The following is a 144,179-nucleotide window of genomic DNA, read 5'->3' on the forward strand; positions in this document are numbered from 1 at the left end:
GTTTTTGAGAGAAATGTTTCCGTTTGCAAAAATCCCTCAGTCATGCAAAGATATGAAGAAAATGATAAAAGACTTAGGTCTTGGGTACAACAAAATCCATAGTTGCCCGAATGATTGCATGTTGTACTGGGGCGATCGGAGAAACCAATAGTGCTGTCATGTATGCGGCGAATCCCATTGGATGAATAGAAACACAGAAGATGGGAACGACGATGAAAATGATGCACAACCAAGAAAGAAGCCGGTAAAGATTTTGCGGTATTTTCCGCTGATACCAAGGCTTCAAAGGCTTTTCATGTCGTCGAAGACAGCGGAGTCAATGACGTGGCACCATGAAGGACGAACCGATGATGGACTATTAAGGCATCTGACAGATTCTTTAGCTTGGAAATCATTTGACAATAAATTTCCAAGCTTTACAAGTGATCCGAGGAGTGTGAGGCTTGGCCTAGCATCTGATGGATTTAATCCTTACAAGATCATGAGTACTGCATACAGTACTTGGCCAGTAGTGCTTGTTCCTTACAATCTGCCTCCGTGGATTTGCATGAAGCAATCTTCCCTTATCTTATCTATGATTATCTCTGGAGAGAAAGGGCCCGGGAATGATATCGACATTTATTTACGACCACTTATTGAAGAGTTAAAACAATTATGGGTGGTGTCGAGACATACGATGTCTTTGAAAGGAGAACTTTAATTTACGTGCAGCTTTGATGTGGACCATTAATGACTTCCCCGCGTATGCCAATTTATCCGGTTGGAGTACCAAGGGTCATTATGCGTGCCCTTGTTGTGCTGCACAAACATGTTCGCAATGGTTATACAATGGGAAGAAGTTCTCTTACATGGGGCATCGTCGGTGGTTACCGAAAAATCATAGATTTAGATCTCATAGTTCAGCATTTGACGGTACTGAAGAGTTCAGAGATGCTCCTTCGCAGACAAGTGGATCTGAAATCTTGTTAATGTTGCAAGATATGAATTTTATTTACGGGAAGATGAATCAACCGGCAAACACGCAAAGAAATAGAAGATCAAATGATGAAGCTGATGACAACTCCGATGAAGAGGATGATCCTAATGAGGCGGACTTGTGGAAAAAAAGAAGTATTTTTTTTGAGTTGCCTTATTGGGAGCACCACCTTTTACGACACAATCTTGATGTTATGCACATTGAGAAAAATGTGTGCGAGAATATTGTGGGTACAATTTTGAACGTCGACGGAAAATCAAAAGACAATCTTGAGTCGACTTGATTTAGTCCAAATGGAATTCGACCGATCTTCATCCCAATCCACTTCGAATGGGAAATATCGGTTCTTGCCTTTCTATTTTCTCAATGTCCAAGACGGAGAAAGAACTGTTTTGCATGGTGTTGAAGGATATAAAGGTTCCATTGCGTATGCATCAAATATATCTCGATGTGTTAGTGTTAAAGATCAAGATTATATTATTTGAAATCACATGACTATCACATCTTGATGCAAGATTTAATGCCGTTGCTCACGATGTTGTATGTCCAAGAAGGTGACGTCTTGTATCATTGAACTATCCAACATAATGAAAGCCATTTGTGGCAAAGTTTTGGATGTTCAAGAACTTCAGAAGGTGCAGGATCGAGCCGCTTTGACCTTATGCAACATGGAGAAAATCTTCCCACCTTCCTTCTTCACCATTATGGTTCACTTGATAATTCATCTCCCGCACGAAGCAATTCTTGGCGGACCCGTTTTCTATCGATGGATGTATCCCATAGAAAGGTGTTAAAGAAGTATTTTTTAAATTTTCCTTCATTCGCCTATATGCCTTTAGTTACAACTTTTGATAATGTTGTATAACGTGTTTAGGTTCCTATCCAAATTAAAGTATTATTGCCGTAACAAGCGTTATCCAGAAGGATCGATTGCTGAAGGCTACTTGGCAGAGGAATGTATGACCTTCTGTTCAAGATATTTGGAAGATGTTGAAACGAGGTTCAACAGACCAAATAGAAATGCTGGACTCACGGATCATAACTTTGCCGATAATTATTTGTTCCAAAGTTTTGGAGAACCAATCGGTAAAGTTGAAATTGTAAAATTAGATGATTTATCGTGGGTTCAAGCACATCGATATGTTCTGTTTCACCACGAAGAAATGGAACCTTTACGCAAGTATGTTCTAGAAATTTGATAAATATTCAAGATTTAAAAATTGTTCATAGTCTAACAAACTGAACATATTTTTAACATAGTGAGTACAAACAAATATTGAGATCTCGTTCGCGCTCCCGAAGAACACAACATCGAGATATCAATAAGTTGTTTACAGAAACTTTTCATGAATGGTTAAGCCAAACGGTATGCAATAGGAGCTTCATTGAAAAATAATAATGTTTTGGATTTTACATTTTTAATTACTCATTTAGTTTACTTTCCATTCAATAGGTTTGGAGTGGGAAGAATGTCAATGACGAAGTTAAATGGCTTTCCCAAGGTCCAAATCGGGTGGTTAAAAGATATAGTGCGTTCATTATAAATGGATTCAGATTTCATACAAAATACCGCGAGAGATTGAGAAGAACGCAAAATTGTGGAATAGTGGTTAATTCCTCAATTACAAGTTATGCTAGTGCTAGTGACAATAATCCTGTGGAGGGAAATGTGGAATATTTTGGACTTCTTACTGACATAATTGAGTTGGATTACTACGACAAATGGAAAGTTGTCTTATTTCGAGGTGATTGGGCCGATGTTAATACTGCACGTAGAATCAAGCAAGATCAATTTGGTTTCACAATGGTAAACTTCGCCGATTGATTCACAGGACAACAATTGATTGATGAGTCAGTATGTATTTTCTTCTCAAGTCAAACAAGTTTTTTACTCAAAAGACCCAACTGATGAGGGTTGGTACGTTGTACTCCGTAACATCCCTAGAGACTTGTTTGACATGGGCAGTGGAAGTAGAGATGACATTGACGACAGAACACAAACTTTGCCATTTCCAGAACAGAACTTAAACGAAAACATCCCTAGTACTAGTACACAATTTCAATAGGTCCGTCAAGATACGGATGAAGAGATTTACGAATTATAATGTAGTAAGCTTTTACGATTATCTACTTACATTTACGAATGATGATATTTCAACTATTTTATATGTGATATTATTATTCTAATTGTATACTAAGTTTTTAACTAATTTATTTGTATTGCAGATAAAATGCCTAGAAGAAAAGTGCGATCGCACCGCATTGTTTAAGGTACTCCAAACTCGTGAAACAAACAAAGATTGAACAACGATCGCTATTGGATCTTCGAATGTTCCGGTTACACTTGAAGAACCTATAGACGTTCAAAGTAATTTAACATTTAATTTACATGTGTGTTGAGTTCTTGTTTGTGTTTTTTTAAATTTCGTATATTACAATACTTTTATTTTTCAGATGAAACTGGTGGGACGCGGAGAGGTCGCGACGTGCTGATCTTGAGCGATTTATACGACCTAGATCCAGTCGAGCGTGTCCAAGTGTCCAGTAATAGCTTTGGTCAGCCTGTTGGATCAGAAGCTCGCCTTTTAGCAGGATACATGGGCATTCTAGCACGGAATGCAAATATGTTTGCAATTAACTTCGAGTCATGGCATAAAGTGCCCGAGAGTAACAAGAACCAAGCTCTCGATAATATTAAGGTAACAAAATGTGTATGTCATTTATAATACTTGGGTTTAAGTTTTGTTTACATTTACTTTCTTAAGTTGTGTTTTTTGTAGGCGAGATTTGCTCTAGAGGTCTCCGATGCTTATGTAAAGAAGGCATTGGGAAAAAGATGGAGAGACCATAAGAGCACTTTAAAGAAAGACTATTTTAAGACAAAACAACACTCGACGAGAGATTACAAAATGTCCCACGGAATCTTGAGGTACCAGTGGGAAGAGGTCGTTAGATTTTGGACTTCAAGAAAGGAGAGGTATGTGTAACTTATAAAATTTTGTAATTATTTTGGTGTATAGTATTTCCTAATTAACATACTAATAATTTCATAATGTAGGATCGTGAAGAAGTTGGAAAAAAAGTAGGCAAGACAAAAAATTCACTCACACAATTTGGGTCGAAAAGTTTTGCGTGTGTAGCTCATGCAGAGGTATTTTCAATTTTTAATATTGGAAGATATTTATTACTTACATTAATATTTTTACTATTGTATTGTAGGAATTTTAAATCCGGTCAAAAGTTGGACGCCTTCAACTTTTGACATTACACATAGGAAGAAAGATGGAAACCCTATGACTCTCAAGTCTGCAGAAATTATGGTACGTTTGCTTAATAAAATTTCACTTGTTTTAATTATTTATAGTGCTTATTTTCTAATGATTTATTTCATTTATTGTAATGCAAATATTGTTAAGTACATTAATTGCATTGGGTTTTTAATATATATTGTGTTCCTAACTTTTGATTTATTTTTAGGAAAAATTAAAGGATAAAAAGGCGAGTCTGAGCGATTGTTTCCAGTGATAGTTCTGTTCATCTTGACGACATTGATAACAGGGTTATCACTGAAGTTTTGGGTCCTGAAAGGTATGGTCGGGTTCGATTTAAAGGATCTTTTGTTAACCCATCCCAATATTTTGGATCTAGCTCGCAACAATATATGCCTTCGGGGAGTCGAGCTGAAGCTGAGGTTCAGAGGTTAAGAGACCAGATGGCTTAGATGCAAGCGACAACAACTGAGCAAATTACACAACTTAAAGCAGAGGCAACATCGAGAGAAGCTGAGGTTCAAAAAAGATATGAAGAACTCTAGTTACAACTTAAAGCAGATGCAGCAGCGAGAGAAGCTGAGGTTCAACGAAAGTATGAAGAACTCCAACAACAGCTTAGAGCAGATCTGGCAACAAGAAGAAGAGAGAAGGCGAGAGAAGTCTGAGTGCAATGAGGGAAGCAGAGGCTAAAGTGAGGGAAATAGAGGCTGCAATGAGGGAAGCGAAAGCGTCAAAGTTTGATGAACTCCAAAAAGACTTGAGTATGATGAAGATGTTTCAAAGAATGCATAACCGCCATCTTAGATTATCGTGTAAATATACTTCAATTTTGACTTTTAATTATCATTTTAACTTTTAACATTTTTGTAAGAATAATCTGAAATTTATTTTATTTATTGATATTTATTATATTATTTGTTTAATATATAGATTTATTGCTTTTATTTGGTTTAGATATGATTTCTTGATTTATTTTTACAGGAGGTGAAAATATAAAAAAATTTATTTTACAAATCTGCCAAATTTAGTGGCGTTTTTTAAAAAAAACGCCACTAAAGGTGCTTGGCCTTTAGTGGTGTTTTTGGTCAAAGCGCCGCTAAAGATTAGGGTCTTTTGCGGCGTTTGTGGAAAAGGCGCCACTAAAGCTCATGGTCTTTAGCGGCGTTTGTAGTGAAAGCGCCACTAAAGATTCGGTTCTTTAGTGGCGTTTGTTGTCTATGCGCCGCTATAGATCAGGGTCTATAGCGGCGCTTATACCAAAAACGCCACTAAAGATCAGGGTCTTTAGCGGCGCTTATCCCAAAAACGCCGCTAAAGATCAGGGTCTTTGGCGGCGCTTCTACTAAAGCACCGCTAAAAGTCTTATTCTTCAGCGGCGTTTGTGATAGAAGCGCCGCTAAAGATCAGTGTCTTTAGCGGCGTTTTTAGTAAAAAACGCCGCTAAAGTTAGTGGCGCATTCATTAGCGGCAGATTGCTAAGGCTTTCAAAGCGCCGCTAAAAGTATCTGCGGCGCTAAGTAGCGCCGCTAAAGGCCTGTTTTGGTGTAGTGACGCCAAGGTGCAGTTAGATAATCAGTAGAAGGTTTTTTATAGATAGAGGTGCTCATGGGCCAAGTCAGGCCCATGCAAGGTATTTAGATTAATTTTTCAAGCCCAGGCCTGACCCAACCTAAAAAATGGGCTTACTTTTTGCCCAAGCCTGACCCAAGGTAAACATGGGCCCGACCCAACTCGCCTATATTTGATTTTTTAGATTAGCTTTTATTTAAAAATAATTTTTAACAAAATAATACACTAAATACGCTAAAATAAAATTTTTCTAACACATTAAAAATATATTAAAAAGTATTTATATTAACAAATACTACCATAAATATAATAAATATTTTCTTATATTAAAAAACACTAATAAATATAATAAACATTTTACTGTATTTAATATAATTTTAAAATTTTACATTTTGGGTTGGGTTGAGTTGTTTAGTTAGGTAAGTTTTTTTTTTTTTTTAGATTTTGGGCAAAGGGTTTAATTGTTACTGGGTTAATGATTTAATATAAATATATATAATTGTTATTTAACATACATGATTAATATAACTATTTTTTATCATAATGTATTCGGACCAGGTCAGGCTCGGGCTCGTACCAAAAAAATCTTGCCCAAAGCCTAACCTATGTAAAAACCGAGCCTTAAATTTTACTCAATCTTATTTTTTGGCCTTGTATTTTTATCCAAACCCTTTTATTTATTAGATAGGCCTTCGAGTTCCATGTTTTTGGAAGCACTTGGAATTCATAAAGGCCCTATCAAGCCTTTCCTAAAACTTGACCCTTGCCTTGCTTGTTGATACTTCATGTAAAATAAGGCCCCTTAGCTAGTATCTCTTCTAATCCACATTTAATAAGACAGTTTAATAGCTTATCCGCCCCTTTGATTTCATTTATATTGAAGGACATCTTGTCCTTGTGTCTATCCCAAACTCTTTTGTCTTTCATTTAAAATTAGAAAGCCATAAACATATAAGCCAACAGGATTATTCATCAAGCTCCTTAATATAAACAAACAAAATTTTATTATCCATAAACCATATCTTACAAGAAACTGAGCTAGACCACGTAGAGAACTGTCCATCCCCTTTTACCTGCACAGTTTGTACCAACTAGTAAGTTATAACCCCACTTTGTACCCAACTTGTTACAAGAATATGTTGTGATTTTCATTTCCATAAGGAAACATAGATTAACTTTCACTTTCCTAGTCAAGTATCCATAGTAGAATGATGTTAGGGATTGACTTAGACCCTTAACATTTCAACTAATAAAGTTCACGACAAAGTGGGAGGCTTTTGGAAGGACAACCTTTTGTAGCTCTTCCTCATTCAGGGTCGGCCCTGGGGCTTGTTTTGAGGTGCAGCCGCCCTGGGCCTAAGACTAAAAGGGGTTAAAAAATTTATTTATTTATCTTTTAATATGAGAAATTTTTTTCAAACTAAAATAAAACAATTAAATGTCTAGGGTTTTCAATTCTTAGCCATAAATACTTCATCTTCAACTCCTTGGCTTCTCCAAACCTCTTCTAATTCCTAAATTCCAACTCCTACCATTAAAATTAAAAATGAATTTCAGTTTTCCTAAAAAAAAAAATCAATTGTTACTAACTTTCAACATTTTCTATTTTCCCATAACCATGGCAATGGAAGAAATTTTCTACAAATTAAATAGGGCTAAATTTGATTTGAGTAATACATCATTCATAAAATCATTAGCGTCAATCAATTGAAATTATTAATTTTTACTTTATATTTGAGAGATTGAGAGCCTCTCATCCGCAGTCTGCCGAATCTACCATTATTGTAGGTATATTTCTCCCTCCTACCTCTTCTTTCTTGTAATCTTTTCATTCTTAATTTGATGACTGTACAAGCCCAAATTGCCCGGGCCCAAACAAAAACAAAGCAGGCAATTTCAATTTTTTTAATAGCAGGCCTAAACTCGTCTAATGCCCAAATATCCCAATAACAGGCCCAACAGCCAATTTTCAAACCCTAGCCCAGCAAAATCAATTTGCTGAAACCCTAAGAGCCTCCCTAGACTCAGCCGCCGCCCTCAAACTCCTCCAGCAGATCCCAGGCACCGCAGGACTCGGAGACGACCACCCCTCGCGCGCCAAACTCTCCACGAATGCCTGCAAAAACGGACTCAATGAGTCCAAAGGAGAAAAAACAGCAAGCAATAGCATTTTTTCTTATTTTCTTTTCTATTTTGGCTATAAAAGCCCGACTTTTAATCTGTAAATGGGGGGATTTTGGGTGTAAAGAGATACAAATACAGAGACGAAAATACAGAAAAAGAGAAATACATTTTCCCTTTGAATATAAAGGTGGTTTTTAAATTTTGTTTTCTTTTCAGTGTTTTTTATGTTTACTATTGATTTATAAAAGGAAGAGAGGGAAGAGAAGTTTACCTCCATGTTCGGGTCATTGCGTTTTGGGATCATCTCCGCCATCATCGGAGACTCCGTGGGTATTTGACAATGACGGCAAGAAACGAAAAGAGTTTTAAAAAAAAAACCTAGTAGAGTGTTAAAGAATATATTTTTTTCTTTCCTTTTATTTTGTGGGCTACAGATTTTTTTTTTTAAAAAAAGAAGGGAAACTGTTTTAAATATTAAAGGCCAAACGGCATTGTTTGAAGGACAGACCAGCGGTGACCCAACCCGGAGGGAAGGATCCGCGCGTTCTGGCCTGAATAGGGAAATTGTGCGTTTAGTCCTTTTTTTTGCGTTTCGTTTCAATTAAACCCTTTTGTTTCTTTTTTAAATTGGGCCGCATATTTGATTTTTGTTTCAAAACGGTCCCCATTGCTGCGCAGTGTTTTAGGGGCGGATTATTTTCCATTCTGGCCCCTCATGTAATTCGCGTGTTGCAAATCGGTCCTCCTTTTTATTTTAATGTCATTTATTAGTTATTTTGCATTTTTAATCCTTTTTCACACCATTATTATATCATTTATTCCATTTTTATGCTTATACACCATTTATAAGATATATATATATATTTATAACACATATTCCTTTAAACGTTTATAAATCCATGCGCATTTTATATATAAATATATGTATATACATATACATTCTTGTAATATTTTATTTTCATATCTTTATACATACATATTTTTCTTATTATAATGCGTATATATTCTTAGACTTCTTAAACGCATGCATATATTTTACATCGTTTTACATGTTTCATTTTATCTTTTTAGCTTTTATATATTTTATATTTTATAGATATATACATATTCATTTCTTTTATCTGTAAATATATATACATATACATATTTTTATATTTTCATTTTACTTTCAAAATTTTCATGAGCACATGTATATACTTTTATATTTTTTTTCACGATTTTCAAATACATACATGCATTTTCTATTAGTTTTGATTGATATATTCCATTCTATATTTTTATATGTATCCTTGTATATGTGTGTTAAATAAATGTGTACACATATTTGTAAATTTACTTGTATATTGTACTTGTATATATATTTTGTAAATATTTATTCACATATATATGTTTTAAATTAAAGTTTTTGTTTTATATTGTACATTAACTTGTTAACATACCTTTTGGGAAATATATTTTGGTTTCGCCACAGCATTAAAATAATCATATTTTTACAAATTTCCAAAATATTTGGCATTCATGATTCTCGAGAAAGATCGTGTCCTAACTTACTGGATTGCGATTATTTTTCGATGAATTTAGAAAGCCAAGTGTTTGTTTGCAATAAATTCACAAATTTCAAATAAAAGCTTATTCTCGAGAATTCAAAAATGTTGGGTCCTAACTTCCTCGTCATGACATTTTCTTCTCGAAATAAGAATTTTCAAAAGCAAAAGGCAATATTCGGGTATTTTGAGGATTTAAAAACATTGTGCCCTAACTCACTGGGTGTGGTGTTTTATTTCTTTGAAATAAGAATGTCTTATCATTTTAATTCATTCATGAAATAAAAAGTTTCCTTTTAAAATCTTTTCAAATTTTTGACACCAAGGCATTAAAAAAAATCAATTTGGTACCAATTTTGGGCATTACGAGGGTGCTAATCCTTCCTCGTGCGTAACTGACTCCCAAACCTGTTTTCTCAAATTTCGCAGACCAAAATTATTTTTAAGGTGAGCCGATCACACCCCAATCAAGGATCGGTGGCGACTCTAATTTTTATTTTTAAAGTCGACAACTAAATTTTTCGTTTTCAAAAAACGGTTTCGACAGCTTGGCGACTCCACTGGGGACCTTAGAGAGTCGAGCCATAAACTGATTATGTTTGTCTTTGTGTCGAAAATCAAAAGTTTTTTAAAAAAATTCATGAGTTCCCTTCATACTCATTGTTTTTTTTCATCATGGTGTTGGCAACTTTGCATTTTGCATTGCATGGTTCGTTTTACCCCCTTAAATGGGAGCGAGAAACTAGTCCTTCGTGAGGTTTTCACCTCCGTGCAAGGTAGTGGACCGCTTCCGGGATACATCCGTACCTATGTCTTCGTGAGATTTTCATCTCCGTGCGACCATAGGGAAATGTATCCCTCGAATCGAACTCGATCCACATGAGCCTATAATGGGTGAGGATCGAGGAATCTGCTGGTTCGGGTACCCTTACTCTAGAAACTAAGCCTCATATAGTGAGCTTTAGGAACTTGCCCTAGGTAGAGCTATACCAAACCCTAGTGGATTCCTGAATAACTGTTCTTGCTATTTCATGTTTGTATTGGATTATATCTTTTTGGTGTGATACTGACTTGGGTTTATTTTGTTTTGATTGCATGACATCATGATTGCATTGCATTTGCATCGTAGAAAAGAGATGTTGTTTTGAGTTCGATTACTAGATTAGAAAGCTTGTTATGGAATACGGGTTTCTTGATAAGGTGGAAGATAATACGGTGGTCCGAAAAAAACATGGCGCGAAAAGCTGAACAAGAGGAGTATACGACTTTGCTGCATGACTTGAGGATCCAAATTGTCAAAGTTTATTCAAAAGTCATCAAAGGTCTCAATCTCATAAATGAGCTAATGAACGTGAATGAGCAAGGATTTACAACCTAGATCAAACAAAACGGAGGTCAAATTCATCAGATGTATCTTAACATCTGAATGGTCGGTGTCTTTACTGGGAGTACAAGGGCAAAGCCGTATATATATGTCCGCTTTATGTAAAGAGATTTGTTTTCTAGTAAAGCTTTCTAATAAAAAATTGAACATGAATCAACGTCTCTTTTCGCATTCATTTCATGCATTTGCATTTCATTACATCATATGCATTAAACACAGTTAAAGGATCCTAATTAACTAAAATCATTGCTCAGTTAACCTGGAAACCAACCAACTGACCAAGCACCATTACGGCACTCGAGCAAAGATTAAGGAATGGATCAGAGATTGGAAAAACTCGAACAGTGTCAGAAGGAGATGCAAGACCGACTTCAGCTACAGGTGCAGGAGCGGTTAGATAAGATGAAACAAGAGATATCTGAGAAGATGCGAGAATCCCAAGAAGATATAGTGGCAAAGCTAACCAAACTATTGACTGGAGGAGGTGATAAGGGAAAGGGTCCCATGGCTGATGTCGAAGTGGGTAATGAGCCACTCTATCCTCCAGGCTTTACTCATCCACATGTTCGAACTCAAGCTGAATATCCGCACAAACCCACTGTCACAATCAGGCATCAGCAATCCCAGGCCAGTGCTTCGAACTTTCAAGCTAGATTGGGCTCTAACCCCGAAAACTACCCTATTAACTCTGCTATTCCTGACTTCGATGAAGTGGCTGAAAAGGAAAGAATAAAGGAGGAGTTACCAAAGCAGCTAGAGGAAAGGTGCAAATGGCTCGAGGAGAAATTCAGGGCGATGGAAGTCACCGAGAGCTATCGCGGGATTGACGCTAAAGAGCTAAGCTTAGTTCCAGATTTGGTACTCCCTCATAAGTTTAAGATGCCTGAATTTGAAAAGTACAATGGGACAAGCTGCCCAGAAGCTCACATCACCATGTTCTACAGGCGAATGGCGGGATATGTTAACAACGACCAACTCTTGATACATTGTTTCCAAGACAGCCTTGTAGGGGCAGCATCCAAATGGTACAATCAGTTGAGTCGTGCCACGATTGGTTCATGGAGGGACTTGGCACAAGCATTCATGAAACAATATAGTCATGTGACAGACATGGCTCCTGATAGAATCACCCTTCAGAATATGGAAAAGAAGCCGAGCGAAAGCTTTAGGCAGTACGAGCAGAGATGGAGGGAGGTCGCAGTCCAAGTTCAGCCACCGCTCCTGGAAAAGGAAATGACCATGTTGTTCATTAACACCCTGAAGGCACCGTTCATTACACATATGCTAGGAAGTGCCACAAAAAGCTTTCCTGACATAGTCATGAATGGTGAGATGATTGAGAATGCCATCAGGAGTGGGAAAATTGATGCAAAGCTGAGTAACAAGAGGAGAAGAGAAAATGAGGTGAACAACACGGGTTACTCTAAATCAGTTACTATGAGTAAGCTAAAAGAGGTGGCTACTAACCAACAAGGTTCATTAAGACAAGAATCTAGAGTGAAACCAGGTACCGAGAAGCTCCAGTTCACACCAATTCCGATGTCATATAAGGATCTGTATCAAAGCTTGTTTGATTCGCATATTATTGCTCCTCATTACTTAAAACCTCCACAACCTCCGTATCCTAAGTGGTATGATGCAAATGCGCAATGTGACTGCCACGCGGGAATTACGGGGCACTCAATAGAGAATTGCATTACCTTCAAAAAGCTAGTTGAAAAATTCATCAATATGGGTATTGTCAAGTTGGGTGACTCATCAAGTGCAGAAAATCCGTTACCCAATCATGATTGATGGTGAAGGGAATGCAACGAATGAAGAAGTGGAGACACAATTAAAAGGATTTTTGTTAAATATTCGCCTTAGAGGTGTTGTAAATAATGGGACTGTAGGGGAAACCCCTGAAGTATTTAGAGTCTGTTAGAGTAATGTTCAGAACACACTTGTTGCTTTTAACCTAGAAGAAATAAGAACTTCTTTATGAAATAGGCTCATGTCTGAACATTGTTATTTTAATGAAATACATTATTGCAATCATCTTTGAGCAAATATTCTTTCATTCTTTACGATTTTTTTCATTCCTTCAGATTTTTTCTGCCAAACCATTCATTCATTCATTCATATTATTCATATATTCTTTGTATATCCTTTAGCACCTACAATAGGTCCTTAGATATCAATGACATGAGTGACGCTGCTACAGACTCAGAATCTCCTTTTGGGTGAGACATGTGTTTAGAGGGATCTCACAGCTTTGAAGGTGACATGGATTGTAGATTATCTCCAGACTTATTGAGGATGGTAGAGGATAGACAGATCCTACCTCACAAAGAATCATTAAAAGTTGTGAGCTTGGTGAGATTGGAATTAATATGACTTCAAAAACAAAGCTGAGTTACTTCAAGAATTCAAAGATGTCTACGCATGGTCATACCAAGATATTCCCAGGTTAAGCATTGTCATTGCAATTTGAACAACAGCACGATATCAGAAATTTGTAGTATGTTCAAGATTAATATCATGAATGATGCAGTGGAAATTCTACCAGAGCATTGCCTCTCTCTTTAGTTCATCACGGTTTTTTCTATTGAAGTTGAAATTCTTTCTCTCCGGGTATTGGCTGAGCAAGTTGGATGAAGCATAATAGATCCGATCGCAATGTGATCAATTGAACTTGATAGAAGGAAGAAGGCTAAAAGCTATTCATCACGGTCAGATGTGCCAAAAATGAATGATGCGAGCCTATAACAAAAGGTTCATCCTAGAGAATTCCACGAGGGTGACCAAATGTTGAAGATCCTCCCTCTACAAAAAAATATCTTGGAGGGAAGCGGATGCCAAATTGGGATGAACCTTATGATTATAGAAAATGTTTTTTTTTCCAAAGGAGATTTGATTTTGAGCGAGATGGATGATAAACCTGCAAAGTCCTGTAAACTCAGATTCAGTCAAAAAATACTCCGCTTAAAGAAGGAGAGGACCAAGGTAAAAACCCGCAAAGGGAAGTTTGAGTCCAAAAAAAAAAAGTGATGTGAAAAATGAAAAGATGAAAATGAAAAATGAAAAAGTAAAAATGAAGAGGCTAAGGTGAAAACCCGCAAAAGGCGCCTTAGACCAAAGGGGATTTGAGTTGAAAACCCGAAAAAGGGCGGTTCAAATATTGATCAGAATGGGGCATAAGATTATCGGAGCAGCTCAAATACTGATCAGAATGGGGCATGCAGTGGTCTTGCTATACCTGAATCAACAGGAAAAGGTAGGCGACATCTTGGGGCATCGACAAAGTACTATTGATCTCCTAAACACATGTTAAACTCAGAATGGGCTTCAGAAAGTTTGTACAGAGAAGTTCAAGCTGCGATATTTGGGGCACCTAATCCTTATACTATTTTTGTTATTCTTGGAACACTTCATTCATTTCCAAGATATGCATTCCTAAATCAATTTCTTTGTTATCCATCTTTATTATCTTTGACAATTTATTCATTTCGAGCTAGGCTCAGAACCAACTCTATTCTTATACATGATCTTTTTTTGCAAGCATGTTGCATTAGAATAATTGATTAATGGACTAATAAAACTTTCACAAGGGAAGTTTTGAATATTACTCTAGAAGTTTCTAAATAATACAGGAACCTGAAACAGGACTATTGTTTAGAACGCACCAAGGAAGAGTCTAATTTAAGACTATCCCTTTAAATTTTACTGTCGAAAACAAAATGACAAGATTTCGTGTTGGTGACAAAGCGTCAATGAGCAAACAAAAAATGATCACCTTACAATAAGAAGAGGTTTCCTCGAAGGAAAAAATATTCATTTGTGCATAGGCATGTGGTATGACACCCTGAGAATGGTATAGAGGGCCAAAGTGCTTCACATTGCGATAAGAGAAGATTGAGAAGTCATGTTTTTCAACCCTTGGGTTATAGTGAAAAGATGATACAAATTTTTCATTCCAGTGGATCAAACTTGGAGGTTTACAATAGGGGGCAATTTGATCAAGCATTTCTTTAGAGATGCGAGCTGAACAAAAGGCGTTGTAGCACGTCAGTGATACGGTCTTAATAAACTTTGAGTAATGACAACCTAAGCGGGATCATTCTTGGAAAAAATAATATTCTACATTCATTCAAATGTCATTCATACATGTCTAGTTAGGAGCATTTGATTCATTCTGATCATGACATCCTAATCATTATGCATAATTAGGTTCATAAAATGAATCATACATGTCATGTTCCACAGAGAATAGATCGGTGAAATCACAAAGCCTTATTGCCCTGAGCAACAGTGAGGCAGGTTGAAAGAAAGTAGATCTTGTCTTCATGTACTGGCGTGAAGTAGATCAGAGATACCAGATCTTGCCTTCCCTTACTGGTGGCGAAGTAGATCGAAGAAAGCAGATCTTGTCTTTATGTACTGGCGTGAAGTAGATCGAAGAAAGTGGATCTTGTCTTCCCATACTGGTGGCGAAGTAGATCGAAGAAAACAGATCTTATCTCCTTAGACAGTAGTGGAGTAGATCAAGGATGGTGGATTTTACCTCCCTGAAGTTACAGTGGAGTACATTGAAGCCGGTAATTCTATCTCCCTAGGCAGCAGTGGAATAGATTGAATATTACAGATCTTATCTCCCTAAGCAGTAGTGGAGCAGATCGAAGATGGCAGATTTTACCTCCCTGAGGTTGCAGCAGAGTATATTGAAGCTGGTAATTCTATCTCCCTGGGCAACAGTGGAATAGATTGAAGATTATAGATCTTATCTCCCAAAGCAGTAGTGGAGCAGATCGAAGATGGCAGATTTTACCTCCCTGAGGTTGCGGTGAGTATATTGAAGCTGAATTCTATCTCCCCAGGCAAGAATGGAATAGATTGAAGATTACAGATCTTATCTCCCTAAGCAGTAGTGGAGCAGATCGAAGATGGCAGATTTTACCTCCCTAAGGTTGCAGCGGAGTATATTGAAGCTAGTAATTCTATCTCCCTGGGCAGCAGTGGAATAGATTGAAAATTACAGATCTTATCTCCCTAAGCAGTAGTGGAGCAGATCGAAGATGACAGATTTTACCTCCCTGAGGTTACAGTGGAGTACATTGAAGCCAGTAATTCTATCTCCCTGGGCAGCAGTGGAATAGATTGAAGATTACAGATCTTATCTCCCTAAGCAGTAGTGGAGCAGATCGAAGATGGCGGATTTTACCTCCCTGAGGTTACAGTGGAGTACATTGAAGCCAGTATTCTCATCTCCCTAAGCAGTAGTGGAGCAGATCGAAGACCCCAGTCTTATCTCCCTGAAGTTGCAGTGGAGCAAACAGAAGTATACCAATCCTATCTCCTTGAAGTTGCAATGGAGTGGATTAAAACCGCAGATCTCATCTCTCTGAAGTTGCAGTAGAGCAAATCGCATCAGATTTATCTTTAAGTTGTAGCAGAACAAATTGAAACTACAAGTCTTATCTCCATAAATTTGCAGTGGAGCAGATTAAAGATAGCAAATTGAGAAGCTACAGCATACGAATCTTATCTCCCTGACATTGCAGTGGAGTAGATTGAAACGCTAGTTCCTGTACATCTGAAGATGCAGTAGGAAGGAATGAAGTTACTTGAAGAAGAAAAGCACCGAAGAAGTCGAGGATCAGTAAGGCCGGGCACAATTGGGCTTTTAGTCTTTGCTCTATTCCCGTTACACGACAATGAGCAAAGAGGGGCAGCTGTACAAGCCCAAATTGCCCAGGCCCAAACAAAAACAAAGCAGGCAATTTCAGTTTTTTTAATAGCAGGCCTAAACTCGTCTAAGGCCCAAATATCCCAATAACAGGCCCAACAGCCAATTTTCAAACCCTAGCCCAGCAAAATCAATTTGCTGAAACCCTAATAGCCTCCCTAGACTCAGCCGCCGCCCTCAAACGCCTCCAGCAGATCCCAGGCGCTGCAGGACTCGGAGACGACCACCCCTCGCGCGCCAAACTCTCCACGAATGCCTGCAAAAACGGACTCAATGAGTCCAAAGAAGAAAAAACAGCAAGCAATAGCGTTTTTTTCTTATTTTCTTTTCTATTTTGGCTATAAAAGCCCGACTTTTAATCTGTAAATGGGGGGATTTTGGTTGTAAAGATATACAAATACAGAGACGAAAATACAGAAAAAGAGAAATACATTTTCCCTTTGAATATAAAGGTGGTTTTTAAATTTTGTTTTCTTTTCAGTGTTTTTTATGTTTACTATTGATTTATATAAAAGGAAGAGAGGGAAGAGAAGTTTACCTCCGTGTTCGGGCCGCCGTTTTGGGATCATCTCCGCCGTCATCGGAGCTCCGGTGGCCGACGAGCGACGGCGCAAAACGAAAAAGAGTTTAAAAAAAAAACCTAGCAGAGTGTTAAAGAATATTTTTTTTCTTTCCTTTTATTTGGTGGGCTACAGATTTTTTTTTTTAAAAAGAAGGGAAATTGTTTTAAATATTAAAGGCCAAACGGCGCCGTTTTGAAGGGGCCAGACCTGTGCGGTGACCCAACCCGGAGGGAAGGATCCGCGCGTTCTGGCCTGAATAGGGAAATTGTGCGTTTAGTCCTTTTTTTTGCGTTTCGTTTCAATTAAACCCTTTTGTTTCTTTTTTAAATTGGGCCGCATATTTGATTTTTGTTTCAAAACGGTCCCCATTGCTGCGCAGTGTTTTAGGGGTGGATTATTTTCCATTTTGGCCCCTCATGTAATTCGCGTGTTGCAAATCGGTCCTCCTTTTTATTTTAATGTCATTTATTAGTTATTTTGCATTTTTAATCCTTTTTCACACCATTATTATATCATTTATTCCATTTTTATGCTTATACACCATTTATAAGATATATATATATATATTTTTTTTATAACACATATTCCTTTAAACGTTTATAAATCCATGCGCATTTTATATATAAATATATGTATATACATATACATTCTTGTATTATTTTATTTTCATATCTTTATACATACATATTTTTCTTATTATAATGCGTATATATTCTTAGACTTCTTAAACGCATGCATATATTTTACATACGTTTTACATGTTTCATTTTATCTTTTAGCTTTTATATATTTTATATTTTATAGATATATACAATGCCATTTTTGGGTTTTAACCAATAAAGTCATTAAATCAGCCGTATTTTAGCTTCTCCCCTAATTCCTTTTTTGGTGACATAGGGTAGATTGAATGAAAAATAATTTTTTTTAATTTTGCTAAAAATATCTTATTCGCTAATATAATAAATTATATTATTTTAATGAAATTACTAGTATATAATTTATTTTATTGTATTATATTTTATAAATTTTTAAAAGAACCTGATTTATTATTTTGTCTTGGCCCAATCATCCACCATAATAGAGAGATTAACAACTCTCTCAATCCTAGAACCACTGTTCGTGTGGGATTAATTTGCAACACTATCATCTAACACAACATTCCTATCTTATAAGTTCCAGCAACAATAGTGAAATTATCATTCAAACATACACCAACATTAACGTATCGATGCGTTCAAAAAACTGTTTTTTCAATTTTCCAGTAATCTCAGTAATTTTGAAAAAAATTTAATATTTAAGTTTTGAGAAAAAAAACATGACTTTCATATTTTTTCAAGAAAACTAAATTTTAGGAAAAAAAGAATTATTAGTTTTATAAAAATATATTTTTAAAAATTTTAGAAGAAATTTGTAATTTTATATACAAAATAATATTTTAATACTTTTGGTTTTATAATTTGAATATCTAATCTATATAAAATATTTTATAATTTTAGAAAGAGAACATTTAATTTTATATATTTTGAAATTTTAGAATTATAAAATCCTAAAAATTCTAAATTTTTATATAAATTAAAAATTGAAATTATAAAGAAACCTATATTAAAAAAAATTATAATTTCTGAAATTTTAGAACTTTTGCATTTTTATAATTTAAGTAATTTCAAATAAAAACTTGGATATTTTTAAGATTTTTTGGAATTTCTTTTTTGTAGAAAAGTATCACGTGGTAGTATTATAGTGGTCCAAATGCACTGACACGTTATACTTTAACACCGTTAAACCCAAGTACATTTTTGGAAGACGGAACAAGTTATAAAAGGCATATTGAACATTTAAAAACTATAAGTGCCACATTAAAAGTTTTGATAAAGTAAAAGTTTTGATAAAGTAAGAAGGGCAAATATGCAATTATCCCCTTTTAAAATGTCAAAATTTCTTTTATTACAATTTTACAGTTTTTCAATGTAGAAATTTTTGAATACTTTATAAATTTTCTTAGAATTCTTAGGAGTTAGGATTTCTGAAAATTTCCTTTCATTAATTTAATGTATCTTAAAATAAAAATCGAACCCTAATCACATGATTAAAGGATAACTATATTGCTCAAACATCAAGTAATAAAATAAAAATATTACCAATAAAAAACACCAAGATGAAATGAAACCAAACATTAACATGCATCAAACAAAATTCAGGGTCTTTAAATTATATTGCTCCTATATATTTTCTTTAGGAAAAAAAGAAGTTGCTATCCGTCATGTTCTACATCAAGTAAAAGTTTAAACATACATACCAAAACAAAGGATCCATAACCAAACAAAGTCATAACCAGTCTTCTCACTCAGAGATAACAAATGAAGTTTTTGTTATTTCAAAAGGCTCCCACCCTGTCACGGGGAATCAGACGAAGTTCCGATCCATGTTTGAGGAACACATTTCCTGCCAAATCCAATCGAGTATTATAGGTAAACATAAATCATAAACTAAAACTGCAAAATCTTTTTATTGTTGTAACCGCAGAATAGCTATTTTATTTTCCGGCTTAGACGGAGATTCTATTTACATAAGTCATAATAGGATGAACATTCAACACAGACACCAAGCATCAGAAGAGAGGTAGAATAGACTTAACATAAACCATACTATAGGTTTTGATATTACTGAGGCTATTCATGATTAAGGCAGATAGGAAAAACAAGGATATAGCTGTAATTCACATCATTACGTTTTTCTGGAAGTATTCAACGAAAGTGAAACTTACACAGGAATGCCTGTCTGCTTAAATGATATCCTAAACTAATCTTACACGCCGGATTCTCAAAAACGAAAATATCGATGCTTATTTCAGGTGCAAAGTTTATAGAAAATGGTAAAATTTCAGGAGACTTGATAAAGAAGAGCAAATAAAATGAAGCTCTAAAACCCTAAAATTAGTCAACAACAATTAAGTGTCAGCATACCTGCACTTTGCTGAGGATTGATTCCCACGCCATCTGTTTTCAGAAAAAAACATAATATAATTCAATATAAAATGAAGTGGAAACTAACATATAATTTACGATGAACATATTAAGATACCTAACATCATAGAGTTGACATGCCCATCTGATCACAACTGTATACACATTTATATTTAAAACAACATAGTTGCAACTAGGATTATTGAAAAGTAAATGATAAAAATGGAGCCAAAGCTGCTTATGAAGAGTTAACCATGGCAAAGTTTTGATTTATCAACAATTGGTTCCAACTATCCTTTATCGACAAACAGAACCAAATTTCAAGCAGAAGATAATGAATCCTTTCAAATATGATGAACTTGATTAGGCCATTTTTAATTGTTTGCTAAAGAGTATACAGTGTCTTTTCATTGTCTTGGCCTGCTTGATATTTTAGCTAATCTAACTAAACGACAACCATATGTATAGAACAGATGGAGCACCGTAATGTGCTCCTCTGTACAAGTCTCTCATGTCATTACTAATCAATAAGACCGAACAACTCTAATTGACTTATGACCCATTCATTGAAAAACAATGAATAGCCTTTAATCATAATTGACAACTTCTCATGAAATTAACACAATGTTTGCAGCCACAAATAAGTGAATACAGATGAATTTTAAGTAGGGGAACAAGATAATATAGCAAAGAAAAAAAAAAGGCCCAAATGTTAAAAAAAATACTTTAAATAACATAATAGAAAATAAATAAAGAGATTGCACTTGAAAAAGCATATAACATCTGCCAATTCTATCAAAATATTAAAAGAAAAACAATTATTTTGATCACGTATTTTTCTTTTCATCATAGTTGCCTAAGAAAATCAGATTGTACTAAATTGAATTCAGCCTAATTCACCAATTATTTCGATTTCCTTTAAAAAAGGGCAAATTTGCTAATCTAAGCCAGTTTACATCTTCCAATTCCCAAATCCTAATTTAACAAAAAAAGCATGTGATTTAATTGAGACATGCAAAAAGAAATATAAAATCACCAAAATCAATACTGAAATCCAAAAAAGAAAAAGAGTAGAGGGAACGAATTGAATTACCATTGGTGATGATAGCACTGGTTTGAGGAGGGACTTTGAATTCCTCGGCTGCGAATTTCAAGACGGCTGTAAAAGGGGCTGCTTCAGGCACGCTAAACCTGCAATTTCGAAAATCATATCAAAAATAAAAATCAAGATTAATAATCAAAATTAGGGAAAATTAAATCAAGCGATCGAACCCCCCCCCCCAAAAAAAAAAAAAAAGAGAACTCACACTTTGAAAGGGAGCTTAGGATCAGAGGTAAGAGTGACTTTAAAAGACACTTTCCCTCCGCTCGCCATTTCTCTCCTTCGCTTTTTCAGATTTCTGAAATTTTCCCAACAAAAAGAGATCTGATTATATATAATCTTTTTAATTAAATTTCTCGAAATTAATTTATAGATATCGCTAAAAATGAAAAACAGTGAAAAAAATAGATTTCGAATGGGCTGGGTCTTGGCCTAAAAAAGAGCTGGGTTCATTGAGCCTGGACCTTTTGTTAGAAATATCCTGATTATATAATTAATTAAAGTCTTAATGCAAACTTTAGTCCTTGAAGTATACCGTTTTTTCACTTTAGTCCTTAAAGTTTTTTTCCTACTTTAGTCTCTAACGTTATCAGAGTTCCCAGTTTAGTCCTTAAAGTTTGTTAATTAAACACTAGATTTGGAGAGGAAAAATGAATAGGAATAAAGGAAGATTTAGTGCCTAGTCTCTCAACTTGTAACTTTTCCAACTATGGCCTCTGAATTCTTTTGTTCACATTAGTTTCAAAACTTGATAATTTTTATCCAATTTGATCCTTAAATTTAGATTTTGTTAAAGTGTGATAATGTGATACTTTGAGATTGAGCCACTAGAAACTTTTTTAATTTTAAAAAAATTATATCTTTATTTTTAATTATTTTTAATTATTTAAATTTTATATAAGTCTATTTAAAAATTTTATGCAACGATGAAGCAATTTAAAATGAATATATGATATTCATTCATAAATACTTTATTTTTATAGTCTTTATTCATTTATCAAGTTGTATAAAATAACGAATATTATGATTAGATTAATAGCTTTTTTATCATTTCTGTTTTTATTTTATATATTATAATATAATTATTAATATTATGAACATATTTTTAATGGTTTGCCAACATGTTTTATTATAAATTCATAAACATGACAAATAAATTATATGATTTTAAAAGTTTCATGAACATATAACTTAAACATAAAAATTAAATAAATGAATATGGATTGTGTTTTAGTTCGATTAGCATGAGTATTGTTGTCAATTCACGAGGATGTGTTTTCGAGTGCACTGAAACACGTTATTTTCTTATTTATGAGTTAGGGAGGAATTACAATTTCATGAATTATTAAAAACGCATTATCCAAATATTTTAAAAAATTAATTTTGTGTTGCTTGCCCAAAGTCACTACTCAAATTTGGAGATAAAAAATTACAAATTCTAAAATTCCAACTCATTTATAACGAAAAAATCAATTAAATTAAATTTAGGTTTTTTAAGATCTTTTCTTTCTCAATCCTTAAATAAGAGAATACATACAATTTAGCATGCTTGAACTCATGAACTCCTATATTAACAATAATACCAACGTCAGTCGAATCAAGATTCACTCCACAGATATTTTCTATTTAATAATAATTGGGAAACACTTGAGTTGGAGTGTTAGGTTGAGATGGGCCGGCAATGCCCTTAGCTTTAGTACTTTGAGGGCCCAATGAAGAAGATATGATACCCAATTAGGCGCTTTTGGAGATTACCATAAAATTATATATGAAAGTCATAAAAATGTATGTAGTCAGCTCGAACTTTTTGGAGAAAATAAAAAAGGGAAAAAGGAAGGCAGAGAAGAGAACATGGAAGATGGAGCCAATGGCACAATGGCTGGGCCAAGCCTTAGATTCTGGTCTGACCCTTCCCATGTTACATGGTCCTTCACCATCCCACTTACTCTATCATTCATCTCCTTCCTTCAAATAATGTTATTTTTGGTTCATGGAGTTTTCTTTCTATGTGTCTAGTTTCCTTGCACTTACCATTTCACTTTCATCCATTTTTTAGGTTACAAATACATGCAATATTATCATCAAATTGATAATAGAATAATGATTAAACAAGACTCGTACATCATAAAACTTAAATTAAATTTTGATTGAGAACTTATACATGGTATTTACACATAGTGAGACTTGAACATTGAATCTCAAAGTTTTCAAAACTTCAACCTTACTATTAAGTTAATACCTCGTTGAAAACCATTGGTATTCATAATGAAATTAAAATTATCTAACGAGATTTGAATAAAATATAGAACTTGAAACTTAACTTAGTTGATTGTTGAAATTATTTTAAATTTTTAAGTGCAGTTTGTTCGTACTTAACAATTATCGTTCATGATTCAACTAAGATTATTAGAGCTTTGTTTAATATTAAGTGTAAAATAGTGTTCTAATAAAAATAAAAAATTTGAAGCTTAACTCAATTGATTGAGGATATTCTCGATTTTATGATGACGAGGATGGAAAGAAAGAGAGAAAGGGATTCTTCAATGAAACATCCTTTTAAGCACGTGGGACAATGCATCCATTGAAATGCTATTATCTTCCCGAGAATTTAAAGCACCACAAAAGTGCTTTAAAATGCTATATAGAACTTCGCATGACATCATTAGGTAAAAGTAATACAAAGATTTCTATGTTAAGAGTCAAATTATATTTAATTTTTTTTATTAAAAATGAGTAAATTAGTTTTTATACGTTAGATCAAAGAGTAAAATGATTTTTTTTGTTAAAAATTACATCTGTACTATTAAAAACTGGCGTGACTGACGAAATAACTAGATAGTGACACGTGACATGCCACGTGTATCTCATGCTGACATATTTGTTCTTAATAGTAGAAATAGATGAAATTTTTAACAAAAAGACTAATTTATCCTATGATCTAATGTATAAAAACTAATTTACCAATTTTTTTTAATAAATGAAACAAAATATATTTCAATTTCTAGCACAAGGACTTCCATGATAATTTTACCAACATCCTTCAAACTAATAAATTTACATCATATTAAATACAGATCGCATCTAGTTTAGTTCAATAAACTCATTTTTATTATTTTTAACATATTAAAAACTATGTATTTATATTTATCTCACATATTTTATAATTAAATTTAAATAATTAAAAAAATCTCATTATGTTCCTTTACTTGAGATATCTAGTTTATGAAAGGATCACCACCTTTTCCTTTCTTTTTTAATCAATCATTTGAGAGAAAAAATCAAAATTTATAACAAAAGATGAAGATGATTATCCATTATCATACAATCAAAACTTGATGGAATTGCCCAACTAACAACAAAAGGTCATGTAAGAAAAATGTAACATTTCAACTAATTTTCCTAGGTTTTCCCATGATTAGTCAAGTTGCACCATTTCATAAGGGTTAAAATTTGTTCCAAGTGTCCGTACCGTTTATACATTTGAAATTTAGTTATTTTACTTTTTGAATTTAAAAATATAAGGCCAATTATTAATATTGTTAAATTCGAGTTCATTACAACATCATTTTCTTTAGTTACATGGTTACAAAGTGAGTACATTTTTTATTTCAAATTAACAAAAAAAATTAATAGTGTTAGCAATTGGACTAAATACTGAAATCTAAAAGGTAGAGTCACTGAATTCTTAAAAACAAAAGTACAAAGAGTGCAGGGACTTGTGTCATATTTTAACCTTTTCTAGAACAACTGACCGATATAACAATATTTTGCTATAACAATCAAGTTTTTAGTAAAACCGATTTTTATGTTTTATTTTAACATTCTAGAACAATTTTTCACTTATAAAAGCAACAATCATATAGTTATGAAGTATATTCTTTATTAAATTAGTTTTCTATAACAACACATTATCTAAAATTTTAAGTAAAATTATAGATATTTCTTGTAAGCAAGCATGTTAATTATAATTTATTAAATAAAACTAATCGTAATTAAAATATTATTTCAATAAAATGTTTAAATTTCACATGAAAAAATCTATTAATCATATTTTATTAAATGAAATAATCTTTGGTGGGTGGAATTAAATATTCAATAAACTATTAAAGATATAGTTTTAACATATGCAAAACATAGAACAACTACGTTAAAAGAAATGGAGAAGGGAGGAAAATAGAGGGAGAAGCAGAAGAGAATAAAAAATAAAGAAAAAAGAAAAGTTAAAAAAAATATAAAAGAAAAAATTTATATTGCTCAAAATGAAAAAAAAATATAGGGAACGGTTGTATAAAGTAACCTAAAATTTTTGTTTGAAACGATGATTTAATGTGCCACGTCAGCTTACCATTACACCGTTAATGACAATTAACAGCTCAATGACTAAAATATTACAACGCGATAACGTAAGTGACTAAAATGTAACATTTCAAACATAAGTGACTAAAATGTAACATGAGGTAAACATAAAAGTAATAATGCATCACATGCTGGACATTTTTTTAATTTTATTGATTTGATTCTCACTTTCTTTCGTTTTTGAACATAATTTTCACTTTCTTCATTTAATGAAAATTCACAATATATTCTATGGTTGATTACAACAATTATTTCGTAATAAACATGTTATAGGTGTATGATAGACATCTCTTTACAACAGACAAAATCGTAATAGACAAATAGAGCTATTATAGAGAGGGTGATTGTATTTATATTTTTTAATAAAAATGTTAAAATATGTCATAAGTCCATGTACTCTTCACAAAATTAAAATTTAGTCCCTATACTTTTATTTATAGGAATTTAATCTATCTACTTTTCAAATTTCAAAATCCAGGTCCAACTGTTAATACTATTAAAAGTATTTTGTTAAATTCAAATTCATTACTGATGTCATTTTTTAGTTGCATTATTACAAAGTGAGATTTTTTATTATTTCAAAATGTCACATCAATAAATTTGACAAAAAAATAATAGTATTAAAAATTGGACCTGAATGTTAAATTTTAAAAAATAAAGAACTAAATTCTTAAATATAAAAATATAGGGACTAAAATCCAAATTTATAAAAATAACCTATGGCATATTTCAACCTCAAATTAGATTATCACTCAAAAGAATTGAGATTTGTTAACTTGTTTTGTTCGCCGACGATCAATCCACATCCTATCTGATCTAAAGGTCTCGTATCGTTTTCTTTTTCCATTCACATTCATTTTCCCAGCATCCAAACAAAGGTGAAATCATGAAATTATGATCAAATTGGAAACTTTGAAAAAAAGAAAAATAACTGAAAGTTGATGCATCACTAATCCACTCGATCCCCAAGTCAAAGTGGGGCATTCCAAAATAAGCTTTCGAGCTTTTCGCAGCTGTTTTGGTCCCCCCTCCCCCCCGGTTATTTTTTTCCCCAGAAAGACTACCCTCTTGCTCTCACATGGGAAAGTTGCTCCATATGCACTAAACGGCAACGAGTTGAATATCTAACTAACATTTTAAGTCCAAATTTTATAGGTAGGGAAAGGAGTTTTGGAAGAATTTATAAGTTGAATTTTACTTTCCACATAATATATATTTTTGTTTCTCAAATATATTCATTAGAGCGAATCCAATGACTCATTTTTTGTGTTCTGTAAATCCATTAAGGCGGTAGAGATAGACCTATCCATGGGTCGGGTCACCTGGCTTGACCCCAGAAATGAGAGTATTTGGATAAAAATATAGGTTTAAAAAATAGGTTTGAGTAAAAAAAAAAGGCCTGTTTAGAAAACGAGCTCGGCCCAAATATGCAAAAAAAAATTGTTGCTTTTCCTTGCTTTTTTTATTATTACTATTTTATTGTTTTTTTTTTTTTCACTATTTTGCTACCATTTCACTATCATGTTGGTACTATTTTGTTAGTATTGTTTGGATATTGTATAACTTTTGTTTTATTATTAATTTTGTTACTATTTTAGAGGCATTTACTTGTTAAATTGTACATATCTTAGTGTTATTTAAGTATACATATATATATATATTTATTTTCAATTTGTTGAGAAACATTTATTTTAATATTTTTAGTATTTTTGATATATTATATTTTATTTAAAAATAAAAAATTAATAGGAGTAGACTAGGCCGGGCCTGGGTTTTAACATTTTTATTTAGTCTGTATTTGGGCAAAATCTTAGGCCTATTTTCCAGACCAGGCCCAAACCTAGCAAATAGGCTTAAAAATTTAGTTGGACCCGGCCCGGTCCATAGACACCTCTTGATAGACATTAATCACGAAATTTAAAACTATTCCACATGTAATGTCAACAATCAAATTTTACGTTATTTTTTTTATTTATTATTATTTATTTCAGTCGAAAGAATCCTTCATGATTAGAACTAAATGGAATTTAAACAAATGAAAAAAGAAGAAGAAAAGAATGGTGGTGATTGTGTTGTAATTACGAAAGGTGCTTGATTAAAGGCAGTCAAAATAATGACAAGTATCATTTTCGAGCTGTCTAATTACCTTTTGCCTGACATCTCCTTTCTATTACAATGTGAAAAGCCTGAACTTACAGCCAAACCACAATCATGTTTTAATTTGCCTTGCATTAAAGCAACGCGTCAAATGATATTGTATTGAATTATCAGTTTTTTTCCCCCTAAATATTCCCTTCCCTTTTACATCTTCAACCTATTATTCATAGTTTTGTCTGCCGTTCTTAAAAACTGCAATGTACTATTACACCAAATACTCATTGATTCTTGCAATTTTTTTTTTACTTACGACTAATTAAAATAAATCTAAAACAAACACATATATAAATTATATACAGTAAAATTCGAGATTTAAATACCAACTTCATACCGCTTGAGAAATAGTGTTCAATAGAAAACAACATTGTTTTCCTTTTCTCATGTTTGCCACAGAACTAAGCAAAATGAAAAATGCTAGGTTTTATTTTTTGAGTTTTAGGGTTTAGATTTAGATTTTTTCCTTTAAAATACAATATATTTTGTCACCGCACTTAATACTTAATTAGTAAGTATTAAAATAAAAATATCCTTAAAATTGAAAATAATTTCAGTGGTGTAATATTGGACTTCCTCGACCAAATATTCATTTGTATATGAAAAGTACGTACTACAATGATGTATTTAGACAAACTTAGTTCTCATGTTATTATTATGTTATAACAATTTTGATATATGCTTAAAGGAAAGAACTTGTATCAAATTCTGTTGAAGAATAGGGTACTTCGTCGGATATAAATTTAATTTAAATATTAATTAAAAAATATATATTATTATTTTTGGACATACCGAAAAACAAATTTTGGCAAGGGATGAAATGACATGCTAACTCAATTATTCCCTTAATTTGAACATGTCGCCATAATCTAAATAAAGCCACCTAATTGTGACTTCTAAAAGCGAGAGCATTTCAAGATCATGGTCGGATACAAAAACTACCCCCGCAAAATAATAATAATAAAAGACCTAATCAGTAATATTCTCATCTAATCAACCCCTTCAATCTTGGTTTAGATTTAATTTGACACCTTTGAAAATTATATATTTTGTAAAGCCAGTTGGCACACGTGTGGTACTAATCATGTTTAGCACCAAAGCTCACTCCCTGTAATCATTCACTACCATCCTTTTTACCCTACCCCAACATCTCCCCTCCCCTAACATTCATACTCAAATCAATTACACTAATCCTTTCTCTCCCCCACTTTCTTAGCTTTTTTTTTTTTTTAATTTAGTCCTTGAGGACTAAATAATTTCTTTTTTGTATTTGATTCAATACCAATCAATGTTGAATGGCTTTCTTTTATGATGAAAATAGGACACATAGTGGACCACCCGCTCGTGCAATGCATGAGAGCATGGACCCATCACCTTCCTGTCAGCCCCAAAGGAAGAAATAACACTGAAATGAGCTTGTCACCCATGGGGGACATTGATGCATCAACCCACCAATGAATGCTAAAGCTATAACCAACTTAGGAAATATCATGTTATCTTTTTTTCGTATTAAGAAATGTAAATCCCGATTATTTACAACTTATATATTTTTTCATTCACAAAAAAACGGTGTACTAACCTTTTAAACATGTATATACATGTACTAGTATTCAGTAACTAGCTAGGTCCCCACAGGGGTGACTCAATTATTGCTCAACAAATTCTTTTACTATATTTAAAAAAGAAAAAGGAAAAAAAGAAAAAGAGTATGGCAGCTGCTTAACTAGTAGTAGATAGGGAAAAGCAGCACTTAGGTTTATCTATAAAAATAGACTTAAATCACTCCATCACTGCCCCCCCAACATTGCTATTGAAGCTTACAGTATCATTCCAAAAAACATGGCTTCTGAGAAGGTTGAAACAGTAGTAGCTGGAAACTATATAGAAATGGAAAGAGAAGAAGGGGATTCCAAGTCTGCAAAGAACAAACTATCAAATCTCTTTTGGCATGGTGGTTCAGTCTATGATGCATGGTTCAGCTGTGCTTCTAACCAGGCACACTTTCTTCACTTTGTTGCCAACTTGTTTCTTCTTACACATTTTGTCAACCACTTTGAGCTAATCTTTTTCTATGTTGTTTATGAAATTGCATATAGGTTGCTCAAGTTCTACTTACACTGCCATATTCATTCTCACAACTGGGAATGTTATCTGGGATTTTGTTCCAACTTTTTTATGGCTTAATGGGAAGCTGGACAGCATACCTTATAAGTTTACTTTATGTGGAGTATAGAACAAGGAAAGAAAGAGAAAAGGTTGATTTCAGGAATCATGTAATTCAGGTACCAAGTTTTTACCTTTTTTTTCTCATACTGAATGTTCTTTCAGAAAGCAAAAGAAAAAAAAAGTTACACATTTTTTTGGGTTCTTTTTGCAAATTTTTTTCATGGCAGTGGTTTGAAGTTCTGGATGGATTGTTGGGGAAACATTGGAGAAACATAGGTCTATTTTTCAACTGCACTTTTCTGCTGTTTGGATCAGTGATTCAGTTAATTGCCTGTGCTAGGTAAATAAACATAAAGAATCATAATTAATGCTTACAATTTGGATGTTTTTATCCATTTGTTCTGATTTTGCATTAATGGAATATACAGCAACATCTACTATATAAATGACAACCTTGATAAGAGAACTTGGACGTACATTTTTGGAGCCTGCTGTGCAACAACTGTGTTTATTCCTTCATTCCATAACTACAGAGTTTGGTCATTTCTTGGCCTTATGATGACTTCTTACACTGCATGGTACCTGACAATTGCCTCCCTTCTCCATGGACAGGTACATGACATAGCAGCTTTATACATATATATGATCTGTCATGTTTTATTCTCTATCCCTCAAAAATTCTCTTTGTTTTTACATGGGAAAGATTGATGGGGTGAAGCACTCAGGTCCAAACAAGATGGTTCTCTACTTCACTGGAGCCACCAACATTCTTTACACCTTTGGTGGTCATGCTGTCACTGTGTGAGCATTTCAACCTAAAAAATCTATACATCTTTTAGTGATATAATTGGACTTGGATTATAATCATTGTTAAATATGTGTTTTAATTGTAGGGAGATCATGCATGCTATGTGGAAGCCACAAAAGTTCAAAATGATATACTTGATAGCAACACTTTATGTGTTAACCCTAACTTTACCATCAGCTTCTGCTGTTTACTGGGCTTTTGGGGATTTGCTTCTTACCCATTCCAATGCTTTATCATTGCTACCAAGGTCTGGTTTCAGAGACACTGCTGTTATTCTCATGCTCATTCATCAGGTCTGTGTTTATGAACTTCAGATTCATTCATGGTAGTGAAAAAGTATGTAAACTAACTTCTTCTTTTTTTTCAGTTTATTACATTTGGATTTGCCTGCACTCCTTTATACTTTGTGTGGGAGAAATTCATTGGGGTGCATGAAACCAAGAGTGTGTTCAAGAGAGCACTGGCTAGACTCCCTGTAGTGATCCCAATCTGGTTCTTGGCTATTATCTTCCCTTTCTTTGGCCCTATCAATTCAACTGTTGGATCTCTCCTTGTCAGCTTCACTGTTTACATTATCCCTTCATTAGCACACATGATTACTTTTGCACCTTCATCCGCACGAGAGGTTAGCCATACTTTTTGTTCAATTATCATCATCATCCTCTCAATAACTATTACTGATGTTTTCTTCTTTGTTTTCTGTTTTGCAGAATGCAGTGGAGAGACCACCATCATTCCTTGGAGGGTGGGCGGGCATGTACTCCATCAACATCTTTGTTGTAGTATGGGTGTTGATTGTGGGATTTGGATTTGGAGGATGGGCAAGCATGCTTAATTTCATACAACAGATTAATACATTTGGTTTATTCACCAAATGCTATCAATGCCCTCATAAGGCTTGAAATATATGGATTTATTATCATCTTCTTCCCAAATGATTAACAAAGTTTTAAGATACTTTTCTTTTTAAGTGTGTAAAGAGATTGGCATTTGTAAGTTGTAACTCTCATTCCCCCCTTTCTTTCTTTTATTTTTGGGTTTGTTCTTGTAAGAGAGCTATATATTATATATTATTAATGGTTTCTATATGAAGGTGTGATGGCAATGATGGCCACCCCTAAACAAACCTAATCTCTTAAGCCTATGATATTTTTATGGGATTAACCCCCTCCATTTATGTCATCCCTGTCATGCAATGATATTTTTTATTCATAATTTATATATATCAAATCTATTCTATTCTATTCATCTCATGAATCTCCTTTCCCCACATATATCACAAAGTTTGATATATATATATATATATATATATATATATATATATATAAAGCCTTTTCATTGCCTTCCAATGGGAAATAAACAACAAATACAATAGTTTTTTTTTCACTTGTCACCCCACAATCTTAAACCATGATTAGTCTATATTTGATAAATTTAGAATTTGGACTTAATGGTCCCCATGGACCAACTATGAAATCCTAATAAAAGGGTCAGAAACTTATCTAATGGTATCATATATCTTTATTACCCACTGTTCACTGGTAGGTTTATATCAATTTTTGCAGCAAAACTAAATCACTTCAAAAAAGCTCACATCCCATGTGAGAGCAATGCAAAAAAAGATTATAGTATATAGTGTATGATAGCTTGTGGAAGTGTGCTTGCAATTACAAATACAACCAGTGGACAATGGGCATTTGTAACTATTGGGAAGCAAAAGCCTTGCCTAAAGGGTGATGGGGTGTGTTAGAACTTCAATTATAGAGGGCCTAATTTGACAGAATATGGTTTGTCCTTTAGGCATTTAAAGGGTCTATTATTATTATTATATTGTTTAAAAACAGGGTCTTATCTTCATAACTCAAAAATTGGAGGTTTGCCTAATTTGAAGTGTTCCCTTTGTACATTGTGTTTGACCACAAATGAAACGAGCACACAAGTTTCAAGGGTTCAACCATTTGGTGCTTGGAAATTAGCTATATAAATTATTGGTGTCCTCCACATGAGGGGATTTGGGGTTTTTAAAACCCTTTTTAAATTGTAGGACCATACCCGGCCCCTTCATAATTATTGCGTTGCATGTTTGGTACATATGTGCCACTGAACCATGCAACCAGCTGGCTTGGGTTTCTGGGCTAGGGGACCTTAAAGAAGTGAACCACTTAGCCAAGGTGTTAAGGGTTAGGGTTCATGGTCCTGTGGACCCATGGGCTTGTTGGGCTCATTATGACTCCCTATCTTCATTGCTAAAGTGACACATTCACTTCTTTGAAAAGGGAAAAATAAAGTTGAACGAATATATATATTAGAAAAGAAGAAGAAAAAAAAGGCAAACCTAATCTCTTAAGCCTATGCAAACTAAAAAGCCATATTCCCTTTCTAAACCTAATCTCACCCAAACTCAATAGAGCAAAAAAAGAAAAGAAAAGGTAAAATAAACAACCTTCCAAAGAAAAGATGAACATGTCATTTGGTATTCATTCACATGACTTTTATGTGTTAAAACTATGTAGTAGGACCTACTAACATAGTCCCCTATACGTACGATAACAAAAGTATACTTTAAAATTGTAATTAACATGTTAGCATTTTTTAACGTTCGTTTAAAGCATTATTGTACGTACATAAATTAAATTGCTCAATTTTATAATAAAGAAATTGGTATATGTCGTTGATAGATTTTTAAAAATGACGGAATTTTAAGGACTAAAATGGTAATTTGAATTAATTAGAGAGGAAGGAGAGGTGTTTTAAAAAGTTTGGGAAAATGAAGGTTGAATTGGTTGGTAGAAGGGGGTATTCAAACATGATGAGTCCCCATCAAAACCCTAACACTATCCAAGATGAGAGTGTATTACTGTGTGGTTGGTGTCAAGGAATATATTAATTTCTCAATAATTTTTAATCTAACTATCCACTTGAACAATTGCTTTTGACCGTTCACACCTAATTGATCTTCATTTGATTTATCAAGCAAATGATTGGGGAAAAAGAAACACTAAATTCACTTATTCCTTTGATAAATCTTAAAAAATTATGTATTTTCTATTCTTTTTATTACCTTTTAAAAATTTTGGATAAATCAAATTTTGTGTTAGTATTTATTTATAATTAAATTAATTAGTAAGGGATAAATCAAGATATTAATTTTTTTTATTTTGTATAATCATGTCTGTTCTCATCTATTTTTGGTAAAAAGAGTTTAATTGTTTATAAAAATAATCTAAAATAAAATATTTACAACATTTTTAAATTAATGTTTATATATGTATTGACACAACAATGTCAAAAAATTTATTTAAAACAATTAGCTCTGCTTGAACTAGATTTTTTTCATTTAACGTTCACTCGTAAAATCCAACGAACTAAATAGATAGCCCAACCTGGCCCGCCCATGGAATGGTGTAGATTTTAGTTTAGTGTAGAGACAAGCAATTGGCAACAGAGGGACATGTCCAAAGGCATTTAATACTAAAACCCCTAGTACTTGTATGCATGCAGCTTGTAACCTTATGGTAACAAAGAATCAAATCTTTCTTCATCATAAATTTTCATGCAAGGATGATCCAACAGTCGGGATAAAGTAGACGTGTGTGGTAGGGTTCTATCAGAGACATACCAATTTATGATTGAAGTGACGTGTGTCATTACATGGTTGGATTTTATTATGACATCATCATCATCTTCTTCAACTCACTTTGTGTCACCAGTATTTTTCCTCTAATTACATAGATTTTGCTTGCTTTTAAAGGATAGTTTGGTGGATTTATTTAAATGGGATAACAAGTTGAGAGGCAGCACCTGTTTATGAACAGTACATTGGCATCACAATTCAACTCAGAATATCATGGACAAACTAAGTACCCCCTTCGCCCTCTTATGGTTTTTTCTTGCAGCCACACACACACAAATGTTTCAATTGAGCTGAAATGTTAGACCAGAAGCATCATGACAGGACATTTACTATAATTATTGTATACTCTGTTTCATGCCATTTTATCAGTACTTGAACTGTCATACATACAAACTCTTGGAAACACACATATCCTTACATTCTTTTTTTCTTCTTAGAATGTTTTTATCATGTTACATATATACGGTAAAAATAAATGAATTATTGAGATCTTATAAGATCTATAATCTTATTATTTGAATGGTACCATATACCCCAATCATACAGGAAAAAGAAAAAGTAGCATTACTCTTGCCACGTTTTCTTGCAAGACTATAACATTTTACAAAAACTAGTTTGATCGAGTGGTAAAAGAGTTCAGGACTCAAGTTTATTGAGTGAAGAATGCAAAATCGGAGAACTTTACCCTTCATTTAAGAATCCTAAATTGATCCATGCTGTTGTTTTGACTTAAGTTTTTATGTACACTGAATCCAAAGCCGAAAGGGGTCATCAGATCAGTCCCCCCAAAAAGAAAAGGTGACTACTCGTAGAATGGCAATGTCAATGGCTCAGCGAGTCATAATATTGGGTCCAGTCATGGAGAAGTTTCTTTCTACACTGAAATAAAACTATGTTGTGCTTCTTCATGATGGGTCTTTGTCCTACTGCTTTGTAGGGGCTAATCTAAATTCCTCTAGTGGAAAACAGGTAGAAGGTAGACTGAAGGGGAAGGGCGCATAGTCGTTTTCTCCATATGAACTAATATTTGCCAATTGATTGCCTATGGCCCATTTATATAGCTGCAGTCTGGTTTCAGCAATATTCGAGATAACCCACCTTCCCAATGAGAATAGAAATAACAAAAACAGTTATTTCTAGATCCCAAAACTGCTTTCACATAGTCTTTTTGGTGTAAACCCAGATAACTTGTGTTTTCCGGGTTCAGATTTGTGTTCTCACCGTTGTTGGGGCAAGGCTGCTATCACCTCAACTAACAACTTGTTGCTATTGCATTGACATAATCAACAGCAAACTAGTGCCAATTTGGGTATCAAGTCGTAGACGCAATATGTCTCGTCCCTGTGCCATGGCCCTTGAATAACTTATGTACAAACACCATTGGACTGCCTGTGTTGGAACTCTCAATAAACTTTAAGCTTTTGACGTGTAATTCCCAGCAGGATGTTTCATTTCATGTCTCACATACACACATTAGGTCCTGCAATTCTGATTAAACAATCTCAATCTTAATCTTAGCATAACATGATTGAAACAACGACCTCAGGGCACAAATCATGGCGTTGGAGAGCGCATGGAATATGCATTCTGCCCTCCTGTAACAATCTCTAGACTGTTGTTATTCAAAGCAACCACTTCGATTCAGAGAATATTCAACCGATGGTTAGTATTCAAAATGTGAAGAGGAAAAAGTGATTATAAAGAAAAGGATACCAAATCCTCAAGTTGCAACATAAGGCTATGACAATAATTCGTCAAGTACCATGTCATGGGAAATACTATTACTGGTAGTCCTATATGTTTATGTGCCAGTGTGTGCATGTAATTATACATACACATTAATTGAATACATACTCTGTGAAGTCAGCAACTCATCAGATTATGTCCTGTAACAAATAAATTATTAAAGAAGTGTAAATAATCTCTCTTATATCCTTAGTTTATATGTAACACTGAAGAAAACTAATAGAAGCATATTGGATTATCAGAAAGTACTTCTCAGTATTTCTTTCCTACTTTAAATGGTTCAGTTACATGGTCAGCAAAACTGAATTCATCTGTAGCCAGAAATACCATCAATGACAGGTATACATTGGCATAAACAACAATAATTTAGGACAAATGGAGCAAATGGGTGGAATAATTGAACAAAAGATATTAGCATGAACATGCCAATTCCTCAACTATGACCAAGGGAACTAGAAGTCTGCACAACCATTTACACAGAAAACTGTTTCTCAACATTATTTTCATCTGATTTCAAAATAACTTCGGCAACAATTCAAAATGGTATAAAGTAAAAACCTCATGTCACTAGAGTGCAAAGTCTTGGTTACCGGATCACCCCAGTACTCTTTATATCTTTTAAAAGTTAGTCGCAAATTACAAAAGCATTCCACAAAAGGCTCCCTGGTGAACAACATATCAACCCTCAAAGGTTGTAAATACCAATTGTATTTAACCACCAACATCACAACAAAATATTTTCTTCAGAAAAATATCTGAATGAACTGTTGTCCAATGGAGACAATCATGATTCAATTTTACGTCTTAATTAACTCAGTTCTACCACAAACTAAGTTCCCAAAGTATTCACCAAAAGGTCCCTATGTTACATTAGCATGAAGCTATGAACCTAGAATAGTTAACAACATAAAATGTTCTCCAAAACTGGAATTGATCTTAAGTTGCTAGGATAAGATACAAGGTAGAATTTGATTGTTGCAGCTACATGCATCTGATATAAGCATAAAACTTACTTTGTGTGGTTTCAATGCAATTATGATGCCAGAAATATCATGCTAGAATGAGTTCTATAGTACACTACAAAAGATTGAGTCTTGATCTCAAAGAACATGCGTACTTCTTGCCTTTGAACCATGAAAAGATTTGCCACAACTGCAAATAGCTTGTAAGCTCAATAAGAGATATTTAAATTCCAATGAAGAACGAAGTACTAATTTCACAACTGAATACTTTGTAGTCGTATTGTTTATCATGCAAATGCGGTCAATCACGATTATTCTTCCACAACCAAATTTCTTCTGAACCATAAGAATAACATACAACAAAAAAAGAAAGATGTAGCTAATTCTGCAGTTCAAATTGTGCATCAAGGTTATATTCATACCTCTACGGTGATACTAAGAAGCAGTACTTACACAAGTATGAGTTGATGTCGTCTGTTCAAATTCTCAAAGTTATTCATTTCCATTATGATTAATCAACAAATGATATGTTAACTGTTGTGAATGCTTTAGTAATATGAAAATCAGTACAATTATAATGGATGCCTCAAACAATCCCCTTCTAAGTTTTGATCTGCTGACACTGTTAGGGCGAAAAGATTCAGTATCATCATGCCATCTCATGGTACAGAGTAGTTAACGAATTAGATATAACAATATTTTTTTTCATTTTGTTTTTCTTTTGTCCCTATGAATAAAAGCAAGATAAGGATTATAAGGACCAACAGAAAGAGATGATTAGGTCCTCATCCTCCCTGCAAGAAAACAGATAAGTCGACCGTCTGGATTGCTCAATCAAGGCCCTTAATGCAAACGAAGTCCAGTGAACCTCATCGAAGTCTTGAAATTGTATTTCGCTCTCAATGTACCTTTCAGTGATACGGTTTTCTAAAACAACTAAAAAACCAATTAAAAGATAAAAAACAATTCACCATCTCTTTCCAAAGACAAGACCATACTACTAACACCTGCTGATATCTCAAAGACATGATGAATTATTTTTCAAGCATCAAACTAAAAAGGGTACTAAAATAACATAGAAATCAAAGAAGAAAACAACATAACCAAAGAAACAAGCTTCAAAGAACACAATTCTTTTTTCTTTTTCTTTTTTGACTTTATATTTAAACTGCAAATGTAAAGACTATGAATCAATGTTTAACAAAAACAAGAACTGCTAAGAATAAGAGGATAATAATGATAACAATACTTCATACAGAATAATAAAACTTTCTTTTACGACGCTCAAACAAGTAGTAACAGAGGAATCTAATCGGAAAATAGTGAACTTTCCGACTTCTCCTTCTTTTGCTGATAAACCCCATTTGCATCAACACCACAATATTCCTAGCCATAGGGATCTTCCATTTTTTTTGAATAATTTATTCAGAGCAATCCCTTGCAAGATGACCTTCTTCTCCACAAATAAAACATTGTCCTCCAGGTCGCCCTTCTCCCCGACCACTTCCACCACCGCCGCGGCCGTATCTTTTACTTCCAACATCATCTTCACGGCCACCACTGTATCTCGTGATCCCACCATCATCTTGATAACAATCCCTCGCTAAATGCCCCATCTTCCCACAATTATAACACGCACCATCACCACCATAACCGCCTCTCCTGTAACCGCCCCTACCACCTTTACCTCTTCCACCACCCCGGCGAGATCGGGGAAGAGGAGTCACATCGACGGCCTTAGCACGACCATCTTCGCCTAAATCGAGGGAGAATTCAACAGGCTGGTCATCAGAGAGGGTGCGAAAGCCTTGGGAAAGAATAGAAGTTTGATGGACGAAAAGATCGTCGCCGCCGTCATCGGGAGTTATGAAACCGAAACCCCTTCGGGCACTGAACCATTTAACTGTGCCAATGGATTTCACGGTGCTGGTGGTCTCAGCCATTGGCTTCTAGAAGATTCTAGACAACGTACCAGAAATTTCGGAGTTTTTATTATAATTTTTTGGTCAGTGGATTTTTGCCTTTCTGGACGCGCCAAGAATGTTGGTGGCGGGTTTTCTTTTTCTGGGTTGTTGTGGGACCCGATTGGTAGATCGGAAGGTAGAAATGTTTTAGGATTGGATTGGATCTAACGGTTGACAAGTTTTGGTGGTTTATCCATTTGGTGGGTATTTGTTTGACTGGTTTATTACCTTCAGCTTAACGTCTCATTTATTGACGTGAAAAATTAAATTGATATACATTTTTTAGATGAATTATGATTTTACAATTTAAATTAAATCAAGAAAGCGAATTTCATATCATTTAAAAAATTATATTTATTTTGGATAAATATTTTTACTGTTTTTATTTTATACCAAGATAAGTTCGTATTTTTAATATATTTATTTTGGTTAATTGTCAAATAAAATGCTATTAAACTTAGATTTTTATTATCGGTGTGTTGAATTCAAACTCTTACAAAAAAAGAGTTAAATTGGAATAAAAGTAAAGAGAATGGCTTAATTGAAAGATTAAAGATTCAAAGATGACTTGATAAAGATTGAAGGGTTAAATGTTTTTTCAAAAGTGATTGGATTTTTAATATTGTTACAACTCTATAATTAGTTTATATTCTAGTTTAAATTTAATTTTAATTTTAAACTATTTAGTAATAATATTTAGGAAAAATCTAGGTAGTACACGAACGCCTTTTAGAATTAATAAAAAGATTCCTTTATTTTTCTTTTACTCTCAACTTTTTTGGTTTAATTGTCTTTCAAGGCCTTTTCCCTTTCCGTGGTCTATAATTCCATTTAAACTATTTATTATGATTCTTTTCATGATTAACTAAACCTTTTTAGTTTTAGCTTGGAAATTACTCCAACAAAACATTTGTGAGATTCAAACCCACTTAAAAAACCTCTCAACACAGTATTTTCTATCTCTCCAGTATATGGGATAGTACAAATTCGTCCCTTAAAGTTGATTCAACTTTGATTCAAAAAGTGCATGTTGGGTTGGAATTGTTTGACGTACAGTTGGGAAGACGAATTGCCCGTGCTGTTTTCGAATTCCCGCGAACAAATTGGCGTGTCTAGGTGAGAAAAGCCAGTTGAATTTTGTCAAGGGCGATAGAGATCAGATTTAAACGACCCACACGGTTGAGGCTGTTGATTCGAGTTGAACTTTTAAGATCATAAGGCTGTTGAAATCTTAAATTGCGAACACGTGTATAGTAGTTAGAAATTTGGCAAGAGTCAGTTTGCAGGTCGCATCGGGATTGACTACATAAGGAAAAGTTGGAGATCGGAACGTTCATGGTCGCTATAACCAGCTTATTGCTTGGAAGGAAAAATCTATTTCAATGATCGATTTAAGATTGGAGTACACCGAGACTAAGACTAAGCTTAAAAAATATTTTATTCATCCATTTATTTTATTTTCTTAAATTTATTTTTGCATCTTCGAATCTATTTTTATTTTATTTTATTTTATTACACTTCATATTTCCTTATTTTATTATCTTAATCAATTTAAACCCCTCATTTTATTTTTTTCAGCATTGCTACGCACAAGTCGTGGGCATGGCTGTGACCGCGACAATGATTCTGGTTACAGAAAAAGACGAAATTAGATAGCCAGTCCCTGTGGATTCAGCGCTACTACTCTATATTGTCATTTACTGCTATTTTATTGTAGGAATTCATATTTGGTGGTTTTGACGCCCATCATTAATATATATTTTAAACTTAAGGTTTTTAAGCATAATAATAAATTTAGTTATCAAGGTTTGCATTTTTTGTCCGGTTGAATTGTTTAGTTAAATTTGATCTCATTTTTTTAAAAAATCAAATTATTTTTAACGAAAATAATAATTAAAACATTAATTTTAATTATTTAAATTAAATTTCATTTAATTAAAAATATTAAAATAATTTGATTAATTAAACACTTTTCTTTTGCTAGTAAATTTATAAACAATTTCTCTTAATTCATTAATTTATCAAGTAAAGTGCATTCATAAAATTAAATAGTTTGGTATGAAGGTATCCTTACAAAGTCAACCATGATATGATCTTAATACATTATAGAGGATGAAAAAATTAAAAATTATTGTGGTGGATAGATTAAGATAGTTGCTTCCTAAACAAGCAAACACATCTGCACACTTGTTGCTTTCTATAAAAAAAATATGTTTCATTGTTGCTTGTGGAGAGCGCTTGAAAAGCGTTCTACAATTAGACACCAACGTAAATAAAGCACGGTTAGTCATAATTGTGCTTTTAATCAAACTAATAACATTACTAGCATCATTTTCAATTTCCAATCCAGTGGTATTCATGGTTTAGAAAGCCGTAACCCATCCTCGAGAGCCCACAATTCAGCCTCAGCACTAGAGGCTTTAAGAATGTGTCGCATTGATCCTCTAACCTAATGACCACTTAGATACTTGTTAATCCCAAGTTTTCCATTGATAAACCATCAATATTCAACTTAAAACAATTGTGATAGGGGGCTTCCAATGAACCTACGCACAAAAAGAAATACCAATATGTTTAGTGAGGGAGAAAGTACCAACTATTCTCCTGCCTTGGCCACAACTTTAGTAACAACATTATCAACATAGGGATTATTATTAAAAAAATAGGGAATTGCGCTTTAACCAAATCTACCATAAAAAAGTAGTAAATAGTGTTCCATGGCAACTTAGGAGAGGGAATCCAATCATTAGAAGTAACATTAGTCATAATCTAAGAAAACCAATCCAGATTTATTCTCAAAGAAAAATTTGGTGGCGGTTTAAGCTCTCCCAACTAATTTTCCACTCGTACAATTTCTAAAAAGGTGTTCTATAGTTTTAGGGTAGTTCTTACATAAAGGGCATAAATCTTGAGCATGAATTCCCCCTTTTGTCTAAGAAATATCTGGTAGGAATAGCTGTGTGGCAACATTCCTAAAAAAAATTAGGAGAGATTTCGATTTTCCACAAAATCTTCTAGACACTAGAACTAGAATTAGGCTCACAAATATTGTTAGCCACCAAGTCATAAGCATTACCAAGTCATGAAGTTGCTAACTTTTCTAAGAGAGCTCCAAAAAATGGAGGCAAGTCTTTCGCAACCTTGAGGTTTCTTATTGTCCATACTCGACTCGTAATTCCTCTTTCTCATTCATAATTCTCCATCCAAGCTTAATGAGAAGGGCTTGGTTTTAAGGTTTTGTAATTTTCAGACCAAGACCTCTACATCCTTAGGCTTAGTATTGGCCTTCCACTTCACATGATGAATATTTTTGTGATTTTCATCCTCACCCCACACAAAATCATAGTTAATACGATCAAGGTCTTTGTAAACACTTGAATGAACTAAAACACATTGCATGAAATAGGTGGAGTATTCGAAGTGGTGGATAGATCAAAGTACGGTGCCCCTACAAGAGAAAATAAGTTACATTTCCAGTTACTAAGCTTGGAGTGGACTTCATCAACAATGAAACCACAGTCTTATTTATAAACTCTTGAAATGGATAGGAAAAAACAATGTATCTACTAGCTACCAAGATATTTTATCTTTTTAATATTAAGCTCATGAATGACCATACTTCTATGACAAGTATTAGTGTTAGGAGAGAAAAATACTTTTGATTTAGCGACACTCTTTAACCTGATTCTTGGCATAACTCAATTAAAACCCTCTTAATGACACTAACCGTTTTCTTGTTCGTTTTATCAAAAAAAATAATGTCATCCTTAAAAAAGGTGAGATAGTTTAGGACTTTTCCTAAAGATACAGACGGGAGCCTAGTCTGTAACACCCCTAACCCATATCCGTCGCCAGAACAGAGTTACGGAGCATTACTGAAGTTTACAGAACAATTACAACTAATTCATGCAATTTACTATTCATATCTAAAATTAATTATATTTTATTATATAGTCTCTTTAAATTGGCCCTCAAGGCCTAAAATAGGCATTAGAAAAAAATCGGGACTAAACCAAAAACTTAGAGAATTTTTTGCGAAATTTTAAAATTTTTCCTAGGTGCAGGAGACACGTCCGTGTCTTAGGCTGTGTGGGCATTCGATGTGGGACACACGGCCATGTCCTTACCTATATAACTCATTGACTTAGGTCACACGGCCAACCACAGGCCCGTGTGTTAGGCCGTGTTAAGGGTGCAGGGGTCACACGACCAAGCCACACGCCTATGTGCTAGGCTGAGTGCAAATACCTGGGTATTTTGTTTTGAAATTTCAAGGTGCATGGGACACATGACCAGATACACGCCCATGTGCATGGCCATGTGTCACACACAACTGAGACACACGCCCGTGTGGATGAAAATAGGTCATTTTAAGGCCACTTTTCTCACCCTTTTTGACATCAACCTGCTCACAACATTTAAATACACTATTATATCCCTACCAAGCAATCAAAACCAACCAATACATGTTCTAAACAGAATAAAACATTACATATACATCAAGTACTTATACTTACCCATTTAACTCATTTTATTGATTTATCAAATTCTACCACTAATTACACACATACAATCATTTAAGATCCACAACCACAATTCAAACTATTTCATTGCCAAACCAACCCTATACATGCCATATAAACCAAAATTTACATTTCAAAAACTACCGGATTAAACTAGATAGTGTGGCTTAATGTGTTGATCCGATCTCTTGATCACACGTTAATCTACAAGAACATAAAACAACACGAGTAAGCTTAATGAAGCTTAGTAAGTTCAATAGATTAAACGTTGATCTTACCGAACTTAATATAATAAACAAAATCGTAAGTAAATCATACATTCTCCCTGTCAAATACAACACAAGTCAATGAACACACTTCTTTCAAATCAATATCATTAATAATCAGTATATCTTTCAATTCGTTCACATAGGTCTTTTACCAATTCTTACTGAATTGAGGAACGACTTACGAATATCAGTACATCGTTTTCTTTGTGCCATAGTCCAACTATGATCTTACACATGCATTACCATGACCCAACCATGGTCTTACATTCGTAGTTTCATAACTCAATTATGGTCTTATCATCAGAATGCCATAACCCAACTATGGTCTTACTTATAAATACTGCCATGGTCCAACCATGGTCTTACATTCAAATAGCCATAACCCAATTATGGTCTTTTCATTAAAATATCATATCTCAGCTATGGTCTTACTTATAAATACTGCCATGGTCCAACCATGGTCTTATCCGTCAATTCATCCTTTGCTATAAAACGATTGTACTCTATCCTAGGTTTTACTTATTTTAAGCATTCATTTCAATTTCATATTTTAACAGTAAATTTTAATTTCAATAATAAGAATATGAATAAATACATTATATCATTCATAAATTAATAAATAATCATGAAAGTTTAACCATATGAACTTACCTGGATTGAATTGTAAAATTGGTAGTAGTTCAGGGATTATTCAACTAATTTTCCTTTTTCTCATTGATCTACGGGCTCTTGATCTAAAATGTTAAAATTTTCATTCATTAGAATATATTTCAATTTCAGTCCACTTCACAATTTATACCCTTCAGATTTTTAAATTATACAATTACGCTAACTTTTACAGCTTTTATAATTTAGTCCTCACCAATTAACTCATCAAATGAGCTAATTTTCCTCAATTAACACTTTATCTAACTATTATAAGCTATCACACAGCCTTTGATAAACAAACTTTAATATCAAACCCTAAGATTTAATCTCTTTCACAATTTTGTCCTAAAATTTATTGAAATTACTTAATAAAATCATCATATAACAAAATTAAAACTTCAAATCCATGTTAATTCATCTTAAACATCCAACACTCATCAATGGTAACTTTCAAAATTACCCATAGAATAAAAACTAATAAAATAAATAGTTGAACCTAGTTGTAAAAATCTCAAAAACACAAAAATTTCAAGAAATAAACAAAAATTTAACTTACATGAAGAAAAAATATGAAAAACCAACTATTAGAAACCCTCCTATGACATTTTGGGACAGCAATTTGGGGAAGAAATGTCTAGATTATCCTACTTACTCCTTTGTTTTATTTTCATTAATTTCCCTAAATGACCAATTTGCCCCTTACTCACTTGATTTTTGTTTTTCTTTTCTACTTAAGCCGTTTCAACCTTTTCAATTAGACAAATTTACACTTTAAGTCCTTCCATATTTATATTTTAAGCTATCTAATCACTATTTCATCAATTAGCTAGTTTTGCACCTTTTTCAATTTAGTCCTTTTACTAAATTAACTATCAAAACGTTAAAATTTTCTAACGAGACTTTAATACTAACTCAATGACACTCCGTAAATATTTATAAAATATTTACGACTCGGTTTATAAAATTGAAGTCTCGATACTTCGATTTAGAAACCAATTAATTTAATAAATATTTCTAAAACACAAATTACTAATTCATAAGCCTTCCTAAACTCATAATTTGTTCACAAACACTAAATAATAAAATTTTTGAACTTACTAGTCAGATTTAGTGGTCTCGAATCACTATTTCTGACACTACTAAAAATTAGGCCGTTACATTTTCTTTATCCTTACCAACTTTTTCATTACTCAAAGTGAGATAATGCATACAAAGAATAGAAATGTAAGGCGACAAATGGTTCCTTTAATGAATGTCCCTAAAGGTGTTGAACCTTTCAATATGTTGGCCATTAACCATCATTAACAAATTCGAGGATAAAACACAATCCATAATAAGGGCAATCCATTTGTTTGAGAATTCAAAGTATATAAGCACTTTGTGGATAAAACCCCACTCAAGCTTGTCATAAGCCTTTTCCATATCAAATTTAATAACCATTAACCCCACGCAACCTCTTATTTTCTTAAAAGAATGGAAAAATTCTTGGACAATAAATGCATTTTTTATTATCTATCCCCCATGTACAAAACTGTTCTGGAAAAGGGAGATGACTTTTTTGTAACAACCCGTTTTTTAGTGGTGTCATAAATGGTGGCTTCAGAACCCCATTTTTAGATGATTGAGTCATTTAATATTTACGAGTCTATATTGGTGTTATATTGATTTTTGGTCCAATAATTTTGTTGAACGATTAGTAATTAAGGTATAAGGATTAAATCGTAAAAACTGTAAAAGTTAGACGCTATTGATTTTTATAAGTTAAAAAAGACTTGAATGGTAATTTTTCAAGGACAAATAACCACTTTTTAAAAGCCATAGATGGTTAGTGGGAATTTTTATGTTTAATTGTTATTTAAATTAATGTTAATTTAGATTAAAATATATTAAAACATAATAGCATAAAAGAAAAGTGGCCATCATCATCTTTCTTTCATTCTCTTCACTGTTTCTCCATTTTTAAAAAGCTAAGAAATTCAACCAAGCTTCTTCCTTTACATGTAAGTCCAAATCGAGCCCCCTCTTTTTTTTGTAAATTTTATGTTTTTGAGATCTTTGTAACTTGATTTAGCTAGCTCAAGGATTAAATTGTGAAACTGTTAAATTTTTATAATGTTTTCATTGATTATTTTTGAACTTTTGGTGTTAATATGTAACGACCCAAAATCCGTGAGCACCGGAAAAGTGTGTGTTATCCGGCCTTCGTCTTAGTAAACTGAGTCATAAATAATTATTAGAAGTAATTATGAGTTTAGTTGAGTGATTAATTAGGTATTAATTAAGTGAATTTAGTGTAATTAAGAATAATTAGGAAAAAGAGATTAAATTGCTATAGAAGTGAAAGTTTAATTATAGATTAAAAGAAAATAATAGGGACTAAAATGGCAATTAAGCCATTTGGCATAATTGAGGCGGCATAAAGAAATAGAATGTAAGGTTTTATTTGTTTAATTATATATATATATATACAATTAATGATATTTAAATATAATTTATATTATATGAATTTATGATAATTAAATTATAATGATATTATATTATTAAATGAATTAAAATATACCAATTGTATGGATATGATAAAATACATGTGTAATATGTGAATATATATATATATATACATTTTATTAAAATTATTTATTTGCTTAAAATTTAAGTAAAAGATATTTATAATATTAATTAATATTATCATCATGATATTGTATTTGTACCAAATGTATGATGATTAAATAATACATGTGTAAAAGATAAATTTATACAATTGTAATATTTTAAATTGTATATTAAATAGATATTTATTATTTTAAAAAATATTTATTAGATAAATGATTAAATTATTACTATTATTATTATTATTATTATTATTATTATTATTATTATTGTGAGATGTTAAAATAGGACAAGTGTATGGTGATGATAAGGTACAAATGTAATAAATTTATGTGTACAATTGTAATACATGTAGATGATATTAAAATAGATATTTACTAATTATTATTATTAAGTTAAAGATATTTATTAAATTAAATAATTAAACTTTGAGATTTTTATTTGATCAATGAATCAAATAATGACAATTGTAATAAAACTATTGGCACAAATGTAAAAATATAAGTGTGACCAAATGTAAAATGAATATTGATATTAAAATAGATATTATTATAATATAAAGTAAATTAAAACAAAAGAAACAAACAAAGAATAGAAAGAGACGAAACAGAGAAGAAAACAGGGAGAAAGAAAGAAAAGAAAAGGGAAGGAAAGGAAAAACTAGGGTTTAAGGTTTTAAAGCTTTAAAGGTAAGTCAATCAAGTTCTTTTCTTTTAATTTAGATGTTTTAGAAGTTTTAAAATAAAGTTTTGTTAAAAATAAGTTGAGGTTTTGGAAGTTTATAGATTATTAAGCATGGTTCATGTTGAATAAATTGTTAAATTAGGGATGTATTTGATAGAAATTTTGATTGGAATTGAATAAATGATTGAATTGTAAACTAAACTATAAGTTTTGAATTTTAGGGATTAAATTGAAATAAATTCGAAATTATGAAAATATGAAAAAATTAGATAGTTAAAAATGAGTTTGGCTAGAAATTGAGTAGCAAGAAGGTATGAATTGAGAAAGAAAAATATATAGGTTTAGTTGGGATTAAATTGAAATTAAAGTAAAAGTTAGATAAAAATTTCAGCAATTAAATTGTGTTGTGCTAATGATTATGAAAATTATCTTAATTTTTTTCGTAGCTAATATCGCACCCGAGGCATCCACGAGGAAAGGAAAAGAAAAAGTGGACGAGGAATAGACACGAGAATTACGGTTTGTATCACTATAATTCAAACTTTATTATTATTAAGTGTTTAATTTGCTAATTATGTGTGGTAAGTATTTTAAGGCAAGTGTTTAATAAATGATAAATTTATAATGTGGTATTGAAATTGAAACTGATACTGAACTAAATTATGGAATACTGGATATTGTTTTGAGTACTGAGTGAATTGAAAAAAAATACTGAATATTGTTATGTATAATGCATTGAATTGTGAAATTACTGAAGTAATAAATTACTGTAATACTGTGAAACTGATTGAAATAAGGAATTTATAATTGATACTAAACTAAAGTGGAGATTGTACTGAAAAGTGAATTAAATACCCTATTAACTAGTCAGGCTAGTCGGATATAGTTGGCATGCCATAGGATATGGAAGAGTGCGGGGTATTTGCCGGCTTACTGATTAGGCACTTATGTGCCGACTACTGTTACTGTTACCGATTTGGCACTTTGTGTGTCAAATCTCATATCAGCATCTTATTCTGATTCACACTTTGTGTGTGGAATAATGTCATCATATCATTATCGCCTCTGCATCGATTCATTTCTTGGTGTGTTTGGTTGGAATCCGTGTATCTGCCGAGTCCGAGTCAAGTTAATAGGGACAAATGAAATAAATTTACTGATAAAATCAATCTCGAATAATATAGTATATGTGAAAAGTGAAAATTGAAATAAAGAAATAAGAATGATATATATATATATATATATATATAGTTAATTGATAATATAAAAAGATTGAATTGTTTATTAGTAGTGATAATTGTAATGAAAAGTATGTGTGTGGTTTAATGTAATTAATTATAAATTGAATTATAGTGATACCACTGAGTATATACATACTCAGTGTACGGTTGTTTCGTCTTGCAGTTGTAGAAGTCAAATCGAACCAAAGATCCAAAGCCGAACCGACTTGACATACTTTTGGTGATGTATATTTTATTTTGGTAATGTGACATGTACATAGGATGTGTATAAAGATTATTATGTTTTATTATAAATGGTTAAAAATGTTAGTATTATAAGTTTATGAATTATAATGAAAAAAAAAAGTTTATCTATTGTTATTTAACTTAGTATAATGTTAAATTTGAATTGATATTATGTTGATTAAGTAGATTAAGGTATTTAGAATAGGAATTGAGAATGTGAAATGAATTGGTTGAATTGGTTGTGATTAGAAATGATATGGTTTTAATTGCGGGGGTTTTATGTAAAACAAGCGAAATGTCTTAAATTTTTAAAATAAAATAAATAAATAAAAATGAAGTACTCGAACGAGTTTCATTTCACTTTTAATTCATGTTTGAAACTTTGAAAGTTTATTACAGGGACTTAGTTATACAATTATATTACGACTGATATTATATTTTGAATTATCCATGAATTGTTGATATGTCTAGTAATGCCTCGTAACCCTGTTTCGGCGACTATTTAGGGTTAGGGGGTGTTACTATGTTAGTTTATAAGCTTAGAAATGAAAAAGGACTAATTTATAAAGTGAAAGTTGTTAGTTTTGAACATAAGGACTAAAGTGTAAAGAACTTGAATTTTATTTTAAATTTCTATAATTATAGATATTATAGGGCTGTAGAGGATGATATTGAAATAGGATTGAAATACGAGGCTTAAATGTGAAAAATATGATTGTTTCAGTTTTAGGGACTAAATTGAATAAAATGTGAAACTTTAGGAAATTTATAAAAGTGAAATTAAAGTTTCATATTCATATAATAAGAGGTTATAAGGTAATTGAAATTAATAATTTGAAATGAATTACCGTATGGATCAAGATTTGAATCAATCGATAGATAATCGAGGAAAAAAGAAAATTGCGGATTAGTTCCTAGCACTTCAATTATTATTGATTGCACTTGGTAAGTTCATATGGTATAGTTATATTTATATATGTAATGTTTGTGGTTGAATTGTGAATTTATAGTATTTGAATGTACTTTAAACCTTTTACAAAATGATACAAAAAAGTGAGGAAATGATTGAATTGTAAATAGTTGTTATGATATGTTACTTGTGCGTGGATGAACGTGTGATATGATAGGATAAAAGTGGCATGCCAATAGGTTTATTCATACGTTGTGCGAGATATGCATAAGAGATGATATTAATGTATGAAAATTCACTGATTGTAGCAGAATCCAACATTTGTTGTGGATTACTGAGTTTATCTCTACGGAGACCACTATTATCAGTTGTCTCTACGAAGACTTTGCTGTGGTGGAGGGATGTACTGATATATGATATACGAGCCTATGGACCTTGCATTTCGGTGTTTTAGTGTAGTGTAGTTACTGCTCTGATGAGCTAATCGGTGTGCTGTAGTCACTCGCGTATCTGTATTTGTTTATTATAGTTCATCGAGCTAAACTGTTAATGAAAAGAGAAATGACAGAATGATGATATGAATTTAAATTGGAAATGTTCATTTAATGTTAGGTTATTGTAAATGAAGCATAATTGACGATTTTGATTTAATGGTACTGAATTGGATTGATGTGTATAGATTGAATCGTTATATGATTTGGTTATCTTGAACTCACCTTACTGTTGCAAAATAGATTGAATCGTTATATGATTTGGTTATCTTGAACTCACCTTACTGTTGCAAAATGTAATAACAGAAAAGTTATGTATTTAGCTATTTTATTTTGTTAATCGTGTTTTGAGGTGAGTTGTTGTTTTAAAACCTATGAACTTACTAAGCATATGAAATGCTTACTTTGTTTCATTTTCTATTTTTGTAGTTGGCATTTTGCGGAATGTGTCTATTGGATCACCCCAAAGCTCACACTATCCAGCTTCTGACTCAGTAGATTTTTAATCATTCCGAACTTGGTTATGTGGCATGTATATAGGAGTTGCATTACATATGCGTCATACTTGATTTTGGATATTTACATGTTATGTATATAAATGTGTATGATGGCCAAACTTTAAATGTGGAATGGTTAAAATAATGTTATGAGAATGGTGTAAAATTGTTCAATATGTGATGGTTGGGTGATAGCTTAATGCGATGACAAATTATGGTATTCAGGATCATGAATGTGGCTTGGACTTTGAACGACTATACTTTATATGCAAGTTGTGTTTATATGTGAGTTGTCTTTATACGTAAGCTGGGTTATGTACGAGTTGTATGTATATGCGAGCTATGTTTATATGCAAGTTGTGTTATATGCGAACTGCGTTTATACGTGAGTTGCCTTTATATGCGAGCTATGCTTATCAATGTGTGGACCGTGAAAATGCGCAAGTTGTGTTTATGTGTGAACTGATTTATTAAAGTTGTTATGTGTGAACCGACTTTGTATGGTATGTATGGCGAACTCTTTGTGAAGTATTTAAGTGCAAGTTGTACTGTTGTAGTATCTTATAGCTCAGGTCCGACGACTGGACTGGGCAAGGGGTGTTAAACTTTTCAAGTGACATGTGGATATCTTGAACCATGATTCTGGTAATAATTTTATAGCTAGTGCCACACAGGATAATAGGTCTAAAATGTTGGATCAAAGTAGTTGATTAAGACTTGGGGATAAGGGCAACCAGGGCTTGATTAATGTTATCAACTATCTTAACAGAATAGAAAGACTCTTTTACCATGTCACATATATTATCTTTCCCTTGAGGCTAACATATTTGGAAGAAAAAATGGTGGATACCATCCAACCCTGGGACATTAAAGGATTTAAAAGACTAGACGACTTTGGTAATATCCGCATCTATCACTTTTTTAACCAAAGACTCAGACTCTTCATTAGATAAACTAGGCCAAAGGAAAAAAAATAGTTTAATCTTCCTATCCTCCATTAGCAATGCAGCTTGAAACATATCCTTGAAGTGATTGTTAACCATAGTGTTCAAATCTTTAGAATTAATGACCTAGTTCCCACGAGCACTTAAGAGGCCTAAAATCCTATTATAACTACGCCTCTTAATCATAGCTAAATGAAAAAAAATAGGTATTACAATCACCTTCGATAACCCAATTAACCTTAGACTTAAGCATCCATAAATCTTCCTCTTCATTAAGAATGCTCTAGTAGTATTAAATGAGCGTATTTTGAAGTTTCAAAGGGAATTCACAATGCCTCAATTCAAGGGCAATCTCAATACCCTTGAGCTTGGCCAAAATACACTTTTATCTTCATAAAAATATTTCTAAAAGTGTTTCTATTCCACTTATTGAGGTAACATGTGAAAGCTTCGATAGTGGGAACTAGGCCTTAATCAAGCTAGGCGCAAAACCCTTGAAGGATCTAGTGGAATTCAAGGTGATCCATTCACAACTTTTCAAAATTGAAGGACCGATCACAATTCGTATGAACCACTTTCTCAAGGGTGGCAAGAATTGTTGGGATCTAGTGCCCTTAATGTAGTGATTACATTTATATACTTGTAACTTTCTGAACAAGTTGGTTTAATAAAACTCCATCATTATCATTCATATATTTTATAAATTGTCCTCAAACAGTTTTTGCACACAAAGCAAAATGAAACCAAATATTATTTCATTGATTATCTAATATTTAACTAATATTGAACGACATTACATGGTCGAATCGTAATGCGAGAATATAACTTATAGTAGTAGCTGATCTAAACGTGTCCTTAGTCTAATTGAAATTCAACAAGTCGTTTGAAAGACTAATATGATATCTATTAAGTCCAAATGGAGAGATACCTTGTCATGGGTATTAGAGCAGATAATTCCCAAAAGATAGATATATAAATGTAACTAACTAGACTAGCAGTACATCAGACATGACCCAAGTATAATAGATCCTAGATCCATTTATGTATTATTCACTTGTGACGTTCATAGTGTGAATTACCTCAATCCTGAGTAAGTGATGACTATGTATGCGTGACTCGTATATTTTGATGTACTGAAAGCTTGTGTTGAATTGGTAATAAAGCTGAAAGTTGGTACATTGGGTATACAAGTTCTTCATGACATGAATTTACTTACAATAGTGGAATTCATAGCCCAATAAAATGGTAAATGATATATTCTCATTGACATTACATGATAGATAAAAAGTAACGTGACTACAAGTCATTTGTCTTAAGCTAAATGATTTAATTACTATTTGTTAGTAATGAGCTCTTCATGAAGGAATATGTAATTGTTACTATGAGATAAAATAGGATTATATTGGGAGAACATATTTACACTAAATAGATTAAGGATATTCTATGAGAGTAACACACATATGACAAATGTCATTGGATGAACACTTAGTAAAGTAACTTTTGTGATGGCATATAATGGGGAGAGCTTATGATATTTTAGTGGAATGACTCTATGACTAAATAATATTGTAATTAATAAACGAAGAGTTAGAACTTAATTACAATTATTTGGACCCTAATTATATATGTTCAATTGGTCCCTTCATTAGCTCAAGATAATCTTGATGGTTTGCATTACTTGATGAAAAGAAAAATGTGAAACGATGAACTAGAGAAATAGATCACATGTATCACTATTCGCAATGAATGTGTTTTCTCACTATGAACAAGAGATGACTTGCAAATTAATTTATATCTTTGAATTATTATTTAATTAATCTAAAATTAAATAATTGAACTTCGTAGTGAAAATTAAATTAATTAAGTCATTATAATTTCATAAGAATAAGATTAATTAAATTTGTTTACTCATAAATTCTAGTACGATAAAGTCATCATGACTTTAATGAAAACTTTAATAGAATTAGAATTGAGTTGAGAAAATAATTTAATTAGTAATTTAATTATTTTAATTAATTAAATGAATAAATAACATTATGGGCATATGCAAATATTTATTGGGCTTGGAAAATTATATGAGTTGGTTTAAAGACCAATTAGCACATATAATTACTCGATCCAGGACGAGGCTCAGTTTAAATGCAAGGGGCGACAAACTCTAGTACCAAAAGGGGGTTGCTACCGCCTCTACATATACACTCCATATGGGAGTTGATTTCCTATTAAAATATTATTATTCCATATGGGAGTTGATTCTCTACATTGGTATTGTGTCAAATTATAGACAAATTATTTTCAAATAAATTATATCTTTTGACAGAACTCGTTTTTCAATTTCTAGCTTAAAGTTTCACATAATGTTTCCATCGATTTGCGTAAAGAGCCCACACTCTAGAAAACCGAGATTAAGAATAGTGGAGAAGATTGGGTGGTCAAAAGTCGAGAACGATTTAGTCTACCTTTTATAAAACATGGATATGATCTAAGTAAATGAGTTTATTGCTATAAACATCACAATTGATTGGTTTCGAAAGAAAATTTTTAAAATTCCACTGTGAACTATTCCACTGTTTAAATTGATTTTTCCAACAAGAATAAGATAATGATTCGACCTAATCTTGGATAAGTGGTTGACTGTGGTTTTATTGTAGAGACAAGTGAACTGAATGGAAAATCAGGATCGAGTGAGTCTGAGATGAAGGGGCAACGTTTTAGAGATTTAATAAGACCCAATCAGTGTAGCGTTGAATGAGCTACAAATGATAGATGACATAGACCGGTCTCCCCAAGGAACTAGTAGATTAGTGCAAAGATCCCACCAATTTCTCACATTATATGAGAACTCTCTACATTGTTGATACCAATAAGACCGGCTTAGCCTTTCCTAGAGGAAGGAGCAACTACCTATCTAGGAATTTATCGATCTTTATAGAATCTGAACTTTGCGAACAAGTGGATTCAGAGAATCCTTCTTACTTCTTACAATAGAGGGATAAAAACTCCATCTCCAAAGCAATGTGTTGGTAGCAATGTTAATAAAAGTATAACCAATAATAAATAAATGCAGGATTTATATGGGCTCTCTAGTGATTCAAGGAGCGCAATACCTCTTTCATAATGTCGAAATGAGGTAAGTTTGGGGGAGGCTTAAGAAAATATAATAATGGGATTTAATTTTTCTAATTCATCTCTTTCACTCATTATTTCTATGTTGATCTCGTTTGGAATTGTTGAGGGGCCAAACATGACGACTTTGTCAAAATCGTCAAGGATATGGTGAGGCTTTACAACCTGTTTATCATGATCATCCCCGAGACTAGGGCGAGAAGGGATGAGGTTCCTTCTATCATCGATCAACTCCCCTTCGACGCTCAGTGATTATTGGACATAAAGGTGGACTTTGGCTCGTTTGGTGCTCAGTGAATGCTTTTCCTAGTTTAACTTAAAGGTTGTTGCTAGTTCTCATTTACTGAAATCTTATCTCCACTCCATAAATGTGGGGGTCGTCCCCTCCCTAATTTGAGGTTTAGGTGATCTTGTTATTGTTTAGATGCTTAGGGTTGAAGGGACCCCGTTTCATGTGGTCCAACTTGAGGGAACCCCCCGAATCTTATTTCCCGAAGCCTTACTATGCATTTTCTTATCCCAATTGGAGAATCCTTAACTCCTTTTACAACTGTTTATGCATGAAGTTTTTAACTTTGATATGATGGATTGATGTTGGACATACGTTAGATATAATATAAATTATGGACTTGAAATAGTAACACAATCTATCTGTCATCGCGTATATACATACATGTGAATAGTACACAGTTCTATAATTTAAAAAAAAAGAGAGTAAGTCAAACTCGAACACATGGCTTAGAAACAACACAGCGCGTGACATTCATTGATTCTGCTTTCTTCATCATCTGCAACCAATCTTACCTCAGTTTTCCCTTTATTATTTAATACACACCATTTATTCGTTTTCAGTTTTTAACTCTTCCAAAACATTGAAAAACACCCTTTTTCTGGGTTTTCCCTTTTCAATACTTTTATCTCTATTTTACATCAAAACTCCATCTGTTTTTCCCCATTAGTTCTTGTTCATGGCGCGTTTGTTTGCTTTAAATCCTCTCTATTAAATTTTTTTTCCAGTTGTTCGTTTCCCTGGGCGTTCTAACTTTCGACTATTAGTATTTGGTATGCCACTTCTCTCCTCTATTTTTATTAATATTTAACATATGAGCAGTAAAGTTAACTTTTTTTTTCTTGTTTCTTTAATTTTTTATCAGCTTTTGTTCATGCAGTTTCTCTTTGTTTAGCTGGACTTTTTGATTTGTTGTTACGTTCTCACTTATACATATACTGTTCTTATTATTTTAGTGCAAAAGATGGAAAAAGTTTCGACTTTCAAAGATTTCAGTTCTATAAAGATTTAATATTTTATGGAATTTCAGCTAAAACCCAATTGGATTTAAAGCTGTGTTTATTGTAGTACTTTTCAGATGTAACTCTTTTCAATTTTTTCCCCTGGTTTGTTATGTTAGTGGAGGACACATCTTTAAAACCATTGAAAAAGATGTTAATTTATGGTTATTGAGATTGTTCCTAAATTAAATTTCAAAAGTTTCTTCTTTGTGATTACTCTTTTTTCTTAATGAAACGTGGGATCCACTTCCACTTTAATGGAGTGGTAGATTATCAGAAAAGAATCATGGGGTACATAGTTTCTTTGTCTTACTCTATGTTAACCACTTTAATTATTGATTCCTTTTCTTTGGTTGTTATAAAAAAGGTTTCTTTCTTTTTAAATGGTTGCCTACATCTTTCATTTGATAAGAATTATCAAAATATAAATCTTATTAATTGTTATGTATTTGTTATATTGCTGAGAAATGCAGTTGTCTATATGTATTTGTCTTGTAACTTGACTTCTTTGTTATGAGTATTTGCAAGAGTAATTACTTGTTGTTATATGCATGGACTTTAGTTTAGCAAAGTACTTAAATCATTGATTAAAGCTGTGAGTATGATTGACTCAATCATATTACCATCAAGAGATGATTCATGTTTGCTGTTGCTTCTTTTTGGTTTAACAAAGTACTCTAGTTTAACAAAGTACTTTAGGATCGAAATCCGATATTTCTGGCAGGATGGATATGGATCATGGTACTAATAACCCTGAGCATACGAGAACTGGAGCATTTAGCCGGACAGGCAGCCTTGGCTCTTCATTAAGGAAGCGTTCCTTTAGTATATCAAGTTCCGTGTCCTATCGTATCGATGATGACATTGGAAGTGAGGCTGTTTCGGAGGCAGGGGATATTGGTGATCGGGCTCTTCAAAGCAACAGGCACAGTGTGAGTAGTAGTTGCCGCTTATCTCTGGATCTTGCAATGGAAGGCGGGTCAGTTATTCATCCAGAAGATTTGCATAAAGTCTCTGTTGCGTCACCCGTGCTAGAGGATGTCACATCTCCCCTTCCACTTGATCTATTAAAGGGCCCTGGGGATGAAAAACAAGTGAGCTTTACTGTGTGATTTTTTCCCCCTGTTACCCTGTTTCGCTGTAATAACAAAAGTACATTTGGTGCACCATGCTTCCACAAGCAGGAAAAACAAAGACTACCTATGTCGTTGGAGTATATCTCATGTCTTATCCATTTGGCTGTTTTCGGAATTCTCGGGGTAATTTACTTGAGCTTCCATTCTTGAGTTAATTAGTTTCGGAATTCTGACTTCTGATATATAAAACATAAGGAAGAATACGTTTTGTTGGTAAAATTGACTTCTGGTATATAAAACATAAGGAAGGATACATTTTGTGGGTAAAAAACTGACTTCTCATAGTTTTGCAGGTTTTCACAAGATATTTGCTTGAAAAACTTTTTGGACCGAGTCTTTTAGGTGTGACCAGCAATGAGACCATTGTATACCCCAACCTTCCTTCTAATATGGTATCTTCTCTCTCTCTCTCTCCAACACAAACACTGTTTGCAATGAGTGATGGTTTATGAGTGTAGGGTGCACATACTAACCGGTACAACCATGGTTGCACACAATGGTTCGCTCTATCACAATGCCACAAGATTTGGACTTTGGTTTGTCTAATGCTAATTGAGCTGATATATTGATGATATGCTAGACTAGGAGTGACTCTTCATGAATGTTGTTGTGAAGCTTATGCACTGGATGTGCTTCTACAAGCGCTTAATCTGAACCCGTAGACTCTAGATAACCCAAGGAAGCTACATTGGTAGACAACTCTTTGCAGCCTTTGGTTAGGAAAACCTAGAGATAGATCGGATGCCTAGTGTTCAGTTTTTGCACTTCCAAATAAATTTTTATTCACTTCGGATTTCCTCTCTTCTTTGTTTCACCCCTATGAATATATTCAAAGTTTTTTTCCACTTGTGAACTTGGTTACATGTTCTTACAGGTTGGCTCTTTCTTGATGGGGTGGTGGGGTGTTGTTTTCAAAGGTGACATATCTCAAGTATCCGATATTTTGGCAATTGGATTGACTACCGGATACTTGGGTAGCGTCACAACATTCAGTGGTTGGAATCAGAAAATGCTTGATCTCAGTGTAGATGGCCACTGGGTGCAAGCTATACTTGGGTTTCTCATAGGTAATGTGCTACATGATGCCTGTTTATGATTGGAAAAAGTGTTTTCTGTTTGGATATTCAGAACTAATGAACAAAATGATACTCTCTTGGCTCAATCATCCATGAAAGTTGAAACTCTTTTTCTTGCAGGCTTGTTTCTTGTAGCTTATTCTATCATTTTTGGGATAGAGACAGCAAAGGGTTTCCGGTGGATTCTCAAAAAGCTGAATACAAGACCGGAAAAGGGAGTCCCGAGCTGTAACTGTAATTGGACACTCAACAGCTCCAGCCGTCATTTGGTAGCAATGGTGATATTATTGTTAGTTCTTGGTGTTTTATTGAGCGTGAGTGGATTGCTGCTCAAGGAAGAATTTAGCAGTGGTAGCAGTGGAGCTCAGCTGTGGCTGGCTTGCTTAGTTGGACCTTTCGGAGTATGGATCAGGTGGTTCTTGGCTCGACTTAATGGACGTGGGTTAGGAAAATCTGGGATTTTGAGATGGCTTCCATTCGGGACATTGATCACCAACGTTTCTGCTGCTTGTATAATGGCTGGACTCTCCACGATTGAAAAGTCGGTAAGGGCTCACTGAATGGTTTCTGTCCGTAGTTTTTATCTTCTATTTACCAATGTCACTTGTTTACACGACGCATGTGCACTAGCATAGTCTTCCACATGAGCAACTTATGGCTCTTTCTCATTATCTGCATCATATCCTCATCTGCCAAATAGTTATATGCAGCTATGCTTTCAACATTGTGAATACCGAAACAATTCCTATGAGGTGCAGGTAAATATCAAGAACTTCGACACTGTTGCAAACGGGATACAGCTAGGATTTCTGGGTTGTTTGAGTACAGTTTCAACTTTCATTGCCGAGTTCAATGCAATGAGAGAAAGCAAGCACCCTTGGAGAGCTTACCTTTATGCTTCAACTACAATGGGGATTTCATTTGTTTTAGGGATTCTAATATACAATGTACCTGTTTGGACAAAAGGATTTCCTTAGAATCTGGGGGCTGCCGCAGGTATGGGTTATGTTTTGAACCCGGGGATGTCTAAAGTTGACGAGAACACATTGGTTTGTTCATAGAAATGAACACCTGCTGTGACAAGACCTTGCTGTCCGTTAGTATTCTCCACCTAATACATTTACACGATTTGTACCAGAGAGCAAGGTATATACATCAGTTTTCTTCGTTCCTAATAAGCCACTACAATAAAATGAGTTACGAAAAGCTCCATTTCTGCCTTCAAAGCTTAAGTTCCCGGAGTCATGTTTGTATTTTTTCTCGTGTCACAATTGAACGTGTTTTATGTTTACACAAATGTAAAATACTGACATTCTTGATGGATTCACAGAGAAACTAATGAACCATACTTCTTGAGAGAATCAAATCGACCCGGATTTACAAGAGACCTCTCTCTATCAACACACCATGTAGCAACATATATTGGTGCAAGATCATTAAGGTAAAAAAGTTCGACATTGAACAAAATGATCATGGGTTTATCATAGAGGTTTAGTGTTCTATGTTTTATTGACACTAACAACTTAATGATTAATAAGATTAAATTTCAACAAAAGAATATAGTTCAAAAAGAATAAAAGTTAATAATTTTCATCAACATTGAGAAATAATGAATAGAAAAATAGCAGGCCCATAAATTACTGTCTTTAGAATAGTGAGAGTACTGAAATACTACTCTTACTGGTATAAAAGAACAAGAAGATGAATGGAAGTGTGTATCAATACTCTATTCCAATTGATCAATAAAATATGTTCTCTCTTTTGCTCTCCCATTTTTTTTGTTCTTTACTCTCTGTCTATTTACTTTATAACAAATAATAAAATAAAATCTGTATTTAAAATACAATTTGTTGAAATATGATTTGTTTGTTGAAGAGCATCCGTTGAACTATTAACAATACCTTGATTTGGCCACGGATCAAAATATTTTTAAAGAGTTGTAGTTTGGTGCAGCATGGTGACAGGCAAGTGACCAAAGATTGGGTAGGAGACAAACTTCATGTAAAATTGTTTTTGTTGTTTCAATAACATGCTGGTGTCGGCACGGTGGCAGGCAAATGACCAAAGATGTTCTATACCATGGGAATGGAGATATATGAATAAAGGCTTTTATATTCTCCACCCCCATCAGCATGGAGAGAGGATTTCGGTGTAATGTTTTTTTTCATAAGAGGATGGCACTGTTGAAAAATATCTTTCACTTCACTTTTATTTTTTAGTGCACACAACCAAGTGTACTTAGTGTATTGATAAATGAAAACACAAATAAATTTCATAAATCACTAAATAACGTTTGTAAAGGTCAGACACAAGACAAAGTCGTTGAAATGGTAGCCTCTGAGATTTATTAGAACAACAGACATTACAAAAAGTAAATCTTTTTTGTTCAGAAAATGACAACAAAAGTTTACTTAAAATGAAGTTCAAAATTCTAGAATGAGGATGATCCAATCTTCAGTGCCTAGTAATAACAGGGACCTTTGTGATGATAAGATAGTGTTTGTTGGAGAGCAAGATTCATTGAACTATTAACCGGTAAATAACTACTTTAACCTAACAGACGTTTACCTCTTTGAAGAGCACATTTCATGGTTAGTTGTTTGCCTCTTTTGAGAGCACCCATGGTGAGGAGATTAGTCATTGCTACCAGCAGTGGATCCCCTAGTTTCAACAAAAAAAGAAGTAAAAATTAAGTCTCATAAACAAATGGACTCTCAATAAGCACAAGTTTTCAGCTTTTCATTTTAAACAAAGCATTTGAGTTACCTTAAGAACTTCTGAGTTGAGCCTTGATGGCCCATCTTTCCATCTCTTCACATACTTCTCGTATTTTGCTTTCTCTTTCCCAGTCCCATGTACCTTTTAGTGTTGATTCTGTACCTTCTTCATTCACGTTGCTCTTCACTCCAACTCCCTGAGAAAAAAAAGATAAAAACTGAGAATAATTAGTTGCTGCTTTGATGTTGTTGAGAATATTTGATTATTTGATATTATTAAATAGTATCTTTAGAGATTTCAGTCGATATTTTTAGAGATTCTAATTAAGAGATATTATTTCCTTTGTTGTTAAATCCTACATGTATATATAGTTGTACATATTTTTAAGAAATATATACTTTGAGAGAGTTTTTTCCTATAGTATTCATCTCTAAGTTCATCATGGTATCAGATTTTTTATCCGATTTTTAGGATTTTTTTTTCTAATTTTAAAATTTTTTTTCCTACGAACCCTAGAAACACAAATTTGGTACTTTCCACCCTAGCTTATTTTTTCTTCTCACCGCCTCTACCATTGGAGTTGAAATCCACTCGCCGGCGTAACCCCAAACTCCGATGACTAGAAGACCTGCGCGTGGGCCCTACGCATTGTTGCAAGCTTTTGCTGCTTCATTTTGCGTGCCGCACATGGACTCCACTTATTGCTGCCATGTGTTTTCTGATGTCGTCGCTGTGCTCTCTGCTTTCTTTTAATCATTCTCCTCTAAGTGGTGGTGTGTTTTTGGCTAAGTTTTTTGTGTGGGATATATTTGGTGTTTTTTTTTCTTTAGTATTTTTGTTCTAATTGTGCAAGTAGTTTTTTTTTTTGGGGGTTTAGTGGTTTTTTTCCAGCATTATGTCTACAGACGAGAAGCTCATGATTCCAACCGATAATCTCTCATTGCAAATTAGCCTTGTGAAGCTTGATGGACATAATTACCTTGTTTGGTCAAGGTCTTGCTTGTTGTTTATCACGGCTCGTGGCTTATAGGGGTACCTCACCGGTAAATCATCGAAACCTAAACTCACTGATTCAACATTTAGTTAGTGGGATTCAATGAACTCTCTTGTTATGACATGGCTTATCAACTCTATGCGACCCATATTTCCAAACCTATTTGCTGCTTGATATTGCGGAAAAGATTTAGAATGCTGCTGCTCTCACCTACTCTCGTATTGGGAATGATGCGTAAATTTTTTAGATTTATAATAAGGTGTTTGGTACAAAACAAGAGGAGCTAACAATTTCTCAATATTTTGTTGAATTAAATGAGTTATGGAAGGAGCTTGATTATTATCAAGATTTTCAAGCGAATTGTGCCAATGATGCTGAAAAGTTTCAGAAGATGGTGGAAAAGGAGCGTGTTTTTGATTTATTAGCTGGGTTGAATACTGAGTATGATCAGATTCGGGTTCAAGTCCTTGGCAAGACTCCGTTCCTTTCCCTTCATATGGCATACTCCTATGTACAACAGGAGGAGAGTCATTGTGGTGTTATGCTCTATAATCCACCTTTAGAGAAAACTAGGCTCATTGCTAACTAGGATGGTCTATTGGGTGGTAAGTCTACCAAGGATCACTTAACGTATGACTATTGTGGTAAGCCTTGGCACACTAAATATTCGTGCTGAAAGTTGCACGGTCGTCTCACTCATGGTCGTGGTGGAAAATGAGGGGGTAATTCTCAGCCTGAGGCAAATTTGTTAGACTCAGTGACAACAAAGAATAAGTCCACTTCTGTTGGAAGTTTTACCTCGGATGAGATTCAACATCTTCTATGCTTCTTGCCTCAATTGGACTCTACCTCGATTGGCAAGTCTAATCATGGAAACTCAGGTACTGTTTTAACTGCTCCATTTACTTCTGACTCTTGGATTATCGATTCCGGTGTGAATAGACATATGCCAGGTCAAACAAAAACTTATTTAACCATACTACTTGTCTATCTAAAAATAGTGTGCGACTAGCCGATGACTCATTTACCTCAATCTCCAGAACAGGTTCTGTTGTTTGTACTCCCAAGATCACTTTATCCGCTGTCCTCCATGTCCCTAAATTCTCGGTTAACCTTTTATCTGTTAATACTATCACTAAATCCTTAAATTGTAAACTTGAATTCTTTCCCAATCACTGTGTCTTTCAGGACCTCTACATAGGGAAGACGATTAGCAGTGTTAGATTGTGTAATGGCTTATATCTTATGGATCGATTGTCCAGTATGTCTCAAACATTATTTAGAGACAATGAAGATGTTAACTAGGAGATAATTCAGTGGCATAGGTAGTTAGGACATCCATCATTTATTATTCTTGCAAAGATGTTTCCTAATTTATTTTCAAGAACTCAATTAGACTCTTTAGTTTGTGATGCCTATGAGTTTGCTAAGCATACAAGAAACAGTTATCCTTTGCGTAATAATAAAAATACTATTCCTTTTGAGATTATTCATCCAGATGTTTCAGGCCCTACTCGCATTACTTTTTTATCTGGTAATCATTGGTTTGTTACTTTTATTAACTGTTGCACTCGGTTAACATGACTATTTTTATTAAAATTCAAAAGTGATGTTTTCTCGTGTTTTTGTTCTTTACATAAATTGATTACTACTCAGTTTGATGCTAAAGTTAAAATTTTGCGAACTGGTAATGGAACCGAGTATAACTTTAATGATTATTTGGAATCATATGGTACTTTGCATCAGACCAGTTGTCCAGGTACAAATGCTCAAAATGGTGTTGCCGAAAGAAAAAATTGGCATCTTTTAAAGGTTGCTAGATCACTTATGTTCATTATGAATCTCCCAATGCCTTATTGGGGGGTGCGTTTTTTGTTGCGGCTTATCTCATTAATCGGATGCCTCTTTGGGTCCTTAATTTTAAAAGCCCCATAGAATCCTTATAGGGCAAGACGGATTACCCAGTTTCACCAAAGGTCTTTGGTTGTGTTTACTTCGTTCATCTTCGAAATGGGAGCAAACTGGATCCTCGCAAGTCAAATGTGTTTTTATTGGATACTCTCCAACACAGAAGGGTTACAATTGTTATCATCTGCCATCTAGAAAGTATTATGTAAGTATGGATGTAACATTTCGTGAGGATGAACTCTACTTTTCTTCATCACAACCATCTCTTCAAGGGGAGGTTGTTGAAAATGAAGAGATGATACCTTGTTTTGTTACTCTTTCGAGAAAGAATTTAGTTCCAACAAAGACTTTGGTTCAAAAGAAGACTAGTAGGCAGTTGTTGGGTAGGCCTGATTTACGGACATACACTAAAAAATGCAAGAAAGAAGATGCTATCATACAATCTACTTTATGCCCTGACTCTTCATTGTCAAGTGAGTCTTCTTTACCTCAAGCTGCTACTGATTCAAAATTATAAATAACCCAACGAAAATGTGTTAGAACTTGCACTTTACATCCTATCTCTAACTTTATCTCTTATGATTTCTTATCCTCATCCTTTAGAGCTTTTGTTTTGTCTTTGTTCTCTATGTTTGTTCCATAGGATTGGAGAGAGGCTATCACTGATCCAAGATAAAAGAAGGTTACGATTGAAGAATGAAGGCTTTAGCAAAAAATGAGACGTAGGAACTAATTAATCCTCCTGAAGGGTAGAAATTAGTTGGCTGCAAATGGGTGTTCACTATCAAGTATAAGGCTGATGGTTCAATTGAAAGATTCAAAGCTAGATTAGTGGTGTAAGGATTCACTCATACACATGGATTGGATTATCAAGAAACACTTGTTCTAATTGCTAAATTAAACACGATTATAATTATTTTATCATGTGCAACAAATCTCGATTGGGACTTACAGCAGTTTGATGTAAAGAATACCTTCTTACATGGAAACCTGGAAGAAGAAGTGTATATAAAAGTTCTTCCAGGATTTGAGGATAAAGATACTCAAGGGAAGGTATGTAAACTGAAAAAGACCTTATATGGACTAAAGCAATCTCCCAGAGCCTAGTTTGACAGATTTAGTAAGACCATAGGTCGTTTGGCTATCTACAAAGTAATGCTGATCATAAACTCTTTATAAAACATCACAAGGGTGAGATTACTCTGCTTATAGTTTATGTTGATGACATAATTATGATAGGAGATGTCAAGGAAGAAATGACCTGGCTTAAGAAACAATTGGCTTAGGAATTTGAAATCAAAGACTTGAGAAAGTTACAGTATTTCCTCGGAATAGAAGTGGCCAAATCAAAAGAGGGAATTTTTATTTTCCAAAGAAAGTATGTCTTAGATCTTCTGATAGAAACTGACATGTTAGGTTGCAAACCAGTAGAATCAACTATAGAGAGTAATCACAAGTTACAAATAGCGATCGATAAAATGGTGGATAGAGGGAGATATCAAAGACTCGTCAGACGTTTAATTTATCTCACTCATACTCGACCTGATATAGCCTATGATGTTAGTTTAGTAAGTCAGTTTATGCATGATCCTCATAAAGCTCATATGCAGGCAGTATCACGAATTTTGTGCTATTTGAAGTCTGCACCGGGCAAAGGCATTCTCTTCTCAAAAATTGGTCATCTCAAGATAGAAGTATTTACAGATGTAGATTGGGCTGACTCTCTTGATGATAGAAGGTCTACAACGGGTTATTGTACTCTTGTAGGAGGAAACTTAGTGATACGAGATCAAAGGCCCGACAAATGCGTTCCAAACTAAATGGGACCATTCAGGAGTTTGCTAGCAAGGCCTTAGATGCGTACACGAAAGAACGGGAAAATCAAGATTTCAAATCTTGGGAATCTTGGTCCAAGAAACCAAATCTTGCAGCCAAAGCACATTGGATCTCCGTTACGAGCATCAACGATTCAATTTCGGTAGGAGATGGATCACAATCCCAAATTCTTGAAGGCAAGGCCCAATAAAAAGATTCCAAGCCCAATCAAGAAATCCACCCATACTTGTCGAAAATCAGGCTAAATTGTCAAAGTGGCCCAAGTTGTAAAGTTTTATATTTATTTATTTTACTTAGTTTAAATTTTTATGTAAATATTCAGTTCAAGAGTCCCAAATAAAGACCCTTGACCGAATTTCCATGTTAAAATAATTAGGAGTTTTTTTTATTTTAGTTTTCTAATTAGATTAGGAAAACACTTGAGAGGCCTATATAAAGGCTTGGCCGGCCACCTTGTTATTCACTTCTCAATTATATCAAAAATTTCAGATTTGTTTAAGTGCAGAATTCTCTTTGAGTTTTTCTCCAAGGATTCTCTCTTGGGTTTTCTTTAGAAGTTGTTTTAACAATCTTTTGATTGTGGGAGCCATCTCCAGCCTTCTTCTTGCCATTGATATTCTTTGGAGGGGAGATTAGAGCCGTTTGAAGGGAGTTGTGAGATCTTTCGGGATTTCAAGGCTTCTTAGGACTTTTCTTTTATTTGCTTGCTGTCAATTTCTTTTCTTTATTTCTGCTTGTGCCGAATCTTTATCTAATTTATTTGCTGTTTTTATTGTGTTTCCAGCCTTTTTCTATCTTAAAGAATTGGCCAAAAATCCTCAATTTCTAGGGTTCTTGCCGATTCATCCATACTCTTTTTGGGTGAAATTAGATTGCCGAAATTTGGGGAAAACTATCTTGGTGTTCAATTGGGCAGAATCGCAATCTCCTTTAGGGTTTCAAGAACCCTTATTAACACTTATTTCTATTCTCAATTTGATTCTTTGCTGTTTTGGGGATTTTATTTCAGATCTGGAAATTCAAAGTTCTAATCTTTTAATTTTCTGTTTCGTGTCAGATCTGATTGTTTAGGGTTTTCGTTGGAGTTTCCCGTGACTTGGCAACTCGATCTTGGTCCGGGCGCAACCCCCGTATCACTTAGTCACTTAGAGGAGCAAGAAACAAAGTGTTGTGGCTCGATCAAGTGCAGAGGCTGAGTATAGGGTCATGGCTCAAGGAGTTTGTGAGCTTTTATGGCTACAAAAAGTATTGGAAGAGCTGAAGTTGTTGAATGAAAATGGATCAACCTTGTACTGTGACAACAAGGCGGCCATCAACATAGCTCAAAATCCAGTACAGCACGATAGAACCAAACACATCGAAATATATCGTCATTTTATCAAGGAAATAGTAGTTAGTGGTGCCTTAAGTTTATCTTACCTAGCATCCGAAAAACAGTTGGCTAATGTTTTTACTAAATGACTCAACTGTAAGACTTATCATAATCTTCTTTACAAGTTATGCATGCAAGACATCTATGCACCAACTTGAGGGGGAGTATTGAGAATCTTTGATTATTTGATATTATTAAATAATATTTTTAGAGACTACAGCTGATATTTTTAGAGATTCTAATTAAGAGATATTATTTCCTTAGTTGTTAAATCTTACATGTATATATAGTTATACATATTTCTAAGAAATATATACTTTGAGAGTGTTTTTTCCTCAATACATTAGAATATTCATCTCTAATTTCATCAGATGTAAATTGTGGTTGCTTCATGTTTATAGTGATTGCGGATGTTATCACGATGAATATAGGCAAGAGAGAGCTCTGGACCCACAAAATAGCAACCTGGTGACTTTTTTGGGTCACTGCTGTCATCTTGAAACTTTCATATTAAGATCTTTTAATCAACTTCATTTATTTGATGTGTATGGTCATTACAGAATGGTGAAACAAGAAGAGGTGACATACCAGCTCAGAGAAAGATGACGCGTCTGAAAGTTCATCAGCATGTTCTGGCCTTCTAAGACGTACATAAAGAGGTTGTCTCACTGTTAAAAGTGCCATCTTAATATCAAGGAAGCCAGATTTCACCATCCTTTTCAAAACTCTGGCCTGGAAGGTCTTGCCACTACCATAAAGACAAATTAACTTTTAAGCAAAGGAGTTGAAAGATTTAGAAACAGAGAAGGTATGATCATTATAAACAGGATTAATTTAAAACCTGCTGCGATCCCTGAGTGGCGATCTATGCTCTGGGGCTGGTATAAGTCCAGCAAGCATTGCAGACTCAGCCAAGCTCAGTTGAGATGGATGCTTCCCAAAATAAAAGTTTGATGCTGATTCAATGCCATTAATACCATGTCCCCAGTATATCTGTAATTTACAAAGGCCTTTTCAGATTTCAAATTTCAACATCTTAGAGTCACAAAATCCCAAAACAAAGGGCTATAATACTACTGCTTTGCTTCTTTCATCCATTCTTTGGACATTCCTCGATAATGTATTTGAAGTATTACAATCCATTCAATAAAAAAGATGGGAAAGAATGAAGCACATGCATAAACATTAGGAAGGGCATCAATCATCAAAGTAAATGAGACATATGATCTGACCTTACAAACATAAGAGCTTAATATTCTTTGTTTTGACATTGTTCTTTCTAGTGCCAGTGCCAACACCATTTCCAGGATCTTTCTCCAGAATGTGCGCTCATTTTTCAGGAAGGTGTTCTTCACAAGCTGCCATGTGAATTGCAGAGAATTATCAGACATAACAAAAATTGATAAAACAGACAAATCAATTAGAAGGTATATAATAAAGAAAACTGCAAGTGTTGGTTGAATTCAATCCATTTCCGGAATTTGCAAAATAGAAAATGGTCAAGGTCCAAAATACCAGTTGATATGTAAGGATTGGTTTGAGGCAACAAGGCAGGAGTAAAAGCACAAAAAAAATTATCATTTCAACAATCAAAATGTAACTCAAACCAAACAAATACAAAGATATAGATCCATTCTACATTAACGCTGTAATGCCATATTAGCTGATTGATATGCCCAAAGAACACAAATATTCCAATAATGTTTATGAAGGTTGGGGGTAAGATAACATCATTCAAGTGTTATGAGGATAAGATAGGCTTACTGTTTGTCATCAGTGATTATCAACTTCAGATCATATCAAATATGATGAAAACAATTAAAATGTTTTGGAGGACTATAATCATGTCAGTTTAACTAATAGCTTAATTTTAACCTTCTCATTGAGCAGAAAGGAGGAAGTACCACCTGGCCAAGTTTGAACTACCAACTTGAAGTAGGCTAAGAAGAAAATAACTAAAGAGTTACTTGAAAAAGTGGTCAAAACAGCTGAACCGTATTCTAACCAGAGCCACAAGTTGTCCCAACGGTACCAAAGAAAAATATACAGTTGCATGACAAAATTTAAACTACTAACTTTCAATCTCATATACATCGAAGGATAACAATATTAGGAGATAAACAGTTTCATTCACAATTCATGTGTTGCTTAAAAAGTCAATAACAGCGAACAAATTACTACAAGGAAAAATAAACGATCTGGAAAGAGTTCAGAAATCAAGATACACTAACGTAAAGGAAATAATGTAACTGAGTTCATGCAGAATAAATCAGCACCGGAACCACATACTGTGCCAGCCAGCTACAGCAACATGTGGCAGTGTGTACCCCTGTAACTTTCAGTGGTCCTAACACTATAGGTTTAGCAGTTGTAGACAAAAAATTAACACAAAGTTGAAAAAGATTAAAAGAAAGAGGCAAAATGGACATCTAATTTCCATGTGATCTTAATATTTACTCGAGTAAATAATTTGCAGAAGGTGAATAAAATACAGCCAACCATCCATCCACCCTATATTTGGATCTTTTAGAGGAGATATACACAATATTGCCATCTCTAGTTCAGAGAATAACAACTAAGTTTAGTTCCCAATAACAAACACCAAACAACCCGCATTCACTACAATTACTACACAAGGTGCATAAGTTGCAACCATTCACATTATCTGGGACCTGAGATTTGCTGTGAAGAGATATAAGAAAGGCACGCATTTGAGCCAGTTGTACTACTATGAGAAACATTTGCTTGTGGGAATAGCATGAAATCACTTTGCCTTCTTTCCTCTTCTATCATGGAAGCCTCAGTAAATCTGCGGCCATAAAAGCGCAAAAAATTCAAGGACTCTACTCTTGGCTGACCTAGAGGAAGCCCACCTTCCAACATCCCAACAACAGTGGCCATACTTGGCCTCAGTGCTGGCTCCTCATGAACACAACACAAAGCAACACGCACTAGTTTCTCCACCTCTTTATTGGTCACTCGTCCCTCAAGTTTTGCATCCGCAAGCTCCAAGTATCTACCTTGTTCATGCATCTCTAGAGCCAACAGTGGAAAATAAATCAATCCCATCACTGATGAGGACAAGGAGTTGCCTCCACCACTGTTGGTATCCTCAATGCTATGACTCTGAGATTTCAATGAACAGTTTTTCCTCCCACTCACCAATTCAAGCAGTACCATTCCAAAGCTATAAACGTCAGTTTTTTCGGAAATTGCAGAGTTAGTAAGCCATTCAGGTGCAAGATAGCCACGGGTGCCTCTCATTGTAGTGAACAGACTGGACTGTTCAGGGGTTAGAAGCTTTGAGAGCCCAAAATCTGATATTTTTGCTTGAAAATGATCGTGCAGGAGAATATTTTCTGGTTTGACATCACAATGAATGATCTTATGTTCACAGCCTCTGTGCAAGTATGCAAGCCCACGAGCAGTTCCAAGTGCTATATCAAATCTCTCTTGCCATTCTAATACAGCTCCACTGCCAAAGAGGGTTCTGTCCAATGAGCCCCGGTTCATATACTCATACACCAAAAAGCGTTGTCTCCCTTGCGCGCAAAATCCTCTTAATTTGACCAAATTGACATGGTGAATATTTCCAATTACTGCAATTTCTGTACAGAATTCTTTTTTCCCTTGGATTCCAGGATTTGAAATCTTCTTGACTGCCACAACAGTTTTATCAGGAAGTGTTCCTCTGTATACAGAACCAAACCCTCCAGATCCTATTTGGGTCTTAAAATTATCAGTAGCTGCCTCAAGTTCTTCATAATCAAACTTTTGTGGCAAACCTGGAATGTAGAAGGCATCCATATCTTCTGAAGAACCTGAGTTTAGATGTCCTAATTTTATCTCTCCACCTTTGCTGCGTAGCCGCCTTTTCCACCAGAAGAAAACTAGAGCAGCTAACAGAAAAAACCCGATGGAAGGTAGGAGCACAATAGCTGCTATGGGAAACTCATTCTTTTCATTGCTAAAACTATTGTCGCCACCAGAATCTGTTGAAATAGGTCCAACAAGTACTTTTACATATCCCAGAAAGTCATTTTCTACAGTACTGCTCAGTATAACGGAGCCCAAGTCATTTTCAAGCACATAGCAAGAGCCAGAAGAATTTTCATAGAACATGCCCAAGCAAGCACAGTCCTCAGAGCATAAATCTTGACAAACTGGAAATCTTACACCATATCTGACAGGCTGAGAGAAAAGAAGAGAGAAGTAATCAATACCAGAGCCTAGCCTCAGATATGAAACAGTTGAAGAATTTGACTCGTTAACATTATTGGTTGAATCACAAGCAGTAGGTAGAGAATATGAACTACCACTCGGCAAACAACCACCGATATTTTGTGAAGCTGGATGGAAATCAGATGGACACGAACAAGTGGGAGCCTTTGAAGTGGAGTCACCTGTACATAATCCCAGTTTGCCACAGCTAGCTGGAATTTGACAGTCATCAATTGGCCCAACAAATTCCTGAACCCATTTACCACCAGAAAAACTATTTACAGTAAAATGACCTAAAACATCCAACTTGGCAAGTCGGAAGGTAGCCGGCGCCAAGTTAAGCTGAATTACAACAACTGATCCATTATGACCAAAGAGAGAAAGGCCAGTTTTATTCATTTCCATGTACTCAACCACATAATTTGAATTCACATAGGCCTTGGTATCCATTGACAATATCCAATATGTCTGTCCATGCCATTGCAATAATGCATCAGAAGCACTAACCATGAATCTATAATCACCAGTTGACAAGTTACTTTCTGATACAGCATTTGACAGTTTTGCCCCAACTGGTAGCTGTTGGCCGATCACAATTGTATCAGTTGGATGGTAAAAACTCTCCCACAGAGAACCATTAAATTTGTCAAGTAAAACAAGATTACCCATCTCAGTTAGCAGTAATGCATAAATTGTCGTCCGCAACTGAGGTGTTGACCATTTGGGATTACCATCTGGATCTGCAATGCTAATCCCGTTGACTGTAAGATCCATTTTACCAGAGCTTGAGATAGGAGAATCACGATTAGCTGACCAGATGATGGTATTGGATTCAACATGTATGATGCACAAGTAAAAGTTGGTTTGAGCTTCGGGGTTGTAGATAGAAGCTTTGAATGTTCCATTACGAGAGAACAAGAAGGCACCATCTTTGTCAATAAAACTGAAGTGTGAAGCACTGAAATTTGGGTAGATAAACTCTGAGAAAGATTTAGCAGAGACAGAAGAATAGAACAGGAAACCGAAGATAAAGAATAGGAAAGATTCCATAGAGATGGAAAAGAGAATGAGGAGACTCCGTAATGATGGAAGCCTTGCTGGTGAGGATGGAATATGTCCGCAATGATTTTCTTCAAATTTTTTTCATTGCTGGAGCTCAGCATGCGTTGACAAATCTCTCTACAGTGACGAATTCCTGATTGTTATTTAATTGATGCTAACATCAGCAAGGGATGTAAAGCATGAAAAATTCGGTTCTAGTCAAACCTAAGTGTTTATCTATTATAATCAGATAGGTGTTTCCATGCACTAGATACACCTTTCCCACCTATATTTTTTTCCTTTTCACACTGTTATATTCTTACTCAGATAACTTAAATTACACCTTGCAATACACAAGTTGAGAAAGAAAGGAATAGGAAAAAGACAAGGAAAATAACCAAACACCAACAATACTACCGATTTAATGGTTCCTTGGCTGGTTATTTATTCCAAAATCATCGATCTGGTATGTACTAGTGCACTTCATAAGTCGCTCAACACCTATATTCGATTCACCTAGGCACAATTTAATATTAAAAGTCATACTTGGGCAAATTTTATAAGGATGGAGAAAATTAACTTGAAGCATGTAGCCCGAGTCAAATGCGTTTTCAGCCATTCACATGTACCGAAATACAAAATTCAAGAAATGAGGCAAAAAAAAAAGGAACTCAAAGAAACAGCGCCCACTATTTTAAACATAAACAAATGAATATATATATATATATATATAAACGCACTTAGTTGAGGAAAACAATCAAACATGTTGTGTACTTAAATATATACATATATCTCGAATTAAAAAAAATACAGCACTAACCTGCTGAGTTATGGTGCTACCTCCCCCACGAGCCGAAAGCGACAAAACAGCTCGACCAATGCCAACTGGATCGATCCCAAAATGTGTAAAGAAGCGACGATCCTCGTAAGCAACGATGGCTTGCCATAGATGTTTTGGATAAGATTTGGTCCGAGCTTCAGCTTCACGAGAGAAAGCAACGAGGCTTTGCCAACGAAGAGCGAAATCGGGCAAAAGGACATTGGACAAAAGACGAAAACACAAAAGGGACAATGAGAAAGCAAGGAGAGGGAGTAGTTCCTGAATGGGATGATGGGTCTGAATGGAGGGGGACTCTGGACGGACTGAGTGGACTCGTAGGCAAAGCAATGAATTGAAGTGAGTCGGGGACTTCAGAGAGTAAAAAGTCAGGGTTCTACCGAAGAGATTTTGTGGGTTTTTGAAGCGAAATTTTGAGGTTTTGCAGTGGATCATGGATCTGTGAGGAGAAGCAACAGCCAAACTCATTTTCTCCTTTTTCTCACCGATTTCGTTATTTGGGTAATAAAACTGTTGACATCGTTGAAGCAACGGCCTTAAAAACATGTTTTTTTTAAAAATGGTCATAAAAACAGTTAAACAGTAATTGGCGGTTTTTTTTTCACTGCCAATCGCCACTGCTAAGATTTTCATTCTTTTAATTTTTTTATAATAAAAATAAAATAGAAAATTATTTTATTCATAATTTTCAATCAAAATTATTTTTTTTCAAACCAAATGTTAGTTGCTTGTTATAATTTCTCCAATAGTATTATTTGATTTTTCTTTTCTTTTTACTTCACTCTATTTCCATGTTTTATTTTGTCATTTTAATTTTTTATTATTTTAGCTCATAACCTTTAAAATTGAGTCTATTGATTTTTATAGAAAAATTGACTAAATTATTAAAATTTTAATGACATTAATATGGTAATTCACATGACATTTCATGTATACTTTATTATTAATATAGATAAACTTTCTAAAATTTATTAATTTCTTTTTAATTTTTATGAATTGTGCAGAGATTGTCATGTTAGTGGCCACGTCAATGCCGTTGAAATTTTAACAGTTTAATTAACTTTTTCTAAAAACAAATAATTTGACTAAATTTTAAAAGTTCAGGATCAAAATAAATAAAAATTATAAATAAAAAATAAACATTAAGAACTAAATTTATTATTATGCCAAATAAAACCCACTTTGGTATTTTTCTTCACGCCATTATTTTTCTAATTTCATTTTTATATTATTTGTGAAATGTTGATTTATTAATATATATATATAAATGATGAATTAATATTTTTCTATTTTAATGAATTGTTTATAAATAATTATAATGAAAGAGCCACTTTGCCTAAACAAGCGTTGACTACCTAATAATATAACATGTGGTTCGGATAATAAGACAAAAAGAATTTGACTTTTTTAAGAACCTGACTCTAAAATTTTTAAAAATTATAAAAATATCTAATTTCAAGATTATTTATGGAAATGATTTGATTTGATACGAGCCAAGGAGATGACACTCAAGGGGTTGTTTTTTCTAGTGATCCAATCACTCGAAGCAAGGCACGACAATTAAAATCAAAGATGAATGTTTTTGTCCAAGACTTTGTTGCTACAAATTTAATTCATCATGTTCGTGACGTTGACAAATACGATAATGCAATTCACTGGACCAATTTTGGAATAGTGAAAGCCCACAAATTGGTGGATTAATCTTTTATGTATCTTATTATTATTATTTACTTAATTCTCATTGGTTGGGACACATCACTTATGAGTTTTAAGTAATTTTATTGGTTAGTTTATTATTTATTTATTTTCTTAGATAATTTTAAAGAGTTTTATTAGGGTTCAATTACTCTTATATTTTGCCTATAAATAGGCTTGCTTTCTACACATTAAGGGGGAATAAAAAAAGAGTATTTGTTTTCTTCCAAATTTGTGTGAGGCAAATTTTTGAGAGTAGAGTGATTCTTCTCTTGCTAATTAGTTTGGAGTTTGTTACTTTCGAGGGTATTTCGGAGTTACAAATATTCAAATTTCTTTCCCGTTCATCGGTGTTTCTAGAGGTTCTTCTTCTAGGGGTTTCGTAGGGAGCCGCTCAATCATTGGCGTTTTTGGTTACAAGTTAACCAAGGGTTCCATAGGGCAAATCTATCCTTTTTTTTTCTCTTTTTTTATTATTATTTAACTAATTTTATTTATTCTCGTTTTTATTTCTAATTTGTGTTTCTCTTGTGTCTAAATCCGGGATTCCGCATCAGTTGATATCAGTTTCAGGCCATTCGGTGTTATTTTTGAAACTAAAATCATATCCGAAACGAGTCAAAATACCAAAAACACTTTTTATCGGTTTCGTCGATTCTCTTTTTTTTCTCCTCTTATTCTTTAAAAAAAAGCAAAAAGCGCAAAAAAACCGCAAAAAAAGTGGCCTACCTTTCATACGTAGGTTTCTTCTTTTTCTATTATTATTATTATTATTATTATTATTATTATTATTATTCCCAAAATTGAATTTCTTTTCCTTCTTCTTTTCTTGACTCAAGTATAATTAAAGCTTCAATTTTTGAAAATCTTAAGACACCGAACGTTTCCAATTTTTTTTTTTTAAATTGGGTAGAGTTTTCTTGAGTTTTCTTCTTATTAAAGTTTTTCTTTGACTCTAGAGTTAGGGATCGTTGCAGGTCTACGTTTTTTGTTTCTCTTACGTTTTCTAACCCTTTGTTTCTTCTTGTGTTAGCAGATATTAAAGGCACGCACAATTCCTTCATCCGTGTAGCCTCCATTACAAATTGCCTCGTCAAGTTTATTGGCCTCTTAAAGCAATTAGGGTTTTCATTCTTTCTTTGAAGTTTGCACCTCCGTTATTTGATCTTGATTAGTAACCCGCTCCAAACATATTTACAAGTTTTGAATCATTCAGAGAGTTATTCTTTTAAGAGCTAACGAGTGAGGTTATTATTATTTTTTCTTTCTTGTTCCTGTTTGTTTGATCTTTCACAGATGTCATGCCTCTCACTAGATCTCAAACTAGTAAAAATGAAGAGGATGAGCAAAAAAGAGAGAACGATCCTTTGGTCGAGTTGTTACAAAAAGAGATGAAAAAATTGCAAACTCAATTCGAACATCGCATGACCCAGATGTTACAAGAGCAAAGGGAGTATCTTGATACAAAACTTACAACTCAAGAGAGATACATTGCCGATAATTACAAGAAGTTGAACGAAGCCTTTATAAGCCGATCAAATTCGCGTGATCGAACTTTTAAACGAAGGGAGGACCATGTTTTTTATGATGACTTTGAGTCCGAGTATGTACCTAGAGAAAGGTTGGAACGAAACAATGACACCCCCAAACCAAAATTTCCTTCTTTCTCAGGGAAGAATGATCCTGATGCTTACCTTGATAGGGAGGAAAAGATGGAAACAGTCTTTGCTTATTACAATTACTCTGATGAGAAAAAGGTAACATACGCTGTCGTTGAGTTCATTAATTATGCACTAACATGGTGGAATCAATTATGTAAAAGCAAGATTCTTTATAGAGAGCAATCTGTTACTACTTGGGTTGAAATGAAGCGCATCTTGCGAAAACGGTTTGTTCCACCATACTATTTTCGAGAACTCCATCAAAGACTCCAACATCTTGTTCAAGGAGATAGAACTGTGGATGACTACTACAAAGAGATGAAGACTATTTAGATTAGAGCCAATCTTGTTGAAGAGGCTGAGGTGACTATGGTTAGATTCCTTGCCGGCCTAAAGCCTGAGATTACAAATCGAGTTGAGTTACAACACTACATGGATGTTGAAGAGATGCTTCAAACCGCACTCACCATTGAAAAGCAATTACGGAAGAAATGGACACCGAGGGGTGCTAGTTCAGTTTCTAATCCTGCTTGGAGAGGAAATTGGCAAAAACAAGATGATAGATTGTGGAATGGGAGAGATGCACGGTTCAATCCAAATGAGCCTAGAACTTACTCCAAAGATAGAGGTATGCCTAATTCATTTAAAGGTTCTACTTCTACTAATCGAGCTCCATCTTCTTCTTCTACTTCTCCTAGTGCCATTAAGCAGCCAAAAGATATTACCTGCTTCAAATGCCAAGGAAGGGGTCACTATGCTTGAGAATACCCTAATAAAAAGTCATTGGTCATTCGAGAAGATGGCGAGGTTGATTTTGAGTCTGATAATGAAGATGAGATGCCTCCGTTGGAAGATACTGATGATGTGCATGCTCATGATGAGTATGAAGAATGCTTGGAGTATGGGGAGAAAGCACTTGTTGCTCGAAGGGCTTTAAATGTCCAGTTTAAAGAGGAAGGGCGCAAACAAAGAGATAACATTTTCCACACGAGATGTTTGATTGGTGGACAACCTAGTTTATTGATCATCGATAGTGGAAGTTGCACCAATGTGGTGAGTTCTTCCCTTGTTGAGAAACTTGGCCTACCTTGTGTGAAGCATCCAAGGTCATACCGCTTGCAATGGCTGAATGATAGTGGGGAGGTAAAAGTATCTAAACAATGCTTAGTTTCATTTTCCATTGGTAGATACTCTGATAAAGTTTTGTGTGATGTTGTTCCAATGCAAGCTGGGCACATATTACTTAGACGACCATGGCAGTTTGATCGACGAGTAAATCATGTTGGTTTCCTTAACCAATATACATTTGTGTTCCTTGGAAAGAAGTTTACTTTGGCTCCACTTCCTCCTCAAGAAGTCTACAATGATCAACTCAAACTTGCTAGTGAGATGGGTAAGGGAAGTGAGGTAAAATCATTGAAAAAGGCTGAGAGTAAAAAGACCCTTGGTGTTAAAAGCCAACTTAAAGGCCCAACATTGGTGAGTGATTGCACACACAAGTCACGAGATGAGAGAGTGAGTTTATTCGCTAGGTTTCGAGATATCAAATTTGCTCTTTGTACAAAACAAACATTTGTAATTATTAGGTTTAGGAAAACTTTGTTTTGACTAACCCTAATACACATTTGCCTAGTTGTTTTGTTGATCTTTTGCAGGATTTTGATGATGTAGTTCCTTCTGAAATGCCTAAGGGATTACCTCCTTTACGAGGGATTGAACATCAAATTGACTTTGTGCCTGGGTCGAGTATTCTGAATAGACCAGTCTATCGAAGCAATCCTGAAGAAACTAAGGAGTTGCAAAGGCAAGTTGAAGATCTCTTAGAGAAAGGGTTGATTCGTGAGAGTCTAAGCCCTTGTGCGGTCCCTGTACTTCTCATCCCAAAAAAAGATGGTTCTTGGAGAATGTGTGTTGATTGTCGTGCTGTCAACAAGATTACGGTAAAGTATCGACATCCAATTCCTCGATTAGATGATATGTTAGATGAGCTTAATGGTGCATGCATTTTCTCTAAAATTGACTTAAAAAGTGGTTACCATCAAATAAGAATGAAACAAGGTGATGAATGGAAAACTGCTTTTAAGACTAAGTATGGCCTGTATGAGTGGTTAGTCATGCCATTTGGCTTAACTAATGCTCCTAGCACATTCATGAGATTAATGAACCACATACTTAGACCTTTTTTTGGAAAATTTGTCGTTATGTATTTTGATGACATACTGATTTATAGTAAAACTTTGAATGATCATGTTGGGCATGTTAAATTAGTATTGGATGTGTTAAAGCATGAACGACTCTTTGCTAATCTTGAAAAATGCACCTTTTGTATAGATAAGCTTTTTTTTGGGGTTTTGTGATAAGTTCTACAAGAATCCATGTGGATGAGGAGAAGGTAAAGGCAATTAAAGAATGGCTTATCCCTAAAACTATTTCTGAGATAAGTTTTTTCCTTGGGTTAGCCGGTTTCTACTGCAGGTTTGTTCGTAACTTTTCCATAATTGCTTCGCCTTTGACTGCACTTATTAAAAATGATGTATCTTTTCATTGGACAGATAAGCAAGAATTAGCATTTAATGAACTTAAAGATAAATTGTGTAATGCTCCTATTCTTGTTTTACCTAATTTTGAAAAGACCTTTGAGATTGAATGTGATGCTTCTGGTGTAGGTATAGGTGCCGTCCTCATGCAAGATAGTAAACCACTAGCCTACTTTAGTGAGAAACTTGGTGGAGCACATTTGAACTATTCGACCTATGATAAAGAGTTGTATGCCATGGTAAGGGCATTAGAAGTTTGGCAACATTACCTTTTACCAAAGGAGTTTGTGATTCACACTGACCATGAATCACTTAAGCACTTAAAGGGACAAGGTAAGTTGAACAAGCGACATGCGAGGTGGGTTGAATTCATTGAATCTTTTCCTTATGTTATAAGGTATAAGAAAGGTAAAGATAATATTGTGGCTGATGCTCTATCAAGGAGGTACACTTTACTTAGTACTTTGCATACTAAGTTATTAGGTTTTGAGTATCTCAAAGATTTATATGCCATTGATTCTGATTTTGCAAGCATTTATGACGCATGTGAACGTAGGGCATTTCACAAATTTTATAAGCATGATGGCTATCTTTTTCGAAATAATAGACTATGCTCACCAAAGTGTTCAATGCGAGAATTGTTGGTTCGAGAGGCTCATAGTGGTGGTCTTATGGGTCATTTTGGAGTCACTAAGACTTATGATGTTTTACATGAGCATTTTTATTGGCCTAACATGCGAAAACTTGTTGAGAAAATTTGCTCTACTTGCATTACTTGTAAACAAGCTAAATCCACTGTGATGCCTCATGGTCTATATACTCCTCTTCCTGTTCCTAGTTCACCTTGGACTGACATTTCAATGGATTTTGTAATAGGTTTACCAAGGACAAAGCGTGGACGAGATAGCATCTTTGTGGTTGTGGATCGATTTTCTAAAATGGCTCATTTCATTCCATGCCATAAGACTGATGATACAACCCATGTTGCCGATCTATTTTTCCGTGAAGTTGTGAGATTACATGGAATCCCAAGGACTATTGTTTCCGATAGAGATGCAAAATTTCTTAGTCACTTTTGGAAGGTGTTATGGGGTAAGTTAGGTACTAAACTACTTTACTCTACTACATGCCACCCTCAAACTGATGGTCAAACCGAGGTGGTAAATCGAGTTTTGGGATCTTTTCTTAAAGCCGTAATGGGTAAGAATGTTAAATCTTGGGAAGAATGGATACCCTATGTTGAGTTTGCTTATAATCGTTTTGTTCATTCTTCCACAGGTTTTACTCCTTTTGAGATTGTATATGGCTTTAATCCACTTACTGCTTTAGATTTGCTTCCTTTACCTTTGAATGAGATTGCTAATTTAGATGGTGAAAGGAAAGCTGACTTAGTGAAAGAGATCCATGAGAAAGCTCGTAAAGCCATTGAGAAAAAGAATGAGTCAAATGCACATCGAGTTAATAAAGGGCGAAAGCAAGTCTTGTTTGAACCTGAAGATTGGGTATGGGTGCATATGAGGAAGGAACGATTTCCTTCTAAGAGAAAGAATAAACTTGATGCACGAGGAGATGGACCATTCCAAGTACTCGAGAAAATAAATGACAATGCTTATCGCATTGATCTTCCTGGTGAGTATGGTGTTAGTGCTACTTTCAATGTTTCTGATCTTTCTCCTTTTGAATTTGATGTAGGTTCAGATTCGGGGACGAATCTTCTTGAAGAGGGGGAGAATGATACGAGGTAAGGAGGTGACACTCAAGGGGTTGTTTTTCCTAGTGGTCCAATCACTCGAAGCAATGCACGACAATTAAAATCAAAGATGAATGCTTTTGTCCAAGACTTTGTTGCTACAAATTTAATTCATCATGTTCGTGACGTTGACAAATACGGGAATGCAATTCACTGGACCAATCTTGGAATAGTGAAAGCCCATAAATTGGTGGATTAATCTTTTATGTATCTTATTATTATTATTTACTTAATTCTCATTGGTTGGGACACATCACTTATGAGTTTTAAGTAATTTTATTGGTTAGTTTATTATTTATTTATTTTCTTAGATAATTTTAAAGAGTTTTATTAGGGTTCAATTACTCTTGTATTTTGCCTATAAATAGGCTTGCTTTCTACACATTGACGGGGGAATAAAAAAAGAGTTTGTTTTCTTCCAAATTTGTGTGAGGCAAATTTTTGAGAGTGGAGTGATTCTTCTCTTGCTAATTAGTTTGGAGTTTGTTACTTTCGAGGGTAATTAGGAGTTACAAATATTCAAATTTCTTTCCCGTTCATCGGTGTTTCTAGAGGTTCTTCTTCTAGGGGTTTCGTAGGGAGCCGCTCAATCATTGGCGTTTTTGGTTACAAGTTAACCAAGGGTTCCATAGGGCAAATCTATCCTTTTTTTTTCTTTTTTTTATTATTATTTAACTAATTTTATTTATTCTCGTTTTTATTTCTAATTTGTGTTTCTCTTGTGTCTAGTTCCGGGATCCCGCATCATGATTTCTATAGTAGAGTTAGGTGCCACTATTTTTTCAGGCGGCACCACCCTAAAAATCTTCCCAATCATGCTTTATCATTACCAAAAAAAAAAAGATTGGTGTCGCTTGACAAATTGGTGACACCGGACTGAAACATGCAGTGGAAAGCACTCAGGGACTTGATTAAGTAATTACCCCTTTTAGAAATCACCTGATGCAAATTCGCCTTAGCTTGCCTACAGTTTCACATGCATTGGCTAGCTTGGGAGGTTCCATCAGAAAACCCTAAATGAAAACTCTCCAGTCCTTCCCCTTCCCTTCCCTGCATCAGTTGGTCCATATTTTTTAAAATATTAATAATTATCTCTATCAAATATTAATTAAATATTTATTTAAAACTTTAATACGATTTTTGAAGGCCCAAGGACGACATATTCTAGCCTATGAACCGAAAAAGCCCAGCTGAAGTCTCAAATTGGGTTTTTTCTTTACATCACACTTTCAAAAACAGGTAAAAGTAATATAGACTTCTTTGCTTTTTCTATTAGAACACGGTAAATTAGTCCGATTAAACAGTAAATTAATCATTTTGTTAAAAATTTTATCTATTTCTATTGTTAAAAATTGGTCTCTATATGTTGGTATGAGTATCATATGGCACACCATGTATAATTATCTGTTTATTTCATCAACTACATTTGTTTTAATTAATTGTCCCATTTTTTAGTAAAAGGGCAAAATACAATTGACTCCTAATACAAGGTATTGTTGCAAAATTCATATTCAAAATTTGAAAAGATAATGTTAGAAAGGATAGCATGAATCTCAAAATATTGATCTTCATAAACCATAAAGCAGACATAACTATACAAATAAGAAATATATCTATGTTTTTTATTGGACTTGGCTGCTCAAATTTTATTTTTGGTAAATTACAAAACTATTAACTATTTCTCTTTTGGTCAATAAACTATAAAAACTTTTAATTTCGTCACTAATATTTTTGATTGGTTCTATTTTAATCATCTCGAAAATGATAACATAACTTTTTTGAATTGGTACAATAACACACATAGATCCTCTCAATTTGGATGTTAATTCTAAATAGTCGAACAAATTAAAACCTCCATAACTACAAAAATTTATTTAGCCCCAAAAGCTATTTGGATTTCTCATCTTCTTCGTTGTTTTCACCTAAATTTTCTCATCTCCTTACCATCATTCATCGCCTTCTTCTTTTTACACCTAACCTTTTTTTTCTTTATGTTTTACTAAAATCCATTATTTTTCCTTGGTTTTTTTTTTATAATTAGGGTAAATTACTTAGTTGGTCACTCAACTTTTAAGGCATTTTCATTTTGGTCAGCCAAAATGAAATCCTTACAATTTCGTCGCTCAACTTTTAAGACGATTTCATTTTAGTTACCCAACTGTTAAATCTCTAATGGTGGTTAACTGCACACACCACATCATGTTCACGCTTTCATTTTGGTCACCCAACTTCTAAGTCGCTTTCATTTTGGTCACTCACAAAAAACTCCTTTTCTAAAATATTGATTGGGGTAAAAAAAATTAGGGATTAAAATGAAAAAATAATGGAAACTAAAATAAAACATTGAAAATTGTCAAATTGTATTTGTTTACCACATTATAGAAAATTATAATTTTTTAATATTAAAATTTTAAATTTCAAAACATACAAATCAAGTAAATAAATTGTTAAAAGAATTATCCTTGATAATATTAATTGATTTGTTATTGTAATATTGAAGTTATTAAATTAATCTCCTTCTAAATTTTAAAATTTTATTTTATGTTTCCATATTATTCTTAATAAAATCAACTTGATAACTCGTATTTAATAATTGTTTGCGAAATTTAACTTTCTTTTGATTATATAATCTCCAATCTTTCATACTAAGATAAAATCAAAGAAAAATATTACAATTAATTAAATTAATTGCAAGTTCTTCATTTGGGTAAAGAAGTGATGAAAAATTATGGATTTTGTTTGACATGGAATATAAAATTAATTGTAAGGATTTTTCTTTGCTAAGACTTGAGGTCATATAATCTAAAGAAATTTCGGTTTCATATAAAATTATTAAAGATGATTTATTTAAGATGATTTTAAATTGGAAACATAAAATAAAATTTTAAGATTTAAAAGGGACTAAATTACTTAATTTAATTAATTTCAATATTATGAAAACAAATCGATTCGCACTATCAAGGGATAAAATTTTCAATAACTTATTTAATTGATTTTGATGTTTTGAAATTTAAAATTTCAATATTGAAAAAAATATTTTGTGCTTTCGGCAAGGGGTAAACAAGTACAACTTGGCAATTTTTAAAGCATTATTTTAGTTTCTACCGCTTTATCCTTAATGTTTTTACCATGGTCCAAAAATATATTTTTTGCTGACTAAAATAAAAGTATGAACATGATATAGTGTATACAAGTTAACTGTCATTAAAAATTTAACGGTTCGGTGACTAAAATGAAAGCGTCCTAAAAGTTGATTATTTTTTACCGACATCATTTTTTGATTGGTTAGATTTGCTGTATAACTAAAAGAATGTGTTTAAAGACTAAATTAATAGAATTTACAAATGTAGAAGATTAAATTTGTTGAATTATTTAGAATTAGGACTAAAATGATAAAACTTATAAATATTGAAGACCAAAAGTGTAATTGTACCAATTTAATCATTGTCATTTTCCCTCTGTTATAAACAATTTAACAAAAGATGACCAAAACAAAATCAATCGTAAATGTTAGTGAAGAAATCAAGTTTCTGTAGTTCGATCACAATCAAAATCACGTTCATAGTTGGGTGATTAATTTCATTTTTATGGTTGGAGTTTAATGCTCGAAATAATGGTGGAACTCTTTGAGCTCGCTTTCAGGCTCTTTATCATATCTATCTGAACCTCTGCCAAAAAACCCAAATCAACTGACCAAATTCAACACAAACCGCCACCTTCTTATTCAACTGTAATGGTTCATTAACAAAGAGCATGAACAAAAAGGAAGATCATAGAGAAAACCCACCAACCCCGGAACAGCAATCAATTTTCGTCTTGTTTACAGCCAAGAAAAGTTCGAAGGGCAGCTTGAAAGCAGCACTCAAAGATACTGAATGTAACTGACCTTCCTAAAATTTTAGGAATGCGATTCTGATCCCGTCTCCGAAAATGATGAATCATCGGCTGTGGAATTCTGGGCTTCTAATAGCTTCATCTGGCGTTCTGCATGCTCCCTTTCGCAAGCACTGATTCCCATAATGATATCGAGCATTGTACCGGTTGTGCCAAAGAACACAAGGGGTGCTAAAGATTTCCGCTTTATCCCCACCGGAATTGCTAGCAAAGCCCCTGCTACTGAAAACACCCATGTACCCAATGCACTGCAGATATTCCACAACAGTTACACTCGTCACAATACATCTAATGTAATGGCAAACATATAACCAAAGGAAATAAATCTGGAGATCAAGCCACCTTGCTGAGAAGATTGAGATTCACTTCATGAAGGGAAATAGAAGATGAAACTCGATGTATTGGATTGTAGTATGTTCATTGTTCATCCGGACACATATTACAGGTTAAATACTATATACTGAAAAATCCAAAAGCAGAACCAAAATGGTTGGCGAGTGGATCGGTTTAAAAAGGGCAGCAACCAGAATTCAATATACATATTGCTATCTTTACACAGATGCATGCAATCATAAACCATCAGCAATGGTTCAATTCAATGAGTTGCGAATTACTCCAAAACACCATAAGCTGTCATAGTAAATTCAATATATATATTGCTTTCTTTACGCAGGTGCTTAATTGGGCTCTTCTAAAAGTTGCAGAACCTAAAGATAGTGTTGTTCATGTTTCCCATAGTTCAGCTAAGTGCATTTCATTACTTTCCAGAGAATTTCAAGGGTTATAAAAGGTTTCTTAATAACAGTTTTTGTGCCCTAATTTGAAATTTCATTGTACATTATGCTTTAGAAGAAAAGTTGTAATTTAGAATCTTATTTAGAAGCATATGAAGGCCTATGTTCAGTAAAGAAAGTTGGTTCATTATACTTCAGGTTTGAGGGTTTGATCTGATCACTAGACTTAAGAGTCCAGCACATGATCGATTAGAATTGGATTTTTGATGCTCAGGTTTCAGGATGATCATAAATGCCAGATTTGCAAAGGTAGATTGACACGAAAAGTATTGAATAGAGAAGCAAAGAACTATATTTCTGTAACTCTAGTGGTGGGCACAAGCAAGCATGGTGTTCTTGGGTAAGGAGCAGTTGAAAGACAATCATTTTTGGTTATTCAAAGGCATGAGCTCAAGTCAGACCACGCGCAAACTCTTTAGTTTGTCATGTTTTTGCCTGTTCTGGCACTCCTCATTTTGTGAACCTGTCAAGGCTCTCCGTAGAATAGAAAGACAAAACCCCCGACCGGGAATCAGCAGTTAGCATATTCCACATTCTTGCTCTTGAATCTTGCTAAAACCAGGGTTAGAGCCATTGATAGAGAGGTTCACATAAATCCCAATTTCTTGGCCAGTGCAACTCTAAACTAGTCAAATTCTTTATAGAAGATAATTCAAACCAAACTACAAGTAAATAACAAGAATCACTTTATACTATAGAAGCACAAATTGATACCCTAAACCTAACAAGGTTGAATAGATTAACAAGAAGAATGTAAAATTTAGAGGAACAATCAAAGGAGAGAACTAACTTGGAAACTGAGCATTCTTCAAGCTGCTTAACTTCTTGCCCACCCATTTCCTTCTCTCCTAACTATTTGATTTTGACACACGTAAACGCCTCCAAAAAATGAACTTTATATCACCTAAAACGAAAGCCCTAAAACCTGAGAAACCAGCAAATCCCGTTTACGTAAAAGAAAATTACTTAACAACAATATTAACCCATCAAAGTATGAATGATTTGAAGCCAACCTGAAATTTGAGAAAGGGCTGATAACAGGACTGCTTCGTTTTCTCTTGTTGCCAACAAACAAAGAGAAAGACGGGTTCTTTTTTTTTTTTCCAGGTATTTTTGAGGTGAAATTTTAACGGGCTTCTAATGGGCCAAAAGTTCATTTCTTTATCATCAATGTCCATTGCCCGATACAGTAGGTTATTCCAAGGACAAGCCTGCTTGCTCGTTTAAAGGTGTTCTCTTTTTTTTTTGGTTTCGATCTTTCTCTGGGCGTACCAAATAAGAAACTTTTTGACCTCGTGATGATATGAATGTTTGATTTTAGTCATCGATCATCACCGGCGCCGTCCGATTTGAATACAAAAACATATATATATATATGAAAATCATGCATCACGAGGAAAATAAAAAAAATGAACGGGGAACAAAGAAAATTTATTCACGTTTGTTTAGATTTTTTTTTTTTTGGATGTGGTACAAAGAGTAAATCATGATCAAGCCTGGAGCAAATGTACATTCAAGATAATATAGAACAAGAGAAACAGAAAGTAATTTAGAGAATAAGGTTTTTATTCATGTCCCACTTGTCAAACAATACCAACCTATATATACTTAGAGGAATAATAAACTATTTAACAATAATATATTTGAACTTTAAATGATGGATAATAAAGCTGATAATATTACTAAAGAAAAGGAAGAATCCCAACAACAAGATCAAGACGGTTGAAGAATCTTATCATGCCCCCACAAGATGGACAACGTTGAAGCGAGGCCAATCTTGTTGACGACATTAATGAACTATCGGCAAGGTAACGGTTTTGTGAGAGCATCAGCAAGCTGGTCGGTAGTGGAAATATGAGACACACGAAAACAACCATTTTGTACTTGTTCACGAATGAAGTGGTAGTCTAACGCAACATGCTTCATGCGCGAATGAAATATTGGATTAGCACAGAGATGAGTGGCTCTAACATTGTCGCAACATATCATTGGCTGTTGTGGTATGATGACACCAAGTTCAGATAGAAGGGAGCATAGCCAGCGTAACTCAGCGGCTGTATCAGCCACGAAACAATACTCAGCTTCGATAGAAGACTGAGCAATCATTTTCTGTTTCTTCAAGCTCCAAGACACGGGATTGCGACCAAGATAGATAATATAAGCACTTGTAGAGGTAAAGCCATCTTTGTCACCAGCCCAATCAGCATCAGAGAATGCATAAAGGGCAAGAGGCGAATGATGATGGATGGAGAGGCCATGACCCAAGGTACCACAGAGATAGCGTACTAGTCATTTGATGATAGTCCAATGGTCAGTCGTGAGTTGATGCATGAACTGCGACAACTTGTTAATAGCATAGGAGATATCGGGTCGTGTTAACGAGAGATACTGAAGACTGTCAACAATGGTGCGATAGGCAGCTGCATCTGCTAATGGGGAACCAGAATGTAATGTAAGAGACACTGAAGAGGACATAGGTGTTGAAACCGATTTAGCTTCAGTCATCTGAGCTCTGTAAAGAAGGTCAGCAATGTATTTGCGCTGACTAAGAAATAAACTATCAGCATGGGGAATGACCTCAACACCAAGAAAATCATGCAAGTGACCAAGATCTTTCAATGAGAATCGAGCGGATAGGTGCTGAAAAAACTGAGATATAGCTGAAGTGGTATTGCCGGTAACAATGATATCATTAACATAGACAAGAAGATAAATTATAGTACTGTGGCCACGAAAGACAAACAGCAAGGCATCGACAGTGGAGTTGATAAATCCAAAAGATAGCAAGAATGATCGTAATCCATGATACCAAGCACACGGAGCCTGTTTAAGCCCATAGATATATTTTCGAAGCCGGCACACATGATTAGGATTATCACGGTTGATGAACCCCAGAGGCTAAGTCATAAACACATACTCTGAAAGGGTGCCTTGGAGGAATGCATTATTGACATCAAGTTGATAAAGGGCCCAACCATGACTAACAGCAAGGCTAAGTACCAGGCGCACCGTGGTTGGTTTAACAACAGGACTAAAAGTTTCAGTAAAATCGACGCCCGGGCATTGATGGAAGCCTTTTGCGACTAGAAGGACTTTGTACCTGTCAAGTGAGCCACCAGAATAATATTTAGTGCGGAATATCCATTTACAGCCTACTAAATTTTGAGTGGGGTTCGATGGAACAAGCTCCCATATTTCGTTGCGAAGAAGAGCATCAAATTCATCAGACATGGCACGCTTCCACTGAGGGTTTTTTAAGGCTTGAGTAACTGTGGTTGGTTCACGGGTAAGGTGGTGGATTTTTGCATGAAGGTTGAGTTTTTGAATAGGTTTGCGTATATTGTATTTGGAACGAGTAACAATACTGGGAGAGGGTAAATGTGGCTGTATAGTGGTGGTGGTGGTTGGTAATTCAGGTTGAGTAGAGGTTGGGAGGGTTGGTAATTCAGGTTGAGTAGGTATAGTGGTTGGTGAGACGGTTTGGTCTAGAGTAGTCGGAGAAGATAATTGAAGGTTTGGATCAGATGAAGTGGTGGAAGGAGATGGAGCATTAGAGGCAGATGTAGTGGTAGGTGTTGAGGCGGATGAAGTAATGATTGGTATAGACAAGGAACACCATTCAGAAATAGTAACGGGAGTAGCTCTCGAGAGAGTAAGAATAGTTTGTGTAAAAGGGAAGACGGTTTCAATAAAATGAACATGACGAGAAGTATTCAGACGATAGGAAGACGTGTCAAGGCAGAGATAGGCACTCTGAGAAGACAAGTAACCAACAAAGAGACAAAAGGTCGATCTGGGTTCAAGTTTGTGAAAGGCATAGGGACGTAGCCAGGGATAACAAAGGCAACCAAAGCTTCAAAGTTGCTATAGTTAGGAAGAGTACCGAAAAGTTTGAAGTATGGGGAGTCATTGTGAATGGTGGGTGTAGGCATACGACTTATAAGATAAACGGCTATGGAAACGATATATGACCAATAGGATAGAGGCATTGAGGTATGGGAAAGAATGGAAAGACCAGTTTCTACTATATGTCAATGTCGACGTTCAGCAAAGCCATTATGCTCAGGGGTGTGAGGAGGGATGTAAGATGAGAAATTCCATTGATGTTGAAAAATAGCAACAAGGCTTGGTATGTAACACCCCTAACCCGTATCCTTCCCCAGAATAGGGTTATAGAGCATTACCGGGGTTTACAAATTAATTTTCAGACATTTTATTTCATCAAGCATTCATATTTATAACCAATCAAAATCAAAACATTTATGAGCTAATATTAACCAATTTAACTTATACAATAACCAGAATCAAATCATCCAAAATTTCCGATAGAACCAATGGATAATGTGATATATCTCCAAAAAGCCTCCAACCTAATCGAGCTTCCGATAATCATTTCAAAACATCCAATAATAATTCAATTCCAAACACACATATATATAATATTCATTACCAAATAGCATTCAATTCAATTAAAATTATACAAAATATAGTTCCTACGAACTTACCAGGCTAAATTGCAGAAATACCAAAATTCGGGGACATTTTAAAAAATTTCTATTTTTCTCGAATTTCCACCCAATATTGATCTAAATTAATATTTCATTCAATTTAGTAATTTAAATAATAAAACAATTCATTTCATGCAATTTGGTCATTTTTTTGACATTTTTCCAAAAGTGCCCCTAAAGTTTTACTTTTATTCAATTTAGTCCTCGAGCCCAAATCATGCAAATTAACCATTTGAAATGCAAATCCATGCTAGCATAATATTCATAAATTTATTTTCCTCCTCCTCCTCTCCATTCCACATCCTTAATTTACATAACATGCTTATAAGTAACATTATCTATAATTTCACTATTTTCTTGTAAATTTATTCAAAGCTGTCCATTTGAGTCATAGTCACTAAATCATTTATATCTTGAGCTACAGAAATCCAAATTAAGATACGTTAATTTTCTATAAAACTAGACTCACATATCTTCTTGCAATAAAATTTTCAGAATTTTTGGTTCAGCCAAATAGTACAGTTTATTCTTTAAAGTTTCCCCTATTTTGCTATCTGACAGTTCCGACCACTCTTCACTAAAAATGAATTATCTAATTGTAAAGAATTTGTATGATGTTTCTGTTTATTTCATTTGAAAATATATTCATTAAGGATTCTAATCATATAAATTATAACTCATAATTATTTTTCTTCAATTTTGATGATTTTCCAAAGTCAGAACAGGGGAACCCAAAATCATTCTGATATTGTCTCACAAAATTTATTATACCTCATGATTTAAAATTCTATTACTTACACCGTTTCTTCTATGAGAAACTAAACTCAATAAGCTTTAATTTCATATTTTATTCATCTTCTAATTCAATTCCCACAATTTTGGTGATTTTCAAAGTTAACCTACTGCTGCTGTCCAAACTGTTTTAGTGTAAAATATTGATTACTAAGTTTATAACACTCTTATTTTCCTTCTCTACACTATTTCTCAACACTTTCTCTTATTTTCTCTTCACTAACATATCAAGAACATATAACCTTATATAATAAAACTCTACATTAACATCAATCTCATACTTTTTTAATAATATCAAACTCAAAAATATATTGAAATCATGATGTTCTTACCTTGCTCAATTGATTTCAATCTTTCTCTCTTGATGGATATGGAAATTCTTTTGATTTCTAAGTGAAAATGGTGGATTTTTGGTGAAAGGACCAAATTGTAAAGAAAACAAAGCTTTCTTTCTTCTCCTCTTCTTCTCACGTTAGTGCATGCAAAAATGGTGGGGATGGATGCTTTTCATCCTTCTTTCCACATATATATACTAAATAAATTAATAATAATAAAATAATATCATTTAAAAAAATCAAATTAAAATATTAATAAACTAATATTTATTTATTTATTAATCTAAAATATCTCCAACATCATCATTATCTTCTAGATTTCTCTCTCTTCTAATTGACCATTTTGCCCTTCATGATCTTTTAAAATTCCATCTTTGAGTCATCACTTAATTTGGCAAAATTGTGATTTAGTCCCTCAAACTTCTTCACCTTTTTCAATTTGGTCCCAATCCATCCATTTTTCTTAGTTTCTAAATTATTCCACCCTTAAAATATTTACACCATTGGTCCTTCAACTTTTTTATATTTACACTTTAACCCCTCAACTTTTGAGTATTTACTCTTGGGTAACAACACTTTTCTCACTTTTGCGATTTAATCCTTTCTTGAATTAATATGTTATAATATACTTCCCAATATTGCCATAACTCAAAATTACCCCTTTTTAGCACTTTATTTCCTTATTTTACTATATCAGAGATATTATCTTACTTTCCTTATTGTAGAAATTTTCGGGGTATTACATGGTATTCACTGCCATTGTCTGAATAAATTGTTTTAATTTCAGTGTTGAAAAACTTTTCGACAACGGCTTTGAAATTGATGAAAGTATCACGAGCCTCAAACTTGTGCCCTAAAGGATACAACCATATGTATTTGGTGAAGTGATCAACTAAGATTATATAATATTTAAATTTATCGACAAATTGTATTGGAGAGGTCCATACATCAGTAAAAACTATTTCAAGAGGGGATGAAGATGATAAGGTGGAAGCGGAGAAAGAAAGTTTGTGACTTTTATTAGAGTGACAGGCATTACAATATGTATCTGACAGAGAAGATATCTTAACATCTAAATAAAAATAGGAAATCATATATTTGAATGTCGAGAGAGATGGGTGACCAAGTCGGTGATGCCAGACAGGAGGTGTTGGCTTTATTGTAGAGAAAATAAGTAACAGGTTGGAGTTTAAGGGACACTCATAGACACCATGTTTAGGTTGACATTGGAAAAGAACTACTCTGGTCTGTAGATCCTTGACAAGAAAAGAATAAGGTAAGAATTCAATAGAAGCATTGTTCGATTTATAAAATTAAGACAGATAAATTAAATTGTGTTTCATATTAGGAGCACAGAGGACATTAGATAGAGTAAATGAGTGAAAAAGAGTGGTAGAACCAGAGTGAGTAATAGCAACGCCAGAGCCATCACCAATCATTACTTCATCCGAGCTAGTGTAGAGATTGTGAACAGACAAATTTTAGAGATCGGTTGTGATGTGGTGTGTAGCACCACTGTCTAATAGCCAGGGATCAGAGGATGAGGAATTGGAGGTAGCTACATGAGCTTGAGGTTGCTATGGTGGAGGCGTACGAGATGTAGATGAATTGAACTGACGTGAAGGTGCGGCTGCATTCAGGAACTGTTGGCGAAAGAGAGGACACTGAGTGACAACATGCCCCTGAGTTCAACACCACTGACATTTGCCCAAAAAAGGACGCATAGGCCTATTGTACTGTTGAGATGTAGATGGCGTAGGAGAACGATGAAACCGCTGATTGGAGCGTTGAGTGTGAGTTGAGTAGGTGGTGAATGATACACTTGAGGAGGTGTTGTGTAAGGCGAGCCCTCTGTTGATCAGTTTCTCATGTAACCCATCAAAGGTGATGGCAGTATCGTGACTATTGATAGCATCGATAACTGGTTAGAACGTGTCATTAAGCCCTTCTAGGACTTTTTCAATAAGATCCTCTACATCTAACGGTTTACCAAGAGTAACAAGCTCATCGGCTTTGATTTTAATAGCTTGAATATAGTCGGTGATAGTTTGAGAGCCTTTGGAAATGTTTTTGAGATTATCTTTGATTTGTTTGATATGACCAAGAGATGGACAAGCATCAGTGTTGGCAAGGACCATCCAAGTTTCAGCTGAGGTTGTGCACCGTAAGATTAGAGGTACAATGTTTTGGCAAATGGTGCCAACTAATGCACCAAACAAGAGTTTTACTTGTGAAAGCCATGTCTGATATGCCGGATTAATGGAGGTTGTGTTATTGGTAGTGATAGTTTTTGGTGGACAAGGATGTGTGCCATCAATGAATTTGACAATACCGACCTATATATACATAGAGAAATAACAAACTATTTAACAATAACATATTTGAACTTTAAATGATGGACAATAAAGTTGATAATATTACTAAAGAAAAGAAAGAATCCCAACAAGAAGATCAAGGAGGTTGAAAAATCTTATCAGATAACATATGTAAAACATACATAAAATAAAGTCTGATACAAACCGTACAGACAGAACAAGTCAAGATCCAATGGTCAACAAACCAAATCTTGTGGAAAGCATACTCCACATGAAACAAGCCGTCATTGTCTATTCAAAAAAAGTAAAGGCAGAAACCCTCACTGGTATACGTTGGTGTTCAACCATCAGGGCGGTGGAGTAGCTATCATGATGCGTAGAGCCTCATTATGCCCTACCCTCCATTATAATGGACTCGCTTCTGCTAGCCTATTCCACTAAACGTGGGCAAATCTAGAAAACCACCACCGAAGGGTGGAGCAAAAAACGAGTACGACTTGAGAGACCCCCATGCAGAAGGAGCCACCATAAAGGCCCAAAGCCAATATTACCACAAAAACACTGGAAAAACTTGAGGAAAATGGAAAAAGAAATGTGGGCTTAGAGAAGAGAGGCTGAAATGTGAGGGAAGGAGAAGAGGGTAATAGTTTTAGGCAAGGTTAGCGACGGTCAACCAAACAGGGACCACGCTGGAAGCAACCAAGGAAAGCGAAAAGGTCACATTTGTTTAGATTGAGTGGGGAAGAATTTAATGTTTTTTAAAACTAAGGTTTTAATTTCAAATATTGTGAATAAAGAAATAATGTTGAGCAACAAAGCTAGATTCAATTTTAAATTTAATCAAAATTTAATGTTCATATCAAACATAAGGTAAATAATATTATATGGGAAAATTTTACTTACACCAGTGTAAAATTACATTCATTTGTATTATTTTTATGATTATTATTTTAACAAATGTAACCATCATATTTCATATTCAATTCATATAAATTATCCATATCAAAGTTGACACAAAATAAAAAGTTTTAATTATTTATTTTAGAAGTGAGCAAAATTGATTCGACTCCAAAATTTAAAAAAATTGAATATCAAACTATTCGAGTTAATCGAATCAACTCAATTTTTTTTGAATTTCAATTTAAATCGAGTTAAATTTTCGAATTCAAATAACTTAAATAAATCAAATACAAACTATATAATTTTAAATTTTAAATTTATATTCCCCACTCCCAAATCCTTTTACAATGCTCATTTCCCTCAAATCCCAAACCCACCCTATTCCCCCAACCCAAAGCCAGTCTGCCATTTTCCCAATTTCCCAAAGGCCACCTACACCATCCCAATTTCTCCAAAAGTCAAGATTTCATTGTCCATTTTCTTCTCCAATTCAAACTTGAAATTCCCAATTCTCAAATACTAACTTTTTTCTTAAAAAAAAACCTAAATTAAACTCCAAATCAATTCTTCTCTTCTTCTTAAAAAAACCCCTAAATTAAACCATTCATTCTTTTTCTTCTTCTTCATTAGTTCATTCAAACCCCCCAAATCAAAATCCCTATAATGACGAATCTAGGAATAAAATTTTAAAGAAAAATATATTTTTTAAACTTAAATTAAAATAAACAACACCAATGTCATTTCTTAAATTTAACTTGAACAAATATATTCGATTCGATTCAAATTCTATCTCACTAGACTCAATTCGTAAAAATTTCATTTCGAGTTAGAACGATAAAATAGGATGTGAAAACTCGATTAACTCAAAAATTTTCCAATTGATTCAATTCGATCAAATGATCACCCCTAATTTATTTCATATAAAAAGAAACTTCCATCTATAATAAATGTTTTTTATATAATATAAGTTCAAACTCATACACGCACACATTTTACTACCACACAGGTAAACCTACAGATTAAACCCTAGTCTCAGACATGAATAAACTCAATTCAGTCAATGAGTCTACTGCTCAAAATATTAAACTAATTCAAAAATTTATATATGTAACAAGTACAATTATATCAATATATTCAATGATTCAATTATAAAAATATTAATCATATTGTAATTATATAGTAATGTATATAAATTATATAACTTAAATGTTAAACGAGTGCCGCACCTACACAAATTAATGTAAATAAACCTAAAAAATTGTAGGGTGGTCCAATATACTTTACCACGCACATAAAAAAAAGGTTTCAAGTAATTAATTAATTGAAAATTTATCCTTTTAATGGCTTTTATAAATTATAATGCTTTGACAGCTTAGCTTGTATCTCTTCTACAAACCAGCTCATTTGGCAAAAGAAAAAGGAAAATAAAATAAAATAAATCTAACATCTGGTTTTTGTAGGGAATTTTTTACAGTCAATTAATCTTATTATAGGTTCTGATTATTTTTTTTGGCACAATGTTTAGACCTACCTATAGTCCTTCTCAACCCATAAATAAGAGGATAATACGTTTCAATGCACTCAAATCCACATCCTCTTATATTGATAATAATACACATATCAATCAAGTTAAGACTCGACCGACATACTGATAAAAAATTAAAAGAATTTGTTTCTCGCCGACCACCTCACCATTCATCAACAAACCCTCACTTTATTTACACCCAAATTTCTTTCTTTTTTTTTTTTTTTTGACTGAAAAAGTCAATAAAGAAGCTTGGATTAGGTGACTAAACCAGTTCACAGCTTCAATAATTACTACCTTATATACTCTCTATGTTTCATGCATAAATTGTTTCTTTTCTTTATTGTGCTTTTTATAAGATATGTGAAAATAGTTTTTAGGGTAGGAAGGTATTTTGGTACACAAAATAGAAAAAGAAATTAATTTAATCTTGAAATTATAAATTAATATATCATAAAATTGTTGTTAGAGTTGTGTGACCCAAATTCTAAAAGAATACTTGCAAGTCAAGTTAAACAAAATATATTTTCTTTCTAGAGGATTTAGTATTTATTAGTGTAATATATTTAGCATTTATTAGCATAGTTTATTTGACTTACTAATTTAGCCTATAAATAGGGTCTTTTACAACTTTAAAAAAACACACCCATCAGAGATTATAACTCATAACACATTTAGAGAATTTTGTGTTTACATTTTGAGAGTTCTTTGTTTTCAAATTTTTCAGGGTTTAGTGTTTTATCTCCATCTTTGTACTTTTTGTTCTTTTGCCATTATAGTAAAATTATATTTGCCCATAGTATTTTTTATCCTTTTTGGAAGGGTTTTTCCACGTTAAATTTGTGTGTTCAATTTCTCAATTTATTCTGCTATTTTTTTACTTGTTGCTTAATCGAGTCGATCCTAACAAGTGGTATCAGAGCTAGTTCAATTTTCATAGACCAGTCAGTTCCGAGATGACAGCAACAAGGTTTGAAATTGAGAAGTTCGATGGTGAGACAAATTTCAATATGTGGCAAGTTCGGATGATGACAATTCTAGTTCAAATCGGCTTGAAAAAGGTTGTTATCGGAAAAAAGCCTGAGAATCTAAATCAAACAGAATGGGAAGAGCTTGATGAAAAGGCCTTGTCTGCAATCTAGTTGTACCTCGCGAATACGGTATTGCGGGAGATATTGATGGAGAAGACCGCATCTGCCTTGTGGAAAAGGTTAGAAACTCTTTATGCGACTAAGTCTCTGGCTAACCGTTTAGTGTTGAAACAATGTCTATTTACGTTTCGCATGAACAAAGGTGAGCTTCTTAGATATTACATCAGTCAATTCATTATTCTTTTAAATAATTTAAAGAACGTTGAGGTTTTTATTGACGATGAAGATCAATTATGCTATTATTGTACTCTTTACCCCCTTCATATGAGTCTTTCAAGGAGACACTGATTTATGGTAGAGACAAAATCTTGTTCGAATATGTGAAGGGTCATTTGTTGAGTAGAGACAAACTCGACAATGAGTTTGGTTTGGATAGTAAGGTAGATAGGCAAGCTTCCATTTTGGTAGCATCAAAGAAACGAGACAAAAGATGTCACTATTGTAAAAAGTTAGGTCACATCAAAGCAGATTGTTATAAACTACGAAATAAAAGAGCTGCTGAGAGTAACGAGGAAGATGTAGCTGGTGCTAATTTGGCCGATAAAAGAGGTAATGATTTCTTGTTAGTGTCAACGAGCGATAACTCCAAGCTCACGTGCGAGTGTATCCTAGATTCGGGATGTTATTTCTACATGTGTCCTAATAGAGAATGGTTCTCCACATACAGTTCAATTGAAGGTGGAGCTGTGCGTATGGGAAACGATTCATCTAGTAAGGTAATTGGTATTGGTACTGTTAAAATTAGGATACACGATGGGACGATTAGGACACTCTTAGATGTCAGGTATGTACCTGATTTACGAAAGAATCCCATCTCCTTGAGTATTTTAGATTTGAAAGGATGCAGAATCAATACCGAGTCGAGCGACATTAAAGTATCTCGTGAAGCTCTCGTTTTGTTAAAAGGTAAAAGAATCGGCCGTCTTTATATTTTGGAAGGTTCTACAGTGACCAGTGAAATCGGACGTCCCTCATCCGTTATGAAGTCGAAGTCAACTCGTTTGGAGTGAAGGCAACTTAGTTATAGGAGGGAAAAATGTATGACCGTTTCGTTGAAGAAAGGTTCTCTTTGGGATGCAGGTTTTGAAAAGTTAGGGCATTGTGTTCGTGAAAATCATACTCGGGTTAGTTTTGATTTGGCAGTGCACAAGTCAAAGGCTAGAAGTCTTCCAGCTTCTAAGTACAGATTCGACTCAGTTAATTCCTTGCATAATTCAAGATAGGCCCATGGGCGGGCTTTGGCAAAGATGACGTTGTAAGAATTCGTGTCAATGTGGAGATTGTTAGAGTTGCGTAACCCAAATTCTAAGAGATTGCTTACAAGTCAAGTTAAACAAAATATATTTTCTTTCTAGAAGATTTAATATTTATTAGTATAATATATTTAGCATTTATTAGTATAATTTATTTGACTTACTAATTTAGCCTGTAAATAAGTTCTTTTACAACCTTAAAAAACACACCCATTAGAGATTAGAACTCATAACACATTTAGAGAATTTTGTGTTTACGTTTTGAGAATTTTTTGTTTTCGGGTTTTTCGGGGTTTAGTTTTTTATCTCCATCTTTTGAATTATTCGTTCTTTTGCCATTATAGTAAAATTATATTTGCCCGTAGTTTTTTATCCTTTTTGGAGAGATTTTTCCACGTTAAATTTGTGTGTTCAATTTTTCAATTTATTCCGCTATTTTTTTTACTTGTTGCTTAATCGGGTCGATCCTAACAATTGTGTTTTGGTCTTTTAAGAATGAAAAAAATTGTTTAATCCCTTTAAAAATAATATATAATAAAAATTATATTTTTATATCTCAAAATTTTATAATTCAATTTCAATTTTTATGAAGAAAAAATTAAATTCGGTGCTGATTTTTTCTTTTAAAAAACGAGCTTTAGAAGGAAGATAATAACAAATAAAGGAAAGGGAGGTAGTGGGTGCTAAATGGGACTTTCTTAGGATTCAAACCAACTCTTTGCTTTCCTTTTTTAGATGTGGTGTGTGTCATTTAAATCCCCAACCAAATTGCCAAAAACAAAATATGGGTATGCAAATAAAACAAATAAAAAGTCAATTTAAGGTGCCTCTTTGTGTTTGTGCCTACTTTTTCCAAATAATTATGGTTTGGATTTAAGCTCTTTTGCTTTTGCCTTTTGAAAATGAGATTTAGGGTTAGTTTAGTAATATTTTTAAGAAGCATTTTTGATATAAACGTATTTTTAAACAAGACTTTTTAAGAGAAAAAGCGTTTTTGAAACATCAAAAATTGGTCAAATGCAGAAGCAAAAAATTTGAGCTCTTCTCAAAAGCGTTTTTTGTCCCAAAAATACTTCTTAGAAACATGGTTAAACTAGCCCTTAATTATTACTTTTTATGAGTTTTTAAAAAAATAATAATTTTGTTATATTGTGCCAATCAACATAGTACAATTATTAACTCTTGATGTTAAATATTTGTAGATAAACCAATAGGAAAACAGCTTTGGGGATTAAGTATAAGGATACATATATATTAATTTTTTCACAAAGGTTTCTCGTTTTCATTATCTTCAGTCTCATATCTCAAACTTTTTTCATTATTAAGATTTAAATCGATTTAAGAATCAGAGAGTTTCAACACTCCTTAATTTTTACTTTTATTTTGTGAAAATCCTAGAGCAGTTGAGTCCATCTCTAAGCCTAATATGTCTCCAAAGGTGATTATAACAAATTCATAGGGATCAATTTTTAATTTATTACTTACTAGTTTTCTTTAAAACAATCATGACTTCTTTTCGTGTAAAACTTTTAATTATAGGCGACTTAAAGTAAGGTACTGTTTGATTGAAAATTAATATTTTAAATGATTTAGTATTTTACATAATCCAAAATAAAAACAATTTAATAGAATTTTTTCTATAAAAAGTAGGAAAACATCTAATAAAAATAATCTAATTTTATTTTGTAATCAATTTTAAATAAAGCATCAAACAGATTTAACAAACAACACCTAAATTTCTGAATTGTAAACCTTCCAAAAATATAATCTTAAATGTATCGGACTAAAATTTTTTTTTGGTAGAAAATAAACAGCAACTTATGCGATTACAACCACCAGTTTCATTACAATACGAAAGCTTTATTACGATCCTCTAACAAAATGTCCTTCACTGCATCTGGAGGAACAACAAATAATTGTAAACTAGCAAGATGAGTGGCTATTTTGGCCAAGCAATCCGCAGCCTTATTCTGAGATCTCGGCACATGTCATAATCGGATTTCCCAATCATGAATTAACCATAATTCTACCATTTTACTACTAGCAGCGCTACCAGCCAAAAGAGATTCAACCAACAACGCACTGTCCACTACACCAAAATAGGCTTTTAGCGGCGCTTTTTTAGGCCTTTAGCAGCGCTTTTTAGCGCCACTAAATGCATTTGCGGCGCTTCCACAAGCGCCGCAAAAAATGCCGCTAACGACAACGTCGCTAACGTTTGCAGCGTTTACAGAAATAAACGCCGCTAAAGGTCATGTTCTTTAGCGGCGCTTTACCCATAAACGCCGATAAAGAACATGATCTTTAGCGGCGCTTTTATCACAAACGCTACTAAAGAACATGATCTTTAACAGCGCTTTTATCACAAACGCCGATAAAGAACATGATCTTTAGCGGCGCTTTTATCACAAACGCCGCTAACGCTAAAGAACATGATCTTTAGCGGCGCTTTTATCATAAACGCCGCTAAAAATACGATTTTTTAGCGGCATTTTTGGGAAAACGCCACAAATTTTGGCAAAATTGTATCATCCGATTTTTCATCCATATGCAATCCTTCTTATAACATAAAATCCAACCAAAAACGGCAAATTTAAATGATACATCAAATTCAATGAAAGATATATGATATAAATTGATAACTGAATTAAAATCCAAAAGTTAGAACTCAAGTTATCGTAAATATTAAAGTAAAAATAAAAATTTAGAATCAAAACTAAAATAAATAATACATATGAGAAACATATTAACTAGTTGAACTTGCCTATGACTATACACATTGCAAGGTAAAAAAAAAAATACAATGTGCTTCTCTGTTTTCTTTGCCCCAACATTGATATGCTCCACTCCATGTATTAGGTTGTATGCGATCATAACTGAAGACAAAAAAAGTTGAGCATAAAATCAAAGTAGATTTAGAATACATGAATGCATTACAAGAATATTATCATGTGCAGCAAATACACGTGTGCAAGAAGTAGAGAATAAACCTATTTGAAAGTGGTGCTGTGAATGCCAAAATTGAGGGAAGATGATCTAAAACCCCTGCCAAAATAAGAAAAGTTACAACTTACTTGGGGACAAACGTTGCCAACATGCCATGTTTATTTGCAATAGCCCTAACAACTTCGCGCATGAAAATCAAGTTGTCAGCAGCATATGTACAAGCAGTGTACCCCAAAGCCATTTCATACTGACCATTTCCAGCTTCTGCATGCATCTGTAAATTTTGAAAGCTAAAGTAAGCCAGGAGAATCAAGTAATTATAATAATTGAGAATAAAGTTTCTAGCCTTTCATTATAATAATTGAGAAAAAAAAAGTACGTGCTGTAAGAATGGTATCACAGAGGCAATGAAAGAGGAAGCATGAGAAAAAGGTACCTACTGCAAGAATGGTATTGTCAGCTCTAGAACTTCAAAAACAAAAAGGGAAGCGCGTAGAGGCAATGAAAGAGGAAGCACTCAGGCTAATAGCATTACCTACTTGGGGTTTCACAGAAAAAATTATCACATCACTAGCATCCACAACCTGCTTCCATATATCCATAACTTGGATTAGAAACAAAATAAAAATAAGAACACCATATTATTAAAACTAAACAGCATAACAATCTTAAAGGATGATTATTTCTATTCTCTTTTTTTCTTTAATTAAGTCTTCAGTGAAATCTTTTCACTTCCTTCCAATTCCACATACAAACAAAACTAACAGAACACATGTTTTTGCTATTTGTTTTCCACTTTGTAAAGAACTAAAATATGTATATGCAAATGGTGAAAAGCAAAATAAAAGTAAGTCAAATAGTCAAAACCAACTTGGTTCTTTGTTTGTTATGCTAAAATAAAAGTAAGTCAAATTGTCGAAACTAAATATCATCACCAGAAACTAGCTCTAAATTTCGTTCATCTTCTCTTGAAAAGTTTTTAACTTTTAAGAGTTAACTATGTTTTTATATAATAAAATTAGATCATAATTAATTAAAAAACTCATTTATTATATTTTATTATGTTTTTCTTTTAAAATCCAAAATAAATAAAAAAAATAAACAGGAGGTGGCTGAGGCGGTAATGGCCATTTGCGCTGCGCCTTAGCGCCTAGGTGCTCACCTTGACATCACTGATATATATAAAGCCATTTGCATTCATCAACAAGATCAAGCAAAGAGGATAGTCATCTTACCATCCACAGCATCATGAGAAGTAGGGTCTGTCCACTATGGCTAATCCAAAACCCAAGTCGCTCTTCTGCAATATCATCTTCCACGCCATACACTTTGGCTCTTCTCCAGAAATACGTTAACCAAGCCTATAACAGTTACAATTTATAAGCACAAGAATTCTGACATAAAAGCAACCTTCTTCAGCAAGAGAAGCACTAGTGCAGAGCTAATTTACCATGATGCCAAAACACTACTAAATTTACTAATAAATTCAAATTTTGCAGATATCACTATCTAACTTATTTCTAACAGATGGAATTGTAGAAGCTGAAGAATTGGTGGCAAAGTAGTTTATATAAAAGAAAAGATTGAGAACTGTTTCTTCAGGAGGAAAATTTTACTGAATACAACCTAAAAGATGCTAGTGTTTGCACAAAAGTAAATGAAAATTTTGGCATCCTTTAAGGAGTTAATTGGGGCAAAACAAAAATAGATTAAGTACATCGAACTAAATTGATTACTCATAAAAAACTTGCAGAGAGATAAAGCAAACCTAAGACGGATTGATGAAGCAAACCAAGTCGCCTATGCCTGCCTAATGCCTGTACAACAGCATCCTCAACCTGAAAGCAGTATTGAGCGTGAAATTAAAAAAGAAAAAAGAAAAACGAAGTGGTACTCCAAAAAGTGCAGATGAAACACATAAGTAATAATAAAATAGAAATTTATATAAATACAGAATGGAGGGAAAGAAGTATTACTGCTACTAAAATTTTTAGAAGTTAATGCGCAAGGCATAAACCATCATAGAGGTGGCACACAAATTTATAAAAAGGGATGTAGAACATCCAGGAAAATTATACCAAATTAATATTTAATTTTGAAGTACTAGCCATTAAAGCAGTGCTAGCCACCTCAAATGCAGAATGCCATTCCTCAAATTCTGAAGTACTCAGTTCTCTCATCCCAATGACAAGTGTTCTCAAGCCTATTGAGGAGTAAGAATGCAGATGGCCTTCAGTTGCACGAATTATACTCGTATTCAGAGATCTGTCTATGACACTAAACATTGTTGTGTCAGCTCCTTTTACAAACACTTTAACGGATTGGTTTGGGAACCCCAATATAACAGACATCCTCTTCCGATCACTATCAAACTCGTGCAAACCCAAAACATTAAACCTGCATGACCCAAAACAATTTTATTCAACAATGAAAACTTAATATAAATGAAGTCCAGGAGTACAACCAGCATTCCTTTAATACGATTATATACTATATAGTATATATACACCTTTCTTCTCCCAAAGCAAGAGAATTTTCAATGCCAGTCCCTAAATATTACAATATCCAAACCTCCAAGTGTCTTGAAATTTAAAAAAAAAAAAAAGGAAAGAAAAATGATGATACTAAATTCAAATAGGTATTTACATACATTTCACCTACCTCAGTACTTCGTATATATGTAAAGATTAACATAAAAAAATGCCAATAACCTCAAACAATATAAAACTATGATTAATCCATGAAAAACAAAGTTCATAGAAGTCGATCAAGCCCTCTTCCCAAGAAATACTAGTTATTTTCACTTGTGCAGATTAAGAATGTAGTTTTCAAACCATCACTTTATTGTTGCAAAAGTAGTAGAGGAAGCTTCTCCAAAGGAAATATATATACTGACTATCCAGAAAAATAAAGGAAATTCACATGCCTGCTTCATGGTATAATATGTTCCATAAAATTCACAGAAATGGTGGAAACAAAACCAAGACGATAGAAATCAACCTTCAAAGATGCTAATTCCCTAAGGCCCATTTCAACTGAAAGCATACTCTCAATATTTCCTTCTCCAGTCAGATCATTCAGATCCCGGACAATTTTAATCCGGTCTGAATGTCCACCTCCTGTAACAGTTCTAAAATTTAATAGGTCAAAATAATATATATTAAAAAGAAAGAGGGATTAAACGGGATGTAGTCAGAAAATGAACTAGCCTTTATCCCAGGCCTCCTCTTTAGCCTTTTGTCCAGCTGAGACAACAACTTCAAATGGAAGAGGAGCCAATGCCGACCAGTATTCATGCTTTGACACTGCTATATCTGCACATATGCCTGGAAAATCCAATAGCAATTGTAGAAAAAACAAATCCTATCAGGTTAATAAACAATAAAATGCAAACTCCAACACCAAGGGAACAAAATAAAAAGGCTAAGCATTACTGGGGAATCGGTTTCTGGGGAATCGATTTAGGGAGATTTATGGGGATGGGGGTATCGAAAAAAGAAGGGGGGAAAAATAATATTTCATTTGAAATATTGGGATAAAAAATATGAGAAACAGTCTGAGATGTATGCAAAAAGAGGGAGAGAGGGGAAGATGGTGATGAAGACGGTGGTGGAAGAGAGAAACACTCAGGTGTTTTGAGGATACCAATTTTAGGGGGGGAAATTTTGGGATAAAAAGGCGAAAAAATTTTGGGAAATTTTTTATAAATTGATTTATTTTTTGTGGCGTTTTTATAGAAAACGCCACAAATTTTTTTCATTTTGAACAAAACGACGCCGTTTTGCTATTTTAAAATTTTTTTATTTTTTTATAAATTGATTTATTTTTTGTGGCGTTTTTATAGAAAACGCCGCTATTGCTTACCTTTAGCGGCGCTTCTTATAAAGCGCCGCAAAATTTTTTCATTTTGAACAAAACGACGCCGTTTTGCTATTCTAAAAATTTTTTATTTTTTTATAAGTTGATTTATTTTTTGCGGCGTTTTCTATAAAACGCCACTATTGTTTACCTTTAGCGGCGCTTCTTATAAAGCGCCGCAAAATTTTTTCATTTTGAACAAAACGACGCCGTTTTGCTATTTTAAAATTTTTTTATTTTTTTATAAATTGATTTATTTTTTGCGGCGTTTAAAAACGCCGCTATTGCTTACCTTTAGCGGCGCTTCTTATAAAGCGCCGCAAAATTTTTTCATTTTGAACAAAACGATGCCATTTTGCTATTTTAAATTTTTTTTATAAATTGATTTATTTTTTGCGGCGTTTTCTATAAAAACGCCGCTATTGCTTACCTTTAGCGGCGCTTCTTATAAAGCGCCGCAAATTTTTTTCATTTTGAACAAAACGACGCCGTTTTGCTATTCTAAAAATTTTTTATTTTTTTTATAAATTGATTTATTTTTTGCGGCATTTCTATAGAAAATGCCGCTATTGTTTACCTTTAGCAGCGCTTCTTATAAAGCGCCACAAAATTTTTTCATTTTGAACAAAATGGCCTGCTTTTGCTATTCTAAAATTTTTTATTTTTTTATAAGTTGATTTATTTTTTGCGTTTTCTATAAAAACGCTATTGTTATCTTTTAGCGGCGCTTCTTATAAAGCCATAAAATTTTTTCATTTTGAACAAAAAACAGCTGCTTTTGCTATTTTAAAATTTTTTATTTTTTTATAAATTGATTTATTTTTATTTTTTATTTTTTAAAATTTTTATTTTAAAATTTATTTTAAAATTTTTATAATTTTATTTCATTTTATTTTTGTATTTTTTCTTATAATTTGGTCCTCTCCAAAATAAATAATTATACATAAATATCCATATCAATCTATTACTTTTTTAACTTATTTATTAATTCTATTTAAACTAATTTAAATATATCAAATGGTTTAGATTACATTTTTTAAATATAAAAGCATTAATTAATTGTATAAAATTTTATCATTTAACAAATCTCAAGTAAACCTTAACCTTAAACCCTCTAAATTAACCATTCAATACATATAAAATCTATCTATTATATATCTCTTAAATAATTTAAACTATACTCATAATTTCAACATATTTGATTTATTATTATTATCTATTTTACAATTATATAAGAACATATTTAAAATATAAATTAAAAAAATAATTAATCTAAACTCAAAACCTTAACTCGACCCCTGAATCCCTAAACCTTAAATCCCTAACTCTTAACCCCTAACATCTAACCCCTAAACCCCTAACCCTAAACCCCTAACCCCTAAACCCTTAAACCATAATCCCTAATTCATAACCCCTAAACCTAAAAATATAAACTCCTAAATCGGCTTTAAATCTTAAATTAATCATATACCCTAAACTAAAAACCCTAAACAAATTTATTATTATCTCTTTTACAATTATATAAGAACATATTTAAAATATAAATTAAAAAATAATTAATCTAAACCCAAAACTCTAACTCGACCACTGAATCCCTAACTTTTAATCCCTAAACCCCTAACCCTCTAACCCTTAAACCTTAAATCCCAACCCCTAATCCATAATCCATAAACCTTAAAATATGAACTCCTAAACCTGCCTTAAATCTTAAATAAATCATATACCCTAAACCAAAAACCCTAAACAATTTTATTATTATCTCTTATACAATTATTTTAAATAATAATATTTTAAATTTTCCATGTGTTTTATTTCAAATTATTTCTACGTGTCATAATTTTTTTCTGAGGATTTTAAATATTCAATTAGAAATAAATTGAATTTTATTTAATATGAATAAACCAATTAAGATAAAATATTTTTAGCGGCGCTTTTCAAAAAACGCCGCTAAATCCCCGAAAGCTCAGAAAACGGCGTCGTTGGGCTTAAGTTTTTTTGCGGCGCTTTACCAAAAACGCCGCTAAATCCCTGAAAGTTCAGAAAACGGCGTCGTTGGGCTTAGGTTTTTTTGCGGCGCTTTATCAAAAACGCCGCTAAAGCCCTAGGCATTAGCGGCGCTTCCTTAAAAAGGCCGCTAAATCCTCAAAAGATTAAAAACGGCGTCGTTGGGCTTAGGTTTTTTTGCGGCGCTTTCCCAAAAATGCCGCTAAAACCCCGAGCATTAGCGGCGCTTTCTTAAAAACGCCGCTAAATCCCCGAAAGCTCAGAAAACGACGTCGTTGGGCTTAGGTTTTTTGCGGCGCTTTCTCAAAAACGCCACTAATGCTTATTTTTAGTGGCGTTTTCCGTAATGCGCCGCTAATGATCAATCATTAGCGGCATTTTTTATCCAAACGCCGCTAAAAGCCTGTTTTGGTGTAGTGGTCGCATTCAAGTTCTATTCGTCTAAAACCTTTATCCCAAATTATGCGTAGTCCTTTTAAAACAAAATTCATTAATGATTAGACTTGAGCAGAATTCATGTATTTAGAAAAATTGTTGGTAATAATCAATAATGATTTCATTTAAAAAAAAAACAATAATGGTGAATCTTGACCTAAATTGAAATTGAAAATGAATATATATATATATATATATATATTATCAAAACATGTGTATATATTTCATCAAGAAAGATGTGTCTGTTATAGGTTATAAGAAAAGAAAATGTATATTTATTAAAAATATAGGGTACAAGCAAAAGAGTATTTTCTTTTTCTTTGGGTAATAGAAAAGAGAAGTGTTGAATAGCAGTTTTAATTATTTGATATATTGTGGGTGAAATTTTTTAAAAGTAAATATATGTAAAGGAAATGTTGTTGAGTAAACATCATCTAGAGACTAATGGATAAAATTGTGAGCAATCTCATTGACCAATCTTGAAATATAATGAAAAGTACCCAAATCAAAACTGAAGTTTGATTTTAAATAATGAAGAAAAAAGAATTGGTGAAAGATGAAATTAGGTTAAAATTATGTATGAGTAAGTAGGGTTTGGGAACAAAAGTGGCCAAGGGTCCATTCTGATCCAATCAATCATTATAATTAAAGATAATTTAGTGTCGTAAATAATTTTCAAACTATACTATTTTAGTTTTTTGTTAGGGTTAGATTGTTGTATCTCAATAATAAAGAAAGAAACATAAGAGTTATGAAATTTCATTCCTTCTCCTTATTTGGCCTAGCTAGACACTAATTATTCATACCTAAAAATTCTACCTTAAACAAAGGGATCAAAGGTAATTATAAATATCCATAACTGGCAATCCTCATTGAAGGCCATCAGTTCTGGTCTGCCATGTCAAGTTTTCAAAATGAAAATCATGAGGACCCATCTTTTTGCAATGGCTTTTTGAAGCTACAATTTGCTTCAAATTTAAGCTTTTCTTCCCCACTCTATCTTTTGCTCTTTCTTTGATAAGAATATCAGCAAAAGCACAATAACTCTTTTGTAAGTGCATATAGGTTGCCAATATTAGGTTTTTCATTTTTCATCAACACACCCTTTTTTTCTTTTGTTTTGTTTCCTTCTTTCATTTGCTTTGTATGCATTAAATCACTGAAATAAAAAAGAAAGTAGTACTTTCCCATGTACTGGTTTTCAGTTAATTGCTAATTAGTCAGCAAAAAGGAATATATAGAGTGGTCACTACCCACAATTTCTCTTCCTGGAAAAAAGCAAGTTTTCTTAGGAAAATTAGACCTACTGCTACTCATAAGAGTAAACTGGATTTGGTGGTAAACAAAATATGGTGGGGAACGAAAAAAGAAAGCTTGAAATTATAATTGATGGGGGTAGTTTTTTATTTCTATATTCTGATAACTAGCTTAGCAAATTAAGGATGCCACTGGCCAGTGCCAGCTTGCTTGTAATGGGTTCATCTCTTAGTTCAATTATGACTGATTAAACTACAAGCAAAGGAAGACAGAGAGAATATGAACTTTTTATCCCACCTTCAAATAATTTTGGACTGGATCACGTATGGTAAAATTTAAGTAAAAAGACTAAATTTGTACAAACCCCATATAATTTTTTAGAGTAAATTACATTATTATTCATAAGTTTTCGTTTTGTTCATTTAATTAAAAAAATTACAATTTAGTCACTGAACTATTTAAAATTTTTATTTAATTTATTGGGTTGTTAAGTTTTTTTTTAAAAGGGTCTGCTAATGAGCTCTAAGCGATGATTCGGCGATCGGTACAGTGGATTAGTACCCATCAACGAATAAAAGAATATAACTTAAATCCAAGTCGATCTGACAGTCAATGTTGAAGATCAGAGAAAAAAATTGTTTGAATTTTGGTTTGCAGATTCGTAACATTCAAAGCTGTTTTATGAGGAAAAAAAAAGTGAACTATAGAAGAGAAGAGGAAAGAGAGCTTTCAATTGGTGCAAGCAGTGCTAACGAAAAAGCCATAACTTAAATGAAAACTTTTGAGTAATTCAGTGACTAAATTGTAACTTTTTTCAGTTAAATGGTTAAATAAAAATTTATGACCAACAGTATAGTTTACTTTGTCTTTATCTCATTCAAGTACAACTCACATAAACACCACACAATTACATGGAAACTGAACCAGAGGATGGATCTCACATCTTAAAAGATGGGTCCAACACTCTTTATCAGTTGTTTAACAACTTTATAAGTATTTGTTATTATTGTGGAAAAGTTGGGTGAAGAATTGAATAAAAATGTATTTTTTTGACAAAAATTGGCAAATGGCACAAAGCAAAGTCGGTTTGGTTATGTCATATGTAATTTCCTACATGGTTATCATGATGTGCCTGCCACAGTGCTACTTCCATCAAGCTTTGCTTGCAGATTCTGCAATTCAATTTTAGAGGGATTCTCCCAATTTCAAGCTCAATAATTCAATGCACAATATGTTCTCTTGAGTGAGAAATCTTGACATTAAAGCTACTTTGGATATTGGTCTATATATAGTTTTGAATAATTGAGTACAAAAATGAGGCAAGTTGGATGGAAAAACATCCTACTTTTACGTTGACATAGCAAAAACACCTTCCACTTTTACATAATTACTTCACTTTCTTTTTCTTCTTTATTGCAAAGTATATAGACAAGGAAGTGGGGAAGAAGGCACCTTCTCCACATGAGTTGTAGGGAAAAAGAAAAGGGGTTTTGGCTTAGTTATATATAATATCTAGGCATGGGTAAATTTCGGTATAATTTATTTAAAATTATATTTTAATCCTTTAAACCTTTCTAACTTAATTTTGGTCCAATAGAGGAAGGAAATACTTTTAAGATTTAAGGCTCTCCTTTTCAATTTTTTTCTTTTTATCATACGTTACAATATCGTTACAGTATCTAATTTCACCGCTATCACTATTTTTAAATTAACCACAGATAAACACACCACTCATTCAAAGGAACCCAATTCACCCGGAGGGTATTTAATTTCCACTACCAAAAAAATCTAAGAACTATAAAGTACAAAGAGTATAAATAAATTCACTATCCACATTATATTTATCACACTTTATATTTTAAAAAATAATTTGAATTGCCACATGTCATTATCTTGCCACGTCAACTGACCGGGTTAATCAAAACTTGGCACGTGCCAATCTATTGGAATTAAAAATAATAATCCGTCTTGTTAGATAGCTTACATTTTTACTTAAAAAGCAAAACATACAAAGAGAATTTAAGCTTCGTTTGCTTACTGAAAATATATTCTATTTTCATTTTTCTAAAAACCGAAAAACTCGTTTTGATTAATAAAATTAAAATTAAAATTAAAACATGAAAACATGTTTAATATCAATTTTCTACCATAGAAACATGAGAAATAAGTTTTACATAAATTAAGATATCAGATCAAATATTTAAAAGTTATTAAAAACAGAGTGAATTCATTTAAAATTAAAATTATTATTTTTATCATTTTTAGTTTTATAAAACATTTTAATAAAACAGTGAGATTAACTTTTAGGCTCAGTTTGATTTTAGAAAATAGAGATCATTTTCATTTTCTTGAAAAACGAAAAACATTAAGGTTCCATTTGTTTCACTAAAAATGGCTTCCGAAAAATGATTTTTAAAAAATGACTTACTTTTCTAGAAAAATTAACATTTTTTGGTGTTTAGATGGAGCTGTGTAAAATCTTTTCTGTTGTTTGGTAGATTTCCTTAAAGTATTTCATAAAAGTTGTTTTCAATAAAACAAACATACATTTGAGATTTTTGATAAAGAGTTTAAATGAAGTAATGAATTGATTACAAAGTGATGTTAAGGTGAAATTATAATAAATGATGAATCTTCATGATGTTAAGAATTACAGTGATTAGATTTTTTTTAATTCATTGGATTATTAATGTCAATCTCTTATTAATTCCACCTTCCCAAAATGGTAAAATGACTATATAATTTGTTCAAAATTTATAAAATCATAAGTTAATATGATGATAAAATTACTCTTTGACCCCAAAATTATTAATCGTTTATGATATTCTTAAAGCAATTTTCTAGCTTCACTCTTACCTACCATTTTACATGGATACAATATAACATCACATGGTAGTTTGACCCCTTTTTTTTTTTTTTTACATATAGAGTTTGAAACGCGTCACATGCATAATGAACTTACTATTTGACATGACAAAATCAACGAGAGAGAAAAACTACATTATTTGAACCTGTATTAAATAAACGTTTGATAAGAATTTTAACTACCTCTTCATATTAATCAATACTACGCTACTCTTCAAATTTATGAAAATTTTACTTTATTTTTATAAATAATTATTTAATTTACTATATTGCTATAATAGAACTCAAATATGCAGTACATGGATTTTGTTTTTCCAAGAACAAAATTTATTTTTCATAATGCTTATGTATCAATTTATTTTTTCTGACTATTGAGTCTTACTTCAATTGATATAAGTATTATTGTTAATGCAGGAGGACGTGCGTTCGAGTGTGTTGAAACATATTATCCTCATATTTATGGATTGGGGAGAGATTGAGTAATTCTAAGTATTATATAAAAAAAAACAAACATATAATCATAACGATATTGTTAAAAAAAATCTTTAGTACAATTTGCACAAGGGAAGAACCAAGGTCAATCCTTTGCAGGTTAAGATAACAAATAACATTTAAGTGGGTCTATCTAATTTGGTAATAACTTTTTCTTTTCTTTTCAAGTTTCATTAAGTAATCTCTAGAAAATTAGAATGGTAGCTTTTCTTGTGATTGATTAGGATTTTTATGTAATATTTAGTCTTTTATTTATTAAATGATTTTGGGATATTGATTTTGTATGAGATTTCTAACATCATGATTTAGATGTTGATTAATCTGATTCTTGAAGAAATTAGGATTAAATATATTCATAATGTTGAATTTCTTGAATATTGATTAGAAATTTGACATTCTTATTTAGGGTCTGTTTAGACGGCACTAGAACAATTGAATGAAAGTATAATTACTATGGTAGTAATTACACTCTCTTGTAATTTCACGAATTGTAATTCCCTAGACATGTTTGGTTGATAGAGTGTAAGTAGATTGTAATTTCCTAAGTCATGTTTGGTAGTACAAATTGTAGTTACATGATTATATAATTTATATTTTTAAAACATTAATTACTATAAAAATATTAATATGATAAAAATAATTTCTAAACAAGTAACAAAAATTAAAATAAAATAATCTTATGTATTATATTAATCTAAAAAAGTAGATAATAATATGATTACTAATAAAAATAGCAAGAAAAATAAACATCATATGCAATTTTATTTAATTGTTCTAGTGCATATTTGTTGGGTTATTTCATCTTTAATCTTTACATATGCTTCTTATCATCATCTGTTAGTCCTTGACCGAGTTCATCATCACCTAATTTGATTTGCATCATTAAGATTATCACCATTTTCGGCGACCCGAAACTTGCAAAATTAAAGTTTTCGGTACGCACCTGATTTCGTTTTGACGGGGAAACAATACAAAGACTACCCGGAACCTAATTAATCATTAAACAATCAATTACACCATCAATTTCGATATTTAGCAAAATCAACCTACCGCTAAGATCATGTTGAAAGATTCAACGCAATTTTATTTCAATTCGCACACTAACCTCGCACGAAACAGGAGAAATCGAACTAACACTGCGGATTAACGTCTCTTGCAATATCCTTGCCTAAACAAAGTAACCAATCGGGTGTTTAACAGAACGCCAAATAAACAAGCAAAATCCCGTTTCAACAGAAAAATGTTAACACAACGGTAATCATAAACGAAAGGAAGTCACAACAGAACTTACACAATATTGACCTCACAGGCAACAAGACTTCCCAATTCACATAAAAATCAATTGTCGAAAGAAGAAAAATAAAAGAGGGAAGAACGGAAAACAAAGAACTAAAATTTTAGAAAATAAAAATAAAAAGAACGATAGAATGTTTAAGTTAACCACCACCCCTTCCGACATATGCAAAAAAGTATTTTCTAATGCATACGATGAGATTTGAACTTGGAACTAGACAAAATACAAACAGATACTTAACCAATGAACCAACAAGATCATTCTTAACATCAATTTACCCAGAATTGCACTTAACCACCTAACACATTGATGAGGGTTGTTTTAAAAATAACCAAAACTTTTAGCAAATTTGAACTCAAAACCTTAGACCCAAAAGTAGAGCACAGAACTAGAGATACAGAAATTAATTATTGTAGATTCTCACAATTAAACTCTTAAATTTTGGGGGCGTTACATGCTCAACCATGAATTTTTATAAATAAATATATTATAAAACTTTTATAACATGTAAATTATTTTTATAGCAAACTTTTTGGCTATAACTTTAGAATTTTTTAGGATTTAAATACTATATTTTTGTTATAACTTTATAAAATACACAAATTATTTTTATAATATATTTTTAGGATTTATAATATAAGAATTTTACCATAATCATCCCAAATACTGTACATGTCATGCTTATAATATAATTTTATAACTTGTATAAAAAAATTATTTTTTAAAATTGGATTTGAGTGTAATTATTTGTGTAATTACTCCAATTCTCACTCCCTTAATAATTGAAAAATGTAATTAGGGTGCTCTATTTACACCCAATTCGGTAAGACCTACCAATTACAATGGTTATCCAAACATGCCACCTTTATATAATTAAAAGCAATTGCACCCAAATTCGATTACTAGGTGGCTTTCGAAGCACTACCTTAAAAATTATTGTTGCTAGTGTGATTATTGTGAATCATGTGTTTGGAAATTTGATATATTACATTTTCATTACTACAATAAGCATTTAAGTGATTTTTTATATTTTTAGAAGAAAAATACTAGTTCTGTGTTGACTTTGTGAACACATTTATGTGTTTAAGGTTTAGATTTATTTATTCTAAATATGTAATAGGAATGAGAAAATATTTTAAAAGAAAATCTACCAATGAAGTGGAAAAAGAACAAGAAGAAAAAAAATATTAATTTATATGACTTTTATAAACATATTAATTTTAAAAAGAAAAAAATGATCCCACAATCCAAATTTTCCCGCCCGCCCTGACAAAGCCCATGGTGAGTTTGAAGATCCACACATGCAATTGTACTTGGTGAGACTTCAACTTAAGTACTCAAAGACCTAAGTAATCAATGTTTGCCAATAATGCCAATGCCTCATTAGCCTTCTAATATTTTTTTATTTATATAAATTTGTAATAGGAAACCAAAAAAAAAAAAATTTGAGCCCTACACTAAATTCACACCCAATTAAGCTCCTACTATTAATAAAAAAAATTTAAACTCCATTAAAATTAATTGACGGATCAATTAGATGGTGGCACACGATAACTTTAGGTTTAATCTTAAATTTTTCTCATAAAAAATATTAAAAATTATGAAAAATCATAAATATTATTAAATATTAAAATATACAATCACAATAATTAATAATTAATTAATATTAGTTTTGTTGTTAAATGATTTCTTTTATAGTTTTCACATAATAGTTAGTAATAAATTAATAAAAAATTATGATTCAAAACTCGTATATATATATATATATATATCTAAATTTTCTTTCTCTTTTGACTGTAAATGAAAGTGTCAAATAATTTAGGCATTAGACTTAGGTGAGTAGCATGGTGGGGGATGAATGAATGGCTATTTTGATCAGTCACGGAGACTGAGCTCACAATATCTTTGTCAAAAGTCCATGTGGAGCAGTTGAAAAGCATGGATATATTATTACAGGAAATTAAAAAAAAGCATCAATTAACTATTATAAAATGTAATCATAATATTTATTATAGAATAAAAAAGTAATGGTTAATTTAAATCTAGGGTTCGGATGCAAGAAAAAGGAAAAAGAGTAGTTTCTTGTGTACCCTTTCAAATTTTGATAGAACAGAGACTGTGGATGTAGCATGCATGAAAATTTGAAGATTTTTTTTTTTATTGATTTTTAACCAAGACAAGAACCCTACCATGCCACTTCATGTGCTATTACAAGATATGGAATCATGTCTTATCCCAAACATTATCCTACCACATGCTTCCCTTTTCTTCTTTTATAAACAAACCCAAAGAGTTAGTAGATTGGATTTATTTGATTTTTTTAGTTTTATTTTTAGGTTTTGAGTTGTCATCTTGTTCCCATGGTATGGAGCACCTTTTGTTGTACATGGCAAATGCCTTTTAACATATGAATTTTGTAATCTGAAACAGCTTCCCGTGTAAAAAGGATTATTCCCAAAGAGATTTGTGGCTTGTTTTGTAACCGTCATTGTTCTTTCCGACCACCTACTAAAAGAAGACATGATGATGTCTAAAACTTGCATATAAAGATGTTCACTTCTTTAACTACTTTTAGTTCATCCACTTTTATCATAAAAAAGAAAGTCAACCAACTAAGATGTAAGTTGAAATCTGATTTTCCATTGATATACAAAGAGTATATACAAGTTACATTTTGTGATCAATGAAAAACCCTTCAACACAAATCTCTCAAACCTCCAATGAGCTTCTTTTTTTTTTTTGCTCACCAGGGTTACCTCTTCAAACTACATAGAAAACATCTACAATTTCCAGCAAAGCTATTGTCTTATACGTCTATATCACAAAATTTGGCATCCATCTGGTTCTGAACCGCTCTTACTGCGGCAACCCTAGCTGCCGTTGCAGCTCTATTTGCGGCCAAAACGGCCTTTTTTACTTGATCATCGACCCGGCGAAGATGAACAGCGTTCACAGCTGTTCTTCTAGCAGCCTGCAAACCCGGAAATTATCAGTGAATTGGAATTTATGGCATATTACGTAGGAAGGTACATGAGTTTTAAAGAAAAATACCTCAACTGCTCGAAGGACTGCATCGGTTAGTTGGGGTAAAGGTGTTTTAAGGGTGCCGGAATCCCACTCGCCGCATCTGGTATCACCACTCCGGAAAGTATACATTCCATAGCCTTGTTTACGACCTTCGTGCCATGATCCTTCGTAACAGTGCCCGTTAGCGAAGTGATAAACGCCAAATCCATGCATTTTGTCTCCAAAATAATCTCCGGCATATTTATCTCCGTTCCTACAACACCGATTATTATGATGAGACCTCTTTTGATTGAATACAAATGATTCACCTAAATCCAGAAAGATCAAACTAATCTTCGATCTTCCCTAATAAATGAGACCAAAGCGAATAACATAAGCAAAAGCATTAAAGATTCATAAAAGGAAATTAAGTTTCTCTGTAAGCTTTTATTGGTTGAATCCAAAAACAGTGAAGGATCCACAAACTAATCATAAGGTCAGCATCAACCATATTTCTGGGTGAAGACTAAATGCTAAATCAATACTTCTTTCTTATTGAATAAGAAAAATACAAAATCAATTTTAGAAAGTTTTTGAAGAAAGTGAAATTCAACAGAAATGAGCTGGATAGACTCAAATTACTCAGCTCATCATAATTCTGAAAGTAGAAAAAGGGAAAATTATATATTAATAATCAAACAGTAAATCTCACTAATTTCTGGGTTTTCCTGGAGATCAACAAAAAACCAATATATCTAAGGAATATAAGACCACAGTGCCATTTTCTTAATCAATCAGATATTCCATGGTAAAGCTTTAAAAGGAAACCAAAATGAACTTGAATTCAAGAAATTAAACCCAAAGAAGGAAGAGCCGGGAATTTATTTTCATACCTGAAATGGTAGTAGCCAAGCCCATGTTTAACCCCAGACTTGAACTCCCCAACATAGCAACTCCCATCAGCACAAGTTTGAATACCAACACCATGACTTTGCCCATTACACCATTCACCAGCATAAGAATCCCCTGTATAAAACCTATAAACCCCAAATCCATGTCTTAAACCCTCTCTATATTGCCCTCTATATCTACTCCCTCTGCTCCAACTCTCTACTCCATACCCATCATATCTCCCTTCAACCCAATCCCCTTCATATCTCCCATTCACAAAATAGTTATAAACCCCACTCCCATTACACTTCCCCTTATGGAATTCACCTTCATAAAAATCTCCATTGCTGTAAAACTCCACTCCTTCTCTTACGGTCGGAAGAAGCCTTTCTTTTTCTTTGTTGATGTTGTTTTTATTACATTGGGTCTCTCCAATGAACCATTCGACGGGCTTCGAATTAGGTTTGGAGAAGTAGAATCTTGATTTGAAACAAACAATGCCTTGGTTGATTAAAGCTCTGTTTTTCGAAGCAAAAAAAAGGGTTATAGCGACGAAGATTAAGGCTAACAAGAGGTTTTCCGATGTGGGGATTTCTTCTCTTTTAAGATAAAACCCAAAGAAGAAGATAAAAGAGAAGAGAGTGAAGAAAGAGATGGAAGCCATGGCGAAAACCGGGGTGAACCGGACCGGTATAATCCTCGGTGACATCGAACCTGTTCTCTTTGGGGGCGGTTTCGTTTTTTTCTCATCTTTCAGTAACAACTCTCGCTGCTGGTTTTCTTCTTGGTCTTTGCTAAAGTCACTTTCGGTGATGGATGACATACTATGGATTGACGACCGGACGGTAGGCGATGAACGGAGCAACGATGACTGTGTTCGCGTTAGCTTCCCCTGACTCTTTTGGCTCTCCATTTTTCCCCCTTCCTTTTTTTAGATTTTTTTCTCCTTGGGCCCCACCAGATAAATACCGGAGCCGTCTGATTTGATTAACTTCTATCACCACTGAACTTCCCTATACCGTGAGATTCTTATCACACTTGAAACCGCCGGCGACATCTCAGGCGGCGCACGTCAAACCGGCGAGCTGTGTTAAACCGAGAACGGTCCAGATGCGAAAATAGAGAGACAGAGATATATTTGCTTTATAAAACTTCTTTTTTGGGAGTGAATCTGGAGAATTGAAGCGGGGGTTTTGATTTGTATTTATGGTGTAATAGGGAAGTGGGGTGATTCAATTTAAGCCGTTAGATTGGCTGAGTTGATCTCTCTGTTAATAGCCGTTGGATTGGATCTTAACGGGAAGATATGGTCGTCAGATCTAGATTCGGTTTCGGCTTCTTTTTTACTTTACTTTTAGCGTGGCAGGCAGGGCCGGCCACGTGCCGCCACCTGATTTTATAATTTCGAATTGGAAATGTTTTCCTTATCACCGTTGATCTTTGTTTGATACAATCATCATGTTTTGTACGGTTGAGATTGGGTGGAGTGTCACGTGGGACATTTTTTCCCTTGGGATTATAATCAATTGGCCGAAAGCATTTTAAAATGGAATTATCTTCTCTCTTTTTTTGGTTCATTTTGTGGTAAATTTTTGATTTTGTAGTGATATCGTAGATGTGGCATTAAATTATTATCATCTTTTTTGAAGGGAAAATCCAAATCCTATTTTTTAAAGATAATTGAAATATGGTATCGTGTTTTACTTTTTAACTAATTTATTTCATTATTTATATTACAACTTACAATTATGCTCAATCATTTTATTTATTAGATAATCACACACTTACGATATGAACAAATCATATACTAGTAAGATGATAAAAGCTAATTAAATATAGTTTTGTTGAAACCGGAAAGTTAAGCTAATAAAAATTATAATTAGACTTTGATATTTCTTTAAAAATTTAAGTTAGATTCGAATTTAACAATTGTTCTCGCATTAAAACTTGAACTTTTTCTTGCTTAAGTTAGTTTCTTGAAAATCTTAAAATTTAGACCCCAATATAGAAATAATTGTCAAGTTTAACGACTAATTTAGATAAAAAAGATTAAAACCCCAAAATGAGATTAATTGTCAAGTTCAGGTCCTTAATGTGAAATAATTACCAAATTCAAAGCTTGATTTGGACCAAAAAATTAGGCCCAATATGTAAAATTCAGACCTTAAATAGTAATTTAACCCTAAGTTATATAAATATCAAACTTAGGTATTCTTAATATTTGTTTTGTGGTTCATATTTGAAGCTCATGTCTATCCTTCCAAATAATGTCATTTTCATAGTTTAAATTTATACATTTTCTAAATAATATAATGTGCATTAGTACTGCATCCAACACTTATTAATTATTACCTCAATATTTAACATTAATAAAAAAATATTATAATGAAAAATTAATATCATAATATAGCAATTGGACCGCACAAGTTGATAGGAATTAAGGAAACTTAAGAGCTGAGGTGAGGTCTTGTCTTCGGAAATTTCCCCACATCGTGTGGTTATTTGCTGATTAATTGAATGTTATTTTCCACAACTATTAATTAGACTTTTGTTAGCTAAAAGGTAGGTATGAAATATAAATTCATGTTTGCACTACATTTTTTTCCCTTACATTAATTAATTAAAGGTAGATTTGAATAGACAGTGTAGTTAATGTAAAAATGACGGTAGTGTAAAATTAGATAATATAATGAAATTATTGTATGAGATAAAAAAAAAGCTAAACACACCGCACCGCCCATCTAAATTCACACTAAGTCTATTAAAATTTTAAAAAATTATTTAATTACTATTTGAGCAATTTTAAACTCGTAAGCAGAGTTTACAAAGTGAGCTATATCGTGGGTGGAGGAAATGCCAGCAGTAATTCAGAGGATTGTGGTGACTGAAGAATGGAATATGCACAGAATCACCTAACGGGTTCGTCTATGTTGGGAAAGAGTATTAGAGCAAACGATGCTAACTGGCGTTTGCTTGGATCGCTTCAAACTAGAGCATTTTATTGAGTTTCTATTGCGAGTTGAAACATTTTGCCTGATATGCGTGGGGGTTGTGAGGGGAAGAAGATAAATTTTTCATATTTTTTGATGTTTTGACTGTTTAGATGCGGACATTTTATTATAAAAAAAGAGAGCTATATTTATTTTTAAAATGTAATAAAAAATAAAAACATAAAGAATGGGTAACTTTCAGTCTGATTGTCAAATATTAATCCAAATTTCTAATGTATTAAACTTTATTCGTGGGTTGAAAAAAGAAAGTGAAAAAGTAACGAAGAAAAATGAAGGTTTACAAAGTTTGATGATGAAGGTACATGATGAGATAATGGTTCCCTTCGCTCATGATCCATGCAAAAAAAAAAAGTTTTTAGTAATTTTTTAATGTCAAATTTATGTTTTATGAATAAATAATTGTTAAATTAGAAGGCTTATGTCTATCATTTAATTTTAACATATAATTGGATGTAATAATAAGACGTATTATACTTTTAAGGAGAGAATGTCTTAAACACTATATCATTTATATTTTATGAACCTTAGAGGCGACATTGTTGAGAGGGACAACAATAAACCCTAAACATGGCCTGTAAAATAGACATGGAGAATACTAAAAATAGATGTGGGCCATATTATTTGTCGAATTGAGATTTGTGTTGAATCAAACCGATTTGATTCTATATTTAATTTAATTATAAAATATATTTATTTTATTTTGAGTTTTGACATATAAATTAAAAATAAATAAATTTATACGATTAGATTACCAATATATTATCTTTGTATATGTAATGTTAATCTCATAAGTTTAATTTTTATTAATTATAAAAAATATTAACATTATTAATTATTATCATATTTAAATAAATATATTTATTAAAATTTTATATAAAAATTAAATGAATTTTTGGTTGGGATAGTAAAGTTATATGCTTAAAATTTATTATGTGATGGATTTAAATATTAATATTATTAAGTTTATATAAAATGTAAAAATATAAAATATTTTCATAATAATATAATTTTATATGCAAAAAATATTTTAATTAAATTACTATTTAACTAATTCGTTCGGAGCTTAATATAAGTATAGATAAATAATTGAGACGTAAAAATCCTAAACCCACAATTTTTTTAAAAATTAACCTTTATTTTATTTATTCGTGAAATGACTATATATTATATTTGTATAGTTTTTTTTTTCTAAAACATGTTTGAATAACATTGAACACATTTTAATAGAAAAGTAAAATTGTGTCAACTTTTGTAGGCTCCGCCTTGAAAGTAAAAGCATTTAAAATTTGAATTGAATAATTAAAAATGATGTCACAGCCACAAAGTTAGATAAAACTAATTATTATTATTATTATTATTATTTATTTGGTGTAAAATAATTAAACAAAATATATGTAGTGTTGTTGTCAAAAAGAAAAGTAAGCAAGTTGAGTTTTGTCACCTAATTATGTACTTTTGTGATTGGACTCTTCTAAGTATTGATGGTAAATTTTTATTTTTATGTGTTGAATCTGTGGGTATAATTTAATTAATCATTATCAGCCTTAAAAATTAAATAATTTTAAGTTGGAATCATGATAGCATTTTAATGTTTTTTATTATTAATTTTTAATTTATGAGATAGTGTTTGACTAATAATTTTGTTGGGACAAATACTAAGTATGGGTGGACTCAAAAATGAAATTGAATTCTAATTTTTAGAATAAAATATTTAAATTTTAAAAATTAATATTATTTAAAGTGTAAGAATTGCATTATAATTTTTCTATCAATTTGACTTTGAATTAACAGTCAGAAAAATAAAGTTATGACTCAAAATATCCGGAAATATATTGTTATTTTATTTATTTTCTTTTCTTTCCAAATCGAAAGATTACCTTAGTCCATATCTAATTTCAATAATTTTTAAGAAGATGGTATTACTAATAGCAATTATGAGCAATATAGTATATTATAAATTGAAGTATAGAATAAGTCTAATTGTTAGTTTAAATAATCAAATCGAAATTATCAAGAGAGGGGTGGATTGACTGTTAAAATTTTTATGAAAGCTAGAGAGAAAAGATAGAAAAATGAACACATGAATTTAGAGTGGTTCGACTCCAATTGCTTACTCTACTACTTTAGCTTTTCACAACTAAGGATTTTCTCAAATTCACTAATTTCATAAACTTTAAGGACTATATTTAACTTTACAAACTCTCTTAAGATTTCTACCCAAACCTTAAGACACAAACCTTCTCAAAGAGATACAAAGAAGAAAACAAATAAACAATCTTTACAAGATTAAAGTGTTTGTAAATTAAGCACAATTGCAAAAAGCAAAAAAAAAACACTTGGGCTAATAGAATAGCAATGAAGCTCACAAGTGTATAAAAGAAAAGTACGAAAATATTTGACACAAAGGTTGTTTGATTGATTCTTTTCTTGAATATTCTTTCTTATTGTTGTATGACATTTAGAACCTGATATTTATACCCTCTATTTCATTTTTAACCATTGTGGTTGTTGAGGAAATAAATAGTCATTGCAAATAAAAATACTAGATCATTAAATTCACCCATAACAAAAGTATTAATACATTTTTATGAGTATTAGTTCTAGTAGCATTTAATGTCCGATTCAATGACCGTTAAAGTTAGTTTTCAACAATGCAAAGATGATTTATCGATACACGGTAAAATGTATCGATATAATTTTAATGAGTATCGATACTTTTTGTCATTGTTTGAAAATACATAAAAATAGAATGCAAAAGTGGTATCGATATAAAAAGGTGGTATTGGTAAAATTTAATAGGTACGATATTATTTGAAAAGTATTGATACTTATCGCTTTTGTTCAATTTTTATTCAAGACACTAAGAAACTTTGATATTGATAAAAATCATATGGGTATCAATACTTTTGAAAAATATCAATACTTTTTCGGAGAGCAATTTTTCAAGTGATTTAAAATTGTTTCAATCAAGTTCAAGAGTTTAAAATAATTTTTGGACTTTGTTCAAAATTTTAAGTATTTAAAACATTTTCTAAGATATTTGAAAGTCTTGAAATAATTTTTATGCTTTGAACTTAATAATTTATTTGTTTAAAAATAAATTTTATTCAAAAAATTTTGTTTGTTATATCAAAACAATTTATCAAATAAAGCTAGTTTAACAATCTCCCTTTTGATATAACAAAATATTTGGTAAATTTTTTTGAATTTGTTACTTTTTCTTGTTAGAGTTCAATTTGAATCAATGGTTTAATTTTATGAATTTAAAAGCAAAGACTTGAGATTGAAAAATTGGCCACTTTAATGAAGGCATTAAAAGATTAGTCATAAAATAATTAACCAAATACCAATTGAATTTACCTTAATATTCTCTTCTCCCCTTTTGTAATATAAAAAATCACCAATGAAGCTTTAAGAGAGAAATGTTGTTAGTCCAAAATATAAATTGAAAGATATGAAAACAAAGAACTAACATTAATAAACCAAAAGAAACCGTCAAGTATTTGCAAACAAGATACCAAGATAAGCATTAACGTTCAAACATAATAATAGGTAAATATACAATGAAATGATGAAAATGCGTGAAAAAATATATATGCACCCTAGTTTTCTTCAAGAGGAGGAGGAGGAAGGAGTTGAGACATAGATATGCAATGTTTTCCTCCATCCTCCTGGAGTCTAGACTACTAACATTATTATTAACTCGATCAAACGCATCATCTATTCGAGTATGGAAACCTCTAAACCCCTCAATCAAAGAAGAACAACAATAAAGATAGGAGTAGCCAAGTCATCAGAGTGAGACAGAGCAGATGGTTGAGCGGATGAAGAAGTTGGTGAAGGGGCCTGCTAGAGAGGATGAATATCGTCATGCTCTTCTTTAAGTGTAACACCCTAAACCCGGCCTAGACGTTATGGTCGAATCTGGCGTGTCACATTGAAGTGTCTTTCAAAAATTGAACTTGTTGGTAAAAATTTCGTTTCTAAGTTTAAAAACCCCTTTGTTACTGTTTAACGAATCAACTAATCAAAACATTTGCCTTGTTAGCTGCTATTGTTATAATAGGTTGATCTAAAATCGTGGAAGCTTTTAAAAACTCTAATGTTTAAATTTTGTATCTTTGAAAACGGTAATTATTTTGAAAATTCGTCTTCTCCTAAACTAACAGTTCAAAATAAGTAAGCAAAAGCCCAATTAAAAATTTAAACAAACATAAATGGCCTTATTGCATAAACAAAACCCAACACAAACTTTAAATTTAAACAAAAGCAAGTGTAGAACAGCTGCAGTTGTGTAGCCACCTTCGAGTCCCTCGCAGTTCCAAATCGCCTATGGTTGAGGATTACCTGTACAGTTAAAAGGAAAGGGTGAGTTTACGAAAACTAAGTGTGTAATCCCCTAACAAGCAAACAGTTAATTAAACAGTAGATAAATGTTGTTTGGGCTTGAGCCCGTTACAATAACTGTCCAGTTCAGTGTGGGCCTAAGCCCTTTCCCGTAACAGTAAACGATTGGGCTTGAGCCCATCACAATGCCAGTAATTAGTAGGGCCTTTGCCCAATTTCAGTAATAGTATCAGTGGGGCCTTGGCCCATAACAGTAACAGATATCAGTCATACAGTGAACAGTGTGTAATATCATTAATCGATGCAGTAATAGTACAAAATCATTAATCAGTGTAGATATGCAGTTAGAAATCCTACCCAATCCAACCTTTACACACCACTCCTTCCCACCAAACACACCATGTGGGGATAAAATCAACCCACCCAGCTAGACACACCAAGATTAGCACCGGTTGTAGTACTAAACAGTATTGCAGCAAAGCTGCCTGTAAAATAAGCATCATATAGCCATCAGTAGGTCCACAGTCATCTTGGCCGACCTGTGCAACCTTATCAGTACGGTACACTTCCTCTAAATATAACAACCCATCTACATGCAATATATCGTAACATAATATCATACGTGTATGTAAAATGTCATGCTCAATCATAGTCATACATACCATAGAGCAAATCAGTCATACATAACATAATACCATAACAGTCATTTCATCTCCTAGGGGTATTTCGATCATTTTACCATATGGGGGTATTTCAGCCATTTTACCCTATGGGGGTATTTCAGTCATTTAACCTTATGGGGGTATTTTGGTCATTTTACCCTATAAGGCTATTTTGGTTATTTTACCTATTTTTGGGTCTCGGTGTAGATATCGACATCTTGAAAGGTCTATAGTCGCCTCGATTAACTCAGGTAACCTAAATGGTCATAACAGTGTAAATGGGCCCAGGCCCATTACTCGGCCCAAGTGGGCCCACATGCTCGTGCGACCCGTTCAGCCCAGATTTCGCCATGGCTATGAGATCTATATAGCCCAGTCGAGTCCACGAGCCCATTGAGCCCACACGGCCCATTTCGACCCAATATGGCCCATTACGGCCTAAGCTCATGAAAATGCTCATGGAGGCCTCCACAATTTATCACCCATGATGCGTGGGTTTAGCTTACCACATGAGCGATCGTACGCTCGTGTGGTCTCAAACGCCGTATTTTTGGCTATTCGGCTTTTGACGTTCTATAGTTATAGTGGGGTGTTTACACACATGATGCGATTTGCAGATTCCCTTCATTTCGAACACTCTTATTCCAAAAATCAATGATCATCGCACCCTTAGTTCCTAGGCAATGTGCTAATCAACCTCGACCACCACTTACACAAAAGTCACCATCTTTATATTAGACTCATACTTGACAAACCATCTCAATTGCACCCCACTTACCACTCAATACTATTTCTCAAAAAGTAACAGATGACTCATTATCATACCATAACCACTTACCAACAACGATAAAATAGATTATAGATCAGAGATGTAGCGTACAAAGAACCGAGAATTGGGATTAATCTATCAGTATTCGGCCAATGAATAGCACTTGAGGGAGAGGAAGAGAAAAACCGTGCACTCCCAATTGATCAACGAACCCTTGCTAAAGCCGAGAGCTATTTGGCAGAGCTTAAAAAAGAAGAAGGGAGAATCGACTAGGAGAGAAAACCGAAAAGAAAAATGGTGAGGGAGGAGAGAAGTTGTATTCGGCCAAGGTTGAAAGAAAATGAATGAAACCCGATTTCTAACTCTCACCAAATCGGCAACAACCCTAAATCCCAAAAATTCCTCCTCCAATTCGGCTACACTCTCCATCCACTTCCTATCCCTTAATTTCCTACTATTATCTCTCCATAACAAAAACCTCCTCAAATCCCAATATTCTCTCATTAAATCTCTCTAAATATCCCTCCTCAACTCTCTCTATAACCAGTTCAAACTCTATTTAGCAGTATTTCAATTCAACTCTACCACCCACACGAATTAGGGTTCGACAGCAAAATAAATACTCCCTTTTGATGTGCCACCACTCGAACCTTAGACCCCATGTACACTCCACACGCCCCTTACCACTAGACCAACAACTCCTTTATATCATATTTTAACCACAATAATTTAAGAACCTACTATCTAGATCCAATTATTTTATTCACTTAAAATAAAAATTTTGCATAAGCCAAGGTTTGAACCCCTGACTTCTCAGACACTTCCAAACACTCCTAAATCACTTAACCACTGAAGCAGACATTCATTTATGTCACTTTCTTGCACAACTAAATATTTATGTGCAGTCTCTTAACTATTCCCTTGTTTAAAACCTATTTCTTCTAGGCCCAATATTCGGGGTGTTACGTCAAGGCTTTCATTATCAACCTTTTAAGGATTAGGATAGTCAACCTTAACCCAATTTCTGGTAAGAGTATCCATTTTAAAACCAGTTCGATGAAATGCAATAAAGCTAATAAGTTGAAGTTTAACGGGCAAATGAGGATCGACATTGGTTGGGATGTTTAGGAGAGTAAAAATATATGACAAATATGTGCCAAAAGGTAATGTGAGAGTACTATCTAGTTGTCAATTCACTTGGTAATGTCATTAAAATAGGCGATATATCGAAGAACGATGTGTTTTGAAATATGATACAATATTCATGTGATAATAAGATGCACAATACGATCATGGACATTGAGCTCAAATGCATACGAGCGTTGAACGTTCAAGGCAGGATTGTAAATACATTTCTCATTCGACTCACCACCGAGAGGAAGTTTTAAAAGTTCACCAAATTTTTCCATAGTGAGACGAATATGAGTTTTCATAAGAAAAGAGTTAATAGAAACAAAAGTCTCACTCATTTTGTCATGTTCAAGTCTAGCATTTGATTAGAATTGTAACAACCCGATAATCACGGGTGTCAGAAAGTGCATTCCCGGGACTCTGTTCTCGTAAATCAGACTCGTAAATATTTATTAATATTTATGAAACTAGTTTTGTAGTTAATTAGGTTTCAGTTACGTGAATTTACTTGAACTAAAAGTTATTAGGTATAATGACTAAATTGTGTATAGGGTGAAAGTTGAATTATAGATTAAAAGTAAATTAAAGGGGCCAATGTAGTTAAAATCTTGACTTGTTTCTAACACGTATTTTAGGTCTCGAGGGCTCGAATAAGGGACAATATGTATAAGTTTTATTGGTTTTTGACCTGAATATTATATGATATAAAATGTTTGAAATTTCTGTTTGTTTGATCTGTAAACTCCGATAATGTTTCGCAACCTGGTTTTGGAGATAGATACGGGTTAGGGGTTTATATTTAATGGTATCAGAGCTTTACAAGTTTAGTCGATTCTTAAACTAAATCGAGCTCAGGATTAAGTCTAGAGGTACATCCCATAGTTGAGTCAAATTGAGTTGGGATTTGGATGTTGATATATTTATTTTGGTTTTATAGTTGAAAATGTCGAATGATTATAATGACGATGTTGATCAAGAGATGTATACCGGAGATAATGTCACTAATGAGTTAGATGGAACCGAATCGGTAATATCAAGTGTTAATCCAGTTAGTACTCAACAACCTAACGTTGAGCAAGGTAATCTGAGAAAAGACGCGATTCAGCGTGAGGCGGGAACCACATCCACTACGGCATCTGCACCTCCTGTTTGTCAAGCTCTGATTAAAGAGTTGCGTAGATACAGTGCGACTAAATTCTTAGGATTGAAAGGAGTTGATCCTTCTGCAGCTGAAGTTTGGATTGAATCCACTAAACGCATCTAGCAACAACTTGAATACAACCTGTGTGAAAGTGTAATATGTGTTGTTTGTCTACTACAATGAGAAGGATATACTTGGTGGCAGTCAGTGACATACCACGTATCCGCAGATCAGGCTAATTGGGAATTTTTTCAAAAGGAATTCCAAAAGAAATATGTTGGCGAATTGTATATCGAATATAGAATACAAGAGTTTTTTTATGCTGAAACAATGTAGGGTGTCCGTGGTTGATTATAAAGAAGAGTTTTCACAACTTAGTAGGTACGCTGTTGAATTTGTGCCGACTTAAATTGATAGTTGCAAGCAATTTCTACGTGGTTTACGCAATGAGTTGCTGGTATAGTTAGTATCGCACAAAATCTCTGAATTTGCGAATTTAGTTGAACGGGCAGTAATGGTAGAATAAGTTTTGGATTTTGATAAAAAGACTGAAAATACCCGTACTATTAGAAAGCGTTCTGGAGCTGCTAGTTCAAATCCATAACCGAAGAGATAAAAAGAATTTCATGGTAGTTGGAGATCAAATTTTAAGTCAGATAGAGCTGACAGAAATCGTAATAGACAACCGATTGTGTCTACAGGTAGTGTGCGAGGTCCATTTTGGGATACTGATATTTTGAATTGTAAGCATAGCAGGAAAAAAACACCATGGTGAATGTTGAAAGTTAACTCGAGGCTGTTTTTTCTGTGAATTTACGGAACATTTTGTTAGAGAGTGTTTGAAGAATGAGAAAGCTACACCTGCTATTTCTCAGAGATCTATACCTGCTCCTAGATGTCGCGGGTTGAGTCGAAGTGGTTCATTTTCGAGAGGAGATGCTAGAAAGAGAAATGATGCTAATACTCATTAGTCGCAGGCCTTAACGCCAACTCGAGCTTATGTTATGCGGACTCGTAAGGATAGTTATTCTAATGACGTTGTGACATATATCTTTTTATTACATTCAGAACCTGTTTATGCTTTATTAGATCTGGGATCTTCGCATTCGTATGTTAATATTGAATTGGTTAAGTCGAGAAGTTTAAAATCTGAGACGTCTAGAGTATCGATAGTGGTGTCTAGTCCATTGCGACAATCTGTGTTAGTGGATCAGGTGTATAGGAGATGTCCGTTAGTGATACATAATATAACATTTCTTGTTGACATGTTGATAATTTCGTTTGGCAATTTTGATATGATTTTAGGTATGAATTGGCTTCGGAGCACAGGGTGATTCTGGATTGTTGTAAAAAGAAATTTGTTGTTCAGAGTGAAGGCGGTGATATGATTGAGGTGAATGGTGTTTGAACGAGTGGTTCAACTCGTATCATTTCTGCAATTTGAGATGATAAAATTCTTAATCAAGGTTGTGAAACTTTTCTAGCCTATGTTATCAACTCAAATTCTGGTGATAATCAAAGCAATAAAATTCAAACTGTTTGCAAATTCCTTAATGTGTTTCTCGAGGAATTACCGGGATTACCACTAGATCGAAAGGTTGAGTTCGCAATTAAAGTGTTTCTTGGTACGACTCCAGTGTCAATGTCCCCCTATCGAATGTCACCCACGGAGTTGAAAGAATTAAAGGTACAATTGCAATATTTATTGGATTGTGGCTTTATATGCCCTAGTATATCGCCTTGGGGAGCTCTAGTGCTTTTTGTCAAAAAGAAAGATGGTTCAATGCGACTTTGTATTGACTATCGATAATTGAATAAGTTGACGATTAAGAATCGATACCTCTACCCCGTATTGGTGACTTATTTGATCAACTAAAATGAGCTTCTATCTTTTCAAAAATCGATTTGAGATTGGGTTACTATTAGTTGAAAGTGAAAGATAGTGATGTACCATAGACAACATTTTGTATGCGTTATGGCCATTATGAATTCTTAGTAGAAACATTATGAATTTCTTGTAATTCTGCAGGCAAAGCTAAGCGATATGCAATTGGTCCCACTCTTTCTATAATCTTATACGGTCCAATAAATCGAAGACTTAATTTTCATTTTCGGCCAAACCTCAAAATTTTCTTCCAAGGCGAAACTTTAAGAAATACTTTATTGCCGACAGAATATTCAATATCTCAGTGTTTCAAATCTACATATGACTTCTGTCTGTCGAAAGCCGCTTTCAATCTATCTCGAATTTTCTTAACAATTCGTTTCTTAAATTAATTTTGGCCTGATTATATTTCTTTCACTTAATTCCATCCAACAAATAGGTGATCCAATAAACTTGATTGGAAACAATTGTTTTATACAACTTCAACTAAAGGCAAATAACATTCTCAACCTGATTCAAAATCAATAACGCAAGTACGAAGCATGTCTTCCAAGATCTGAATAACTCACTCAGATTGTCCATCACTCTGCGGATGAAAAACTGTGATAAAATTAAGTCGTGTACCAAGAGATTCATGCATCTGTTTCTAAAATCTTGAAGTGAACATCGGATCTTGATCAGAAATTATTGACATAGGAACACCGTGCAATCTCACGATTTCTTAAATATAAACTTCAGCAAGCTTTTGAAGTGACCAATCAGTCCTAACTGCAATGAAATGAGTCGATTTTGTAAGTCGATCAACAATCACCCAAATAGCATTTTTCTTACTTGTCAGGAATAGTGATAGGCTGAAGTAATCCGGTAAGAACTTGATGTTCTACCTTAACTTGTTGACAAGTTAAAAATTTAGCCACATATTCAACCACATCTCTTTTCATTCCTAGCCACCAATAAGATTCTCGTAGATCACGATACATTTTCGTTCTTCTAGTATCTAAGGCAAAAGGACTATCATGAGCTTCACGAAGTATCAACTCTTTCAATTCAGAAACATCCGGAACACAGATTCGGTTATGAAATTTTAAGCAACCATATTCATCAATGCTGAAATTTTCTAACATACCATTTTGAACCATTTCTCTTTTCTTCACCAATTTGTCATCTTCTAACTGTGCTGACTTGATCCAATCAAACATCACCGGTTTGGTTTTTAATTCAGCCAATAAGCTTCCATCGTCATTGATACTGAGTTGTGCAAACATTGCTCGCAATTCAATCGTGGCTTTTCTACTTAACACATCAGCTACAACATTAGCTTTACCAAGGTAGTAATCAATAACACAATCAAAATCTTTCAGAAGCTCTATCCAACGACGCTGTCTCAAATTTAACTCCTTTTGAGAAAGAAGATACTTAAGACTCTTATGATCGGTATAAATATAACATTTCTCACCATACAAGTAGTGTCTCCAGATCTTTAGAGAAAAAACTATAGGAGCTAGCTCTCAATCATGCGTCAGATAATTGCGTTCATGTACTTTCAACTGACGAGACGTATAAGCAATCACTTTCCTGTCTTGCATCAAAACACAACCAAGACCGCTCAGGGAATCATCATTATAAACAACAAAATCATTTCCTGACTCTGGTAGAGTCAAAATCGACACTTCAATCAACACTTGTTTCAACTTCTCAAAAATTTCTTGACACTGATCATCCCAAATGAACTGAACATTCTTATGCAACAACTTTGTCATTGGCAAGGCTATCTTCGAAAATCTATTTACAAATCTTCGGTAATAACTAGCCAATCCAAGGAAGCTATGAATCTTTGACACATTCCTCGGTGCTTTCCACTGAACAATTACCTCGATCTTTTTCGGATCAACTCTAATTCTATCTGTCGAAATAACATGACCCAAGAATACAACCTCTGATAACCAGAATTTACATTTACTAAGCTTTCCGTATAACTGTTTCTCCCATAATACTTGCAAAATAATTCTGAGGTGTTACTCATGCTCAAATTTAGATTTCGAATAGACCAAAATATCATCAATGAAAACTACTACAAATTGGTCCAGATACAGTTGGAAAATATGATTCGTGAAATCCATAAATGCTGCCAGAGCATTCGTCAATCCAAAAAGGCATCATTAAAAATTCATAATGACCATATCGTGTACGAAATGTCGTTTTCGGTACATCACTTTCTTTCACCTTCAACTGATAGTAACCTGATCTCAAATCAATCTTTGAAAAGACAAAAGCTCCTTTTAGTTGATCAAATAAGTCATCAATACGGGGTAAAGGATATCGATTCTTAATCGTCACCTTATTCAATTACCGATAATCAATACAAAACCGCATCAAACCATATTTCTTTTTGACAAAAGTCACTAGAGCTCCCCAAGGAAATATACTAGGACATATAAAACCACGATCTAATAAGTCTTGCAATTGTAATTTTAATTCTTTTAACTCTGTAGGTGACATACGATATGGGGGCATTGACACCGGAGCTGTACCAGGAAACACTTCAATTGCAAATTCAACCTCCTGATCTGGTGGTAATCCCGATAATTCTTCAAGAAATACATCAGGAAATTCACAAACAGTTTAAATTTTACTGCATTGAGTTTCAACAGATTCTGAATTAATAACATAAGCTAGAAAAGCTTCACAACCCTGATGAAGAAGTTTATTAGCTCAAATTGCTGAAATAATACGAGTTGAACCACTTGTTTAAGTACCATTCACCTCAATCTTTTCACCGTTTTCACTCTAAACAACAAACTTCTTTTTGCAGCAATCCAAAGTTACCCCATTCTCCGTAAGCCAATCTATTCCCAAAATCACCAAACGGCATTATCAACAAATTAACAGGAAAAGTTATATTTTGTATCATTAATGGACATCTTTTACATACCCGATCCACTAACACAGATTGTTCTAATGGACTAGACACCATTATTGATACTCCAGACGTCTTAGATTTTAAACTTCTCGACTCAACCAATTTAGTATTAACATATGAATGTGAAGATCCTGGATTTATCAAAGCATATATAGGTTCTGAATGTAATAAAAATATAACTATTACAATATTATTAGCATCACCATCCTCACGAGTTCGTACAATATAAGCTCGAGCTGGCATTTTGGCCTCCGATTGTTGAGTAACAACATCATTTCCCTTTCTAGCACCACCTCTCAAAAATGAACCACTTTGACTCGACCCACGACCTTTAGAATAGGCATAGATCTCTGAGAAGTAACATGTGTAGCATTCTAATTTTCCAGACAATCTCTAACAAAATATTATGTAGATCCACAGCAAAAACAACCTCAAGTTAATTTCCAACATTCATTATGATGCTTTTTCCCACAATGCTCATAATTCAGAATTTCAGTATCCCGAGATGGACCTCGTACACTACCCGTAGACATAGTTGGTTCTCTATAATGATTTTTATCAGTTTTGTCTGATTTAAAATTTGATCTCCAGCTACCACGGAATTTTTTTGATCTCTTCGGTTGTGGATTTGAACTAGCAGCTCCAGGATATTTTTCAACAGTACGAGTATTCTCAGTGTTTTTATCAAAACCCAGTACTTGTTCTACCATTCTTTCCCTTTCAACTAGATTTGAAAACTCAGTGATTTTGTGTGATACCAACTGTACTCGTAACTCATCGCATAAACCATGCAAAAATCACTTGTAACTGTCAACTTTAGTCAGCACAAACTCAGTAGCATACCTATTAAGTCGCGAAAATTCTCTTTCATAATCAACCACAGACATTTCATCTTGTTTCAACATCAAAAACTCTTGTCTTCTGTCTTCGATATACAATTCACCCACATATTTCGTTTGAAATTCATTTTGGAAGAATTTCCAATTTACCTAATCTGCTGATACATGACGTGTCACTGACTGCCACCAGGTATATGCTTCTCCTTGCAGTAGAGAAACAACACATAATAAACTTTCTTGTGGATTACACTCAAGTTGCTGTAAGATTCTTTTAGTAGATTCTATCCAAATTTCAGTTGTAGAAGGATCAACTCCTTTCAAACCCAAAAATTTAGTTGCACCATATTTACGCAGTTATTTAGAGCACGACGAACAATAGGGGTAAATGTCGTGGCAAATGTAGTTCTCGCCACTCGTTGAAGAGAATTAGCAATAGCTCTAAGTAAATGTGAATCATCCATTTCCCCAATATTACCTCTTTTGACATTAGGTTGTTGAGTACTAACTGGGTTAACACTTGGTGTTGCCAATTCGGTTTCATCTAATTCATTGGAAACATCATCTCCTATATACATCTCTTGATCAACATCATCATTATAATCATTCAAAATTTTTAACTATAAAACAAAAACAAAAACCAATATATATCAACATCCAAATCCTGACTCAATTCGACTCAATTATGGCATGTACCTCTAGACTCAATTTCGAGCTCGATTTAGTTCGAGATTTGGCTAAACCTGCAAAGCTCTGATGCTAATAAATTATAACACCCCTAACTCTTATCCGTGCAAGAACAAGGTTACAGAGCATTACCAGACTTTTCAGATCAAGTACGAATAATACATATCATTTAGCATACATATTATAAATTAATCATATTGCCCCTCTTATGAGCCATCGAGGCCCAAAATATGTGTTAGAAAAAAATTCGGGACTAAACCGGGTCCTCAAAAAATTTTCCCAAAAATATCAAAATTTTTCAAAGGAATAAAGGACACACACCCATGTGTCTAGGTCATGTGGCTCACACGATCAAAAGACATGCCCGTGTCTTAGACCTTGTGGGTATTCGAAATAAGGGCACACGATCGTGTCCCAATCCGTGTCCAAATTTAGATGCTTATTGACTTGAGTCACACGGCCAAGCCACATTCCCATATGCTAGGCCGTGTGTCACACGCGGATGAAACACACATTCGTGTCTCTGCCCATGTGAAAATACCTGAGCATTCTGTTTTGATACTTTTAAGTTACAGGGGACACACGGCCAAACCACACGCCCATGTGCTAGCCGTGTGTCTCACACGGTCTAGTCACACGCTTGTGTGTCTGGCCGTGTGGACTCAGAATGAACCTTAAACATCAAGTTTACCATTCGCTGCAATATTAAACACTAAATAACTCAAAAACCATTTGTTCAACCAATTCAAAACACAATCAAATACAATTAAAACATAACAAAACAATAATCCTAAATACCTAACCTATGTACCTTCATAAGTATTACAATCATATTATTAGAACTTATTAATAGACATCATTCCAATCCAGTTTATTAACATATCTATTTCAATCCAAATTTACCTATTTCATGTTCATTTATGCACTAATTTAAAACATGCCATACCATAACTTTAACATAAAACATATACTCATATATATAACCGATCAATATTAACTTATAATCTTATTTACCATCAATCCACAAAATAGTTAACATTTAGATGCCCTAGGTACATGCAGACACAAAAAGGAATAACATCACCACATTTGAGTTTGGGATCGTTGATGGATGCTAAACCGATGATCAAACTTAAGTACCTAACCTGCGCACTGAAAACAAAACTGTACGCTGAGTATAAACTTAGTGGTATTTCTATAATTCGAATAATTAAAGGCAAGATATTATAATATATATTTAATCACACAATAACATTAGTCATTCAATTCATCAATTCATAAACACATCATTCATAACATATTCAATTCTCATCACTTACTATTTCAAATTCATACTTGCTATACAAGTAGCTTTTCACAATATGATACACAATTCATGTGTCTCATTTTCATTTCACATTCAATGTTTTCCAATACCAATCATAGTATCATTTCATTTAATTACCCCTATTAACATGACTCGGACTCCGACGGATACATGGATCCAACAAAAACATACTAGTTTGGTACCCAGTACCTCATCGGATAATTCGAAATAATAAATTGACAACCGGTGTCTTATCAGTTAAATCGAAGTAAATTGACACCTAGTGTCTCATCGACTTAAAGTCGAAGAAATTCCTGAACTCTTCCAATCCTATGACATGTCAGCTATATCTGACTCAGCCCGATACAGTTAATAGGGTTTAATGTCACATTTCAGATATAATCAATATCCAATACTGATTTTTCATATAATCACATAATTGCACATATAATTATTTCAATTCAAAAATCAATCCATTCAATCTATATATCTACCAATTCAATTCATTCAATCAATTATCAAAATATCAATTACTTACCTCAACACTTACCATATACATTAAATAAAAATTACAACAATTAATAACTAGTTTCGAATTATAGAAATACAAACCAGAAATTTCGAGCTATTCCTCGTTGACTTTATCTTTTCCCTTTTTAGTTGAAGATTCCGGCACAACGTTAGCTACTGAATTAAAACAATTAAAATTCATCAATACAATACAATTCAATTTCACATTGAATATTTCAATTTTTATTCAACATTTTCCTAAATTCCAATTTAGTCCCTAAACCGAGACTAACTTTATTTCTTCATAATTAATTCTATATTTTCATTCAATTTCCACTTTAAACCAGGTTTAACTCTTTAATTTCACTGGATTCCTTAAATTTCTAGATTTTTACAATTTAGTCCCTAATACTCAAAATTTATAATTTATTCTACAATTCAATCCTTTTTCATTTCTAGCTTAAAAGCTATCAATTTAGTCCCTAATACTCAAATTATTCAACATGAACAATATTTAAAAATTCAATAATTTCTAAAATTTCAACATAGGTTGGGTAGTATTTAATAAAGGGATTTCAAAAACATAAAAATTACAAGAAAATGGACTAAATTGACTAACCAATTGAGCTTTGAACCCTTGAAACCCTAACTTTTCTCTTTATTTCTTTCTCTTTTCTTTCCTTCTCTGTTTCGTTTCTTTCTCTCCTTCTTTTCTATTTCTATTTCTTTTACTTAATTATTTTAATATAATATAATATAATATAATATAATATAATACAATATAATATAATATAATATAATATAATATAATATAATATAATATAATATAATATAATATAATATAATATAATATAATATAATATAATATAATATAATATAATATAATATAATATACTTAACATTTAAGTTTTATTATAATATTATATTATATATGTTAACTTTAAGTTTTCTAATAAAATACACTTATGTAGCCTCATTCAATGCAATTGGAATAATTGCTTATTTAGTCCCTTCAATTATTCTTTAATTTATAATTCAACTTTAACCTTTTATGCAATTTAGTCCTTATACCTAATTACTCTTATTTCATGCAAATTCACCTAACCAAAACCTAATTAACTACACAACTAACTTTGTAAATATTTGTAATAAATACACTTTCAAAAATATTTGTAATAACCCGTGACTATCGAATTCGTTACAATGTTACATTAGCATCACATTTCATAATTCAACACATACGTACTTACATGTTTTTGCACACTTTCACTGAATATTTATATTGTTAACACAACATCATCACTATTATTAGACATATTTAACATGCCCACAACATAATACAATTCATAATAGTCATCACACATGTCTCATATCACAATATCGCATCATAATAATCCATCCATAAATATTATCATAATCACATAAATTACCAAAAATAAAACAAGAGAAATAGAAAGCTTACACTAAGAATTTAGAGTAGGGACTTAGGCTACAACTAAATTTCCAAATAACACATTGAATCATGTCAACAAGCAATTATTCCAAACACTCACCAATTATGCTTTCGCCGAAAAGTCGAAAGCTCAAACTAGTTATTCCTTGCCTTTATCTCTACTCGTAGAAGGTTTTATCGATTCCAATGCTTCAACAAAGTAAATCACGCAACAACACAATCAACATTCAGCCAAAGACTCACTTAAACCAACCAAAATGCAAGTCTAAGCTATATTCCTCATGAAATTGAAATTTCGACTAACAAACTTGAAACTCAAATATCTTCCTCTATACTTAATATTTTGGCCAAAAACTAATTTCGTTCATATAATTATTCACCTACGACCGATTCTCAACCTTTAAAATACACAAAACTACTCAATTCATGATATCGACTTTTTCGACATATTTTATAGCTATTTTTTGAAAATTCATTAAAACTCAAGAATTCTTTAACGAAACGTCAAAGTAAGTTTAGAAACCTCTTAATCATGCCAAAACTAATTGAAAAACACTTTGAAACTACGTTTTTACTCAAAATTCCGAAATCAACCATCGACGATCCAATTTTTGGCTTTTATTCGAAACATGTGATTTAATGGCTAAAAACACGGCTTTAAAGACTAAATAACATTTAAAATTATTTAGGATTTGAATCATTATCTTAGACAATGAAAAATAGAGCGTTTGATCTAAAACCCAAAAAACTCACAAGCTTGACAATGGAGAAAACAATGGTATTTTTAAGTGTTTTTCTTGGTATCTAATGGAGGTTTAAGGCTTGAATGTTGATGGAAATCATGAGAATATGATTTGGGAATCAAATTTTAAGAGTTGGGACTTTGGGAGAGTTGGGAGAATAAAGGGACGGCACAAACAATTGATGGAGAAGAATAACGTGAAAATAAAATTAAGTGGGGAAGATATAGGGTGAATTTTAAAATTTGATTAAATTGCATTATAAAAACTCAAACTTTTGACCCTTGTACAAATCAATCCACTTTTCAGAATTAAAGGTATTTAGAACACATTTTTAAAAATTGATTTAATTTTCTAAAAATCATAGTTGAAAACATCTATGGTGTACCATGTCACAAAATTCTGAACACTTTAAGGCTAAATCCTAAAATTCTATCTTGATCAATCATATCCCACTACATAAATTGTGGCATACCCAACATTAGTCTTTATAGTATAACCTGTTATGGTAGACGTCTGATTATGTCAAAATATACAACTCACTATGTTGGGATAATGATGATCTCAAGTCTGAGGATCATATACATAGCTGTTGACACTATTTTTTTGATAAAACAGGATCGACTTGGATTTTAAAAACGAAAACGAAAACGGGAGTCGCCACCGATCTTTTTTAATAAGGTGTGATCAGGCCACCTCGTAAAAATGGTTGTTTTTAATAAACAATTTAATTTTATTAAAACAACAGGTTTGGTCCACGAAATTCAGAAAACGGGTTCGGGAGTCGGTTACGTACGAGGAAGGATTAGCACCCTCGTAACGCCCAAAATTGGCACCTAGTTGATTAGTTAATGTCTTAATGTCGGAAATTAAAAACTTTGAAGAATTTTAAAAATACGATCCTTGTATTAAAATAAAACTTATAAAAATCGAGCCACTCGTTAAGACTTTTTCATTTCAGAAAGAAAAAATGTCACACCCAATGCGTTAGGGTACGATATTTTACCTCTTCAGAAATGAGTTAGTCTAAAAACTCGCATAGTAAAGTTTAAAAGGGTGTCCGATTGTTTAAGTCATATGAGAAAAATTGCAACCTAATACGTACAATTTCTTCAAAGGTTAAACATTGAATATTGTATTTATTTTTAAAAAAATCCTCGTCTCGAGAAATCAACGTATCATGTCCAATGCATTAGGACACGATGTATTGAATTCTCGATAATGTGTTTTTATTTATGTCTTTTTTTATAAAAAAGAGTAACCTCAAGTATTTAGATTCAACAAAGAAAATCGAAACCCAATACGTTAGGGCTCGATTCTCTCGAGGATCTCGAATACCGAGTGTTACTTTTATTTTGGAATTTTCCGTTTTTTGATAAATCCAAGTAAAAGTGGGTGCGAGATAATAATAATGATGACAATATAAATAAAATAATACAAGCAAAATAATAAACAATAAAAACAATCATACGGGCAAAACAACAAATAATATGAAACTAAAGTAATAAAACGAACAATAATAAACATGTAAATAAATGTGTGAACAAAAATAACAAAATCATACAATTATAAAAGATGTATAAACACATATATATACATATAAAATGATGAAACTATGAAAAACATATGCATGTACGCTTATTTAAAACTATTATCCACGGAAATACATAAGTATATGTGCACATATATGTAAATGTATATAACCATTATCAAATATATAAAGTATATATATGTATATATGTAAGTATATATATATTTTATGAAAATGAAATATAGACATGTATGTTAATTAAAACATATAAGAAAAATATAATTATGTATATACATATACGAATATAAATAAGTTATAATATATCTATATATATATATATAAGTATGTGCATATTAAAGTTTAAAAATAATGAAAATATACATATATACAAATAAATATGTTAATTTACATATATGTTTAAAAATATGTATGTATATGCCTATGCAAATTAAGATATACAAAAATATATAAGTAAGTACATATAATATATACTTATAAAAATTAAAAAATATATATGTATATAGATATGTATAAAAATATGAGTAATTATGTATATATATTAAATAAATTATATGTTAAACATGTATATATATATATAAGCACTTATATAATAATACTGATAATAATAGTAATAACAATAATAATATAGAACTTGTTAAGAAAATAAACAAAATAGCAAAAGGATAAGATTAAACATTAAACAAGATTCGGGGGATTCAAAACGCAAATGAACGAAAGGTAAGGGACCGAAAAGGGAAATATTCCCACCCTTAAAACGCGCCACCTCATAGGGGACCGAAGTGAAACAAGTGCAAAACCCATGGGGTCAAATTAGAAAACGCAAAACGAAGGGCAGAAGGGCCGAATTGAAAAAGAGTGACAAAGAGGAAGGACCCGCAGCGCAAATAACCCATTTTTCTTTAAAACGCGCCGATCCTCTGGAGCGGGTCGGGTCTCGCGCGGGTGGCCCTCCATACGGCACCGTTTTGGGCCATTGAATCTGGCACCAAACGACGTCGTTTTGCCTTAATAAGAGCTGCCATTTTCCTTTCATTTGCTGCTTGTTCTCTTTAACAAAACAAAAAAAATGCCCTACCTTTCTCCATTAGGGTTTTTGATCAAGTCTTGGGGGGGACCAAAAACCAGACCATCGTGCACCGTCACGGCGCCCCCCAAGAACGGCGACGAGGATCACGCGGGACAGGGCTTTCGGTCCCTCTCCTCTACGAGAAAAAGAGAAGAAGGAAAAGGGGTCCCTTCACCCTTTATGCCCGACTTCGGCAATGGAGAGGAGGGACTCCGACGACAAAAATACGGCGCTCAGGTGAGTACCCTTTCCCCTTTTTATTGTTCCCGAATATAGATAAAAAAAAAGCAAAATCGAAAAGAAAAAAAAACCAATCACCTTAGTTTCTGATTTTTTATTTCTTAATGTTCCTAGCAAAAACCAAAAGAAGAGAAAAGCCCTTCTTCTTTTACAGTAAATTCGACTTTTTTGAAAGGAAAAGAAAAAGTGAAAAATCCTCCTTTTGATTCCATTTCATTAGGCTCTTGTAGCTATTTACATATTTACTTTTTGCTGTTGTTTGTTTCTGCTATCTTCGCCTTTTTTTTGCTTCTGTTTTTGTCTTTTTTTTGCAGGCAAGATGAAGTCAACGAGAGGAGTCTTTTCCATTTCGGTGCAAGGCACGGCTGGCGGTGGCAGACCTCGAGCATTGTCTTGTAGAAGGTGCACATGGGCGAGAGCGGCTGCTGAGAAGCGAGGAACCCTAGGGTTCCCTGATGTTGTTTAATTTTTGGGCCTAATTGGGCCGTCTAGGGTTTTGAAAATTGGGCTTCGGGATTGGGTTAAAATTTTGTAAATGAACTTTTTTGTTTATTTTTTGGTTTATTTGGTTTGGAGGCCCGAGAAAAATTGGGCTACTACAATAGCTATCACTATGAGCAATGTTGTGACTATTACATAATAATCTTATAACCGTACCTATAGTGAGTCAATCCAGTATGTTGTTCTTCAACACATACTCATGTATCGATTTTGACATCCATATGTCAATGACAACATTTTGTCATCAATCAATTGCACATTAGTTTCAATGTATTTTCATTGTCCAAGCCCACAATAATACTTAACTAAGGACCTTTTTGAGAATAATCATATTGTGCTCAGGACTTTATTATTAACCAATTTATTTATATACATAAAAAAAACTGAAATAACAATGACAATGCCTTATATTAACAAACAAGGTAAAACGAGTACGTGATTATATTCATCTCTAAAGTAATCACTGAAAGAGAAGTTTTGACTGCTAGACAAAAACGTAGGGTCGAAACAGGGACGTTTCCTAATAGACATTCTAACTAACTAGACTAGAGAGACACTATTGGACTTAAAAATTTCGTTGGGGAATTTTATCAAATAGTGCCATATCAAGCAGTGAAGTCTTTATCTCTTCATTTAAAATTGTTTTTCCCAAGAAAATTTCTTCATTAAGATCAAGTTTAAGAAAAGAAACATAAAGCAAAGAAGTTATGCTATCCGATAATTCACTATACAACTTCTAGAAGAACTTAATTACCTTAGCCTGGAGATCCTTATCTTCAAACAACCAATCATCAATATCATTCTTTAAGGCTAAGATCATGTTGTGCTTCTTTCTCTGAATCGTACGGGAATGAAAGAACTTAGTATTTTAATCCCCAAAATGCAACCAGTCACATCTCGCTTTCTGCTTCCAAACCAGCTCTTCATGGTGAAACACATCTTCCAAATCCTCTTGAAGCTGTAATTCTAAAAGACTTAAGTAAGCAGAATTTGATTCTTCTAAGGCCCTTTGGATACTCGCCAATTTTTGCATCAATTTCGTTTTATGGACCTCTAACGACCATAAACTAAATAATTCCAGTCTTTAATGTTGTAGGTAAAATGATACAGAGATTCAACCATGTTACTTTGACAGCACCACTTTTCCTTAACAAAATTCGAGAAATTAGGATGCTCCACCCAACCTGCCAAACATCTAAAGGGGCGTCCTTTCGGAAAATTAACTTTCGACTTGAGAGAAAGAGGCAACGTCCTATGATCTGACTTTATCCTCAGGAGATGGGTAAAAGAACAATAGACAAATAATATTTTAATAACACTGTTGAAACTCAAATTTCAACATTTAGAGAAGACAATTGATATTTTATATACTCAATTATTTTTTAGATTTAATTAATTTATCAATGTGAACGATCTTTATTTAATCTACATTATATAAATAACTATTAGTTGATAGATATAATAAAAGTACCAATAATAAAATAATAATAAAAGTCAAACATATTGATTAGAATGGAAGTCAAACATTTTTTTTTGGTGATTAAAGCAAAACGACTAAAAATTGATGTAATTGGCCAATTTGCCCGGCCCGTTAGTAAAATAAACCAAATGAAGAAACCAAAATTAAATAGTCCAATAAACAGTCCAAATTAAAAAAAAT

General features: G+C 33.2%; 7 protein-coding genes and 1 long non-coding RNA gene across 19 annotated transcripts; 2 read left to right on the forward strand and 6 right to left on the reverse strand.

The window, feature by feature from the left end:
* Positions 1-19,336: 19,336 nt before the first annotated feature.
* LOC105774366 (ubiquitin-fold modifier 1) lies at positions 19,337-21,594 on the reverse strand. The gene is made up of 4 exons (XM_012596854.2): positions 21,428-21,594; positions 21,214-21,311; positions 20,121-20,153; positions 19,337-19,599 (listed from the first exon to the last, which is right to left on the reverse strand). The coding sequence occupies exons 1-4, from the start codon at positions 21,493-21,495 to the stop codon at positions 19,532-19,534; spliced, it is 267 nt and encodes an 88-aa protein (XP_012452308.1). The 5' UTR covers positions 21,496-21,594; the 3' UTR covers positions 19,337-19,531.
* A 7,876-nt stretch (positions 21,595-29,470) lies between these two features.
* Positions 29,471-31,951, forward strand: LOC105773444 (auxin transporter-like protein 3). The gene is made up of 8 exons (XM_012595366.2): positions 29,471-29,724; positions 29,826-30,011; positions 30,123-30,235; positions 30,324-30,507; positions 30,599-30,696; positions 30,789-30,996; positions 31,071-31,328; positions 31,414-31,951. The coding sequence occupies exons 1-8, from the start codon at positions 29,569-29,571 to the stop codon at positions 31,603-31,605; spliced, it is 1,395 nt and encodes a 464-aa protein (XP_012450820.1). The 5' UTR covers positions 29,471-29,568; the 3' UTR covers positions 31,606-31,951.
* A 6,211-nt stretch (positions 31,952-38,162) lies between these two features.
* LOC105773446 (cold shock protein 2) lies at positions 38,163-39,092 on the reverse strand. Its single transcript, XM_012595367.2, has one exon. The coding sequence runs from the start codon at positions 38,986-38,988 to the stop codon at positions 38,467-38,469; it is 522 nt and encodes a 173-aa protein (XP_012450821.1). The 5' UTR covers positions 38,989-39,092; the 3' UTR covers positions 38,163-38,466.
* A 16,804-nt stretch (positions 39,093-55,896) lies between these two features.
* On the forward strand, positions 55,897-67,776 carry LOC105772921 (fluoride export protein 1). 5 transcript variants are annotated; one of them, XR_008197144.1, is made up of 9 exons: positions 55,897-56,236; positions 57,164-57,558; positions 57,649-57,723; positions 57,894-57,992; positions 58,475-58,667; positions 58,797-59,221; positions 59,435-59,822; positions 60,007-60,117; positions 67,190-67,776. XR_008197144.1 is itself a non-coding variant. In XM_052632993.1 (7 exons), exons 2-7 carry the CDS (start codon positions 57,190-57,192, stop codon positions 59,651-59,653), a joined length of 1,380 nt encoding a protein of 459 aa, XP_052488953.1. In that variant the 5' UTR covers positions 55,897-56,236; positions 57,164-57,189; the 3' UTR covers positions 59,654-59,902. The 5 variants fall into 5 exon arrangements, 2 of the variants coding, with proteins under 2 accessions (XP_052488953.1, XP_012449878.1); XR_008197143.1 differs by lacking the exon at positions 67,190-67,776 and adding an exon at positions 60,620-60,981; XR_008197142.1 differs by lacking the exon at positions 67,190-67,776 and adding an exon at positions 60,630-60,981.
* Positions 60,996-74,126, reverse strand: LOC105772923 (G-type lectin S-receptor-like serine/threonine-protein kinase At5g35370). 2 transcript variants are annotated; one of them, XM_052632992.1, is made up of 6 exons: positions 73,587-74,121; positions 68,737-68,862; positions 68,346-68,497; positions 68,093-68,252; positions 61,443-61,590; positions 60,996-61,337 (listed from the first exon to the last, which is right to left on the reverse strand). In XM_052632992.1, the coding sequence occupies exons 1-5, from the start codon at positions 74,070-74,072 to the stop codon at positions 61,444-61,446; spliced, it is 1,071 nt and encodes a 356-aa protein (XP_052488952.1). In that variant the 5' UTR covers positions 74,073-74,121; the 3' UTR covers positions 60,996-61,337; position 61,443. The 2 variants fall into 2 exon arrangements, with proteins under 2 accessions (XP_052488952.1, XP_052488951.1); XM_052632991.1 differs by lacking the exons at positions 60,996-61,337; positions 61,443-61,590; positions 68,093-68,252; positions 68,346-68,497; positions 68,737-68,862 and adding an exon at positions 69,927-71,695 and having other exon boundaries at positions 73,587-74,126.
* A 10,819-nt stretch (positions 74,127-84,945) lies between these two features.
* LOC105774080 (hypothetical protein) lies at positions 84,946-87,104 on the reverse strand. 2 transcript variants are annotated; one of them, XM_012596419.2, is made up of 3 exons: positions 86,949-87,104; positions 86,726-86,860; positions 84,946-85,389 (listed from the first exon to the last, which is right to left on the reverse strand). In XM_012596419.2, exons 2-3 carry the CDS (start codon positions 86,770-86,772, stop codon positions 85,146-85,148), a joined length of 291 nt encoding a protein of 96 aa, XP_012451873.1. In that variant the 5' UTR covers positions 86,773-86,860; positions 86,949-87,104; the 3' UTR covers positions 84,946-85,145. The 2 variants fall into 2 exon arrangements, with proteins under 2 accessions (XP_012451873.1, XP_052488129.1); XM_052632169.1 differs by having other exon boundaries at positions 86,726-86,839; positions 86,949-87,018.
* Positions 87,105-101,324: 14,220 nt separating this feature from the next.
* LOC105774739 (uncharacterized) lies at positions 101,325-105,329 on the reverse strand. 6 transcript variants are annotated; one of them, XR_008197154.1, is made up of 7 exons: positions 105,095-105,328; positions 104,661-104,986; positions 103,790-104,057; positions 103,429-103,498; positions 102,896-103,021; positions 101,789-102,244; positions 101,325-101,590 (listed from the first exon to the last, which is right to left on the reverse strand). It is a non-coding gene; the product is annotated as an uncharacterized LOC105774739 (long non-coding RNA). The 6 variants fall into 6 exon arrangements; XR_008197155.1 differs by having other exon boundaries at positions 101,789-101,934; positions 102,101-102,244; positions 104,661-105,326; XR_008197151.1 differs by having other exon boundaries at positions 101,789-101,934; positions 102,097-102,244; positions 104,661-105,325.
* Positions 105,330-116,485: 11,156 nt separating this feature from the next.
* Positions 116,486-118,946, reverse strand: LOC105773726 (uncharacterized). The gene is made up of 3 exons (XM_012595821.2): positions 117,765-118,946; positions 116,917-117,145; positions 116,486-116,836 (listed from the first exon to the last, which is right to left on the reverse strand). The coding sequence occupies exons 1-3, from the start codon at positions 118,673-118,675 to the stop codon at positions 116,672-116,674; spliced, it is 1,305 nt and encodes a 434-aa protein (XP_012451275.1). The 5' UTR covers positions 118,676-118,946; the 3' UTR covers positions 116,486-116,671.
* Positions 118,947-144,179: the final 25,233 nt, after the last annotated feature.

This window comes from Gossypium raimondii, chromosome 6 (assembly GCF_025698545.1).
Source record: "Gossypium raimondii isolate GPD5lz chromosome 6, ASM2569854v1, whole genome shotgun sequence".
NCBI classification, from domain to species: domain Eukaryota; kingdom Viridiplantae; phylum Streptophyta; class Magnoliopsida; order Malvales; family Malvaceae; genus Gossypium; species Gossypium raimondii.

Excerpts from the sequence above, each read along its gene's own strand:
- LOC105774366 (XM_012596854.2), bottom strand. The coding sequence starts at position 21,495 with ATGGCGAGCGGAGGGAAAGTGTCTTTTAAAGTCACTCTTACCTCTGAT. Across the intron at positions 21,312-21,427 it reads CCTAAGCTCCCTTTCAAAGT|GTTTAGCGTGCCTGAAGCAG; the intron begins GTGAGTTCTCTT and ends TCGAAATTGCAG. Across the intron at positions 19,600-20,120 it reads CAATCCTCAGCAAAGTGCAG|GAAATGTGTTCCTCAAACAT; the intron begins GTATGCTGACAC and ends TGGATTTGGCAG.
- LOC105773444 (XM_012595366.2), top strand. The coding sequence starts at position 29,569 with ATGGCTTCTGAGAAGGTTGAAACAGTAGTAGCTGGAAACTATATAGAA. Across the intron at positions 30,508-30,598 it reads CCTCCCTTCTCCATGGACAG|ATTGATGGGGTGAAGCACTC; the intron begins GTACATGACATA and ends TACATGGGAAAG. Across the intron at positions 30,997-31,070 it reads TTCTCATGCTCATTCATCAG|TTTATTACATTTGGATTTGC; the intron begins GTCTGTGTTTAT and ends CTTTTTTTTCAG.
- LOC105773446 (XM_012595367.2), bottom strand. The coding sequence starts at position 38,988 with ATGGCTGAGACCACCAGCACCGTGAAATCCATTGGCACAGTTAAATGG.
- LOC105772921 (XM_052632993.1), top strand. The coding sequence starts at position 57,190 with ATGGATATGGATCATGGTACTAATAACCCTGAGCATACGAGAACTGGA. Across the intron at positions 57,724-57,893 it reads CTGTTTTCGGAATTCTCGGG|GTTTTCACAAGATATTTGCT; the intron begins GTAATTTACTTG and ends ATAGTTTTGCAG. Across the intron at positions 57,993-58,474 it reads CCAACCTTCCTTCTAATATG|GTTGGCTCTTTCTTGATGGG; the intron begins GTATCTTCTCTC and ends ATGTTCTTACAG.
- LOC105772923 (XM_052632991.1), bottom strand. The coding sequence starts at position 74,072 with ATGAGTTTGGCTGTTGCTTCTCCTCACAGATCCATGATCCACTGCAAA. Across the intron at positions 71,696-73,586 it reads GTAGCACCATAACTCAGCAG|CCTGTCAGATATGGTGTAAG; the intron begins GTTAGTGCTGTA and ends CTTTTCTCTCAG.
- LOC105774080 (XM_012596419.2), bottom strand. The coding sequence starts at position 86,772 with ATGGGTGGGCAAGAAGTTAAGCAGCTTGAAGAATGCTCAGTTTCCAA. Across the intron at positions 85,390-86,725 it reads GAAGAATGCTCAGTTTCCAA|TGCATTGGGTACATGGGTGT; the intron begins GTTAGTTCTCTC and ends GAATATCTGCAG.
- LOC105773726 (XM_012595821.2), bottom strand. The coding sequence starts at position 118,675 with ATGGAGAGCCAAAAGAGTCAGGGGAAGCTAACGCGAACACAGTCATCG. Across the intron at positions 117,146-117,764 it reads CTTGGCTACTACCATTTCAG|GAACGGAGATAAATATGCCG; the intron begins GTATGAAAATAA and ends TCGGTGTTGTAG. Across the intron at positions 116,837-116,916 it reads CAGTCCTTCGAGCAGTTGAG|GCTGCTAGAAGAACAGCTGT; the intron begins GTATTTTTCTTT and ends CCGGGTTTGCAG.